The 144179-nt window shown below is 31.2% G+C and overlaps 5 protein-coding genes and 1 long non-coding RNA gene across 28 annotated transcripts; all 6 read right to left on the bottom strand.

Moving 5' to 3' along the window:
• Positions 1-7405: 7405 nt before the first annotated feature.
• LOC112703563 (probable leucine-rich repeat receptor-like serine/threonine-protein kinase At3g14840) lies at positions 7406-22191 on the bottom strand. 9 transcript variants are annotated; one of them, XM_025755068.3, is made up of 24 exons: positions 21341-22191; positions 20860-21028; positions 18553-18624; positions 18335-18403; positions 18096-18167; positions 17924-17992; positions 17519-17590; positions 17322-17393; positions 17142-17213; positions 16943-17014; positions 16715-16786; positions 16188-16259; positions 15353-15409; positions 14941-15003; positions 14797-14832; positions 14492-14535; positions 13411-13796; positions 11478-11607; positions 10468-10605; positions 9320-9438; positions 9013-9223; positions 8670-8907; positions 8365-8515; positions 7406-7970 (listed from the first exon to the last, which is right to left on the bottom strand). In XM_025755068.3, exons 1-24 carry the CDS (start codon positions 21450-21452, stop codon positions 7572-7574), a joined length of 2967 nt encoding a protein of 988 aa, XP_025610853.1. In that variant the 5' UTR covers positions 21453-22191; the 3' UTR covers positions 7406-7571. The 9 variants fall into 9 exon arrangements, with proteins under 9 accessions (XP_025610853.1, XP_025610851.1, XP_072055826.1 ...); XM_025755066.3 differs by having other exon boundaries at positions 11412-11607; XM_072199725.1 differs by having other exon boundaries at positions 11412-11607; positions 18528-18624; positions 21341-21582.
• A 3050-nt stretch (positions 22192-25241) lies between these two features.
• On the bottom strand, positions 25242-26887 carry LOC140174521 (uncharacterized). Its single transcript, XR_011864196.1, has 3 exons — positions 26361-26887; positions 25967-26131; positions 25242-25799 (listed from the first exon to the last, which is right to left on the bottom strand). It is a non-coding gene; the product is annotated as an uncharacterized lncRNA (long non-coding RNA).
• A 12100-nt stretch (positions 26888-38987) lies between these two features.
• On the bottom strand, positions 38988-44762 carry LOC112703566 (uncharacterized). 5 transcript variants are annotated; one of them, XM_072199729.1, is made up of 9 exons: positions 44318-44762; positions 41811-42053; positions 41307-41563; positions 41019-41231; positions 40850-40942; positions 40682-40783; positions 39631-39771; positions 39388-39549; positions 38988-39214 (listed from the first exon to the last, which is right to left on the bottom strand). In XM_072199729.1, exons 2-9 carry the CDS (start codon positions 42049-42051, stop codon positions 39125-39127), a joined length of 1299 nt encoding a protein of 432 aa, XP_072055830.1. In that variant the 5' UTR covers positions 42052-42053; positions 44318-44762; the 3' UTR covers positions 38988-39124. The 5 variants fall into 5 exon arrangements, with proteins under 5 accessions (XP_072055830.1, XP_025610866.1, XP_025610865.1 ...); XM_025755081.3 differs by having other exon boundaries at positions 39631-39777; XM_025755080.3 differs by having other exon boundaries at positions 39388-39771.
• A 9489-nt stretch (positions 44763-54251) lies between these two features.
• LOC112703562 (probable leucine-rich repeat receptor-like serine/threonine-protein kinase At3g14840) lies at positions 54252-82385 on the bottom strand. 11 transcript variants are annotated; one of them, XM_029288059.2, is made up of 24 exons: positions 82151-82385; positions 81469-81646; positions 76878-76949; positions 76660-76731; positions 75814-75885; positions 75646-75717; positions 70292-70363; positions 70109-70180; positions 69938-70009; positions 68586-68657; positions 68212-68283; positions 68049-68126; positions 67715-67789; positions 66229-66297; positions 65821-65856; positions 65593-65633; positions 58613-59004; positions 57478-57673; positions 57236-57364; positions 56964-57082; positions 56616-56826; positions 55758-55995; positions 55416-55566; positions 54252-54840 (listed from the first exon to the last, which is right to left on the bottom strand). In XM_029288059.2, the coding sequence occupies exons 1-24, from the start codon at positions 82248-82250 to the stop codon at positions 54472-54474; spliced, it is 3030 nt and encodes a 1009-aa protein (XP_029143892.1). In that variant the 5' UTR covers positions 82251-82385; the 3' UTR covers positions 54252-54471. The 11 variants fall into 11 exon arrangements, 10 of the variants coding, with proteins under 10 accessions (XP_029143892.1, XP_025610846.1, XP_025610848.1 ...); XM_025755061.3 differs by having other exon boundaries at positions 57236-57373; XR_011864193.1 differs by having other exon boundaries at positions 54660-54840; positions 55416-55549; positions 57236-57373.
• Positions 82386-100333: 17948 nt separating this feature from the next.
• Positions 100334-114573, bottom strand: LOC112703561 (probable LRR receptor-like serine/threonine-protein kinase At1g29720). Its single transcript, XM_025755060.3, has 24 exons — positions 114221-114573; positions 113389-113581; positions 112566-112637; positions 112348-112419; positions 111943-112014; positions 111656-111727; positions 111476-111547; positions 111038-111109; positions 110867-110938; positions 110687-110758; positions 109845-109916; positions 109683-109760; positions 106708-106782; positions 106484-106552; positions 106176-106211; positions 106034-106074; positions 104741-105126; positions 103671-103866; positions 103456-103581; positions 102284-102402; positions 101785-101995; positions 101457-101694; positions 101103-101253; positions 100334-100934 (listed from the first exon to the last, which is right to left on the bottom strand). The coding sequence occupies exons 1-24, from the start codon at positions 114330-114332 to the stop codon at positions 100569-100571; spliced, it is 3045 nt and encodes a 1014-aa protein (XP_025610845.1). The 5' UTR covers positions 114333-114573; the 3' UTR covers positions 100334-100568.
• Positions 114574-122899: 8326 nt separating this feature from the next.
• On the bottom strand, positions 122900-124735 carry LOC112701652 (probable leucine-rich repeat receptor-like serine/threonine-protein kinase At3g14840). Its single transcript, XM_025752388.1, has 4 exons — positions 124501-124735; positions 124189-124393; positions 123652-123802; positions 122900-123268 (listed from the first exon to the last, which is right to left on the bottom strand). Exons 1-4 carry the CDS (start codon positions 124733-124735, stop codon positions 122900-122902), a joined length of 960 nt encoding a protein of 319 aa, XP_025608173.1.
• Between the last annotated feature and the right edge of the window lie 19444 nt (positions 124736-144179).

Genomic DNA, 144179 nt, shown 5'->3' on the forward strand with positions numbered 1-144179 from the left:
CACAAACTTCTTTATGACTGCCACAAAAATGGAGTTCATGTGACTTTAGAAGGTTGCTGGTGCATTAGATAACCCAAATGGCATCACTAGCCATTTGTATAATCCCTGGTGTGTTCGGAAGGCTATCTTATGAAAAACATCTTCACAGACCCTGATTTGGTGATAGCCCAATCGGAGGTCTAATTTGGAGAAGAATTGTGCTCAAAAGAGCTCGTCCAATAACTCGTCGACGGTTGGCATGGAAAAAAGTCTTTCGCGATCACCGCGTAGAGAGCACAATAGTCCATACAAAAATGTCATATCCCATCTTTCTTCTTAACTAACAAGATTGGGGACAAAAAAGGGATGCTACTAGGCTGCACCACACCTTCCGACACCAACTCAGCCATAATACATTCAATCTCGGCTTTCTGGCTATGGGGATACCGGTATGGGCGCACCTTGACCAGGGAGGATTTGGGAAACAGGGTGATAATATGATCATGGGTACACGGTGGTGGGAGGCCATGAGGGACCTGAAATATCACCGTGAAGTCGGTTGGAAGTGAGGCTATTTCAGGCAGCATGGTGGAGGGAAATTCCAATGGAGAAGGAGCAGGGGTCTCGGGCGGCTAGACTTGAAGAGTGTATAATTCAGCAATAGCAGACACAGAGATGAGATGCTGGAATTGGCTAAAGTGAGCCTGGGTTGGACCCTGCCACTTCTCGCTTTGTAGGGTGACTAACCGATCTCCAGCCATGAATGTGATAAATTTTTTCTTGTAGTTGACCAAGTGAGTATCTAGTGTCTCCAATCAACTGTCACCTAAAATCAACTCCTTTGATGCAATTGGTAGCACAAAAGCTGAGATATAGAGAGTGCGACCCTGAATTGTGACTAGAACATTGCGCATTTTGCCCTAATAGTGTAGTAAGGCACCGTCACCGACCTCCACTGCAAATTTTGGGGCCGCAAAGATGGGGAGAGCAAGCATAGTTCAAAGGTCAGGGTGGATGAAGTTGTAAGAGCTGCTGCCATCCATGAGAATCCGAAGTTGTTTCCCTGCAATAAAACCAGTGAATCGAATCGACTTCCTTGAGGCCAATTCTGATAGAGTATTAAAGGATAAATGGGGGGTTCCTTAGTGGTAGAATCCTAGTCAGGGGTGGATATAGGTGGGCTAAGGGGGCTCCTCTGGTGAGTCTTGGTCCGGGGGAAGTTCCTCTACTGATTGGATGATGAAGTAATGTTTGGAAGTGGCAGGTAAAGCCCAAACCCTTGTCACGGCGAAATTGAATTTTAGCGGGGCAGAGCTTATGGAGGGGGTTCAATTTGGATGGGGTTGGAATGTGCGGTGGTGTGGAAGACATGCGTAGGGTTGGAATGTCAGTGTGGGTTTTATTCGCCAAAGTAAAGGGGGGGTTCTGGGGATGGGTGAGGAAGGGAATGGCTGGGGTTTGAGATTGGGATGAGGCTGGGAAGAACTTCTCGTTGAATAACTTGGCCAACGCGATCGCCTATAGCAATGAATTTGGCAAATGCAATTTGACTTCACGTTTTAGATCCAGGTGTAACCCACCAACAAAGCAGTCGAGAAGAAGGGCATCATCTATACCGTATGTCGTTGTGGCAAGATCGGGGGTGTTGAAGTACGCAGTGAAGGTGGAGGATTCTCTCAACTTCAGCAGATCCTTGCGGGCGTTGTCGAACTGTGAAGGACCGAACTGGATTTGCATCGTGGATAAGGTGAACCAATCTTGTATTGTGCTTGTTCTTTTAAGCAACTGAAACCAGAACAAGGCCTTGCCTTCCAGGCTCACGGTAGCATGGTCAAACTTATGGTCTTCTGAGATGTCGTGGATCTTGAAGAAACAGTCCGCCCGATAGATCCACTGGAGGACATCATTGCCTCCAGCAAAACAAGGAAACTCCAACATCACGTGTCATGGCGACACAAAGATCGACTACATCAGATTTTCCGGCACCGATCTTTCAGTGCGTTGAACAACATGGGCCTGGAGTGAAGCCAGGGATTGATTTATAGCGGCGAGTTGCTCATGGTGGGCCTTAGAGTGTTCCGAAAGTTTGTTGATAGCGGCTTGCATTGTTTGTAGCTGCGCCATGGAAATCACAATGAAAGCACCAGTTGATATAACAATGCAGACAATTCAGCAATTATATTGAATCAAGGGAGTATGTGGTGTAGTGTGAGAAAGTTCAACAATAAGTGAAATAAACCAATTCACAACAGATAAAGAAGGGGGAGTGAAGTAGAGAGAATTTGAGCTTCCTGCAGCAGAGAAAAGGGAGAATTGATCAAAATAGCCAATGACAAGAATAACAAGAGAAGAGTAATTTCAGAAGGGGAGAGTCAGAGCTTATAACATCCATGACATTTTCTTGCCTATATATTTGTTATTATTCAAGGGGATTTTGTTGCTTCTATTTTGCTAGATGAATTTGTTATACCAGCTGCCCCTTTCTCTATCCTTCTATCAACAGTCCCCTCCGTTAAAATTGACATTGCCCTCAAGGTCGAAGTTGGGATGCATCCGCTTCATGTCTTCATAAACTTTCCAGGTGGCATCCTCCACCGGCAAGGCTTGCCACTTAATCAATACCTCTTCATGCCAGCAGTTATCCCTCTTGACCATATGGTATCCTAAGACCAGTTAAGGCTGCAATTCGAGGCCTTGTCCATCCAGCAACAACAGTGAAGGGATGATGGGTTCTGGGGGTCTGCCGGTACACTTCTTAACTAATGACACATGGAAGACCAGATGAATTTTAGCCATTTCTGGGAGTTGTAACTTGTATGCAACTTTCCCGATTTTGGCAATCACTCGAAATAGGCCAAAATAGCGGATGGTAAGTTTTTTATTCCTGTGCATCGCCACTAATTGCTATCGATACGGTTGGAGCTTTACATAAACTAAATCACCGACTTTAAACTCCAATTCGCTGTGCTTCTTACCAGCGTTCAATTTCATATGTGCTTGTGCTCATTGTAAATGGCTCCGTAGGGCCATCAGCACGTGGTCTCGCTTCTGGAGGAGTTCCTGTACAACTGGTGGATCTGTGGCCTCGACATTGTAACGAATAAGAGGAGGGAGATCTCTCCCCTACAAAACCCCTTCCACTTTGAGCTCCATGCTAAAATGGTGAAGGGAGACAAAACCTAACCAAAGCACTATTTATCGTCATCTTTGATCACACATAACTTTTAATCCGAAGATCTGATTGACGAGCATTTTGTAGCCACGCGTTCATCTCACTGAGCTCTTCATTTGTGCCTAGTTTTCCATCCCCTTCATTTGTGCAAATTTGGTTTGGGTATTGGGTGATTTTGATGGTTTTGGTAGTTTAGGTGCAATCTAATATTGGGTAATTGTTAGGTTTTACCAAAATCATCAATAGATAAGGTAAGAAAACTCTAAACCCTTGTGCTTTGTCCAATTTTGTGAACCCTAGTGTTAATTGTGGTGAATTATATGGATTAGATTGAATTTGTCTTGGATTGGAGTTGAATTGGTAAATTGGATCATGTTGGAATTGATTTGGAATCTTTAAAGCTTGAAGTTCAGTGTTTTGAGCTTTGGGAAGAATCGACCAAGGTATAGTTTTGGTTTCTCGTAGTTAATCTATAATGTTGCGTGAAAACTTAGGTTATTTGCTTTAGGATAGGCTTGAATGTTTGAATGGTTGGATTTAATGAAATTAATGTATATGTATGTATGTAATGAGTATGATGTTGAATTTGATAGTGAAGTGGTTGGAGTTGATGCAATTATTGTATGAATGTATATATGTGAAGAATATGATGCTAAATTGATAATGAAGTATTGGTATTTTAGGTGACTAAATGCTTGATAAGTAATGGGTTAGTGTTTAGTGAGTCATGATAATGCTTGAAATGGATTTGGTTGAGTTTTGATGTGAATTTGTAGTTGGAAATTGTTGAGTGGTATTGATAAATTTATATGTTGGTATGTTGTAGGGTGATTGGAAAGCATGAGAGCATGATTTAGGAACATTTGAGGCTGAGTTGGTTGTGAAACAAATGGTTTAAAATTGAGAATTTTGGAAAACTAGAGATTTTGTAAACTTTGGTAAAAATTGGTTTTTGACCAATTTCGCCGGATCATAACTTGTTTTTCGGACCCTCAAATTTTGTAGAACTTATTTTGAATGAAAATTTGGTCCGTGAAATTTATAACGTTTGAAGAACGGACGAAAAATAATTTTTAATGAAAAAGTTATTCGCATTTGAAGTTTGGATTTAAAAACAGAATTTTGCAAAAAATAAGAAAATATTGTATGTGTGCGTATAGAGTATTTGATTTAAAATGATCATTAGAATTTTTAATAAATAGAGTGGTGTCAGTGGCTCCTCTTTGAAAATTATTTTTCAATAAAAATGAGCTAAACTTCTCATACTAAGCTCTAGGAGCTTGTCTTAAACCATATAAAACTTTAGCTAGTTTAAAACATAGTTAGGAAAGGTTTTATTTTCAAATTCAGGAGGTTAAGCCATATAGACCTCTCTATCTATTATACCATTAAGGAATGCACACTTTACGTCCATTTGGAATAGCTTGAAGCCGCAATGAGTCGCATAGGCTAAGAGCAATATGATGGCTTCCATTCGAGCTACAGGTGCAAATGATTCATCAAAATCAATCCATTCCTCCTGATCATAGCCTTGAGCAACTAATCTTGCTTTGTTTCGGACAATGGTTCCATCTTCACCCAATTTATTTCTGAAAATCTATTTTGTACCCGTTACTTTCGTTCCATTTGAATGAGGCACTATAACACCCTATTACCCTAAGCCTTACCTCTAGCCGTAAAGCAAAGGATAACAAAGTACCACGACAGTCTTAAAGCTCATACCATACTATATATATATATAGAAGGAAATAGTAATACTAGAAGCCCGATCAAGGAGTAAAAGCTCAACGTCCCATAAAGCGGAATTACATAACGCAAAACGTTCACACTCGATAACTAAATACATTAAGGTACAAGATATGACATGTTGATAAAATATAAAAGATTACAGATATATATATATATATATATGTATATATAAGTATAATAGCCAAAAGGATACTAGCCGTAACTCGCGGAGTTTAGGCCGACTAGTTATATACAGACATAACAGAGTATTTGATTTAAAAAAACTTATACAACTTATCTCTCAAATTAATCCTCTAAGGCAATAGAGTTTAATAACAAAAGTGAGAGAACTACAACATAATAACCTAAACACACAGATAACAAAAGATCCTCCTCTCTGTCACCATCTGCAAACTCACTGAGGTGGGTTGCGACTTGCATTTAAAAAATAACAACATATGGTATGAGAACCGGAGGCTCTCAGTATGGTAACAGTGCCCAATATATAAAATGTAAGGTTCCGGGATGCCAAAGGCAATCTTAGAACTTCACATCGATACAGATATTCATGCTTATCAAAATATATAACTTAAACCATAAACTATAAACTGGGTTATCTAAACTTAGAGGATTTCTAACTAATACCAATCACACCACTGTATCCCACAACCTTCGCCAACCTACCCTCCACGCGATCTCATCGCCACCGCCTACCGAGCCTCCTTAAAACCAGTAGAAAATACAAGTAATGCAAACAAGTAAAGTACATATAGGGCATGTAGAACAATTAACAAGTAGGCAGACAGGTAGAAGATGCATATGATGAATGCCTATCCTATTGGCTCGTGATATCACTTGTCGGTCCATAAATATCAACCTGACACATCCTTTCAGACGTAACAATTACACTAACCTGCATGTAAAACTATCAACTTCTTTTAGTGTTGGGTTTATGTGAACTTTGGAGATATCAAAATTGCTCTGAATCGAAGTCTTACCATTCCACCTCATTGCTTTGAAATATTGAAGGACTACAATAAGTGGCTCAGCTCTCCCATCATCAAGATGTGGAAGAATGTGGTCCACCAACTAACCATACAATATGCAACTCATTTTGTTATTCCTGAGAATAAAATAGCAAATGAAAGAAGTCTGTTAGTCATGTTGTGAGAAAATCAATATCAAATCAATACATTCATGGTCGTACAATACATACTCAAGATCTTCCGAAATAACGACCATACGCTTAGTCATTAAACCCTTGCTAGTGATCAAGTCTCACAGGCCTTCCTTACCAACCACCTTACCAATCAGATCTATAAAACAAAAAAATGTTAGAACTCAAGTACACAAATACACTCATCATGAAAATAGCACCAAACAAAAATACACTCACTAACATCTCAAAATGTTCAAGTCTGTCTACTTTTAGAAGATCAATAAAAGACCTCAACCTAAATTCTTCTAGAGGAAAGCTTGGGTTATCCACATGATTAACTGTTGTTCTATGAGAGAATGTTAGTACCATCCTACTAACACCATTCTTCGAGATGGTCTTATTGTCAAATACTATGAAGTTTGTCATTGTGTACATCTCAAACTCTATGATGTTACCACTCTATTTCTTGGCTAGAGCCCTCGAAATAGTGGCATAGATCCTACCACCCTATTTTAAACAATACAAAAATAAATCGGCATCAATATGCGGCTAAGCATTCTTGAAACATAATATAATAAACCGGTAACAAACATGTTGTCTAGATAAATAATAATTAGATTTGTTGTTACCTTACAATCTTGAAGAATTATTTCAATTGAACCAATCTCATTCTCATTATATTTACTTGGAACTTCTTGTATCCTAACAATATAAATTTTGAAATTCCATCCAGTTTCTGGCGTTTACATCAGTTAAAAAAATCAAGGCTTTCTGTCATGATGTTTCAAGTTGCACAGGATAAAAGATTCAAGGCTTATGAAGGAAAATGTTCGTTAGAGAATAACAAAATCTTTCAATGGCGGAACTACCTTTTAAACAAACACACTACAACCATTTATCATGTTTTTAAAGTATAGATGTAGGTGTGTTGAATTTACCTTTTTATCGTACTTTTTTAATTGTATATAAGCAGCTGTAATTTGATATATACTTTTCTTTTCATTTTGCCCGTTGTCAATGACTCTAGCTATACACTTGTCAAGCAAATAAACATGCATTAGTTGTCTTTTATAAATTAACAGATGTTTTTATCAACAATTGCCTAAAATCGTCGCTAAAATCTTTCACCACAATTATAAAACTATTTTATTATAGTGGATAATATTTAAAAATTGCTTTCTAAAACACAAATATAAAAACAGTAAGGAATTGAGGATACAAACTTATTTGATAGTTGAGATGGTACATTACAGACAATTAGTTTTTGTCCCAAACCAAAAATTAAAAAAAAAAAGTCTTTGTCCACGCAATAAAATTGTAGACTATTTAAATGAAGTTGTCAATCTATCTTTATGTGAAAACGATAATTAAAAATCATTAAATAATTGACAAAATTAATTAAACTAATTAACATAATACATGTTACTATCTTTTTTTGGGTGTGAATAGCACCATAAATTGTCTTGTATAAGGTTAAGTTCGTTTGGTAAAATCTCTACGGAATAGTAATGGAATTTACACACACTCTATTAACTAGTTTCTTTGCTCCCAATAATATGATGAAGAATCAATGTGCATAGGATAGAGGTCAGACGAAGATGAAGCAATCCATTGTTCTTCAACAACATTATGTGACACATTATTGTTGGCCTCATTTATTTTATTTTCTTCCTTTTGATAGTAATATTGTCGCATTGCCTCTAACTTCATCTCATCCATTAATTCACTTTGATCTGAAACGAATTCTGGAACAATGATTTTGCCTTCAAGCATGCTTAGAACTGAAGACATGGAAGGCCTAAGATTTGCAGTTGCATTGGTGCATAACAGAGCTACTTGGATCATCACCATTACTTCCTCTTCATTAAAATCTGAACCTAACCTTCGATCAACTAGCTCCATGAGCATGCCTTTCTCTTTCAACAAATGTGCCTGTCACAAGAACAATAATCATTAAAATTTTATCTTTTTATATATATAAATTATTTCATGTATAATTATTTTTGAATAAATATCTTTTTTGGTCTCTGTCCTTTTTGAAAATTGACAAGCCGCCCCTCAACGTTTATAAAATGATAAATCGGTCCCTATCTATTTCTTCTATTAGACACATCAACCTTTTTATTTGACAAATCGACCCTTTTCTATTTCTTCCGTTAGACACATCGACCCCAATAGACAAGGGTTGATATGTTTAACGAAAGAAATAGACAAGGGTCGATTTGTCATTTTTTAAAGGTTAGGGAACGGCTTGTCAATTTTTAAAAAAGACAAAGACCAGAAAAGATATTTACTCTTATTTTTTCGTGTACCGCATTTTACATACCCAATCAAGAAGATATAACACTTCCTCCTTTGATCGATGAATAGTATTAGCCTTTCCACTAACAAGTTCCAGGACAACAATTCCAAAACTATAAACATCTGCTTTGTCAGTCAAATAACCATTCATTGCATATTCAGGTGCCATATATCCACTGCAAAATTAAAATATACCATTATGAGAATTAGATGTCAACATATATATTTCTTAGCGGGTAAACAAAAACATTACTTTGTTACTCTACATTTTATTTTGATAACAAATATTTTTTATGCATTCAAAGAAGAGAGTAAGAAATTGCAACTCACTATGTCCCAGCTATTCGAGTACTAATGTGAGTAGCATCCTCTTCATGGAGTTTGGCTAAACCAAAATCAGAAATTTTTGGATTTAAATTTTTGTCGAGCAACACATTAGTTGCCTTAATATCCCTATGAACAATTTTCAATCTTGATTCCTCATGGAGAAAAGCCAAACCTCTAGCAATACCAACACAAATCTTCTGTCTCGTTGGCCAATTCAATTTTAATTGATTCTCTTTGTTCCCTTTATAAATGAACAAAAAAAAATACAAAAATAAGCATATATGTTGTTCATTTAAGAAAAATAGAAGTAAAAAATAAAAAAGCATATAATTAGGGAATCATTTACCGAATAATGCATATGCAAGGCTATTGTTTTCCATATATTCATATATCAACAATAATTGATCTCCCTCAACACAGCATCCATAAAGTTTAACAAGACAAGGGTGTTGTAATGCTGAGATCATTGCTATCTCATTGATGAACTCACGGTTTCCTTGCTTTGATTTAGATGAAAGTTGTTTGACTGCTATTATAGTGCCATTTGGTAAAATACCCTACATTAAATTTTTAAATGTAGTTTTTAAACATGTGCAATGTTTTTAACATAATAATCAAGGATGATATATATAGTGGATAGTAAGAGAGAATACCTTATAAACAGGGCCAAAGCCTCCTTCACCAATTTTATTGGAGATATTAAAGTTGTTTGTTGCTGCCTTAATTTGATGCAAGGAAAATAGACCAGTTTGTAGATCTAAATTTCTTAGCTCTGCTTAAGAAGCAATTAACAAAGTGAGATGTATTATATGGGAAAATTTAAATAACATTAAAAGGTTTAGATAAAATAACTCTACTCTATTACCAAAATAAAAGGTGTGTTGTTTTAATTAATTAGAGTTATATTATACACATAAGCCATAACTTTATTCGAACATTATTTGCAAGATTGTTGAATGATTACTCGTCTAGTTTGACTGGTTAACAAGCTTAGTTAGTTACAATTGTATATCAAGTTATTAGGTTTGTTATAGCAAACTCTTTACAAGTTCTGTTTTTTTGTTGTTATTATTATTTAAAAATATTATTTGTACACTAAAATCAGCTACTAAAAATAGTCGTCATATATTTATGTACAAATATATGTGTTATTTAATTTATTTTTAATATGTATTTTATATTAGTAATTAATTTTAGTATACACATAACATAATTAATTATTATTAGTGGCCCATATAAGATTCACTTGAACTTTGTAATACACTAGTATAAAAAATATGTAATTAATTATTGTTAGATCTACTGAATTTGTCATTAATTACAGTAATAGCTAAAAGGATGACGAGTTTGTGGGGTTTACCTTTGAAAAAAATATGAAAGCCATTTTAATGTTTTGGCGCCCTAATTACTATGGAATTATTCCTACCAATTATTTAAAAAAAATTATGTAATTTTTGAAAAAATGTGTAATATTAATTATAATGAAATGTATTCTTTTGAGTAAAAGAAAATCAACCTAATTAACTGTATAATTTTCTACCGTTAACAAAATATTTTCTGTTTTTTTAATAAATAGGTATATGTTTTATTTTGAGATAAATATTATAAAATCAAAGGTGTGTCAAATATATATATGCCAAAAAAGATCCTTTTCGTTTTGGTAGATTAAGAAAGAAAAGACAGAAGAGCCAAATTCAATTTTGTAAATGGCAATTCTTGAACGTTTTAGTAAGCTAAGATTAACAATAATGATTACAATTAACAAGTTAACAATAGTAATATAATTGGTTCGTGGGTTTACCTTTTTCTAATGATGTTTTCTTTCTTAGACAACCTTTCCACCAAAGTAGACAAATAATTAGGATGATAACTATGACTGTTGGAGCAACAATTCCAGCCATTAGCCTTGTAGATATGTGATTGTGCTTAGGTAATGAGTCTGGGTGGTTATTAATAATAGTGAGATAGGATAATCATGTTTTATAGATATATTAAAAGGTGAATCAATCAAACTCTTCTAAATTAAAACAATTAATAAAACGATAAAATGAGAATTTAATCGCTCTAAATCAAAATTGTAAGAGTCAAACGTATAATAGAAATTACAGAGTTAATATATAATGGTTAACTTCTTATTTTATTATTTTATAAATATTTTAACTTTATTTTTTTTAATTCTAGCAAAGGATATACATAAAGTTTTATTTTACAAAAAAGTGACAAAAACACAAGAATAAATAAAAAAAAACACTTCTGGCTTGATAAAATACAACTTTTAAATGGTTTTTGCTAATTATTAAAAATATAGAGACAAAAACAATAGATAAGGATATTTTTTTTCCATAAGCTCAGTTTGAAAATTATTCGAAGATATATATATATGTTGAAGAACGACTAAAAGATTTAGATATAAAAGTGATATGAGTAATATATTTTAATATTATAATTTTTTGTATTTTTTAAAATTATAGAAAGTACATAAATTAGACTTTCTTTTGTATTTAAAAAATTAAAAAAATTGGAGTACACAAATCGACGGATTCAACCCAAAAATTGAACTGTCCAATTTCTATACCTCTTAAAAATTAGACGTTCAATTTTTGCTCCTGACACTACAATTACATAAAACACCTATATACTCCATAAATGCGTCCTAAACCATTTCTTCTTCTAAAAGTTTATAAGAGAATTATAAGAATTGTCAAACTGCCATACAGCTGAATCTAAAAGAGAAGATAAATTTACCAGAAGTGACAGAAATTGCTGATATAAGAGGGCCATATTGTGATCTATATGGAACACCAGTAGTACCTTTCCCTGCCCAATATAACCGGATCTCTAACTCATTGTTGCTCACGTAAGCACTCAAATTTTGAATATTTGCCTTTCCGATTCCTTTTGCTTCTTTTGCAATATTGAAATCCTTTAGAACACGCTCTCCCTGAAATTAATTTCGAATTTAGAGTAAAAATTAAATTACCATTTATTTTATCTATAGCTAAATACAGATCTTCTGTATGTTAACATATTTGTAGCAACTGATTCTACATATTATCAAATATTCTTTATAATATGATTTGAAAAAACAATGGAACTTGTCTGTTATGATACTACTTCAACCAAAGATTTAAGTTAACAAAAAAAGACACATGAATGAATATTTTTTTTAAATAAAAAATTTTTTTAGATTTGTTTGAAGTTTTGCATAAGCCCTTTTTTTATTTTTCTTGTGTTGATTGAGGACCAAAACAAAATTTTTTATTTTTTAATTATAAAAATTCTGATGTTATGTTATGATATTATTTCTGTTAAAAATTTAAATTAATAAAAATACATAAGTAATTATATCTTTGACACTATTTTTTTATATTGATAATTGTTAAAATCATTGTTCCTTGTCAACGAAGAAATGAAAATGCATAGAAAGAATCAAACAGATACATATAGGATGAATGTATATTAACTATTAAGATGAAAATGAAGCAGAGCTTAGAATTCTTGAGGTAGAGTTATTAGAGCTTAAAAGATGAGTCACTTTCTCATGGCTTATTATTACACATACACAAACTCTCTTATATAATGGTAGCTGTTCTCCTAGCTCCTTTTCTAACTAACTCAACTAACTGCTGAGCTGGCATCTAGGAGTAACTAACTTATACTACTTGTGTCATCAAAGAGTTATATTAGAAGATAGATTTTAAAAAAAAACATGAAGAGAAATAGAAATATATTTTTTATCTTAACTTTATAATTTTATCCTTAAATATACTTATCAAACACATACAACTCAGATAGCTAACATAGCCTTTGTTTAATATCATCAAAATCTCAATATTAACAATCAATTAGTTGAATAAAAAGAGTAATATTAAGTAGCCAAAATATTATGGACAATAAAAAATATATAATTAATAATATTTGTACTTATAAAAGAATGTGAATAATTTTTGTCTGTAATTATCTTTCCTCATCTAATTACACTAAAAGTTAATTTTAAATTTAATATGAATTAAATCTTAAAAATTACTCTTTCATTATTATTACATTTATAATTCTATAAATTTTTTCCTAAATAAAAATTTTAAATTTTGATATTTTTAATCCTAAAAAAATCTCAAATAACCTTAATATATTTTATAAAAAATAAAACATCTTATATTTGATTAGTCTCTATTTATTAAACACCTCCAAAATTATTTTTAACCTACAAAATAACATAATAAATAATAAATAATAAATTAACACCAATTTATTAATTATAAATATTATGTGTTTAAAATTATGATAAAATTTGATAAATATTTGTGTTAAAAAATAAGAATAAATTATTATTCCACTTTGAAAAATATAAAGAAAATATTACGTAAGTGAGACAATAGATTAGTGATTATAAAAAATTAATTAAAAATAATGACAATTAAAATTTAAATTATTCTAGCCTCTACAATATTACATAGGTACAGTGAAAAAAAATTAATTAACATTAATGATATTCAAAGTATATTATTATGATTAATTTTTAATGCAATAATATATATAAAAATTAAATTATAAAAAATTTCATTAATATATAATATGTTATATTTTAATAGTTAAAAATATAATGTGATAAGTTAAGTAATAAGAGAGTAAAATAAAAAAATCAAAATATAAAAAATTATATAAATAAAATTAAATTAAAAAAATTTTTGACTAATCATGGCTTAATTATTTTGATTCACAAACTTTATAATCAAATAAATACCTGAATGTATACATCAAATATACGCCTTCCTAGGCTCTTATATGTGGTGCCATTGATAAAAACGATCTCTGCAAAGTGGAGATTGACGGTGTAGTTTCCATTTGCCAGGCAAAAGCCATAGTAAGTCAAAGAAATGGGAGAACCACGTGCCTTTGTATAAAGATCAGCATCATCAACTATGTCAAGTTTGGTTTCATTTTCTTGGATAAGGTCGTACTGATGAACATTATCCATGAAATCAACACCAGTTGTACTAATTGCCCAATTTGATGATTCAGCTCTACTTTTCTTAAATGGCACTCCCTTATATGAATCACTCTCATATATTATCCTTCCTTTCTGTACATTACTATCTCCACCACAATTTATATGGAAGGAATAATAGTCTGCCAAATGAGAAACAAATTAAAAGTCTAAAATAAACTTATTTAACTCATATAATATATTATTTTTTACCTATAATTCACAATTTAAATTTACTTAAACAGTTACTAAAATTTATGTCACTGGCAAAAATAATTTTAAAAGATAAAAATGATCAATAAAATTTTGAAATGATTTAAAAATATGATAAAAATAATAAAACATCATATCTTTTATCAATGACAAACCACTTGTCTATTTGATATAATATTTTATAAAAATATTTGAAATAACTATTTAAAAATTAACCAAAAAAAAGCACAAAATTTGGTCTATAATTTTTTTTATTTTTTAAAATTTTGGTCATTCACAAAAAATAAGATAAAATAATTTTACTTAATATAAATATCAAATTTTAAAGATAAAAATATTTTATTTTTTTAGTAATACTTGTAAAAGTCTACATAAAAAATTTAATATTTAAATTATTTTTAAAAATATATTTAATATTTGATTTTTTTATTACGTTTTAAATTTAAAAAAAATAATTATTTTTCGTATTTTTTGATATTTTTTACTAGTAACATAAACTATCAATCCTATTCTAGTAATTTATTCTCTAAATTCTCAAATTTAATTACATTAACAGCCATCTATACCGTTAATAGTCAAGTACACAACAAATAAATAAACAAACAAATAAATCACATCAACTTACATTTTGGGCATTTTTCTTTGCTTTGCCCACAAGAAAGAGGTCCTCTAAGGAAAAACAGGCGATAGAGACATTCAGTGGGAAAAAAAATTAGTTGTAATATAATTTTAATAGTGTATATAAAAAATTAACCATTAAATTAATCATTTATATAAAACACATAAAATTAAAAATAAATTAAATATATTATACATAAATTTATAATAAATAATTTATAATTAATTTTTTATATACACATAATATTTTTATACGTCCATAAGTTTCACAAATAGGTAAAGGAAATTAAAGAGAGTAAAGATAACAATTACGTGTTGTTGCCTTTTGCAAAACTCGCAAACAAGTTCCTACGGTAAATAAGAAATATGTTAATTAAGGCTAATTAAGATAATTTCATGAAATATATATATAAAAGAAGGTGAAAAAAAAAAGAAAAAAGAAGCAATATTTCTTACATGTTTGACGTTTGACATGTCACTGTTTGTGGGGAGTTGGTGAAGTTGTTATATGAAAGATCTCTGTGCACACGTTTTGTGTAATAATTTATTACTGGGAAAATCGCTACGCTTTTTACTTAAAGAAGAGCAAGAAAAAAGAGGAAAGGAAAGACCAAAAAAAAATAAAAGGAGAAAAGGGAAAAAAAGCATTTTCAGTATATTTTTTACTTCAAAAGAAGAATATTCAAAATATTTGAAAATAACAGAGATAGAATTCTAGAATTTTTACTGTAGAAATTCTAATATATATATTATGTTATCAAATTATTTCTTTTAAAAATTTAAATGAATAAGTAAAACCACATGAATAATTTATTTAACAGATTGGACTAATTAATTAAGCATAGGAGCAATTTATATAAGAATTCACATGGGTGCAGTCCAATCGGCGGGCACTTGTCCACTGAGAATGTTTCCAGTTAAATATCTAAATGAAGAAACAAAAAAAAAAAAACAACAATATCAAAATTCAAAAGCCTAATTCAGTGCATGTATGATTGGATAAATGTATGAGTCATTGTTGAACCTACACACACACTATAAATTTAGTTTCGATTGATTAACATACTAAAAAAATTTATATAATCATTCAAGCAGATTTATATATTTAAATAATTTTTTAAATAATAAAATTAAAAATTAATTATTTTTGTTGAAGTAATAATAATACACCGTTAATTGTAGAAAATTGGCTATTCCTGTTCATATGTAGAAAATATTTTCTTATGTGCAAATAAAAAAATGTTCTCTACAATATGTAAAACAAAATTTTTTTATAATTTTTTTGTCCATAAATTCGACAACTCCAATTTTACACATCTATTTACTCACCCATTATTATTATTATTAACATGAATTCTATATTTTTTATTAAAAATTCGAACTTAAATACAGCTCCCAATAAGGCAGATGACGCTGTCATTGATTCAAGGCCCAGCTGGAAAATTTCTTTATGTTTAATTTGCTTTCTTATGAATTACATGGAGGTGTTAAGGGTGAATGCTATGGTGTCTAAAAGATGTTGTTTATTTACTAAAAAAAATTAAAAAATAATATTTAATTTAAAAGATATAATAATAAATAATTTTTAAAAAATTAAAACTTACTACAAAAAGTAAATTAAGCAGAATTTAGACACAAATTTATAGACACCATAGAATTGGCCTTACATGAAATACATATGTAATGTCAACTACTTTACTTACATGTACTTTATACTTGATAGCGATGTAAGAGACTCTGGAATTTCTCCTCCTAATTTGTTATAGCTGAGGTCTCTGCAAGATAAAGACAAAGGATCATAAAACAATTAATAATGGTAAGCCAAAAAAAAAGAAAGGTTAAAGTTAACAATACCCTTATTATTAGAATTTAGATGGAGTAGATCTAATTCAGCTTCAAAAATTAGTTTCTGAGATAAAAATATTTTTATACTTATAAATCATTTAGATATCATATCATTAAAAAATATGAGAATTATAATATATTCTTTTTATGACAAAAAATGATTATTTAGAGCATAAATATTATAAATAAGTGGTCCAATAATATTAAATTAAATAAATTCTGATACTATATTTGAAATAAAAATAAGATAATTCTATTCAATTCTAAAAATAATTCATCAGTAATAAAATAAGATCGTCTCATACTTATAAATGATCTAAAAATTATATTCTTAATATGAGCAACAAAAAATGTCCAAAAAGAATATCAGTAATGTAGCACTTACAATGTTTTCAAATTTTTAAAATTTCCAAGATAATTAGGGATTGTGTCATTAATGTTGCAACTCCTTAATATCCTAAGGCAAAAAAAAAAAAAAAAAAAAAGAGTTACACAAAAAATTAACGAAAGAAAAAATTAATAAAACAATCAGAAAAAATGAATCACTCTGCACATAATATTTTTGTCAATCAAAACCAAGTTAGAATAATACACTATTTTAATTTCAACTCACAATACTCCCAAGTTTGTCATATTATCGAGAGGTGGGAATTTAGACTGAGGTCCATTCAGGTCACTAATCCTCCTGCATTATTCATATTTAAGGCAAGGAATAACAATAAAATTTTAATAATAAAACAAGGAACGACTTTAATTTTAAAACTTTTGATGCTGTGTGGAACCATCATATCATATATGATATATATACTTACAAGTCTTCTAAATTAAGTAAATATGAAATTTCAGATGGAATTGGCCCAGTAAAACCACTCCCCTGTATTACTCTGTCACAATATGATTAAGCTTTATATATATATGCAAAGATATGAATAGACAAAATAACTAAGTTATATATATAATTAAATTTTAGAAAAACAAATAATGGATCTCACAGATTTTCAAGTCCTGTCCATTTTTGTATGAAATTAGGTATTTTTCCTGAGAATTGATTATCACCAAGACGGCTGCCAATAAGAATATATTAAATGCTATTAATTCAGAGAAAAAACCATATATATTGTAATACTAATATATAATTATAATTAGTCATTGAAGATAAAGAAATTAAGATAAATATAGGAAAGCTTACAGTTCCTTTAATGTGATTAGATTTGAAAATGTTTCAGGCAGTTCTCCAGTGAAATTATTAGAGGTAAGATCCCTGTAGCATTCAAAAAGGAAATATTTGATAAAAAAAAAGAATTAGTTAAAAATAGTTATAATTTGTCTTATTTAACATTTATTAATTATTATAAAAATTAATAAATATTAAATACGACAAGTTCTGCTTATTTTATTTATCTTCTTAACATTACCGCATTTAGAAATACCATGTATATACATATATCTATATATGAGCCATTAATATATAAATGAATATTAATATTTATGGAAGATTATTTTAATAAGTAAAATTATAGATTCATGATATTAAAATTTTATACTGATAATAATTAAAATTAAATTACAAAACATTATATAGTAAAAGACTTACAGTATTTCAAGGTGTGGAAGAGATCCAAGAACTGAAAGATTCCCATAGAAATTATTGAACTCTAGGGACCTACGCAATTTTAGATTAGCTATATACAATGAACTCTTCTCTAACGTTTTTTTTTTTTTTTTTAAGACAGAAATTATTAAAAGATGGATAATCAAACACTTACAAAGTTTTGAGAGTGGTGATGTTTGCTAGCTCCTTAGGGATTTCACCACTCAGTCCATTTGCAACAAGTGCACTATAGAGTGAATGAATAATCATACGTATCATATCATAATACTTTGACTTAATTTGATGAACAAAACATAATTATAGATCTATATGGATATTTAATTTAGTAAGGAGAAGAACAGAATGAAGCTAAAAAGAGCAGAGAAGAAATTATTAATAGAGAGGAGAGCATACATTTTGGTAAGGTTCATTGTACCCCATTCTCTAGGAATCGTACCGCTAAGGTAATTGCGGGTAAGGTTACTGTTAAAAATGACAAAACAAAATAAAATAAAATAAAATGCATCATAGTAGCTAGTGAAGCATTTGAGTAAATGCATGCATGAAAGATTGTTAATTATTGATCCTCATAAGTATGGTCTCTTACTTCAAAGAAGACATTTATTACATACATCTCTTGAAGGTATGGCAGCTTGACAAGTTCTGGAGGGAGCTTTCCTTGAAGATTTTGTGCACTCAGTATTCTGTTGATCATTTTATTTTTGGGCAACAAATTATTGGAAAATAAGAAATAACTTGAAATTATAAGATGTAGGTTTAATTATTCTGTTGATCTCTTTGCAAATTTTTTAATTAGATTTTTTTGTATTTTTTTTTTAATTGAGTCCTTGCACCAATTTCTTTTTTTTTTTAATTGGGTTCCTATACTTTTGTTTCCTTTTAATTGGTCTCTGCATCAATTTTTTTTAATTGGATCTTTATATAATTAAGTCAATTACTGTCAAGAGAGACCTAATTAAAAAAAATTGGTTCAAAAATTCAATTAAAAGAAAAAAAAGTATAAAGACCTAATTGAAAATTACACGAAACTATAAGGACTAACAAAATAATTAAATCTAAAATATATATAAGATTAAGTACTTTTTTTCGTTCCTAAAATTTGAAAAAAAAAATAGAAATCGCCCAAGCTTTCTTCTTATCAAATTCATTCCCAAAAATCATTTTAAAACCATTCTTCTCTATCCCAACTTTATTTTTTGGGACAAATTTCCCTCGATAAAAATAAATTAAAAAAAAAAACCTTATCCCCATAAAACAACACACGCAATCCCAATCTTTCTTATTATTCCCACCATATCTTCTAAATTTTTCAATCTTCCATATCATTTCCACCATATCTTTTTAAACACTATCAAAATTTCTCTTTCATCCTCATTCCCTTCAACAACAATAATAACAACACCAATAATAATTAATTTGTTTTAATAAAAAATCAAAACAAAAATTGAGAGAAAGAGAAGCCGGGAGAAAATGTGACAAAATGGTGGCAGCGCTAATGGAGGAAAGGAAACTAAAATTGGAAGAAAGAGAGGGAAGCAAAATTGGAAGGAGAAGAGAAAGGAGGACATGACGGGGAGCTAGGGAGCCATTGTTGCTGTCACTAGAGCCCACCGAGTGTAATAAGTACTTAACACTTCATGATATTGTAATAGAAATGACAAAAGAATATTGGTTTCGATCCTTGGAACCCTAACAAAAAGAAATTTATTATAAGATTAAAAAAAGAAAGAAAGCCTAAGGCACAAAAAAAAGTTTTGAAATATTATCATTCATTTGTCCTTTTTCATCAATTTAAATTATGGGGAGAAGTAGTTTTATGATACCATATATAATATTTTTTTTAGAGATCAAATTACTCTAAAGTTTGTGGATTGATACAGTAAAAAAGTAAGAGTCTAATAATCACTCTTAAATTAGGGCAACTTACTTAATTAAAAATTTGGATATATCAAAATTACTAAAATACGAAAGATAACTCAACAGTTGTTCTAAAATTTTTTTCATCAATTGATATAAAATGTATCAAACAAAAAAAGAAAAAATATTAAAATTTATTTGCTATACTTTTTTTTTCTAGGACTTATAGTTTGATTATAAAATTTTTCAACATAATTTTATTTAATAATTTTTGTTTTGAAAGCTTATAAATTCATTGCAAATTTTTTTCAAAAACTTAATTATTCCATTATTAAAATAAATAATAAATAGAAGATATCAACTCTCGATTGAACGACCAAATTTTAATGTATGAGCTCAAGTACATTCAAGGCTCATTTAGTTTGAATAATCTTCTAAATCCCAAACTTTTTATTCAATGAAAGATCTCTTGTTACCTAAAAAATAAAATCTCTTGTTTGGAGAGCTTCTCGTCTACCGACAGGTAGCATTTTTTAAGTTGTATAGTTGTATAATTATTTATTTATTTTATTTAATAATAATTTTTATTTATCGTATTTTTTAAAAATTTCCAACTTTTTTTACTATTATATCTTTTTTTTTTCTTTTATAATCTCATTTTCTCTCTCTGTCGAGATATTTTTAGGAGTATCCCCTTCTCCTTTTTTAGTTCTTTATGGACAACTATATTTATCTATTAATGAATAATTTTTACCTTAGAAAAAAATTTATTAAAAAAAATTTATATATAATTATCTTTATATAAAATTATTAATCGAAAATAATTAAATAATTTAATATATGTATTTGATTAATTATATATTATTTAACAATTTTTTAAACTATTAGCTTTACTTAAAAATTATTAAAAAAAATTAATGAAGTAAAAAATAGTATTGTTTATATCATAAATTATTTTTAAAAAAAAATTTAACGTATAAAAAAAAGACATATAAATAATAATATCCCTAACAGTTCATATATAAAAGTATAATACTAGAAATGATAGAGAATATACATACATGGTAATGATATGGCAGAAGTTGTCATTAGCAATGGAGCAATCACATGAAACATTAATTATTTCTGATGTTGAGCGAACTGGGTTTGAAATAATCCCCCCCACACTGCATGGATCTATGTTCTTCAAGTCCCAATCGAGCGTTTTTGTTATTTGCTTCAGAGCTTCCACTAAATTCAAATATATTTTTTAAGAGTTTTCTTTTATGCTTGATTCTCGGAAGAGATCAGATAAATAAATAATATCCTAGTTTTCTTTCAAATTTACAATAAACCTAAAAACCGAAAATATTCTTAAACTACGCTTACTTAAGGGATCCAACCGTTTAAACTAATTAAGAATAAGCTATATACATGTTTCTTTTCATAATTGAAAGTATGAAAAATTAAAATTGATATTCATATAAGCTATAAGAATTACTGATAATTATTTTTTTTTTAAATAAGATCTTTCTTTATTTGGGATAATAGGATATGGCATACCTTCTGTGTCTGGCAGCCGAGAAGCAGCTTCTGTAGGACATAGCATGAAGCAAAGTGCAAGGAATGATGAAAAGAAGAAAAGTTTAGAGGAAGTAGTGATCATCATCTTCATATGCTGATTATTGAGTCCTATCTAAAAAGACAGATCATAAAATGAGAAACAATCAAAGATATAACTTAAGGTAGAAAAATGGAATATCTATCAGCTATTCATGACTATAGAATTTTAATGTGAACGTAATAAAGAGCTTGTTTGTTTGCGTCAGATATATAAAATTTTATATGAATTATTTATAATTATATTAAGTGTATATTAAAATATAAAATATATATTAAAAAAATAAATTATATATATTTTTATATAAAAAAATATAATAATTAATTTTGATGTATAAAAATATTTTTAAATTATTTATGTGTTTTGTGTTAATTTATTTTTTTTTAAAATATTATAACATGATATCAATTTTTTATATCAAAAACTATAGAGTTTAATTTTTCTTAAACTCCAAAAATATAAAAAAACTTTTAAAAATAATATTATAAAAAGATTGAATAGACTTCTAAAAAATACATTTTTAAAAGTTTTTTCAAAAAATAAAAATAATTTGATATTTAATATTCTATTTAAAAAATATATTTTCATTTGTTAATTATATTTTTTTATAATAATATAAAAATATTTTTTTATTTATTATGTTAAAATATTTTTTAAAAATTGTAGTTCGCATTAAATTTAAAAAAAAGTTTTATTAATTAAAAATCCTTTTTATCATTTAATGCATCCAAACGCACAAAAAATGTTCAAAAAAAATTAAAAAATGACAATATATTAGTTAAGAATTGAATGCTCGGAACTCGGGAGTAAAATGCCAGAAAGGATTGGTAAAGGGTCCACGTAGGCACATGCATGCATAATTGAGTCAGTACGACTACGCGGAAAAGAAGAGTAGATATTTTCATCAAACTTGAAAAATTAAAAAACATAAAGTATAGGAAAAGAGTGGATATTAATTAGTCAAGAGTTGATTTTTCAAAAGCATTCAATTATTTTATAGCTCATGTATGTCGGTTCAAGTTGGCACTTGGTAGAGTTCAAATGTTCAATAGTTCATATTTAAAAAAAAAAAAACCAAATCATTCGATGATAGCATTAATTTCTTGGAGTACAGTTTTTTTAAGGTTTTATCTTTAATAAATGCATAGTAAAATTATTATAAACTTTAAATTTTTCAATAAGATTTTCTATACTTAACGCCAAATGTCGTTCACAAAGCCTCTTTAAAAATATTCTAAGCAAATAAAAAGAATGAGGACTCATTTAACTTCTACTTACTTTCTTATTTTACAAAAAATTAAACCTCGTATAAATAAATATAACTCTGTAAAAGATAAATTTGGTTTGTATGTAATAATTATCAGTTGCATTCTCCGTAGAAATTTCCAAGTCAACATGCATAAATTGGTTGCCAATGACTTTAGTTAACCCTTTCTCTAAATCCTGAAAGATATAGATATGCATGTCGGGACAAATTCCAAAATTTTATAATGGACGGGGACATGTTGGGACAATTTCCAAAATTTCGTCCAAGGATAGACATATATGTAGGTGTAGTCTCTGATGGCTAGACCTATCTGAATCTGATGGCTAGAATTCCTAGAGGTGTGGCATATATGACATGTACATTTTGATACTTGGAGATAGAAAGCTATGTTGACTGTGATTATGATCCATTTATATTGTGATAAATTTCTTAATCAAACTGGATAAAGTTTATGCCTTGCTAAACATTCGTAGAGAAGAAGAAATAAATAATATACTAATGAAATATTAATTTAGATAAAATTAAAATTTCGGTGAAAATACAGACACTACAAGAAACTAAGTTTTTTGTCACGCTTTTAAAACGTACTAAAAAGTGCCAAAAAGCGTGTTGATAATTTTTCGCTACGCTTTTTGAGCTATCAGCACACTTTTAGAAGGGCCACATCTGCCAGCGTGCCGGTTGTTCTATCATCACGTTTTTGTGGACCTATCGGCACGCTTTTTTTGGCACGCTTTCATCTCTTGCCACGCTTAAAAAGCGTGGCTATATATATTAACCTATAGCTATGCTTGAGAAGCGTATCAAAAAGTGTACATATTGCCATGCTTTTGAAGTGTACCGATTAGTTTGGTTTTGGCTACGCTTCAAAAACGTGCCGATAGAGCACATACAGCTCACCAACTAAAACCTTTTGCCACACTTTTAAAGCGTGGCCTATTCCTTTGTCAAATTTAAAAAAAAAGGAGAAAATTAGAAGGTATAAAAGAATTGATTTTTTATTGATTTACATGAATTATTTACATGCTATAATTATAATTAAAAAATTACAATTCTATAACAACTAATAATTGAATTAGGACAAAATAAGTTTATCATTAGAACTTAGGAGATCACTAAAACTATCCAATTTGTGGCTAATTGATGACGAATCCCGAAAGAGAAGCTCCATTTACTTCACCTTTGAGTTTCTCCTATCCAGTCCAGAATATAAGAACAATCTTCCCGCTTCAAAAACTACCCTTCACAAGAAAGTAAATGTTAATGTTGTTCCAACAAAAAATATATTCAATATTATGTTTATACACACATCTTCTGCACACAATCTAAACTAGTTAAGACACAGATGTTGGCTGAGGACACAGAATTATTTTGTCATACCCAAGCTTTATATTTTGTGTTGATCAAATAAGAGAGGACAGGAATCTTCACATAATTACTACCTGAAGAATGTCCAAGCATATATTACCATGAACATCTATGTTTGGATGGAAGCAGGTGCTTTCAAATTTGACCTTTGGAGCCTTAAAAGGGTAATCATTGGGAAACGAAAGTGACAACTTGTACTCAGTTCCTTCAAACACATGTCTTTACTTCCTGTTATTGTCCCTTTCCAACAGAATATGTTGTCCTCGTCAAGAAACGCAGATATACCTGAATCTCCGCTCATCTTAAATTCCCATGAACACAAAGCTTCAATAATCAGTAATCTTTTTCCAAATACAAGAGAAAGATCATATATATGTAGTGGGCATATAAGCTTATTACCATTAGCGCCATTAGTTCAGATTGCAATCTGTTCAATAACAATGGCCACAAAACAATTAAGGAGTTAGAAAGAAACAAGTACTTTAAGATCTTTTTTTATTAGGAACACAAAAGAATCAAAACTCCATTGCAAAAACTCAACCCATAAAAAAGAACGTGCTTTCTTGTTAGAATAATGTAATAAAGATGAAACAATACATCTTTAAGGGAAAAGACAGAACAAGAAGGAATTCATGATTTCAAATAACAGAAGTTCTCCTTTTCTAATGTTATATGGTAAGGGCTGCATCTGAAGTATGTTAGGCCGAGCATTATTGACCTGTACTTCACCCTGACTTCTATATCCAGCTGCATTAGAGAAAATATAACAAAAACATATTCCATTGATTTAAGTAAGATGTTAGACACTTCACATACAAAAATTAGCTCAACTACTAACTGAGATGTCTAAAATTAGTGCACTTGGCCCTAGTACTACTAGAGACGAAGTGCCAACACAAAATTGAACTGGTTCCAGCATCTTACTGATCACCTAATACGACAATCCTAGCAATCAGAATAAGAAGGAAAATAATAAATTGTTTGTTTCAAATAGAATAGAGTTCTACATAATAGTTGAGAAGTCAATGATCAAAGTAGTCATGTCAAAAGTGCTCAAAGTTTCACCTTAGCAAATATTACATTATTCTACATTTATGACATGTTTAAAACAAACTCCTAGAGTAGGGGAAAAAAAGATAAGAAGCTTAACTATTTCATTTTTATCCATTAAAAAAACCACCAATAAGAGGAACTAAAAGATCAGGGAGTACAGAAATGATGCTTGACATTTAGATGATGCCCATAGGAATTTGATATTCCCTTCAGTTGTTCACTACAAGCTTTATTTTGCATCTATCACATGTTTCATGTACAACATAAGAACATAGTTAGAGAAACTTATCATCTTCAGTTTCCTGAGTTCTCTCCTGGCCATATTTGGACAGAGATTTTAAAAACTAATCATGCTTGTGGCCAATCCTGATAGATATTACAATAGTCCAACTCAAATCATACCTGAATATATACATGTAATTTTTTAGTTCTCTTGGTCCTTATTATTTTATTTCAGTTTACATATATAGCTAAGATTTTCTTCTGTTTTGAAATTATTGAAACTTATGGTTTGAGAGGTTAAATATACAAGTCAATACATTATTACAAAAGCATGCCTAGAAGATATCAATAAATTATAGAAGGCTTGAGAAGAAGATGAGCAGTGCTGAGAAGAAAAGAGCAGGAGAAGAATAGGAGGAGCAGCACCACCACAGGACAGGCAAAGCAATAGCAGTTCAGCACCACCTAGCAGCAGTGGAGCACTACCACAGCTGCAGCAGAACAAAACCAAATATTCAGAAGTTTAAAGAGAGAAAAAACCTAAATCCAAATATCATAATAGAACAAAAAACAGTTTAGAATAGAAAAATCAGAAAAAAATGAAGAACCACGAAAATCAAAACAAAAAATCAAATTCAAAAACAAATAATCAGATCACTTTTCAAGAAAGCATAATCAGTCTTGACATAACCGCGCTTCACAGCCTCCTCAATGCTATCTTCTTCACTAAGAATCACTTCATCTAACACATTCTTTTCTAAGTTATTTGCACAAATTTGGCAGCCTTTGCACCACCTTGCCCATCGAAAATTCCAAAAAATTCCTGCATTCATCATATCCAAACAAATTTTGCTAATTAGATTTTCTCCAAATCCATTCCACCTAGGGTTACATTCATTATGGTCCTTCCCTAAAATTCATGAATCCCATTAACAAATAAAACCCCTAAATCATTGAACAAACCCATCCTCAAAATTAGAATAATTCATCTATGTTCAAACAAATTAAACATTCCAGAAACAAATTAAAAAGAAAAAGTGAAATTTTGTTACCAGTTTTTGTTGTCCGCGTAGGTTATCGCAGTAGAGTAGCGATCTTTCATGTGCTCCCTCCTGCCTTTCTTGCAATAAATAGAGAAGGCATCACGTTCTTCCTCCACAACATCACGCGGTGCCGCAGCAGAGGGTGTTGGCAGAATGCCAAAGGCCAAGGAGCTAACAGGTATATCAAGCCTAGCAGGCCTCTTCCTTTTCAAAACGGTGCCGTTTGGTGACGTAGCGGAAGCTGAAACGACAACAAAACTGGAAAGCGAAGCTGGAATAGGCGGCTTGGGAAGACGAAGACGCAACGGCGAAGAAGAAGAAGCGGGAGAAGAGCTTGACGACGCCGTAGCTGGGACTCGCGAAGGCGCTATGAGAGCGACGACGAACCACCATCGCTACTGCCATCCTGCGTGTCTGTATGAGAAGGATGGAAGAGGAGTGCTCGAATGAAGAAAACGAGGGAGAGAGGGAGGCGCTGCTGCAGCGTGAATTAGGGTTAGGAGAATGGGGAATAAGTGTTTGTTTATTGCATTGTCACTCTCAGACTTAAAAAATTAAATTTTTTTAGAACCTTTTGGCCACGCTTTTGAAGTGTGCCAAAAAAGTTACAAGAAACGGCCACGCTTTTAAAATGGCACTATAACAAAATTATGTTGCCATGCTTTAAAAGCGTACCTGTATCTCTATGGCCACGCTTTTTAAGCGTGGCAAAAAAGCGTGGCAAAAAGCGTGGCTAAAAAGCGTGGCAAAAAAAGTGTGGCTAAATCTCAAATCAATTGTTACCCTCATAAAAGCGTGGCCATAGATCCCTTTTGCCACGCTTTTTAAGCGTAACAGAAAAAAATGGCCAAATCTGTAATCAATCGCCACCCTCATAAAAGTGTGGCCGTTAACCACTTTTGGCTACAGTTTTAAAGCGTGACATGAAAAAAGCGTGGCCATAGGCCTTTTTTCTTGTAGTGGAAAGATGTAAATTGTAGAAGTTAAAATGAGAGTTTCATGAAAGTATTGTAAAAAATTATATTATTATATGATGTTTTATGTGTGTAATGTGTTTTATTTTATTAGTTTAATAAATATTTAATTAAAATAATAAAATAAAAAAGTTATATGATTATTTTGAAATGTAACTAACTTGATAAAAGTTAGCTTTTATGAAAAAGAAATCAAAATTTAGTACTCTCTTTTTACCTATAAAGCTTTTCTTCTTCATTTACTATCAATAAGTAAATTGAAGAAAAACTTAAGAAGGCAAAGGAATAGATAAAATGAATTCTTCCTAATACTATTATTATTATTATCATGGATCAAGGTTAGTAACTATTTTTATTTCTATTTGTGATAATCATAAATTTCAAGATCTTTCATGTGAATGATAATTTTATAATGTATATTAAAAATTATATTAAGTCTAACATGTGATATCAAAGCTTTAGGTTATGAACAATGATAAATCCAGAAAATTTTGGTAGTGGAACAAAATTTATATAACATAATAATAATTTTTATAATAAAAATATTATGTGTATATAAAAAATTAAATATTAAATTATCTATTAACCACTATATATCTGTATATAAATATATGTATTGTTTAACTTATTTTCAATGTGTATTTTATATTTTAATATATATTTTATACAGATAATTATTTTTTTATGTACATATAGCATGGTTATTGTTACGATTATATTTTGTTATTATAAAAAATAATTAGCTTTCAAAAGATCTAATATACAAATTAAAACACTAAAATAGTAATTTAAATAATAATATATAATTTAAAATTTTATTGTTTTAGGTTTTATATTTTTAAAAAATTAAGTAATTCTTCTCTTAACACTACTATCAAAATTTCTCTCTTTCCATATATATTACTAAACAATTATTTACAAATTTACTTCCCAACACAATTAGAAGCCGACTCTTATTGATATTTATAGTTAAAAAAGTTCATTTAATTAATACAGTTGCTACGCAAAAATTAAACCTAATTTGAAAATTAAAGAAGATAAATAATATTCCTTTGAGTTGATTTTTAAAAAAGGTAAACCCACAAACTCGTCATCCTTTTAGCTATTACTGTCGGATATTTTGATACAAAGAAGGGCAAAACGGTTGCTCTTGAGGGCTCATCTCATATGCCAATTGGGAGGATGAAAAGAGTGTTGCACCATAACTGAATTGGTTAGAGGAAAAGATCAAAAAGGCATGAGAATGTGGGAGACAAGGGCAGAGTACATTGTGAGTACCTCTCTCTGTTAATTCTTCTCCTCTCTGGCTTATCTTTCTTATGAACCCCTTCCCTTATTTGCTATGCTCTTGGCTTGCAGGTGATCTCTCAAGACCATTTGATTGACACCCTTCGTTTCTTCGGTCTTAATTGATATTAGACTAGACTATATACTTTTCTTTTCCCACCTATAACATGCTTGAGTAGATTATTTTTCATTCCATTTTACCTCTGTTCGTAACAAATTGGTGCTTTCATTGACTCCATGGCGGATAATACTCGAATGCAAACTATGCAAGCGGCCATCAACAAGCTCACTGAACAAGCCGATCTCCACCATGAACAGCTCACCATGATTACCCAGTCCTTGGCAGCGATACAAGCGCAGCTCATATCCCCGACGGTAAACTCGCCTACACAACCCCATTCATCGTCTGGTTTCGCACCGTTACGACAATTGAAGGTGGATTTTCCTAAATTTAATGGGGGAAACGATGTACTCCATTGGCTTTATCGGGCAGAGAGATTTTTCAAGATTTATGATGTACCGGAAGATCAAATGCTCGACGTCGTCGCAGTCAACCTCGAAGGGCGGGCTTTAGCGTGGTTTCAGCTTTGGAAAAAATTGAATCAGGTAAGGAATTGGATGAATTTGTCGATTGCCATTCAAATACAATTTGGCCCTTCTCAATTTGATAACCCTAGAGAAGAGTTACTAAAATTGAAACAAACTTCCTCTGTTGACAAGTATTTTGAATCCTTCAATGATTTAGCTTCAAGAACCTATGGCATGGACGACACCCTGTTATTGGATTGTTTTACAGGGGGTTTGCATCCAGAACTAAAACGCGAGGTGAAGGCACGATCGCCGGCATCTCTTCTTCAGGGGGTTTCTTTAGCCAAGTTGTTTGAGGAGCGTTTCTTCCCGTCCTCCTCGCGATGGAAATCATCTTACCCTCCACCCCAACATACTGTACCCAAACCCTCACTTGGGTCCAACCCAATGACCCTGAGTCCCAACCCCACATCCCCACTATTGCCCACTCCAACTAGCTCCACCAAGTTACGTAAACTCAGTCCCACCGAGATTCAGTTTAGACGCGAGAAGGGTCTCTGCTTCACATGTGATGAGCGTTTCTCTCCATCCCATAAATGTGCAACCAAACATTACTTCCTCATCCAAACCACAGAAGCAATACCAGAGGATCCACCAATTGAAGAGGAAAACACTGAGATCAAACAGCCTGATGATTTTGGAGAACACATCACAGAGGATTCCCATCATCTCTCTTACAATGCCTTGACTGGTATCCCTGCAAAAAGGTCAATCCGTTTTAAAGGGACAGTAAAAGGTCGAGAACTGCGTGTTTTAATGGACGGAGGCAGCTCTGACAATTTTATTCACCCCGCCTTGACTAAGAGACTTGCTGTCACTGTGCATCAGGCACCCCCATTCAAGGTGGAGATAGGAGATGGCACTTTGTTACAATGTGAAGGCGAAGTGCAACGATTGCCAGTAAACATCCAGGGCCACACTTTGTTTGTGAATGCTTTTGTACTGCCAATAGCCAATGAGGAATTGGTGTTGGGAGATATATGGCTAGAAACTCTTGATACACATTTGGTAAATTACAAAATGAAATTTATTACATTCTTTGATGATGGAAGATTGGTAACACTGCAGGGTGAGTTACAACAGCTGCCAGCTAAGGCACAATTCAATCAATTAAAACGACTCCAGGCCACGGATGAGATCGCTGAACTATACACTATGCAGGTGCAGTCGAAAGATAGCATGGAACCTCCTATGTTAACATTACCATGCAATTTGGACCCTGAACTTACTTCACTCCTTCGTAACTTTGCGGATATATTTAGCATTCCTCATGGTCTTCCACCACCACGTAGCCATGATCATTCAATCGTGCTACTTCCAAATGTTCCCCCTGTGAAGGTGCGACCATATCGATACCCCCATAGCCAGAAGACTGAGATTGAAAGAATGGTAAGAGATATGTTAGCTGAAGGCATTATTCAACCAAGCACCAGTCCATTTTCTTCTCCAGTGTTATTGATTAAGAAAAAAGATGGCTCATGGAGGTTTTGTACTGACTACCGTGCCCTTAATGCGGTCACTGTTAAAGACTCTTTTCCAATGCCAACAGTAGATGAATTGATTGATGAACTGTTTGGTGCACAATTTTTTTCGAAACTCGATCTACGTTCTGGGTATCACCAAATCAGAGTAAAGCCGGAAGATTGTTACAAGACTGCTTTTCGCACTCACCAAGGGTTATATGAATGGCTTGTTATGCCATTTGGTCTCACCAATGCTCCTGCCACATTCCAGAGCTTAATGAATTCTATTTTTGCAAATGTGTTGCGACAGTTTGTACTCGTATTCTTTGATGACATCCTTGTGTATAGCTCGGATTGGTCCTCTCACGTACAACATCTAATGCATGTCTTTGAAGTGCTGCGCACCCACGCCTTATATGCTAAGCTATCCAAGTGCTCCTTTGGAAAGCAACAAATTGATTACTTGGGACATGTGGTTTCCCGAGAGGGTGTTCGCGTTGATGACGCCAAGATTTTGGCAATCAAACAATGGCCATCTCCCACCTCGATCAAACAACTTCGAGCATTCATCGGCCTTGCCAGTTATTACCGCAAGTTTATAAAAAATTTTGCTTTACTTGCTGCCCCACTGACTGATTTATTAAAGAGGGATAATTTTAACTGGTCCCCTCATACGGAAGCCACCTTTCAACAGTTGAAGACAGCTCTTACTAACGCCCCAGTGTTAGCACTACCTGATTTTTCCAAGCAATTTGTGCTCGAAACAGATGCATCTGGGGCTGGTATTGGGGCCATTCTTAGTCAGGAAGGTCACCCCATCGCTTATTTTTCTAAGAAGCTTTCTAGTTTGAATCAAAAGCAATCCACATATGTTCGGGAAATGCAAGCGATCCTCACAGCGGTGGCTAAGTTTCGCCACTACTTGTTGGGCCACAAATTTGTGATTCGCACCGATCACAAGAGCCTCAAGGAGATGCAAGCGCAAACCATACAAACACCGGAACAACAACTATGGCTTTCAAAGTTGTTGGGCTATGATTTTACTATAGAATATAAGAAAGGGAGCGAGAACAAGGGAGCAGATGCTTTATCAAGATCCTTCCTCAGCCTAACCATGATAAGTGGTGCCTTGCTGCCCCAATTACGACAAGAACTCGAGGCCTACACACCATCTGAGGAGTTCACTGAAGCTGAAATTCAATCAGGAAAACTCCAGCTGCGACAGGGCCTGTGGTACTGGGGTGATAGATTGGTGATTCCGGCTACCTCTCCACTGACCAAAACCATCTTGCGAGAGTATCATGACTCTTTGCTGGGTGGACACGCTGGGTTCCATAGAACTTTAACAAGGATCTCTGCACAGTTTTATTGGAAACATATGGCCAAAACAATTAAGGAATATGTAGCCACTTGTTCAACTTGTCAGCGAGTCAAATATAGTACTCAACCACCGACCGGGTTATTGGAACCACTTCCTATCCCATCTCATATTTGGCAGGACATCTCCATGGACTTCATTACTGGGCTGCCACCATCCCATGGATGCTCAGTTATATTGGTGGTGGTGGATCGCTTGTCAAAGTTTGCTCATTTTATCCCCTTGCCAGCAGACTTTACAGCCCCTAAGGTTGCGGATGCTTTCCTGCGAAATGTGGTAAGCGTTCATGGCATTCCTCATTCTATTGTCTCGGATCGAGATAAAGTATTTACCAGTAAGTTTTGGGAACAATGTTGTGGCAAGCAAGGCATTTTTTTAGCTCGGAGTTCTGCGTATCATCCAGAAACTGATGGACAAACCGAGGTCCTCAATCGTTGTTTGGAAATGTACTTGCGCTGCTATACTCAGGAGAACCCTCGCGATTGGTACCATCTCCTTCCTTGGGCAGCTTATAGTTACAATACGTCCTACCACTCGGCAATAGGAATGACCTCATTCAAGGCTGTGTTCGGTTGGGATCCTCTCCCTCTCATTCGTTACGAGCCTACTGCGTCTGATATACCAGCCGTACAAGAACAATTACAACAACGTGATGAGGTTCTAACCACCCTCAAGTTGAACCTCCAGCGAGCCCAGCTACGTATGAAGCACAACGCTGATAGTAAGCGAAGAGAAGTTGAATTCAATGTTGGCGATTATGTTTTTGTTAAACTGCAACCTTATCGCCAACATTCAGTGGCATTGCGGAAAAATCATAAGTTGAGCATGAGATACTTTGGTCCTTTTCCTATTGCGGCACGGATTGGCAAAGTTGCTTATCGACTACAATTACCACCTGAAGCGAGGATACACCCTGTTTTTCATGTATCGGCATTAAAAAAGTGTAGGGGAGATCCAGGGGCTACTAATATTCCTACACCATTGCTGTTGGATGAACAAGGCTTGGGAGTCCAACCACAGTGGGTTTTGGGACATCGAATGGTGAAGAAACATGACCGTTGGCAAGAACAAGTTCTTATCCAATGGCATGGAGTACCAGCAGAAGCAGCAACATGGGAACCATATGAAGAAATACAGCAGCAATTTCCCACTTTCAACCTTGAGGACAAGGTTTTTTTTAAAGGAGGGGGTAATGATACAAAGAAGGGCAAAACGGTTGCTCTTGAGGGCTCATCTCATATGCCAATTGGGAGGATGAAAAGAGTGTTGCACCATAACTGAATTGGTTAGAGGAAAAGATCAAAAAGGCATGAGAATGTGGGAGACAAGGGCAGAGTACATTGTGAGTACCTCTCTCTGTTAATTCTTCTCCTCTCTGGCTTATCTTTCTTATGAACCCCTTCCCTTATTTGCTATGCTCTTGGCTTGCAGGTGATCTCTCAAGACCATTTGATTGACACCCTTCGTTTCTTCGGTCTTAATTGATATTAGACTAGACTATATACTTTTCTTTTCCCACCTATAACATGCTTGAGTAGATTATTTTTCATTCCATTTTACCTCTGTTCGTAACAAATTTCCGTTAGTAATTAGTGGCAAATTCAGTAGATCTGATAATAATCAATTACATATTTTTTATACTAGTGTATTACAAAGTTCAAGTGAATCTTATATGGACCACTAATAATAATTAATCATGTTATGTGTATACTAAAATCAATTACTAAAATTAACTATTAGTATAAAATATATATTAAAAATTAGTTAAATAATACATATATTTATACATAAATATATGAATTTTTTTGGCATGTATTATTTGACACACCTTTGATTTTATAATATTTATCTCAAAATAAAACATATACCTATTTATTAAAACACAGAAAATATTTTGTTAATAGTAGAAAATTATAATAGTAAATTAGGTTGATTTTCTTTTACTCAAAAGAATACATATCATTATAATTAATATTACACATTTTTCAAAAATTACATAATTTTTTTTAAATAATTGCTAGGAATAATTTGATACTAATTAGGGCACCAAAACATTAAAATGGCCTTCATATTTTTTTTCAAAGATAAATCTCACAAATTTGTCATCTTTTTAGTTATTATTGTCGGATATTTTTATCGATAATTAGTGGCAAATTCAGTAGATCTGACAATAATCTATTACATATTTTTTATACTATTGTATTACAAAGTTCAAGTGAATTTTATATGGGCCACTAATAATAATTAATCATGTTATGCGCATACTAAAATTAACTACTAAAATTAATTATTAATATAAAATATATATTAAAAATAAGTTAATAATACATATATTTATGTATAAATATATGACGACTATTTTTAGTAGCTGATTTTAGTGTATAAATAACATTTTTAAATAATAATAACAACAAAAAACAGAACTTGTTAAAGAGTTTGCTATAACAAACCTAATAACTTGATATACAAGAGGTTGGGAGCTCAGAAGAAGCAGAAACTAGCACTACAGCCTACTGGACGAGAATCTAATGGCGATCTAATATCGAATGACAAATCAAAAACAAATAATGCACCTAAAATGGTACCCCCTCTAGCAACTACCTAACGAAAGCTACGTTGGTTCAAGCAAAAACGGACTAAAGCAAAATGAAAGTGGCATGCAATCATAGAATGAAACGGTAAGAGCAGCAAAGGAATGTAAAGCACTTACATGAGAAATATGCATAAAGAAAGCAATAGTCAGATAGTGAACTGTGCACAAGAATTCTTTCGAGAGCAATCCAAAGAATGAAGCAGCAAAAATAAGCAGGTACGGAAGTGAGTGGAGAATGAAGGGATAATGAAGAAAAGCAGTTTTGAGAAAACTGGAATAGTAACCGTCGAAGATGAAAGCGCGAAAAGACAAGGGTATAATGGTCATTTCCTCTGGCCCTTCAAATTAGTCATAATCGGCATTAAATTCCCCGTGCAAAGAACGACGCGATGGTTGATGTTCCCCAGGAGCAGATGAGGGGTACTTGCATGTAGGGGACACGTCCCTGCCACGGGCAGCCGGCCTATCGGGAACTACACATAAAGGGGAGTTGAGAAAAACGTGCCAGCCACAGCGCTCGCAGAATCCCACACTTCCGCACAACTGAACCAGCAAGTACATTAGGTCGTCCAAGTAATACCTGAGCGAGTCAGAGTCGATCCCACAAAGATTGTGGTTTGAAGCAAGTTATGGTTATCTTGTAGATCTTAGTCAGGCGGATAGAAGAGTTGTTGGATTTGGTTAAACGCATAAAAGGAATTAAAGATGGAAATACTAGGTTTGATTATTATCAATGATAAAAGATAGTTAAGGCCTAGAGATGCTTTGTTCTTCTGGATTAATTCTGGTCTTACTGTCTTCTTCAACTGTGAATGATTTCTTCTATGGCAGGCTGTATGTGATTAACGCCGGTTAAGAGGTTGCCAATGCTCCTTCAGATCTGAACCCCAAGGTTAGTGTCCATTCTGATTGAGGGTGAAGCTCTTGCAGTCCATTCTCCTTAATGATCCTACTTAAAATGCCACAGACAAGGTCGAATCTTCCGGATCAGAGAATGCTGTGCCTTTGGATTCTAGCCTCTACCACAAAAACTCTAATCTCCCCATACCTCGGCTGAACTGATGTTTCGAGAAGTCCCCAACAAACTCGTGGATTGGCCGTCTAAGAGATGTATAATCAAGCTGGTGGTTCAATGCTTTCCAGTTACGTAGTCACACAAACCTAAGAAGAATACGGGTGGTTGTCAGGCACGCGGTCTTATAATGAAGAACGAAGATAGATCTTAGAATAGAAAATCGAGCACGGATTGAAAGGAAATAGTAATACTTTTATTAATCCATAAAACTCAGCAGGGCTCCTCTCCTCAACTTAGGAGATTTAGAAACTCATACTGATAGAAAGTGCAATGTAAAATTCGAAATATGCTAGAAGAGATCCTAAACAAGTGTGATCGTCTCTCTTTAATATTAAACTAATGACTAAGGATTACATAAAAAGGGTAAAACAATCTTTTAGTGATAAAATCCACTTCTGGGGCCGACTTGGTGAGTGTTTCGGCTGAACTTTGATGATATCCACGTACTAGGAGGCCTCTAGAGCATTGAACACTGGCTAGGGGGTCTTTTATGGGCGTTGAACGCTGGTCTCTTCTCCTTTGGGCACTGGACGCTAGAATAGGGCAGGAGACTAGCATTGGACGCCAGTTTTGGGCCTTCAATTATGAAGCAAAGTATGGACTATTATACTTTGATGGAAAGCTCTAGATGTTAGCTTTCCATAGCCATTTAGAATGCTCCATTTGAACTTCTGTAACTCCAGAAAAGCTCTTTTGAATGCAAGGAGGTTAGCTCCGGACAGCATCTGCAGTGCTTTCTCTGTCTCTGAATTAGATTTTTGCTCCAGCTCCTCAATTTCAGCCAAAATTTACCTGAAATTGCATAAAAACACAAACTCAAAGTAGAATCCAAAAATGTGAATTTTACACTAAAACCTATGAAAACTTAATAAAAGTTAGATAAAACATACTAAAAACTATATGAAAATGATGCCAAAAAACGTATAAAATATCCGCTCATCAGCACTGTTCCGGCCCAGCCCATTAACCTTGAACTAAGGTCCGGGCATCCGCCCAACCCGGTGGGTTAACAGGGCCCAACCAAGGCGCGACCCGAGTGGCATTTCCTTCTACGTGAACCTAGACAGCTGGAGCTGGACAGTTGGAAAGGAAGCTTTCAAGAAAGAGGGTCTGCCTGTATAGGACCCACGTTGGTACAGACTATATAAGGGGAGGGTCCTACCCCTTCCCCAGGTACGTCACTTACGCTGAAATAAACCTTCGTTTCATACGGACACTGACTTGAACATCAAAGTCCTTTTGCAGGTGGACTTCTCCTCACATACACAGCTCGGTAACCTAGAAGAACTATGCGTCAAGGCTCATCTACACCCGTCTCCCAGTCGCTCCACCTTTCTCACTTTTAGATCTGACTCGTTTGACAAGCGAACAACCAAACAATTTTTTTTATTAAAAATCTTTTTATCATTTAATACATCTGAACACCAAAAATGTTTTGAAAAAAAATTAAAAAATGACAATAAATTGGTTGAGAATTGAATAGTCGGTACTCGGGAGGAAAATGCCAAACTTTGAAGATTTTGATGTGAAATAAATAAGAGGGAGAAAGGATTGGTAAACGGTCCACGTAGGCACCTGCATGCATATATAATTGAGCCAGTACGACTACGCGGAAAAGAAGAGTAGATATTTTCATCAAACTTCAAAAAAAAAACATAAAGTATAGGAAATGAGTGGATATTAATTAGTCAAGAGTTGATTTTTCAAAAGCATTCAATTATTTGATAGCTCATGTACGTCGGTTCAGGCTGGCACTGGGCAGCGTAGTTATCAGAACTGAACCGACAATCGATTCGGTCAAGTTATTGGGTTATTGGATCACTGGTTTAACTAATGGGTCATAAGTTTAATCAGTTAATTCGATCATAATTAAATAATTATATAAAATTTATTTTTTATATCAAATGTCAAATCGGATATGTTATTATTGGAATAATTGTTGGAGACTCAAATGGTGGATATACAAGCAGCCTCTCCTCGGGTGAATTTCTTCTTTTGCTCCTCAGCCTACGGGGTATTAGCAGCCGTTTTCGAAAAGAAAGATTAATGATTCATATAAATCACTAAATGGTAAATGGCCCGACAAAATTCAACGAGTAATTAACAATCCCGTTATACAGAAAAAGCTTATTATCATACCATTTTTTGACATATATTCAGTTAATAGGAATAGGATGAGTAGAAAAGAGTATATTGAGGAGTATAAAATAGAATCTAATTCTATATATAATAATATATTATTAAAATAATAAAAAATAGAAAGAATAAATGTAAAATGTAGAACTAAAAAAATGGATTGATTTCGCCTTCTATTTCCGCAAGGAACATATGTATGACTCAATATTTTGACTGCAATTTCAAATCATCATACCATAGAAATAACATATATAACCATATACCCATATATATTATATATAAGATAAATATAATATATATTATATATATAATAGGCTGGAAGCCCATTTACTCCGAAATTTAGATAAAAATGGAATTGTTACCCCCGGATCTTGGGTAGGAAAATCCTATTGCAATTTTCTCTAGACCCCCGGAATATCCGTTAGAATATATGCACATAGATATATCTATTATCTACATATCGACTCATTAAAGGACAAAAAATTCGATTTACCTAATGAAAAACATATAGTTAATAAAAAAGTTTATTGACTTAACTTATTTTCTAATTCATTAATTAATTAGTATCTATTACATTATTCAAATATATGTTAAAAAATATTAATATTAATAGATATCATATAATTATCAATAACAAAAATATGTCATGATTAATAAAAAAATTTTACTTATCTTTTTTTAATTTATAGATATTTAACAAAGTTTACACTACAAGATTTTTTTTTATTTGTAGCAGTTTTTTTTCTTATTTGTGGAGGTTCATAACCCCCACCAAATGATTTGTGGGAGTTTCTAAAACCCCCAAAATTTGAGGTGCCACGAGGTCTTTTGTGGGGGTTTTTAAAAACCTCCACAATCTATTTAGTGGGGGTTTTGTGTGTATTTAGTGGGAGTTTTATATTGAATTTTGGTGGCAATTTTATATCACTTTTGTGACAGTTTAAAACCCCCACAAATTATTTTTTTAATTTAACAAAATTAACTATTTTGTGAGATTTTCAAACCTCCACAAATCCTATAATTATTTATTTATTTTTAATTTCAAATTATTCATTAATCTCATCTGATTTACATACTCTCAAATTAAAAATTTATTTCTTAGTATCAAAATTTAAAAACTAAATCTTTTATAGCACAATTCCTCAATATAAGACATAACTCTTTATATAAAAAATTCTCAATGTCAATAGTTCCAAATATAATTGCATATGGTATTGTTCTACACAGTTATTTCTATTTTTTTTTAAAAAAGTAAAATAAAACAAAGGGAGTAGTAGGCTCAAATATTTGTCGTCGGATGTCCGTTGCTATCACCAGCTGATCTCCTAGCATCAAAGGGAGTAGTAGGCTCGCTTTCAGCATCATTAGCCTATATGTAAACATAAGATGTTATTAGTAATTTCAGTAAAGTTAAGCATCAAGATGATTCGATATAAGCCTAACAACTCAATTTTGAAGAGCATTTAAACCTATATTCAATATTAATGAGTATTACTCTATCTAAACTTATATTCCTAACAAATGAGTTTACTATAAAGTTACCTCTCGGGCAGAAAAGAAGCCAACAAGCGCTTCGGGAATTCCTCCTTCCTTCATCATTAGGTATGCTTTCATCATATCAAATGATTGATGCAACTTAGACTCTAGACTAGTGACCTTTTGCTGTGAATTATGTAAGTCAGACTCCAAATTATTGATTTTTTCCTGTAAAATTGCAACAGTAGTAGGTGAAGAAGATCTAGCTGAATTAGTTGAGATGGTCATCCTATTAAGCCGACTTCTCACATTCCTAAAAGTATTTGTAGGCGCTGCTCCCATGCCCATGCAACGAACTCTCCCAGAGTGTTCAGGTCCCAAAACTTTACCAACAGCATCATTAGGGGACACCTCAAATTGTGCATTTGATTGTGTCATATTCAGCCCAATCTGTTCCTATTTAAAAGTAGTAAACAGAAACTATTCAATTTATCTATCTATTTATTTAAAAGTAGTAAACAGAGACTAATGCAGAAATGCAGATATACTCACTATTAAAATACAAAAACAGAATGAAATAATTGACTGTACCATACCAATAACAATAATGAACTAACAGTAATTAACAACATAAATTGAAGGACATTATATATCTCATTAGAGGCATAGCCATTTTCATAACAATGTTAGATCAATTTCATTTCACATCAGAATAGCCATTTTCTTTTTCTCTGAATTAGAGGCAACATGTTGTTAAGTTTGTTACGAACAAGAATAAGAATTAAGAAAAATGAATAGCATGAAATTCAGCCTCTACCCTGAATAATAGGATATTCGAGAGTTGACCTATTCTTGTACCTGTTAAAGGCGCCCAGACTATTTTGTTATACTGCTCTACCACCAATCACACATGGCACCCTATTTTTGTGTTGAGGTGTGAATACAATACCAGATTTAGATAATTTGGTTAGCTAATACATTACAATTTTAGGCTCTGCATTGTTGAAAGTTACCATCATTGAATATCCTAAGTTGTAACAACACTTCTTAGTTTTGATGTAATAATCTTAACTAGTACATTACAATTCAGTGCTGCATATTTTTTTATTAATGAGACAAAATAACTGCAAACAGAGAGTGTACAAGACCCTTTTGCTTAATTTAGTTGCCACACCAAATTTAGTTGCCCTTTAAAATCAAACCTCAGAATTCTCAACGTTTCAAGCTGCTTTTGTTTCATTTAAGCATCCTATGATCATTATATATCTCAATCCACAAGAAACCACACTCAAATCCCATTTTTACATGATCACATACAAATAAAATAAGATGAGATAGCAAAGGTTTACAAAACACTTACCACTATAGTTAATGCCTCGTTATTTACAAAAGACCCATCCTTTCTCTTATGTGTTTCAATGTACATCATTCCTCTACTAGGCTTCTTTCCCGTTTCCAAGTACTAAAAAAGAAAGAATAAAGGGTTAAATAATTAACATATATAATGCAAGTAAAATCACACATGTACCATTTCATGTCGCCTCCGAGAGTTGGATTTCGATCCACAAGTGTGAGGAATGGTTTGCTTGCTTTGATTTTCCTTATTTTTCATGCAAAGCTCCTAAAAATAAATATAATAACTTCAATTAATATTTTTTTAATTCAACAAAAACTAAATGAATTGTTTAGTGTCTTACAACTGTAGACGGTTTTAGTCGATAATTGACAAAACAAGCCCATTGATCTCTTGGAACATCATCAGGCACATTGTTCACCAATGCTTCTCTTCTCATGGTTGGATCATAGAACTCATTCCACAATCTTTGCCTATATGTTGCCCACTTTTTTGCAATACTTTGAATGCAATACCTATAGGCAATCTTTTCTGTGCTTGTAAAATAGAAGTGGGGCTTCAAACAAAAAAATAAATAAATAAATAAATAATTACTTGAACTAATAGAAGTTTCAAATAAAATAAATTTTACCTTTATCATTGTATCAAAGCACTCATCCTTGAAAGACTTAGGCATGCCACCATTTTTTTGTCCTGACCACTTTTCAAAGCTAATTGGAAAGATACGTGCATTAGTTGCTAATATACCACAATAACCAGCAAGTAAACCTTGTGCTTCACCATATGCTGCACCCTCTTCATCAACCTCTACAATTACATGGTCTCCTCTAGGTAAGTTGCAAACATCCTTGACTTTGATCTTAGCCTTCTTCTTCATATTTGTAGAGTCTTAAGGAAAATAAAAAACTTCATTATTGAAAGCATTCATAAATAATGCATGTATATTAACTGTTTATCCATTTTTTTAAACTTCATTGTTACAATTATTCTCAAAAATCAAATATAAAATATTAGGAGTTACAATTTTTTAAGCTAGCATAAAAGATTATGGATCAGGACATATTCAATCTAATAGCATAAATGATTTAAACTATACTTTAATCATATTAATTAATTATGCAATATAAATTAATACCAATTATCTCCATATTCCAAGAAGATGAAGACTTTGAGTTAGAACAACGCGTGGCTCCATCAGATGAAATGGAATTTGCAGCGGCTTGAAAAGGGGCTTGAGAAGGAGCCTCACTAGCCTCTACACTAGTGGTATCTTCATATGCTACTGGTGCTGGAGGTTGAAGTGAACGCGAAGCATTGTTGGTTTCCCTCTCATCTACAAATTTCAATGGATTTTTTATGCGTTTGCCCCTTGGCATGACTGCATATCAACAAACACAAAATTGTTAAGCACACAAAAGATAATTAGACATTATACTAATAATTAAATATAAAACTATCAAGTACATAATAAATAAAAAGCTTAAAATGTTACCTTTGGTGAAATTTTGTACAAATTTTCATAAAGAAATGAAAGAGAATAATTAATAAAGAGGGAACAACTCTATTCTATTCTGATCCAAATTAAAGCTAAAAATAAAGGATCATGTAGCAGAAAGATTACTTAGGTATTACAACATAGATTATTACTTTATTATGGTGGAAATGAAACTGAAACTGATTTTAGTTTAAATCATGTTGTAGATGTACAAATTAACATGTCCTAGCAAGAATATATTAATATTTTTTCAGTTGTTCACTTTTCTATAATAGATGATGATACAGACCAGGCCAGCAGCATTAATGCATAAAAGTTTAATCACTGCATGATTACCAATTAAGAAAGGAAAATTTCAGCTATTACCGGGAATGTATTATGGACATAGATAACACTCCATGGTGCAACAATTTTGGAGACTTAACCTCTCAAAAGACTATATATTACTACATTTTAAAGATGATGCAACATTCAGATTTAACGGATTGGTGGCTTTCCAACACAAGAAGTGAACTTGAACCAGCAGCATTATCTTTGTGTCCAAAGATCCTACCAAATTAAAGCTGAAAATGTTTAATTGAGTGTGCAGATGAGATGAAAATAGAAGAGAAGGAAGCTTAGGTAGGGAAAAGAAGAAAAACAAAGTTAATTAAAAGAGAGTTTATATTATACTTAATTTTCTCTTCTTAACAAGAGTAGTGGTAACTGCTGAGCGTGTGTTTTTATTTAATCTCTGAAACAAGAAATTAAAAGAAGCAAATAATAATAACCAAAGTAATCACAGACTATATCTCTCAACATTGGAAATGGGGAAAGAAAAGACTATACTTGGAGATTGAGATTATATGTTAAGTTAGATTTTACTTTTCACAAATATATATATATATATAAAATAGAGTCTGCACCATAACATTCCTAACGTTAAAAGTGGTATAGTCTCCCACCATGCTTTCATGTATGTCCTCTCTTATAACCCTTTCATGGGATTTTTCAATTTTGAATTGGAGCATTACTTTGATAACCATGATGATGAGACGTATGGATTCTAATAAGGTATATGAAGGATTATTATATATTATAACTATTAACCTCAAATTAAATAGTTTTAATTAAGCATATCAATATATAGTACTGTTTTCCCTAAACAGTGCATCTATGTTAAGAAGAGATAAGAGAGAAAGCATACAGAGCAAGGGGAAGCACTGCCTTTGAGTTATGAAAAGCATAAAAAAGAAATTTAATAGATTGTAGTATTTAGCATTGCAAGCAACTATAGTTTCCAGATCAAAGTAGAGTTTAATTTGAAGTTAGCATTATGAATTTAGTAGTTAACAGTAAAAATAAAAAACAATAAGAAACAACAAATACAAGTTTCAATCACTAGTGAGAACATTGAGAATCTAACAAGGGGAAAGATTTTGAAACCTCTAAATTTAATGTTTATATAACAAATTTGAAGAACAGAATGTAATGAAAATCATAGGCCACATATCATTATGAAATTATCAGAAGCAGCAAAAAAATTATTGAAATTACATGTATGCTTCAGTTTAATCTTTTCCACAAATTACACAGAGAATAAATTGAATAATAAAAATGTAACTTTGAGATGAGAAATTCTTATTCACTTCCTTCACACAAGGAACAAAAGTTCACGTTCATTCTAAAAAATGTAGGCAACAGAGTTTTATCAAATGGAGTTGTCTATAATATTTATATTCATTATTGAATCCTTATGCGGATAATTTCCATCATGAGCCCAGCAATTCACCAATTTATTCAACAATTTGAACAAAGAAATGCAAAATCAGTAAAAGCATATCAAAATGTACAAAGAAATGCAGAATATCTCGATAAAACATGAAACTGTGGCAAAAATGAACAAGTAAAAGCATGCAAGCATATTCAGACAAGCCATTTCCATTTTGAATTCCATTTCAATTTGCAGGACGTTGCACAATGGTAAAATTCCATAATCATGAGTCCAATTAACATAATAACCAAATGGCAATTGGTTCAATGTCGAAATAAGTACGGTATTAAGCACCGATTTAACACATTTGAATAATTACCTAAGCTGGTTGCTTATTTGGAACTTCAAAGAAGCAGAGAAATAGAGACAAGTCAAATATGGAGAAGAAGAATACCAGTGATAACTCGAAGGAGAAAATAGATTTGAAACAATGGCTCGATTCAGAAGTTTTCGACCGCAGAAACTACAGCAGCAACGATGGCGAAAACTGCAGTGGCAATGGCGGCGGAAACTGCAGCGGCAATCATAGCTACAGAGCCACCAGATCTGAAACCATAATGTTGATAGAGGAGAATTTAGGCGGCAACGGCGGCATAACCAGCGACTACAATGGCGGCGGACCGACGACTGCAACGATAGCTACATCGGTGGAGAATTTAGGGTTTTGTCCATAGCCATTCTCTTTTGTCTTCTCTTCTCTCTACTTCGATGAATTTTGAAAACTCACATAAAAGAGAGGTTTTCTTTGGGGTTATAGTTTAAATTTTATAAATTAGCTATTAGGGGAGGTTTTATAAATTGCCATAAATAAAGTGTATTCTGGAGGTTTTTAAAAACCTCTACTAAAAAACCCCCTCAATTAAATATAAATTTTGTAGTGTTAATTTTTATTTTAATAATGATATAATTAAAAAGTAATTAATTTAAGAAAGATTAAATATAAAAAAAATAAATTAAATTAATATGACTAAAAGATAAGTAAAATATCTTAAATTTGCATGACTAAAAGAATTAATACATAAGTTATTAATTAGGATATATCTAATAATTAATAATATATTTACTAAAAGATAAAATTAAGGCAGAAAGTAACTTTGTTCAAGTGGTGGCAAACTTCTTTTATAACTTGAATGTTTCAAGTTCGAACCCAGCATATGCTCCAAATTTTTGAGATTTGAGTGGGGGCGTGCTGACGTCAGCAGGTCAATCGGTTCGGTTCAATTCTCAATTTAGACTGAATTTGATCGGGTTTTTTGAGTTTGATCAGTTCGTATGCTTATCCGGTTAGATGATTAACCCGAATCGGTCTAAGGTCCGATTTACCGGCTTTTTGGTCGAATCAGTCGGTCCGATTCGGGTTTGATAACTATGCTGGGCAGAGTTCATCAATAGTTTCATATTAAAAAATAAAACAAAGCATTCAATGATAGCATTAATTTCTCAGAGTACAAATTTTTTAAGGTTTTATCTTTAATAAATGCATAGTGAAATTATTGAAAATTTTAAATTTTTCAATTAAGATTTTTCTATACTTAACACCAAATGTCGTTCACAAAGCTTCTTTAAAAAGAACCCGAACTCATTTAACTTTTACTTAATTTCTTATCTTACAAAAAAACCTCATATAAATAAATATAACTCTGAAGTGAACGAAAGAGGTTTGTATGTAATAATTATCAGTTGCATTTTTCCGTAGAATTTTCCAAGTCAACATGCACAAATTGGTTGCCAATGACTTTAGTTAACTCTCTCTCTAAATCCTGAAAGATATAGATATGCATGTCGGGACAAATTCCAAAATATCGTCGGATAAAAATATATGTAGGGGCAGAAAAAAAAAAATTCGAGTTGACCTAAAATGACGTACAGTATTAGTATACTTCATGAAAAATTTCAGAATAGAAGTTGGAATTTACTTGTGAATATTAAAAGCCTTAAAGATGCTTATTCATGAAATCATATATATCTTAATCAAGGATGTTTGTCATATAAAGAAAAGGATATGTTTGCCATGCAAGAAAAGATGCGTTATTTAATCAAAACACGTGTTGTCACTTATTAAAAAACATAAGTATGAAACATGTAAGGTAGGAAAATGTGCATTCTGATTGAATAAGCTAAAGAGAATTAGTTACTGCTTAAGATGCTACTGTTAGTTAGTTTATAATGCAGGATAAGTTAGCTAATTAGTTTAGTATGTGTGATTCACAATATGATAGTTGGCTTTATTCTTATTATAAATAGTTAAAATTTAACTAATTTTGTAACTAACTTTTATTTAGCTTCGCACAAAATAAATTTAGAATTGCTCTTTTTTCTTTTCTTCTTCAATTCTCCTTTTTTTTTTCTTTGTTTGAACTTAATACTTTTTATGGTATCAGAGTTTTCAATAGTAGATAACAATCTATTTGCTAAAAACTCAGTAAATTAATCAAATACAACTCCAAATTTTACTTCTTCACTAATTTTACTTCTTCGTTAATTTTGTCCCGCCGTCAATTCTGTTAACGGATCCCTAATGGCAGGATAACATTGAGTCAATTTTGAAACATTAGGGACTTAAATAGGACGATTGAAATGTTAGAAAAAACTTTAGGACTTATCCCAAACGTTGGGGACAAAAATGATACTTTACTCTTTAAAAGTTGTTCATTGCTGTTGTTTTTCTGGTTTTTAAAACTGTAGAGCAGTTATAGTTTTTTTCATTATTACTGAAGCTAGACAAATAAAAAAATTATTATCTTTAGTTTGTTAGAAATATTAGTACGAGACTCTCACTTGGACATAAAATTTGCATAATTTCAAGTTCATTTAATATTTTAAAAACAGAATGGAAGTTAGGCAGCCAAGGTTGTTTTGATGACAGCTTTTGGTATGAGATTTAAAAATAGATTTTTATATTATTGTCAGATATTTTTGAGAATATTAAAGGAAAAAACTGTTATGATATTTTAAATAATCTTTTGATAAAGAGATAATTGATTTATTTTGAAGTTTTAGCAGAGGATGAAAATTCAAACCGGTTCAGTATATACTTAATGAATCTATGCTTGGAACATGTTAGTTATTCATATAATTTAAGTAACTTTTAAGTTATAAAAAAACTGGAATAAATTAAAATGTATGAGTTAAAAAGAGAATTTTGCCTTAATAAAGACCGAGTAAGAAAAATAAAATCTGAATGAGAATGATAATTGATGATGAACAATGAAAATGATTGAGATTATTGTTTACCTGCTAAAAACGTGCAGAGATATTGTTTGACTTAGAGAATGAGCTGAGATGATTATTTACTTGCTGAAAACGAGCAGAGATATGGTGGTGAGTTCACTGAGATTTGCTTTCCAGGGATACAACGGCCAGTCTGGGGTGATGGTCGCACCTGTAAGATGGTGTCCTTACAGAGGTTTGTCATGACCTACAACAGCCAGAGAAAGCTGCACCTGTAAGACAAATGTTGCTTATAGAGGTTATGTCCAGTATATATGGACTAGAGAGAGTTGCACCTGTAAGATAGAGGTTGTTTACTTGCCTGGTTATGTCGGGAATGGATAGAAACTGACAATTGAGCTTATTACCTGCACTAGAGCTAGACATTTGTCATATGCATTTGTATGACCTATTTGAGTCTGCTTGTACTGTGTGTTACTTTATTTATATTATTTTATTGTTTGATTGATGTGTGCATTGTTTATTTATCTGTACTGTCCGATTTACTTATGTATCCGTTTTACTTTTGTATTTGAGGTTGTTTTTAGCTAGAGAGAATTTTTAAGGAATATAACTTGAAGCCGATAACCAACTTTTCTAATGTAACTTTAAAGAGTTTTATGGAATTAATGAAAGTAAATATTGTTGAACTAAATTAACTATTTACGCTTTATTCTTTACTTTTGTGGCATTCTCGCCCTCTACTGAAGATTTATGGTTTTGTTCTCACCCAAAATCTCTCACTCTTTCAGTGACACAGATTTAAAGATTCAGTATGAAGCTGCAAGCAAATAGTAGAATTTGTTTATGAATCAAGTTGCTTTCATAGAGTCCTCTCGCTCTTGTAGCTTAATATTTTATTTTATTCAGAGGGGTAGGTGTTGTATATGAGTTTTATTTAAATTTACTTATATAATATTTATTATTATTAGTATTTATGTGATTATTATTACTTGGAGATCTTCGACATGTGATTTCAATGAATAAAAATAAAATTTTCCAGTATTTTCTTAAAACTGGGATGCAATAACAACATAAAGGCTCAGTATTAAGTAATTAATATTAGAAAAGGTTATGTGACGTTCTTTCTAGTAAAAAATACCATGACTTAAGCAAAGTATTTTGCTGGAAGGAATATTACACATACAGGCATAAATGTGGCATAAAGTGCAAAGTTACTCTCAGAATTTCAACATGAGAGGTGGATCTAAAGGTAGTTTCAGAGGTGACTATAGAGGTAGAAGTGGTGGCAGATCAGTGCGAGGTGGTTGAGGTTTCTACAATGAGAATGGATAGTTTGGTGCAAACAATTACAATTCGAGATACGAAAAAAGTGGAAATAACTTTAGTGGAAACAGTTCCAAATTTAAAGCTCAACTCTATAATGATCCAAGGTTCACAAACAAAAGTAATAGCTCAAGATTTGGAACTGGAGATGATTCAAGATTCACTAATGCTGAAAGATCAAGGTTCATGTAACACCCTACCACCCAAGACTTTACGCGTAAGTCGTAAAATAGAGGTGGCGAGGTATTACGACTTCTAAAAATTAAAATACATACTTATAATAGTAAAAAGAAGATAATAAACTAGGAGCCTTGAAAAATGGGTAAAGCAAAATCGCATAATGAAAAGCGCCACGCTCCGGAAACGGAACAACTTGTGTGTGGGAAAAACTATAACTATCAAACGTAAGGTAATAAAAGTAGGAATAGAAAGCCAAAGGGTATAAAATAACAAGCTCCTAACTCAGTCTGCAAAGTCAAGGCTGGCCAAAAAATATTTACATATATACATACATATATATATATATATATATATATATATATATATATATATACATATCCAAAACCCAAAATGTACATAAACAAAATCCTGCCTCTCCATAAACCTCTAAGAGGATCAAAAGAATAAGTTATGCGGAGAGAAAGTTAAGTACATATATATACATCACTGCACAACAAAATAACCCAGTAACCACTTCGCTTCAGGTGTCCAGACGCCTAATGAGATACCTCTCGACCTGCATCTGAAAAATAACAACATAGTATGGAATGAGAACCGGAGGTTCTCAGTATGGTAAGGTTCCCGCATATTTAATATAAAAGGTCCCGGAAAAAGCCAGAGGCATTCCTAGAACTTCGACAGTCAGATTTCAGCTTAAGGATTCAACTAAACCAGAAATTAGGTAAGTTGTCTAAGGTATTCTAGTTCTGAATCTAACTTTAACCTAATACTTCACGTTCTATCTCCTCCAATCCTCCGAATCACTAGTGGAACATCCCTCTTCCCTCACACCTTCGTCAATAGGGATTTCTCAAAAAACATACACATACAGTTCAAGCAAGAAAAACACAGATAGAGAAGCATTTACAGCAAGTAGAACAAGTAGTGGATAAGCAGAATTAAACAGTTAAGCAAACCAAAACAATGCACACTCAAGCAAACAGACAAATACATATGATGTATGCCTATCCTATGGCTGATGAGTCTCATCTGTCGGTTATACAGCCAACCCGACATGTCTTGGTAGTTAACCATTGAACAGTCCCTCTGTGCGCGCATCCCCAAGCTCAATAATATTCCATCGAGTCAAACTCCAAGCTCAAATATAATATTCCATGAAGTCACACTCCAAGCTCAATAATATAGTATTCCATGGAGTTAAACTCCAAGCTCAATAATATTCTATGGAGTCAAACTCCAAGCTCAAATATAATATTCAATATATATATATATGCATGCCCATGGGGGAATCCGGGGAGTTAAAGTGCCCGGTTACATCTTGCAAGAGAGGGTCAACAAATAGTCTCAAATATACAAGCCACATAATAATCTCTTTCCCTTTTAAAATAATACCTCAAATCAAAACTCCAATTCTTATAGAAATTTTGGCAATATCTCCTCTAAGACTCAAATTTTTGCCACCCTTCAAAGGTCCCAACTATCAAACCACACACCTCTCAGTCACTCAAATCATTTCCAGTAACAAATTATTTCAAAATCAAACAAATACCAATATTAAATCTTTTTCCAAACTGACCAACTTCAACAGCAAATTATTGACAACAGCTAAACCTCACATTTTATACCATATACACAATCCATCAATTATTTATTCATTTCATTCCTATCTTAAGGTCTCCTAGCCTAAATTTTCACGTGACATTAAACATTAACTACGAGAAACCAAAACCATACCTTCGTACGGAATCAAAATATTCAAAGCTCCGGAGAAGCTTTCTGAATGAGCTATCGAAGAAAAAAATGTCCAGAATTGTCTATGCCTCCTAAAACTCCAGTTGGTTAAACTCAAGGGGTAAAGGAGCTACGTCACCGTCAACTTCTACCGGTCAAAAGTGGTGCCAACGTGTAGAAAAGGAGGATACGAATACTTTTACCGGATTAGATTTTTTATTGGAGTTACGGATTGCAAGAAATCGAAGTCGAAAGTTTGGTGGGATTTATAGTCTTTCGCGGTTACATTTTTCTCTCTCCCGTTTTCTTTTTCTTTTTCTCTCCCACATATGCTAATCATTTATATATGCATGATTAATTAGTAAGCTGCCTTTAGCTTTCTTTATTAGATAAATACATTTTATATATATGTGCACAATGATAATGATAATACATATCTAACTTAATGAGAAATATAAACCGCCTTTGATTTTCATGCTTCATAATTAATAATAGTAATAATAATACTAGAATAGTAATGATGATCATGTAATAATAATAATAAACGTAATAATAGTAATGCAATGAATATAATATATATAAACTTATAATGCAATTTAATACTTACGGCAATTATTTACAATGTTTATAATAATAATAATAATAATAATAATAATAATAATAATAATAATAATAATAATATGAATTTGATTAAATTAAAATTATTATAAAATTAGTTCAATTACTGATAATAAAAATAATTTTTCTAAAAATAAGGAATTTTAATTTTATAAAATAAATTATAACTTATTTACATTTATATTTTTAAAACTGAAGGTCGCTACAGTTCATGAGTATCGAAAGGCAGCAGCAATATAATGACATAAGAATGTTCAATAGTGACAGACCTATTTGCCAAGTGTGTGATAAGCTTGGATACACTACAAAGACGTGCTGGTACATATATGAAAGAAGCAAAAGTTCAAGAACTCAATATGGAAGATTGAATTCACAGCCACTTCAAGAACCCAAAGCAAACCTAAGCAATGTACTGACTACACCTGCAACACAGCAAGACCAGAGTTGGTATTCAGATTCGGGTGCAACACATCACATGACTTCAGACCAACATAATTTGATGAAAAGAGAGAATTATGTTAAGTGATTGTAGGAAACGGATCAGGTTTGCAATTTAACCTTGTGGATAGACTTATTTCAAAACTGATTTGAGTAATATAGAGTTCTTGTTGCATAAGCTACTTCATGTCTCAAATATCACAAAGAATTTACTCAGTGTGTATAAATTCTGTTGTGGTAACAATGTCTATTTTGAGTTCTATTCTTATGGTTGTTGTGTAAAATCTCACGGAACTAAAGAGATTGTCATACATGGAGAGGTTGAAAAGAGAATGTACAAGTTTCTCAATTTCACTCCATCAAATAACTCAACTGCCTTTGTTTCAATTGTGTCCACTATTGATCAGTTTTTCTTGTGACACAATAGATTAGGTCATGTTGCAAATAATGTTTTCTCTTCTATCTTAAAATATTGTAATATGTTGTTTCTTTAAATAAGAACCTTTGTGAATCTTGTTGCATTGGAAAGTCTCACAATCTTTCCTATCCTCCTCCAAATACTTTATACACTGCTCCCTTGCTTGGAATTAGTTTACACAGATATCTGGGCCCTGCCCCTATTTCTAATTTGAATGGAAAATTTTATTTTAACAACTTCATTGATACTTATAGTAAATACACTTGGTTATACCTTATCAAAACTCACTCTCAAATCAAATTAGTTTTTAAATATTTTTAACAAATGATTGAGTTGTAATTGAACACTAAAGTCAAGATGCTTCAGTTTGATAATTTTGCTAAATATGTAAGTTTGGATACAGATTTACAGGTGCAAGGTGTTGTATACAGATTTTCCTGCCCACACAAGCACCAGCAAAACGGCGGTGCTGAGAGAAAATATAGATAACCAAACACCAATTTACATGTGCAAGGTGTTGTACACACATTTTCTTGCCCATATGAGCACCAGCAAAACGGCAGTGTTGAGAGAAAACACAGGCCTGTGGTGGAGAAAAGCCTGACAATGCCTATAATAGATGGGATGCCAATCAAGTATTGGGGGAGGCTTTTATGACAATAGTACACTTGATAAACAGGCTGCCAACTAAAGTACTGTAAGATTAGTCACCCATTGACAAGTTGTTTGAAAAGAAGTTTGACTATACAAGTCTAAAGGTGTTTGGTTGTCTGTGTTTTTCACATCTAAGGCCATACAATATGCACAACTTGGAATTTAAGTTAGCACGCTGTGTATTTCTGGGTTACAATATAATTCACAAAGGTTACAATTGCCTTACTACACAAGGCAAAGTGGTGATATCCAATAATGTAGTTTTTTATGAAGGAATAGATACAAGTGCCTTGCTAGAGCTTTACTAGGAAGCCTTGAATATCAGAAGGGTAATTTTGAAGCTGCACTTCATGTATTTGAAGGAATAGACATTGCTGCTGTTGCTCCAAAGATGAAAATTTCTATATCTAGAAGATGTGAACGGAATATGAATAGACGCCGTTCACTGAGTGATGCAGCGCCTCCTATGTCCATTCATGCTTTTAGTCTACTTCTTGAAGCTGGTTTGCTCAAGGCAAAGTCATTGCAGATTCTTGGAAGGTTTCAAGGTGCCTCTTTATTCTTGGATTCATCTATGCTTAGTTAATGAGAAAATCAACAAATTCATATTATATTGATAGTTACATATTATGTTGAATTTCTCATCATTGATTCAAAGTCGCACTTTATTTTCTGGAATGCAACCTGAACTACCATGTAAATTTCGGCTAAGTTGCAGTTCTGATTTCATTTGTGAATTTATGAATTTCGCAGAAGCTGCTAGATCATGTCTATCAATTCCTATTTGTAAAATTCATATAACGTACATAAAATATTAGTTATATGAATTTATGATCCCATTTCAAGTAATTAAAATTTATATAAAATATTATTTATATGCTATTTAAAAGTTTATTTGCATTAATTATTTATTATTTTTCAAATAGAAAAAATTAAAAAATATAGCTATTAAAATCGACGGTAGCGTTGTCGCTTTTTAAATTTAAAATAGACAAATAAAATCAACGGCCATTGAGTCGATTTTATTAAATCAAATATCGATAAAGACATTGTCGATTTTATTAAACGGGTAAAATTCACAAACTCATATTATAGACGAAAATATTGTCGATTTTATTGAATCAAATATCGACAGAAATATCGCCGATTTTATATAATAAATATCGACGGCAACATTGTTGATTTTATTAAGAAAGTAAAATTTTGAAACTCATATTATAGACGGAAATATTATCGATTTTATTAAATTATTATCGATGGCGAGTCAAGCCGTCAATTTTATTAGAATTTTGTAAAATCGACAAACTTAATAGCTACCACCTCTGCTGTTCATTTTGCTGTCGATTTTTAATATTATCGATGGCTTAGCCGTCGATTTTAACGATGTTTCTTGTAGTGGCAATTTGAATATCAATGATGATGTTAGTACACATACAATATCAAATTTAAAACTACTTTGAGGCTTTACTGAAAAATAGTACTATATTTAAAATTCAAAATGGGTATAGAATATGCATATCAAACCATTATAGTTGCAATATTCTAGTTGATATATATGTAAAAGAATAATGTTAGAAAGATAGTAATACAAAATTATTTTAAACTTAATATTCATAATTTTATATATGTAGTATTTACAATTATATATTTATTATATTTAAATTACTCAATTATTTTAACAATAATAAGAAATACAAAATAAAAAAAATGAATGCATTAAAAAAAAGTTAAAAATGCAAATTTTGTCTCCCTATAATCCCCAAACATTTTCGATGTAAAATTACACGTACAATTAATCATTAAACTTTTTAATATTATATTTTTGCCATAGCATCACAATCAAATTACATACACGAAAACTGCCTTTAGCTTAAAAGTTTTAGTACTTTACTAGTTTTAGTTTGAAACTAATAGCTTTTATGTAGCAATTTACAAATTACAATTGAGAAAAGTAGTCATCAATCAGTTAGGATTTTGGGATAGATGTATATATAGTTTATGTAACTTATATTCTAATTTCTACTCTCAAAGTAAGAAGAGTCTAGGTGAATTGCATACAAATCTTGTGCTGTAGAAGTAGATGAAGCAGTCAAAGGCATCTCCATTATTGTTGTGGTACTTTGGTCATCTTGGTTATAATACATTGTTAATGCTTCTAATTTCTTCTCATTTAATGACTCTGAAACTAGTTTTGGAACAATGCTTTTGCCTTCAAGCATGTTTACCACTGAAGACATAGTAGGCCTAAGTGTTGGAGACACATTAGTGCATAAGAAAGCAACATTGATCATTACCATCACTTCCTCTTTCTTCAAGTTTGAATCCAATAATCTTCTGTCAACTATTTCCATTATATCACCTTTCTCTCTCAGCAAACGTGCCTAATATAGGAAATGATTAGTTTATTTCTAAATCAATAAGCTAATTTTCAAAACTAAACAAGCAAGAATAGAAATATTTAGAAATTTTAATATATTAAAATTAAATAATGACAATTACACCAATTGTGTCTCTATTAAATTTTCGTTTTTCTTGTTTATCCTTTAAGTGTATCTTGCAAACAAGTATAAAAAACACTTTTTTAAAAGTAGAATAAAATGTAGAATTCAAAAATTATTTTGTTTAGATATATAATTGTAAAATTTTATTAAAATATTGTATAGAAGAAATTTTTACAAAGAACACTCAAAAATGAGAGAAGAGGTTATCTATTAAAGCAAAATGAATAAATCACAATTGTTAGGTTTTATATGCACGATTATAATGCAAAATATATAACTATTATATTTAACAGTTTTTAGTGTTAATTATCTATTCGTTACTACGAGATCTAAATTTATTCTTCCACACATTATTCTTGTAACAAACAAGATTATTCATACCAAATAGATCCATAATCTTATGAAAGCCACTAGGAATATTTGAGTATGTGATCATCAAGATGAAATAGACTTACCCAATCAAGTAAAACGAATGCCCCTTCATTTTGTCGATTGGTTGTATTGTTTCTTCCGCTCACGATTTCTAATGCAACAATTCCAAAACTATATACGTCTGCTTTATCGGTTAACTGACCATACATAGCATATTCTGGAGCCATATATCCACTATATAATAAATTGAAAAAGAATTATAAAATATACTAACTTTATAACTTGACAAATGTAGATGCTAAATCTCATTTTCCTTAAAAGAATTGTTAAATAATTGAAGATGCATTAGTATATCCTTATTTCAAGCTATGGGTAAATGTTATTTACTAATTAACTTTGCACAAGAAAAAAGTCAAGAATCTCACAATGTTCCAGCTATTCGAGTGCTAATATGGGTATTGTCCTCTTCATCAAGTTTAGCCAAACCAAAATCTGATATTTTAGGGTTGAGATCTTTGTCAAGTAAGATATTAGTTGCTTTGATATCCCTATGAACCACTTTCACTCTTGACTCTTCATGGAGGTATGTTAATCCTCGAGCGATACCAACACAAATTTTGTGTCTTGTTTGCCAATCCAATTTTATTTGGTTTTCTTCACGGCCTTTTGAAAATCATTAAAATTATATTAAATGATACCATATAATATAATTAAGAGTAAGTAGTCAAATTAGTCTCTAAAAAATTGTATGTTCTCTAAAATAGTCCTTGAAAGATTTTTTTAATCAAATTCGTCTTTCCAAAATTTTAAGTTGGTTATATTAGTCCTTCGGTCACTTCTATTGCTCGTGGCGTCAGAGTTTGCACAGCACGTACTTCACCGTCCTAATTGGGTGCTAACATGATAAGTTTATAAAATTAAATCAAATCAAACCCAAGTTGAAGAATTTCAATGCCTTAAAGTCCTCCCCAATTGGAGCTTATTTGATCTTATTGCATAAATTTATCATATTAGCAGTCAATTAGGATTGCCAGGTGCATACTGTAGTCATTGTGGTGTCACTTAACGTGTCACATTGACAAATTTTGACGCCGTTAGCAATAAAAGTGCCAGAAAGATTAATATAACTAATTTAAAATCTTTAAAGGACGAATTTAATTAAAAAAATTCTTCGAATACCAATTTAAAATATGAATGATCTTTTCAAGAATAAATTTGACTATTTACCCATATAATTAATCATTTACGTAAGTAAGACTACTTTATTAAAAGAGAGAGATTACCAAATAAAGCATGAGCAAGGCTATTATTTTGCATGTATTCATATACCAAAAATAACTGATCTCCCTCGACACAACATCCATAGAGTTTAACCAGACATGAATGTTGTAAAGCAGAAATCATGCCTATTTCATTTAAGAACTCTCGATTCCCTTGTTTCGATTTTGAAGAAAGTTGCTTGACTGCGATTTTTGTACCATTAGGTAACTCACCCTGTATTTTCGAAGAATATAATAGGATGTAGTTTTTAGAATATAATAATGTTGCTAAAGGATTTTCAAAACCAGATAGAATGTGAAAATATAAATAAACAATACAAAATTTTTAATATTTATATATTGTAAAAATACCTTATACACAGAACCAAATCCTCCTTCTCCAATCTTGTTGACGATATCAAAATTATTTGTTGCTGTTTTTATTTGTCGTATAGAAAATATACCGGTTTGCAACTCTAAATTATTTAATTCTGTAAATTGAAACAAACAAAAATAGTAAATAAACCGTTGCCAACTATAAAAAATGTTATAATGCGTGACTTTAGACAATTATTTATTTTGTGAAAAAAATAAATAAAAGATTATTTACTAACAAAGTAATTATTCCTTTTTCAAATAATTACCTTTTGTAGAAGAATTTTTCTTTCCTAAACAGCCTTTCCACCAAAATATGGCAAATATCAAGACAATAATAATTGCCACGGCAACAACAATTCCAACGACAACAGCTGCTGATATTCTACTTCCATGATCTGGGGAAGCTTAAAAGTTGGCATGCATAATTATCTTTGACTTTAAAGAACTTGAATAAAAAACTATATTATAATATCAAGATTATTATAATATTTCTTATCTAGAAACCTACCACGATAGATAGATATGGCTGATATAAGAGGTCCATAAATTGATTTTTTTGGGATTGCAGTTGTTCCTTTGCCAGCCCAGTAAAGGCGAATCTCTAAAGTACCATTAATCACACTTGCATTAAACGATTTTATAACTTTCTTACCAAGGCCTCCTGCTTCTTCTGCAATGTTAAAGTTCTTTTGCACTAGGTTTCCCTACAACATTTCAATTTCAATCTCATTGTCAAGTCATCATCATCATCATCATTATAACAAAATAAAAATCATTAATATATATATATATATATATATATATATATATATATATATATATATATATATAAAGAAAGAGAGAAGTAGATTTTAGTATATCTATGATTATAGTAGTTATAGTGATTATGTAAATGTTTTTAAAATTAAAATCACATTTTTTCACATTTTAGTAACACTTTTTTAGCAACATTTTTAAAAAGTATTGCTAAATAATAAAAAAATATTATTTTAATTTTAACAACACTTTCTCAAATACTACCGCCACCATAATATAGACTTACTAAAATGACCTATATATATAATTCAAAAAACTAACTATTTTTCTATAAAAAAAACTAGCTATAAAAAAAGTCATAATGCATGACTTTAGACAATTATTTATTTTGTGAAAAAAATATTAAAAAATTATTTACAAACAAATTAATTAACTTGTATTAGAATGAGTGTGTTGACATGCTACAAAGATCACAGAAAATAGTAGCAGTATTAGAATAAATGTTTTAACACAATGATATACTCTCCTTTAGCAACAGTTTATACAAAACTTCCACAGAATAAAATGGATTTGACAGCATTTGTCATTTTTCAATGCAATAACTGCCACTAAATCCTAATCCTAAATAGGGTTTAACAGAAGTTATCAAAAGCTGCTCCGCCAAAAATTTGCCGCTATTCACCGAAGTTGGTGTAGTGTATATGACTATTTTATTATGCGATTTACATAATTAAATATTTTATGTATAGTAAAAATAAAGATCAATAAAATTATCCAATTAAATATAAAAATTATTTATGACATTTTAAGTAATATATTTAAACTTTTTGAAGACACGATTCATAACATAATATGGTAGTATGTAGATCCTGATGTTGGAAATGTACCTGAATGTAGATATCAAATATGCGCCTTCCAAGGCTCTTATATGTTTCATCAATAAACACGATCTCAGCGAAATGCAGATCCACATTGTAGTTTCCATTTCCAAGGCAAAATCCATAATAAGTCAAAGAAATAGGAGATGCACGTGCATTGGTGTATAGCTCAATATCATTATTGTTTTTTATAGAGAGCTTATTAGACACAATAGAAGGAATGTAGCTCGAAGTAATAATTGTACTTTCCAAGAAGTTACCGGTACTACTGAACGCCCAATTTGTATTTTCATTGTGATAGAACTTAGCTGCTCCTCCTTCATCTGAGTCATCATCAAACATCTTTCCATTTTCTGTTGTTACCTTTCCTCCACCACAATTTATATGGAAAGAGTTTGACACTGCCACCACAACAAGCAGAAATTATAAGAGCCATATCAATTAGCAAAATCAATTAAATCAATTAGATCCATGTATATATAACATTTTAGAATTGGATCATGAAAGGTACTTGTTACTAAAACAAAAATTATTTTTAGTGGCAACAAAATTTAACCACTCTATATCTTATTTAACTTATATCTTTGCTTCAATTATATATTTGTTGTTTTACATTTGTCATAACGGTAATTATATACTTTTGCGGTTATTAAAAAGGTCATTACTAGCAATTATATAACTGCCATTAAAATCTTTTAGCCATAAAACATAATAATTAATGTCCAATTGGAGATAAATATATCAGTGACTATTTTTATTGACACTAAAATCAAAATAAATAACCAATAAAAATAATTTTTCTAGTAGCATATATGCTAAGCTAAAGAGAATAGAGGTGAGGCTTTAAGAATGAAGATAATCAGGTAAGAGAAATGAGAGAAATATGTAACTTTAAGAGAGAACTAATATTTGTTCTACTTTTTTATTGTTTTAAAGTATACACTTTCATTTTTTATTAGAAAAGAGTGTATAGTTATTGTTTTTATTAGAGAGATAATCATTCATATTACTTTTTTTTGTTATGATTATACGTATCGGAGCTTTATATTCAAAAAGTGTAGAGTCTGATTCTTGGTGAAGTTCAAAAGTGAAAAAAATAGCATAGGATTAAAAAGAGAAAAAGATTTATGCAAAAATTCAAACAAACCTAAAATAGACTATTTCTTAAGGGGGAGTATTAGAGATATAACCATTCATATTATCTTTTCTAATCCGCTTAAGCTTTTGGGAGGAGTGATATAGTCGCAGTTTTTTTTTCTTTTCGTTATATTCACTTTTATAGAGTAAATGGCAAAAGTATACATGAAAGATTTTAGCGTGGACAAAAGTGCACACCAAATTTCGTAAATATAAAAGTACATATGAAAGATTAGTTTTGAAGGACAAAAGTAGATCCCAGATCTTACAAACTCACAAATGAAAATGAAATATATACATAAAAGTATTTAAAAAATGGTGCAAATGATAATGACATAATAAAATAGGTTACCATCGATGTATCAAATTTTGGAATGATTAGAATTCGACACTGCTGAAAGGTACCAGACAATGAAAAAGTTGAGGGAAGAAAAAAGATAGAGGATGAAGAACAATTGAGATGAAGAGAGAGAAAGAGAGCTTGAGAGAATTGAGAGTTGTGAAAATTGTTATTGAGAGTTGTGAAAATGATTAGTTTGTTTCCAGCAGATCCCTCATAAGGTATTTATAGTAAGTTAGAGTGCTAACTATCATAACTAACTCTTAACTAACTTCTCTAACTAATCACTCTTAATAATATTCTAGAACTTACTACATTCTACTATCATGCACCCTGCCTTCTACCTCTTCCTTATTTGCCATCATTGCTATCATGCACCCTGCTTTCTACCTCTTCCTTATCTTCCATCACACAATCGTCACTACCTATAGATTCTGCCACTTCAGTGACCCAAGGCCTTAAGCCAACAAGATTTACATTTGTAATTTCAAGAGTTGATCGAAAATGAAGAAAAGTTGTTAAAGGTAATGCTTTTGTTAAAGCATCAGCCATTGGAACATAGCTTGGAACATGATTGACCTTTGCTACACCTTTCATCACATAGTCTCTTGCAAAGTGTAAATTAGTTTCAAAATGCTTGGACTTTGAGTGAAGTATTGGATTAGCAGCCAATAACACAACACTCAAATTGTCACAGTAAATCATTGGAGGTTCAAAAACAACATGCTTGAGCTTACATAGGAGATTTTTCACCCAAATGAAATCAGCTACAAGGTCTACCATGGCTTGATAATCAGCCTCAGTGCTAGACCTGGCCACTACACTCTACTTCTTAAATGACCATGAAACCGGATTCTTGCCCAAGAATACACAGAAACCACCAATGGACTTTCTATGATCAGGGTCTCTACCCGAATCACTATATGCTGTAAGAGCAAGTATGCTATTCTTGTGTAAGTGTAAGCCATAGCTCAAAGTACCACTAATATACCTCAAAATTTGTTTGACTAGCTACCAGTAAGTATCTAAAAGAGATTGCATAAATTGAGAGGCTTTGCTCACACAATAAGAGATCTCAAGCCCTGTAATGGTCAAGTATTGAAGGCTGCCAACAATAGACATATAAAGATTTGGATATTCAAAATCACTACCACCAAGAGCTAAGAATTTCATTGAAGAAGGCAAATGAATTTTACAAGAACTACATCCTTTTATGCCAACCTTGATCAATATATCAGTAGCATACTTCTCCTGACTCAACAACAACCCTCCATTTGCATCCTTTATTACTTGAATGCCTAAGAAGTGGTGCAAATCACCCATTTCCTTCAAAGAGAACCTGACATTCAGCTGTTTAGTAACCTCAACCATCTCTCTTTCTGAGCTCCTAGTGATGATGATATCATCAACATATACAAGCACAAATAATACTAAGCCTTTGCAAAATCTACTGAAAATAGGGACATCAGATGTTGTAGAAGAGAAACCCAAGTGCCTCAGAGCTGTGGATAGCTTGTTCTACTAGGCCCGAAGAGTCTACTTTAGGCCATACAACACTTTGGTTAGTTTACAAACTAGATTTGAGTCTCCAACTAAATAGCCTTGAGGCTGCTTCATATACACATCCTCACTAAGATCACCATGCAAAAATGCATTATTAACATCAAATTGCTTAATGCACCAAGAATTCACTAATGCTATAGACAAGATAATGTGAATAGAAGTTGGCTTCACCACGGGACTATAGGTCTCATTGAAATCAAAGCCAGACCTTTGAGAAAAACCCTGAGCCACCAACCATGCTTCATACTTCTGAAAAATCCCATCAGAGTTATACTTGGCATGAAACATCTATTTACTTCCAATAGCATCTTTCCCTGGTGGTAATGGCACTAGCTTCCAAGTGTGGTTCCTTTGTAAGGCATCAAATTGTACATCCATTGTTGCCTTCCACTGGGATTGCAACAAAGCTTCCTTAACAATTCAAATCTCAAGCATTGCATTGAGGAACCTAGGTTTTAAAATACCAGCTTCACTCCTGGTAATCATCAAATGAGTGTTGGTCTACTGTGGTGTAGAATCAGAGAAGGGCAAGACAATTTCAAAGTTTGAAATTGGAACAATGATGGGTGTAGCTAATGGCGCCAATGGGGTGAGGGCTGGAGATGAATTGGTGATAGCAAAGGAGTATGTTGGATTAAAATCATGAGGTAGGGATGGCTAAGATGAGAAATCAGCAGTTGAGTTTGTAAGAGGTGGAGTAGGATATAAAAGGTGGTTTAAGGGAACCGATTGTAACTGACTTAGAGCAGGTTGTGAGGGATGTGAGGTTGGATTTGGAGTAGTAAAAATTAATACAAAAATTATTAGTACAGAAAGAGATAGTTTTAGAATTATTAGTATGATGGGAGTTGAAGTGAGATGAGTTATAGACATGTGTTGATTCTTATTCAAGAAGTCACCATTCTTGAAAGGAAAATGTGTTTCATTAAACATTATATTCCTTGTGAAGATGATTTTCCCTTCTTGTGTTAAGCATTTATACTCTTGTGAGTAGTGCCATAGCCAAGGAACACACAAGGAGCAGATCGAAAGTTCAATTTGTGCCTATTGTAAGGGCTCAAATGTAAAAAACACAAGTACCCAAATACTTTTAGGCTCTCATAGGAAGGTTTCTTTCGAAACTATGCATCATATCCTCCAAACCTTGCATCATTTTCAAATGGTGCTTCAGTTCCTTTCGATCTTGAGCCAGAGCCATATGAAAATTGATCATTAAACCTGCCTCCTTTATAACCTCCACAAAAACATCATCTCATATTGTAATTATGTGAATTTTGAGCAGTATTAGCTAAGATAGGTGGCTCTGACCTTCGAAACCTCTCTGACATACTTTCATGCGCAAGGAGCAATGCCTCTAACTCTCCAATATACTTGTGGATCTGGAAACTACAGAAGTGATTAACGGAGCGCACTCTCCTGTTAAGCCATGAAAAATTGCATTAATATAATCTGTTTTTCTCATTGGTTCACCTGCTGATGTTAATGCACCTATCATTTCCTTCAACGCTAAGACATATTCATTTACTGAACCTCCAATTTGAATGTTACTTGTTAAATTTCTTGGAGAAAAGCAGAATATATGAAGATAATATTATATGAAGTTGTTGCATTGAAATTGTTGTTACATGATATAAGAGTCATGCTATTTATAAAGATATTTTTAACTAACCTCATAAATATTCATCTACTAACTACTAGCCATTACTAACTTAACTCTTAACTACTAATAACTCTAATAAAATTTTAATATGCCCCCGCAAACTGGTGAATGGAAGATATCAATAATCACCATCTTGGATAAGTTTTGATGAGATGGTTGAGGAAGAGGCATACACCGCAAAGGAAGAGGCGTGTGGCGCGAGACGCAGAGAAAGAAGAAAGACATGCGTGGCAGGCCGACAATTCTAGTCATGACGGAAAGGAGAAACAAGGCTACTGCTCTGGCTCTGTGTTTGAGAGTGAGACAATCAGGAAGGAGCAGGAAGAAAAAGAAGAGAGAAGAAAGGAGACAGGACGCTGTGACGACCAGCAGTGGATTGAACAGATAGATAAAGAGAGGAAGAAAAGGTACAGACAGGAGGTGGTTCTTAACCGAAGAAGAAGGAGAAAGGGAAAAAGAATAAGAGAAGAGAAAAGAAGAAGAGAAAAAGAAGAAGAGATGACGGTGACAACAAACTTTGAGAGGCACGTGAAGGCACATTTCAGCTCTCAATGACTATAATTTTGGGTAATATAGGGAAAGAGGGAATGAAATAACCAAGACAACACCAGGTTATTGCAACGCTCCAATATTGAAAACAAAGGATTATCAGTTTAGAGGAGAAAGAATAGAGCCAGTGAGAAGAAAGTCATATTTATTTTTGGAGATGATGGCCATAGAAAATGATCGAAACCAAGAGTGGTAGTTACTGCCAATAAAGACATGAGTGACAAGGAGAGATGTTGGATTGATCACTAGGATGAATATAGAAAGGGCTAGTGGGATCTTGTGCTACGTTAGAAGATGATTCTATCATTAGGGAGGAAGAAGACAATGGGGACTGATTATTTAAATGTGAAGAAGATACATGGTGATTTTTCACCGAAAAACTAATGGCTTATCCTCTTCAAGGAGGATACCATAGCTCTGATACCATGTTAAATTTCTTGGAGAAAAGCAGAATATATGAAGATAATATTATATGAAGTTGATGATTGAAATTGTTGTTACACGATACAAAAGTCATGCTATTTATAAAGATATTTTCAACTAACCTCATAAATATCCATCTACTAACTACTAGCCATTACTAACTTAACTCCCAACTACTAACAACTCTAATAATATTTTAATACTACTCAATTTACTCATTAGTTGTATAATTTTAGCTCTAATCTAAGATGCAAAGTGATCTTCTGTGTATACACACCTTACCACCCTCGTGGTGAACAATTTTATCATTGAAGCCAACAACCACGACTTAAGCAAAATAGTACATCAAAACTATCTGGTATATCTTCTCCTGTTATGTGACTCAAGAGATGATGGCCTTTGATTGTTGACTCTGTTTGATCTTTCTATTAAAAGAAATTGTCCTCATCGAGGTTCATAGAGATTGGAGAAGAAATGAAATTAGGTGTTGAGCTCATTTGAGCTTCAGAAACTATGAATGGTATGTTTGTTGCCATGATTGATCAGAACTTAGTGCTCTGATACCATGAAGGGTACTAAACAGTGAGACAGTGAAAAAGTTGAGGAAAGAAAAAGGTAGAAGATGAAGAACAATCAAAATGAAGAGAGAGAGCTTGAAAGAATTGAAAGTTATGAAAATTGTTATTGAGAGTTGTGAAAATGATTAGTTCGTTTCTACAGATTCCTTACACGGTATTTACAGTAATTAAGTTAGAGTGCTAATTGTCATAACTAACTTCTCTAACTAATTACTCTTAACAATATTCTAGAACTTACTACATTCTGCTATCAACTGTCTTTGATGTGTTCTAAACTGACTAAGAGTATGTTCGAAGAACACAAATACTATGGTATAGTGTTATTGTTTGTTAAATTTAACAAGAAACATTACACTACTCTAAGTTCAATAAAAAATAAATTAAATAAATAAAAGTGTATTTATTATTAAAATAAAGTTTATAATTTTTAGTAAATGTACAACTTTATTGTCTAATAATTTCATAGAACCCATTTAGTAGAAAACTACAGTTTTGTTAATTTACTATAGATATTATGGATTAAACGACACTTCTATTTACAAAATGCTTTTCAAAGTTTTGATATAGGGTGTTATAGCTAGGAATAAGTTGTAACAGCATAGTAGTGGTTCCAAGTTCCCTTTTGTAACCATATATTCAAGGGATATAAGAAAGAGTAGTTGTTTAATAATGGCAACATAATAGTGATGAGACCTCAACGCATACATCTCTAGGAAGTTCACCAAAAAGAACAACTTACTTTTAGAACACACAGTGCTTTCCAAACATGAAACCTTTCCACTGTAAAAATGATGGAGGTGACAAAGTAAGTTAACATAATAACCGGCTCATATATATCATAATAAAAACAGTATAAAATATATATATATATATATATATATATATATATATATATATATTGAAAAAATGAAAAGGCTATATGTACATCTATGATTAATAGTGTTGCATTCTAGAATACCAAACTTACGTGTCATTGCGAGTCAAGGAGCTAGCAAATAAGTTCCTAGATATATAAAAGAAGGTTAATATCTGCTCACAAACATACATACATTATTTATACATACATACGTAGATATTAATAATTTGCTATCAAAATTACTATCTAATTTTAAATAAGTGTCACTTTTAAAATTCTAAATTATTTTAAACAAGTATTTATGTAAAAAAGAAAATTATTGAGATTAAGTTTTTTAATATAATGACTTTACTAAATGAAAGAAAAATAAATAATAATAATAATAATAATAATAATAATAATAATAATAATAATAATAATATTTTAGTCTATATGTATAATTAACATTATTAATAAATACTTAGTTGGAATAAAAAATAATGACACAATAAATAATGCAATGACTGCTCGATCTCTTACGTATTTTCAGCTTGACATCCTTGATTATTTTGGCTCCCACTAATGCTGAAGTTATTATAAGAAATGTCTCTATACAAATAATAAAATTTGTGTCAAAATATTATAACGGTAACGTTAGCAAGAAGCCAATAATTTAAAATTATTTTATTTAATTTAATATTTATAATTTTATATAGGTAATATTTATAATTATATATTTATTTTTGAGTTTAAGAAATAATAATTTTATTTTTAATGATGACAAATATTATTTGATTAGATTAAATATATTATTCGTTGAGTGTTCTTTTTAATTTTTATACATATATATAGTAATAATTGAACGGCTCAATAAAAAAAAAACGAAAGCCAATCAGTTCTTTTTATGGACAATAAGTATTTTTTCTCCATCTCAGTCCAGCACTAGCATTTCCGGTATAGTACAAAAGCAAGAAGAAAAAGTGGTTCTTTTTTATTCTTGGTATCAAAACATTTTCATCAAAGTGCGAAGGAGGAAAAAAAAATCAAAATTTGGAGGAAAAAACAACTATAATTCTATCTTTGGTGTTCAAAAATTGTTACTAAGTAAAGCTTCAATTTTTGAAGCAATACCTTTATACAAAAGGATATTCTGTCAAGCTTTAAAAACAAAGAGTGAGAGCACAAATTTAATTTTTTTTTTCATTGTTTACATTGAATATCATGCTTTTTTAATTTATCTTTTTTTGTTTTAAGAAAAAGGCTAATATCATTCTTTATCAACGGTAGTCCAAAAGTGTCACTATGTCAACTAGCGACGTTTAAATCCATGACAGTTTTTTTAACTGTCGTGAAAATATTTAATGACGGTTAAAACTGTCGCCTAATATTAAAAAAAAATGTCACAAAAATACTGTTTTATTGTAGTGTACGTGAAAAAATTAAAGTCATTGATTATGTCAAATTATGTTGATGTAATTTTTATTTTGTATCATGAGTCCGAAAGATTTTCGTTACTAAATTAGAAACGTACTTAGTAAAAAAATATAAGTTAGGTTAATTTATTGATAACAAGTTTGGTTAGAAGATTGTGTCTTGTTTTTTATAAGATTAAAAAGAATCATAAAAAATTAGTAAATATAATTTCTCTAAAATAATAATAAAAATTCTATTATTATTGTAATAGAAATTAAATATAAGGCACATTACACTAAATGACCTAATCAAAATACATGATAGTGCAATAAACTTTTTTTTCTATCTTTTTATATTGTAATTATGAAACAAAAATAAATAATCTCTTACATAATTGATTTAATAGATACTGCGAGAACTTTACTTCAAACTATTTTGGTGTTACCCTAAATTCAAACTCCATTCTCTATATCACTAAAAATCTTCACATAATAATAATAATAATAATAATTAACGAATATAAAATAATAAAAAAACTTTTGGTCAATTTAAGCTAATTCGTATTGACTTCAAAACATTTTTTTGTATAATTAGCTTATGAAAGAGAACTTACAAATAGTGCTTCTTATTAGCATTATTTATCCATTCCTTAGGTACATCTCCCGTGAGAAAGTTTCCAGTTAAATACCTGCATTCGGGCTTGGGGGAGTCAAGAAACTAATCTATATTTTTGAAGGAGCACAAAATTTAACAAGTTTTATTTTATAACCAAAATATTTTATTTTATTTTTATATTTATTTTAGTACATGAATAATTTTTATAATTTTATTTTTAGACAGTGCCAACTACCAAAATAGGGTGTATTTTCAATAAGTCATCAACGGATTACGGATATAAGCACCAAATAAATAACTTTGGGAAAAAAAAGTATGATAAAATTTGTTACATGTATGCCACTATTCGTCTGATAAGGTTCTCATACTGAGGGGGAATTGGTCCAGTTAATTTGTTGAAGCTGAGGTCTCTGAGAAAAAAAATGTATATATGGATTGGTAAGCGCAAGAATATTAAAACATTATAAGATAAAAAATATTAAAGTATGTAATTACAAGGTTTGTAAGCTTGTCATCTTCCCAAGATATGTAGGCAGGGTTCCATTAATATTGCAACTCCTCAAAATCCTGCCAAACAAAAGACACATACAGCACCAATACACCGGATAAATTTTTTAAAAAGTTATTATTATAAAAAAATAATTTAATTATCTGACTTATTAAATTAAAATTTACTAAACAATAAAAAAGATTTTTAATTTTTTCCTTTTTTATTTTTCATTGTTTCATGAAAATAAAAAGATGTATATTCAATTTTACATGAAATTAAAAATAATGTAATTTCTTTTATTTTTTTATTATCTTGGAAATTACAATTATTTACTTTTTAATTTTTAATCATTTATGAGAGATTAAAAAAATCAACTCACAGATTTTTCATTGACATATTTCTAAGTCGAGGAAAAGGTGAACTTTCTGCTCCATTCAGATCACTTATTCTCCTGCATAAAATCATTAATAGAATCATAACTAAATCAATAAACACGATCATACTATATTATTAGGGAATAGTAATAAATGATAAAGGGTAATGTACTAATGTTTCTTAGGGAGGTAGTTCGTCAGCTTTTTTTATTGTCCACGGTAGACAGATAAAGAACTAATTTGTCACGAATCTAAACTTTATTTAAAGATTTACTATTAATCAATAGATTACTGCATACATAAGGCAGAATTGAAACTTCTATATTTATTTAAGTGGACGAGTGGGTTGTACTTAATTAGATGCAATTGGTTTGTTATTTCAGTTAGGACTTTCTCTCTCTGTTTTCTCCATTATATAAACTACAGAGTGGGCTATTCTCTTATAACTCGGTGTTTCTTTCTCTTTTTACCTGGCTCGCTTTAAAGCTTTCATATATAAACAGTTTTTGAAAAACACTAAAACAATATAAAATTAAAGATAAAACATTATTTCAATTTTTATTAATATTTGAATTAAATCCTAATTATGTTTCTAACCGAAGATAGTGAGCAAAGAAAGCTGAGAAGAGAATACATTTTTTTAATCTTTGATTAAGTTCGCACTCTTGAGTGAACGTGTGAATTTAATGAATGAATCATCAACATAGTTACATTGCTTCTATATAATAGACTTTAGTGATAGTTGACATAATTAAATGCTCAACTTCTAACTAACTTTAGCTCAGTGTCTAACTCCTTCTAACAATCTAACTAGTTCCTAATTATTTACATTTTGTCACTCATATTTCGAATCTTTTATTTTTGTTTTAAACATTTTATTTTAGAATAATGCTAGATAACTAATTCTTTTCAACCAACATCTATCAATTTTTTTTATCTAAATTTTTTTTATTATAAATCCTAAATTATAAATTTAAACACTAAAGTTAGATTCTATATTTTTTCATTATATCGTATTTTTGTCTTATGATCAAAATTATTTTTTTTATAAATATTATTTTTCCCCTTTTATTATCTATTTTTATCAATTTCATTTTCAAATTATTACAACCACTAGTTTATTTTTAAAAAGATGATAACTACTACAATTATAATTGTTGTTACCTATAAAAAGATGATAATGGAAAAAAAAATATGTTTAAAATAAATATTTTAATAAAATACTAAACTAGAACAAAATAAAATATTTAAGATAAAAATAAAATATTTAAATATTAAAAATAAAATTAAAATTTTACTCAAATATTAGAAACTAAAATAATAATTTACACGAAAATAACGTGTGGTATATACTTACAAGTCATTTAAATATCCCAAAACTGCAAGCCCAGAAGGAATTGGCCCACTTACTCCACTCCCTTGAATTACTCTAACAAAATAAATAACCAATCGACACAAATTCAGATAAATTTTTAATTATCAATCAATAGAAGAAATAAATAAAATAAAAAAAATAAAGAGTTCACACAATTGCTGCAGATTTGTCCAACTTTGAATAAAATCAGGTATCTTTCCAGAAAATTGATTGTCGCTAAGTTGACTGCATGCACATAGGATAAGGACACATGAAACAAATAAAAACATAAATTATTGAGAAACAAAAACAACAATTTTTTCCCGGGAATTTGATAAAACTATATATGAAGCTTACACAATCTGCAATGAAGTGAGCTTGGCAAGTGTTGCAGGAAGCTCTCCGGTAAAATTGTTTGAGCTGATTTGCCTGTATATTTAGTAATTATAAAAACAGAAATTATTATTATGAAACCAAGACATGGATAATAACTAATTAACAAAATTAGTAAATTCCAAAACTGTGAGTATATATAGTTGTTATTGTTGATGATATCAATTACAATTCTTGAGACGTATATATAGTATCTCTATGCTATAACTTCAACGAATAGGAATAAAATTCTCCGACAAAAACTCCTTACTAAACATTTTGAGTTCTCTTCTATTAAAACTCAATTTTAATAGAAGAGTAAAGGAAGGATAAGAGTAATTTTAGGAAGTAAAATTAAAATTGAGTTTTAATAGAAGAGAACTCAAAATGTTTAGTAAGGAGTTTTTGTCGGAGAATTTTATTCCTATTCGTTGAAGTTATAGCATAGAGATACTATATATACGTCTCAAGAATTGTAATTGATATCATCAACAATAACAACTATATATACTCACATCTTCTTTTCATATTATTATTATTATTTTATTTTATTTCCTTTTCTTATATAGCGAGTGCATTATTGTGAGTAGTGTTCAATTTCATATTACTTTGTAGCTATTAGAAGTCAAAATTCCGCTGCAGACTCAACAATTGGTATCAAGAGCCAACATTATATTATTCATTATTTGAGTGGTAAAATTCAATTTTGAATATAATGGCTTCTACTAGTAGTAATGTCAAAGTAGGCAAATATGAAATCGAGAAGTTCAATGGGAAAAATGATTTTTCCTATTGGAGGATGCAGATGAAAAATCTGCTTATATCACAAAAGTTACACAAGGCACTAGCAGGAAAAGAGAAAAAGCCGGAAGGAATGGAAGATGAGGATTGGGAAGAATTAGATCTTGAGGCACGGGCTGCAATAATCTTATGCCTTGAGAGGGATGTTGCTTTCTTGGTGAACGAAGAAGCAACTGCAGCAGGCGTCTGGTTAAAGTTAGAGAGAAACTTCATGACGAAGACTCTAACTAACAGGATCTACTTAAAATCCAAATTGTATACATGCAAGATGGAGGAAGGCACCTCAATCCGAGAATATATCAATAAGTTCGACAGGATCATATCAAACTTAAAGGATATAGATGTGAAGGTTGATGATGAAGACCAGGCACTCATATTGTTACTTTCATTACCGAAGTCCTATGAAAATCTGGTGCAGACATTGATGCTGGTGGGTGACACTCTGACCATGGATGAGACGAGGGCATCACTTTTAGCAGATGATCTACGTAAGGTTGCTACAAGTGTAATGTCATCTTCAAATGGAAGAGAGTATAATGATCAAGCACAAGGATTGTTCGCGGCTAGAGGAAGGACTAATGAAAGAGGAAAAGGTAATAAGCGTGGAAAGTCTAGGACAAAATCTAGACCTCACGCGGAGAGAACATGTTTTAAATGTGGTGAGGCTGGACATTTTAAAGCAAATTGTCCAAATAAGAAGATAACTTTCAAGAAACAGAACAACGACAACCCAAAAGAAAAGCAAGAAGCAAGCTACGTCTCAAATGATGAGGAAGATTGTTACTCTGTGACAGAACAATCTTATGAAATTTTCGATAAGTGGATTCTTGATTCAGGAGCCTCTCACCATATGTGTCCAAATAGGAAGTGGTTTACTACCTATGAAAGCATAAATGGTGGCACAGTTTTAATGGGCAATGATCATGCTTGTAGAACTGTGGGATTGGGTACTGTAAGAATCAAGATGCATGATGGTGTCGTAAGAACCTTAAAGGATGTGAGACATATTCCAGACTTGCGGAAAAATCTGATCTCCATAGGTTTGTTGGAGAAAAATGGTTGCAAAATAGTTGCGAAAAATGGAGTACTGAAAGTTGTTCGTGGTTCTTTGGTAGTGATGAAAGGAGTTCGTCATGGTAATCTTTATTCCCTTTTGGGGACAACAGTTATAGGTGAGTTAGCAGTTGGAATCGGTCGAAGTAGAGATCAAACAGATTGCACGAGAATATGGCACATGCGGCTTGGACATATGTCAGAGAAAGGTCTATCATTGCTTTGTGGACAAGGTTTGCTGAAGAATATGAAGAAACCACAAATGGAATTTTGTGAGCATTGTGTGTATGGAAAGGCACATAGGGTGAAGTTTTCTACAAGCAAGCATAAAAGCAGAGGGTTGTTAGACTACGTGCATACTGATGTTTGGGGCCCGGCTAAAGTTACTTCCAAGGGTGGTTCCAGGTATTTTGTTACTTTTGTTGATGATTATTCCAGGTATGTTTGGATTTACTTCCTCAAACATAAGAATGAGGTATTCGATACTTTTAAGCGATGGAGAGCAATGGTTGAAAACCAAACAGGTAGGAAGCTGAAAACTCTACGATCTGATAATGGCACAGAGTACACGGATGGGGCTTTCAAGGAGTTTTGTGACCGAGAAGGCATTACAAGACACTGGACAGTTAGAGAGACACCACAACAGAATGGAGTTGCCGAACGACTGAATCGTACGCTACTTGAGAAGGCAAGGTGTATGCGCTCTAATTCTGGGTTAGGCAGAGAATGGTGGGCAGAATCGATTGCTACAGCTTGCTACATAGTGAATCGATCCCCACATTCTTCTCTAGATGGAGACACACCTTATAAGGTATGGTCAGGGGAACATGCAGATTACGAAAAACTCAGAGTCTTTGGATGCACAGCCTATTATCATGTTAAAGATAATAAGCTTGATGATAGAGCTAAGAAGGCAATCTTTTTGGGGTATCCAAGAGGGGTTCAAGGCTATCGCCTTTGGAGTGTAAATGATTCTAAGTTTGTAATTAGCAGGGATGTTACCTTTGATGAACGATCTATGGTAGCTTTGTCTAAAGATGTGGTGCCAGATGATGGTGATGTTGGAAAAACTTCAAATACTCAAGTGGTGGAGATAGAGTCTAAATACCAACAAATAGACTCTAATAATGTTCAGGTGGAGCATCCTAATGCTACTCGAGATGACGCAGAAGATGAACTTGATCATGAGGAAATTCAGCGAGAAAATGCACATGCATTACAACAGCAGCAGCAGGATTCTTTGGCATCTACTAGGCCAAAGAGAAATTATAAATTTGTTCAGAAGTTCGGGTCAGACAAGCCTTTGAGACATTATGGGCAGCTAAACCTGGTAGATTATGCACTCTCAGTGAAGGATGATGAGTCGGTCACCTTCAAACAGGCTATCAAAGACAAAGATAGAGAGAGTTGGTTTGTCGCTATGGAGGAAGAGATGCAATCTCTTCATAAGAACAAGACATGGGATGTGGTCCCATTGCCCGTGGGAAAGACTGCAATTGGTTGTAAGTGGGTGTATAAAAGAAAAGAAGATCCTACTAAGTCAGATGGTACAAGATTCAAAGCTAGGTTAGTAGCAAAGGGATTTGCACAGAAAGAAGGTGTTGATTACAATGAGATATTTTCTCCTGTGGTGAAACACACTTCCATACGGGTGCTTTTAAGTCTTGTCGCTCATAGTAATCTTGAGTTGGAACAACTAGACGTGAAGACTGCATTCTTGCACGGTGACTTAGAGGAAGAAATCTACATGTATCAACCTGAGGGTTTCAAGGTTGAGGGTAAAGAAAGTCAGGTATGTCGCTTGAGGAAATCGCTATATGGATTAAAACAATCTCCTCGGCAATGGTATAAGCGATTTGACTCCTTTATGTTAAAACAAAGTTTTTCCAGAAGTAATTATGATTGTTGTGTATACATTCGTAAGCTTCCTGGAGGTGATTATATCTATCTTCTATTGTATGTGGATGACATGCTTATTGCCTCTAAGAGCAAGGTAGAGATAGATATGTTAAAGGTTCAACTTGGTAAAGAATTTGAAACAAAAGACTTGGGTGCTGCACGAAAGATATTAGGCATGGAAATTAAAAGAGAGAGATCAAGCCAAAAATTGTTCTTGAGCCAAAGAGGATACATTGAGCACGTCATTGAAAGGTTTGAAATGAAAAATGCTAAATCGGTGGTAACGCCGTTGGCTCCACATTTTAGGCTCTCTGGTAAACAATCTCCCACAACAGCAGAGGATAAGGCTTACATGGAAAATGTACCTTATGCTAGTGCAGTCGGTAGCCTAATGTATGCTATGGTATGTACACGCCCAGATATTTCACAGGCAGTCAGTGTTGTTAGCAGATTCATGGCAAACCCGGGTAAGGCACACTGGGAAGCAGTCAAGTGGATATTAAGATACTTGAAGGGTACCATTGACACAGGTTTATGCTTTAGTGGAAAATCATGTCAAATCAGCGGCTTTGTTGATTCTGATTATGCTGGTGATCTAGATAGAAGACGTTCTATGACTGGTTATGTATATAAAATACAAGGTGCTCCAGTTAGTTGGCGATCGATGTTACAAGCTACAGTGGGACTATCTACTACAGAAGTTGAGTACATGGCAGTAGCAGAAGGGGTGAAAGAAGCATTGTGGCTAAGGGGTCTTCTAGATGATTTGGGGTTGAAGCAAGATTGCGTGAATCTGAGTTGTGATAGTCAAAGTGCAATTCATTTGGCTAAAAATCAGGTTCATCATGCTCGTACCAAGCATATTGATGTAAGATATCACTTCGTGCGCGATGTTATAGAGAAAGGTAACATTTCTCTTATAAAAGTACACACAGATGAAAACCCTGCTGATATGTTGACTAAAGTAGTGTCAGGAAACAAGTTCCAACACTGTTTGGAATTGCTCAATATTGCTTCATGTTAGGCATTACATGGAGAAATAGAAGAACTACGATTGGTTTGATCCTGAACAAGGACACGTACGCAGTCATTGTAAAATTGACACAACCATATATGAATACCACACTTTGATCGTCCAAAATTTGAGTAGATTTCAAATTGTGACTGAGGTGGAGAATTGTGAGAATAAAGGAAGGATAAGAGTAATTTTAGGAAGTAAAATTAAAATTGAGTTTTAATAGAAGAGAACTCAAAATGTTTAGTAAGGAGTTTTTGTCGGAGAATTTTATTCCTATTCGTTGAAGTTATAGCATAGAGATACTATATATACGTCTCAAGAATTGTAATTGATATCATCAACAATAACAACTATATATACTCACATCTTCTTTTCATATTATTATTATTATTTTATTTTATTTCCTTTTCTTATATAGCGAGTGCATTATTGTGAGTAGTGTTCAATTTCATATTACTTTGTAACTATTAGAAGTCAAAATTCCGCTGCAGACTCAACAAAAACTAACACATGCATGTGGAAGATGATATAAGATAAAGGAAAGTAATTAATAATTAAAAGGCCTTACAGTCTTTGAAGTTGTGAGAGATTCCCAAGCTCAGGAGGAAGGTTTCCAGACATTTGATTAAACTCAACAACACTATATCCATTTCAAGTTACGTTATTGATAATTAAGTTCAACAAATTAAAACTCAATTTGAATGAAACTATATGCTGTGGAAGAGCAGAGACTCACAGAACTTGGAGACCAGAAATGTTTGCTATCTCTTTTGGTATTGAACCTGTTATTCGATTTCCCCCTAAGGATCTGTCATAGAAGATTAACGTCGACATTAGATTTTTGTTATTTGTATCAGTGATCTTGAAATCAAATAAAAAAAAAAACTTAATGCTCGCTCCAAATTTCCTCGTCATATATCACGATCAAATTCGGTTTATTTGATCCAGTCGGTCGAATAAAAAACTCAGTCACTAAATTGAATTAGGTCATTAACTCATTATTTGAGCCGAATAAATAATTAATTAGATTAAATTTGGTTAAATTCAATAAAACCAATCAAACGTGCTAAAATCGGATGAATCAATTTTGTCAAATTCGGTTAAGCTAGACTAAGTTATTATTTGTTATTATGATGATGTTTCTTTTATAAAATATAGCACATAAATAAATTAAATTATATTTATAAGTTTTAAAAAATAAATTTTTATTAATTATAATATATTTTTTATTTTTATAATTATAATTTTTATTTTTTATTTTTTATAAATATTTAAAAAGTATAATAAATATAAACTAATTAATAAATTATTAAAATTTAAAAGTAATTGTTAATTTAATATTAAATAAAACTTAACAAAATATATTTATTATGAAAAGAAAAAAATAAAATTAATTTTATATTATTATTTAATTATAACTTGATCAGTAAATTTAGTTTGTGGCCTACAGATCAAATCAATAATTTGATAATTTTGTAGTATAACCTATTCGATTTGATAATTATGCAAAAAATATTAGTGATCGCATATTATATATATATATAGTATAAAGAGAAATAATTAATAAAATAAAATAATATACATGAAGGTAAGATTGGTCATTCGGCCCCATTCTTTGGGAATAGTTCCATTCAGGAGGTTGTATGTAAGATCGCTGTAACGAAAACAGAGGAAAAGTGTTTGTCATGCATGCACGCAACATATATATATATATATATATATTAAAGTTTTAAGATATGAGAAAAAAAAATCCAGAAATGATTGGGTATTGAATTTTGTAAAGTTAAAAGAGACACATACATTTGTTGAAGGTAAGGCAACCTCACAAGTTCCGCTGGGAGTTGACCTGGGAGACTTTCTCGTTTCACACATCTGCTTGGTTCATTTAATTATTAACCGTGAAAGAAGTGAAAGTGTGAAACTGATGTTTAAAAAGAGTACTTTCAGGGACCAATTTTTTTTTTTTTTATCTTTTAGCCAACACTAATCATTTTTTTTTTTACACTAAAGTGTTACCGCAAGTATTTTTTTTTCCCCAAAAAGTTATTTCATGAACTTGGTTACTTATTTCAATTGTTATTATAGCCATTTGTGATCATTTTCTGTTGTTTATGTTAAGTTAATATATTATTTTCTACTATTATCTTAACGGACTCTAATTTTGTCAAACTAAAAAGACAATGCTAATGTGCCAAACATTTTAGTAAAATAGCAGAGTTGGCTAGTATTAATTCAAAGCTAAGGGTAGTAAAGTACTCGTCCTTATGTTTGGACATAATTTTATTTTGATCTATCTTTAAGTTTAAAATATTTTATTTAAATTTAAAATAAATTTATTTAATTTTAATATAGTCTCACCGTAAAATTAAAATTAAACAATTAACAGGATATTCTGCATAGTATAACAATAAAGTCGATAATATGAAAAATAAGTACAAACCCCAGTGATATAAAATCAACAATAGATATATCAATAAATTTATTTATCATTCTCCTTACAATTTAAATGAAATATTTTTTATATTTTCTATAGAACTAATGAAAAATGATAAATAAATATATTGATGCATCTATTGATGATTTTGTACTTCTAGATCTTGTACTTGTTCTTTAGATTATCGATCTTATTCTTATACTGCGGTCACGTAGGATATTTTATTAATTATTTAACTTTGACTTCACAGTGGGACTACATTGAAGTTAAATAAAACTTTTTTGGATTTAAATAGGACATTTTAAACCTTAAAGATTAAAACAGGACTACACCTGAAACGTAATTCGAAAGTAAAATCAAAATAAATTTATTTATATTATGTAAAAAAAGCCAAATATAATTATTTAAACAAAATTTTTATATTGTGTGAAATACATAATTATTTACATAATTTTTATCCAATAAGCTAAACCTTTGCAATAAGCTAAGAAGCACAGACACGGACACGGACACGGGACACGACACGGACACGGACACGGAGACACACCAAAATTAAAATTTTACCGGACACGGACACGGCATATATATATTAAATTTTAAGAAAAAAAATCAAAAGTCATAATATATATCATATATATAATATGAAGTCAAAATTTACAATTGAACTTATAATCACTTCCTAACCCCTCAAAAAAAAAAACACATGGAGTATTCTTTAACTATCTTTTGAACTTCACTACTTCCTATTTCCATATCCTTTCCAAAAAAATATGGGGCATCAATTCTAATGATATATCCAAAAAAAGCTAACTACAGTGATCATCTAAAAAGTAACTTCATTTTCTTCATTGACAAAAAGAACAGCTTCCAACTCCGGTTCATCAACCAACTCCGGTTCATCAAGAGAAAGACTAGCAATTTCTAGGACCCCATTATCTTCATCAATTGGTGAAAAATCATCTCCCGCAATATCCCACATCATTGTTTCTCCTTTCTTGTATTGGGGAGTTTTCCTTGACATGAGACGAAGATTGGTATGCACAAACACTAAATTCTCAGCTCGTTTGGGTTTTATCTTATTTCTTTTGAGAGAATGAATAAAAGAGTAAGTGCTCCAATTTCTCTCACAACAAGAAGATGAAGATGGTTGCCCAAGTAGTTTGAGAGCAATCTTTTGAAGAGTTGGAGCATGAACACCATGAACTAGCCACCAAGATTTTGCATCTAGCACACCTCTATCATTCAAAGAGTCACAATCATCAAACCCCTCTCTACCACCTGAAAAATTAGCAAACTCTAAGTTCACTTTTCTCCTATCTTCAGCATCAGGGAAATATCTTTTCAAGCACTTCACTCTCTCATTAGTAAGTTCCACATCTTGATGAGGAGGAACACGTCTAGAGTCTTGTCTTAGCCATTGATGACTATAATACCTATATAATTTTTAAGGAATAAAATTATACATGGTTTAAGCAAATCTATTTAAACGAAAAAAATTGTAAAAAAGTTTCAATATTACCTTGGATTCAAGGAATGTGCAAAACAATGAAGAGGTGTACTACTTTTTGTCCAACGCTCAATTAATATTGAGTTCACAACATTGAAAAATGTTGATTCCTCACTTTCATCCTTTCTCTCATAGTGATATATGACCTTTTTCACCTTTTCAATCATTGAATCCCACATTTCATACACTAAATGGAGACTAGGAGTATCCGTATCAGTGCTTCTTAAAACATCATAAATAGGCTCAGTAAAAGAAAGGATGTAATCCACCTTTTGCCACCAATTATCACTCAAAATCTTCTCTTTAACAAATTCAGCCTTCCCCACATCATCTTCCTTGTAGGAGGACCACTTCTCACTAATCACCATCTCTTTGAGTCTAAACTTTATTAATTTGAACCTCTTGAGCATCACAATGGTAGAGGCAAATCGTGTAGGAGCAATATTAAGTAGTTTCAATGATACAAATTCATTAAAAATCGATAACCTCATATGATGATTCACAATGAAATTTTTAATGAAAATAGCATCTTCAGCAACTTGTGTAATCCAACAACATTCTTGATAAACAATATTATTCCTCTCGGTGTTCTTGGCTGCACAAATATTCTTCAAGGCAAGATTAAGTGTATGGACAACACAAGGAGTCCAATATATAGTAGGAAACTCAGCCTCAATCAATAATCCAGCAGCCTTACACACAGGTGCATTGTCCGTCACAATTTGCACAACATTTGAGACACCAACTCCCATAATCACTTCTCTCATTTTGCTTGCAATAAAATCTTTGTCTTTGATCTCATCCGAACAATCTATGGCTTTCAAAAACATAGGTCCACTTTCAGTCACAGCCATAAAATTAAGAAGAGGCCTTCTTTGCGGATCACTCCACCCATCACTTACAATGCTTACTCCTTTTTGACTCCATGAATTTTTTATTGGCTCCAACATCCTTTCCACATGCTCCCTTTCTCTCTCAAGCAAAGTTGTCCTTAACTTGTTATAGCCCGGGGGAATATAACCATCTAGATTTTTGTTAGAAGCAAAAGAGAAAGTTTTGATAAAATGAGGGTTCCTTGTTAGATGAAATGGTAATCCAGAAGAGTAAAACATTCTAGCAATTTCTAAATCTAAAGTATCTCTATCTTTCATATTGAATGAGTGATCTATTGTTCCTGGACCCTTTCTCTTTTTCGAACTACCTTCATCATTAGAGGGTGGAAGAGGAATAGATTTGGGCTTTGCACTTTCACTCAACAATGTAGCTTCATTATCTAATTTTCTCAATTCTTGAAGCTTCACTGCAGTGATTTTTTGACAGACCCTTATTCCCTTTCCTGGAATTTTCAAGAGATGTGCTCTCACCCTAGTGTAAGAGCCTCTAAATGCAACTTCACAATACTTGCATTCAAACTCAAAATTACCTCCCCCTTCAACCTTATTTTTTTTCACAACAAATTTTCATAAAGGCTTATCCGCAGAGTCCTCATTTTTTTCAGTTCCAGTAACCCCAAGAGAACTCATCATTCCTAAATAATTTAATAAAAAAAATCAATAATGCAGATAACAAGTAACTATTTGTAGTAACTAGTAACTATGGAGTATAGACTTAGTGAGCTAACATTCTAACGATAAAATAAAAGTTCAAAAGAAATTACCTCAACCCCTAAGTTGCTAAGTTGCTGCAAGCAACGATTTGCAACAACTATTGTGGCAAAAGAGTGCCACCGGTGAAGAGGAGCAAAGCAGAGAGGAGAAAAGCATGAAGCAAAGAAGATGAGAACATAGGGAGATGAGCGCACAGAGGTAGAAGGAGCGGCGTGCAGTGGAGCGACTCGCAGAGGAGCATCGCCGGAGGAGCAATGCACAGAGGACCGGCCTGCAGAGGACTTGTGTGCAGAGGACCGGCGCGCAGAGGACTTGCGTGCAGAGGACGGTGCGTGGAGGAGGGTGACTTTTGCTATGCTCTGAAGGTGAAGGGTCGTGTAAAAAATGAGGGTTGTTTTTTTATGAGTTATTTAAAATGTGTGAGAGACTCCTTGTGCTTATGGGTCCAAGATTTTTTTGGGTTAAAGGTAATTTTTTTTTTAAAAAATTTCTGCAATTTTTACATGCCAATCGTGTCCTGGCGTGTCCAATGCCGGGTCCTCGTGTGTCCAGTGCCGTGTCCTCGTGTGTCCAGTGCCGTGTCATGGCGTGTCCGAGTAAAAAAAAAAATTTTTTTTTGCGACACGTGCTCAGGTGTGTCGGACACGTGTCCACCGCGTGTCCGTGTCCACCGCGTGTCCGACACGTGGACACGGCAGTAATTTGGTGTGTCCGTGCTTCTTAGGCAATAAGTAATTTCTTAAATTTAAAATTTTCTTTGTTGTTTGAGTATTTTTGTTCAAAAAGAGTAATTAATTAGGGATAAGAAGGATGGAGTGAGAGATATATAAAGAGAAGTCCTACAAGCTAGTGACATGGCAGAGAGTGGAATCAGCATAGGAGCAATTGCATATGACAGCAGTAGTTTGATTACTCTTCAACATCATGCACGAACTCATGTTTTGTAGTTGTTCACTACTATTGCATCCAGAAAACAAATTCTCCCTCCCAAGTGTCTTAGCTATATCTTTCAGAGCTTCCACTATATACATTCATATCATATATATGATGCAGTACAACCAAACAAGTAATTAACATAGAATGTAATTTATTAATAATATTAAGAATAAACATTGAAATTGATCCCAAAAATTTTAAAACTTAATATTAATATATAAAATCGTGCATAGTTAAAATATATCCTTTAATCATACAAAATCTTAATATCTACATTTTTAACTTGTTGTGTGAAAAAACTATATATATAAAAAGATTGAGATCTTTACATATAATACGTTAAAAAAGAATCACGATTGAGAGATGGATATATAAAACCATGATATCGAAACTCAACTTTTAACTAATCAACAGTAGTAGCTAATTTTAGAATTTAGTGTTTATAATTTAGAGTCTAAAATTAATACAAATGTATGATTTGTGATCTAAAATTTAAGGTGGGTAAAATAATTTAAAAGAATTAATTAATATTAACCGAAAAAAACTGCTTCTTTAATATTACTTGGCGAGAATTTATGGGCTTAATTACCTTCATCTTGTGACAAAGCCTGTCCAAAAGCCGAAGAGTAAAAGCAAAAGGCAAATAAGAGTAATAGGAAGAAGGAAATGTATGGTGGAGCTTTCTTCATGTTTGCTTGCTGATTTGGTTTGATCGATGACTAAAAACACTAATCTCCAGAGATGATTGAATTGAAAGCAATTGATATTAATAAGATGTGAAAATATAGTTTGCCACAGCAAGCGCAGAGAAGAGGAGACAAAGATATTTATACTAGTAGCGTCGGTGAGGAAATGATGGAGGAAAATTAAGAGAACATATACAACGCACCAAGGACCATTTTTTTTTCTTTTTCTTTTTTCTTTTTACCTTTCAATTGGTGACTTTTTTTGCTTTTAATTATTTACAGATGTTTTTTCATTCAATTCAATAGTTATTCACTTATTCTTACGCATCTAATTATGCCTAGTCAGATATAAGTTGAAAATTACGTATTAATTCATGAAAAAGTTACTTATATATAGAATTATTCATAGGCCAATAAAAAATAAAAATAAAAAAAACGTGTGCAATTTTTAGCAGTAAATTGATTTAAAATAGTAAATTATAAAATGTTAATATTTTAAAAATATTATATATTTATACATAAATATATTATTTTATTATATATTATTTATCTATATTTAAATTTTTGTTGAATCTTTAAACCTCTAATTTTATCGATTATTATTTTCAGAATCTTAATCATTTTTGTGTCTGACTAAAAAATTTAGATTTCAATATTATATATGTATACTTGTATTTAACCGTTTAAACTTCTATGATATGTAACTTTGTTATAGAATAAATATAAAAATAAAATTTTAATTAATGAATATTAGTCAATGTTTTTAAATTGCAAGAGTTTTTATTTTTTGAAGATTTAGATTTTAGAATTTAGATTTTAGATTTTAGGATTGAAAATTTATAATTAAAAAAATATTTTTTTAAAAATTAATTAATATTAACTGAAAAAATTAATTCTTCAATTAAACTCTTTATGATAATATAGAATAACGTATAAATTTGTACTTGGATAACTAATAAAAGTGTTTAATTTTTTGTTTGTGTCAATAAATAAAATGAAGCAGTTAGGATTAGCAAGTAGTTATTATTTCATAATGACAGGGAATACTCTATTTTTTGTATTTTCAGTAAATAAAGTTAAAAAATAGCTTAACTTAGGATTATTGTATCAATCATTTACAAAAATAAAAGTGTTTTGTCATCGCATATAAGGAAGAAACCGAGAAAGATTCCACGTAGAAATTTGTAATTGACCCGGCACATGCAGGTATCATGAATAATGCATATTAAACACTGATATCAGAGGTGGGGTCATAAACAGGAAAATCTGTAAAGAGGAGTACATATGAGCACCCCTTGCAGAATGACTATATAGAATTGGCCAGTTAACCAACGAAGATTTTCAGGAATTTTTTTAAAGAAATAAAATAAATATTTTATTTATTTAAATAAATAATTTATAATATTTTAACTAAAATATATTGAATCTCTTATTTTGTTTACACTGTAAATAAGATAAGTGTAACATTCTACTATACAAAACTTTATACCTAAGATATAAAGCAGAGGTGGCGAGATGCTACAACCTCTAAAAATAAAACATATATATATAGTTGAAAGGATATAATATTCGAGAAGTGTTGAAAGATAGTTAAACAAAATCGCAAAATTAAAAGTAAAGTTGGCCGAAAAGTATTTTATGTATATACAGGGACGGATTTACTTATAAGGATGTGGGGGCAATTATTCCCATTAAATTTTTATAAATAAATAATAAATATATACATAAGTATAAAATACCCCCTTTAAAATAATAAATTTACCCCATGTTTATTTTTTTTTAAATATATGTGTGAAAATTCTAGGTTATTAAATAACAACATAATGATAAAAATTATTGAATTATATAAATTTAATCTATTTATATTAGAAAAATAAATATGCTTGATTAAATAATAATAATTTAATTAGTTAATTATCCAAAATCAAATTTAGTTTCTCAAATAAAAATGAAACGGTTAATATTTAATAATTTTTTAATTTAATTGAGATAATATATATTATATATCGTTTATTTATTTTTACTATTTATTTAATTTAGTTTTGGTATTATGTATAATAATTATTTTCATCAAAAAAATTTTTACCATGAATATTATAGAGTGTCAAGTGTCAACTGTGCAATTAAATGGCAAAAAAAAATTTAAATAATTACTTGATAGAAAAAAAAGACATTATTTAAATTTATATATAAAAAATGTAATTGTTTGAGTTTAATTTTTATTTTTTTGTAATTATTTGTGTTTCTTTCTTGAATCTTATATATTTTTTATAGATTTTTTAATTATTGAGCTATAATTTTTTTGTATTATATAAAAAAATCAATAAAATGGGAGTTGATGGATATGGAAGATATTTGATAAAAAAACTTTTAAATTAATATATTTTTTATGTGTTAATTAAATTATTTAAAATTTAACTAATATATTTTGAATTTTTAATATTTAAATATATTTATGTTAAATTTTTTTATTATTTTTATATATTACTTTTACTTCCACTACTAAATTTTTTACATCTGTCACTGTGCACATACATATAATCCCAAATATAAAGTTCTCAAAATAAGTTTTAGTTCTCCGACAAAAGTCTCTACGAGGCACCAAAATATAATACATAAAAGAAGAAGTCTAAGTATATATATATATATATATATATATATATATATATATATATATATATATATATATAACAAAACATGAAAATCCAAACTCCCATCTTCACTGTAATAGAACTTCAGACGCCTAGTGAAACGCATCTTGACCTGCATATGAGAAACAACAATATCGTATGGGATGAGAATCGGGGGGTTCTTAATATGGTTAAGGTGCCCACATATATAATAGATAAGGTCTCGGGAAAGTCAGATACAATCCTAGAACTCCGACACTTAAATTATAAAACTTAAAGACTTAAAACAGTATCCATAAATAAGGGTGGTTTTCTAAAGATTCTTAAAATTAACCAAAACCTTAATGTAACCCTCCACCATCCACTTTTTTCCAAAACCTCCATCTCTAGTGGAATCACACAGACAAGCAAGCAGACAAAGAAAATATAGGTAATTTACAGATGCAACAAACAGAACACATAGCTGTTAAACATGAATATCAATTTCAAAGCAAGCAAACAAATGCACATGATGTATACATGTCCTATGGCTATTGATATCAACTGTCGGTTACTTAGCCAGCCCGACATATCCTGGTAGCTAACCGTGGACAGAACACCAAACACGTAACAAGTGGGATAACGCCGCAACCCTTGCATCTTACCCGCGTACCCGAAGTAGGGGACAACTTCACCCTGCCTCTTACCCAGGTGGTATTACAGTTCTTAATGCGGAGCAAGCGGCGATAAAATTCTACCCTTGCATCTTACTCGGAGCTTCGAACTCTTAACTGGAGCAAGTGGATAACACCACTGCATCTTACCCGGCAATCTCACCTCTTACCCGAAGCAAGTGGATAATACCACTACGTCTTACCCGGAGGCATATCACAATCAAATTCAAGTTCATTTTCATTACTATTCAAATTCATTCATAATCATTCAATCATCGATTCATCTTCCATACATTCTCAACATCTTTACACTTCTTCAATATATACCCGGAGCGAGTGGTCATTGCCATCTTACCCGATCACCTCTATCTCATTCAATTCATTCCAATTCAACCATCATTATACCTTAACAAAATCATTATAATCAACCCATCTCTAACTCAATTGAAATTCATTATTATCATCATTATAATTACATTAGTTAAATCAATGCTTCGCAAGCTCGAAACCACCACTACACAATCATAATTTATTACTCTGCAAATTGCTTCATTAGATAAGATAAGATTTGAAATTTAAAGATTTTAAAATTAGAATTCAAAAGAGAGAAAAACTAACAAGATACTAAAATTTTGGAAATTGAATTTTAAAAGAAAGATAAGATAGCAAAATTTTAAAAATCAAAGAAAGGAAGGATAAGATAAAGATTGAAAGAAAACATAAGCAAAGAAAAGCAAGACTATTAACAAAGATACCAAACTTAAAATTTTTGAAATTAAATTGAAAAATTTTCGAAAATTTAAAAAAGTAAAACACCACAAGACACAAATTTAAAAATTTTGAAATTAAAGACACCAAATTTTCGAAAAAAAAATGACAAACACTAAGGAACACCAAACATAAAGATTTTAAAGATCAAGGACACAAATTCTCAAAAATCTTGAAAGAAAACACCAAAAGACACCAAACTTAAGAATTTTGAAATCAAACAAGAAAAATAGCAAGAACATTGACACAAGACTCAAACAAAAGAAAAACAATGATACTAAAAACAAAAATAAAACATATATATATTTTTTTTTCCAAAAAATTCTAAAAGGAAAACAAGAAACACTAAAAGAAAAACAGTAAAAATACCTGATCTAACCAGTAAGACAACCGTTAGTTTGTCAACAAACAATCCCCGACAATGGCACCAAAAACTTTATGCGGAAAAATTGAATTTCCCACAACTAAATCGGCAAGTGCACCGGGTCGTCCAAGTATTACCTCAGGTGAGTGAGGGTCGAATCCCACGAAGATTGTCGGATTGAGCAAGCTATGGTTATCCTGCAGATCTTAGTCAGGTGAATAGAAAGGTAATTTTGATTGTTGTAGGCGCATAAACAAACAATAATAGAAGCGATAAATGGATAGGATAAAGATAGTAATTAGCAGTAGTTAAGGCTTCGGAGTTACTTCTTCTTCTGAATTAACACGTCATACTCTCTACTTCAATGATGAATGATTTCTTCAATAGCAAGGCTGGAAGTGATTAAGCCATGGGTCGTGGTCATTAAGTTTTACAGGTCCAGACCGAACATCCGAACGAACTAGATCAAGCGCAAGTCAATCTCTTTGTTGATCCTACTCAAAATGCCACAAACAAGGTCAGATCTTCTGGATCAGAGACTGCTGCTCTTATGGTTCTAGCCCTTAGAGCCACAGGAACCTCAATTGCCATTGACTAACGAGGTTATATGTCACATACACCGATTAATCCAGATAATTCTGTTGGAATCCGTGATGCATCTTTAAGTTGTAGCTCAATACTATCCGGGTCAGGACTTGTAAGGAATTCCTGTAGAATCGAAATTCATAAGGATGAAGAACAACAATGCATCATAGAAGAGAATCACACATGCATTGGAATAGAAAAGTAATTATATTAATTCATAGGAATCAGCAAAGCTTCTAATCTTAATTTTGGAGGTTTAGTTGCTCATACTGTACAAAAAATAAAGTGTAAAATTCGAATGTGGTGGAGAAGATCGAAAAAAACTCTTTTAAATAATGGTGATCTCCCCTTATTGATACTAATGACTAGACATAAAAAGAAACTAATAATAATTAGAAATTACAATAATGAAATAAACTAAGCTAAAGTGATGCGAAAATCTACTTCTGGACCCACTTGGTGAGTGTTTGGGATGAGCTTGGCTTCTAACTTGAGTGAGTGGGCGTCCAACACCCAATATGGGATAGATATGCTGCTTCCTTGCTTCCTTTGTGGCGTTGAACGCCAGTCTTGGGCATTAAACGCTGGCTTCTGTCCCCCTTGGGGCGTTGAACGCTAGAAAGGGAGTAGTTTGGGCGTTCAACGCCCGTTTTGGGCCTTCATTTTCAAAGCAAAGTATAAACTATTATATCTTACTGGAAAGCTCTGGAAGTTAACTTTTCAACGCCATTGAGAATGCTTCAGGTTGACTTTTGTAGCTCCAGAAATGCTCGTTTGAAAGTATGGAGGTGAGGATCTGACAACATCTCTTGTCCTTTCTTTACCTTTGAATCAGACTTTGCCAAAACTTTCTAAATTTATCCAAAATTCACCTAAAATCATAGAAAAAATACAAAAGCTCAAAATAGCATCCTAAAAATAAATTTTATATTAAAATCTACTAAAACATAATAAAACTTAACAAAACAAACTGAAAATACCAAAAAAATACTATAAAAAAATGTATAAAATATCTGCTTATCATTTAGTCATGTCAAATAATATTATCCAATGTCTTGTAACTTCATTTTCATGTGAAGTAGATGTGTTAACGGGAGTATTCACCTTTCTTAAAATAGCCCAGCAATGACTTTTCAGAAGGGCTCAAATTATGGGTCTACTTGCGAAAAAGGACACACTTGGTGGGGTTTCACAGGCAAAACCCAAAAAACATAAAAGCAAACCGCGTACACTCAAAACTGATCTCGAATCCGTATACATGAGACATGACTATTTCTTTGTTGACTAATATGGAGTGTGTAATTTTTTAGTAACTGAATAATAATATAAAAAGAACAAAAAAAACAACAAAGCAAAACGTGGACTGATCCCCAATCCATATACATACTTGTCGATTTCTTTGTTGACTAATATTGACCGTAATTTTTTAGTAAGTGAATGATAATAGTACCTTCTACCTTGCTAATACTAATTATTAAGTTAAATTAAATAGTTAGTCTCTATATTTTAATTGTAATTATAAATTAGTTTTTATATTTAAAATTTTATACAAAATATAATTTTATAATTAAATTTTCAATAACGCTTATCATAAAAAAAATCATATTTACTATAATGTTGTCTTCTTTTTCTTATTTTCCTTTTCTTAGAATTTTTGTTTTTCTTCTATTATCACCGTAAATTACTATTACCAAAGTTTGCCCCGTCCCCTTCTTTCATTATTCTTTCTCTTCTTTTTTTTCCTTCCCTTTTTTCCTTTCTTCTACAAATCAACATAAAAATAGTAATTCAATTTACTACAATCATATAAAAATAGCAACAAATCAACAAATTATAATTCAATAACTAAATAATTAAAAAAATTAATTTTTTTTTTAATAATATAAAGACAAAACGCAAGAAGAGGAGAGGAAGACAAAGCACGCCAATGCAGAGACTGGAGAGAGACAGTAGTAGCGATGCAAGTCCTGCCGGATGAGAGAAACGAGACGGAGTAGATAGGCGAGACAAAATTTGTAAGCACAGATGCAGTGGACAGAGGTGAGAGATAGAGAACGCTGAGTGGGGTGCTGTTTTGAAAAGTGAAAAAGTGAGAGTGAGAGAGATGGAGAGTAGTGGAGTGGATTCAGATAGCCTAAAAATTTTTTAGCCATTTTCAAATGGTTAAATTATACCGTTACTCCATGTACTTTCAATAAAATTACAAATTAGTATCTACTGTCAAACACGTGCCACTCACATGTTTAAAATAGTAAATATGTTGATGAATATTCTGTTAAATCAAACAAATTTAATTTTGTTTAGAGACCCAATTATGTATAAACGTTTAAAGTGTAGAAATCAATTTACAATTTCAGTAAAAATATAGAGATCATAATTTAACCTAATTATTATCTCCTTAATTTTCAAATACGATACCAAACAAGGCCCAGGATAGCAATTTATGGGCAAATATACATAATTGATATAAGAAAATACAATTTTTTAATTTCTACTATAAATTTAATATCTCTAGTTATCTCTCTTCTTTGAGTAAGAAGAAGAGTCCAAATGTAATGAATACAAATTTTTTGTAGAAGTAGATGAAGCAGTTCAAAACAATACAATTTCATTGCATCCAATTTCTTCTTATTCAATGCCTCACTTAAACCTTGGTTTTCAAGCTTCTACAATAAGGATGAGTGACTTGAAGCTAACGCATGCACTAGGGTTTGTTTGGAGTAAGGGAAAAACAAAATGTTACTGAATGAGGATGAGGTGATAATTGATAATTCTAACGAGGAGACTGATCTAGGTCAAGTGTTGGGAATTGTTGGTGATGTCCAACAAGATTATGATGCATATAATGTATATCATGAGGTCTTTGATGGAGTTGATTCTTGGCATTTAGAACAGATGAAAACCCCCCAAATTTTGATGATGAAGAATTGAAGATAAAGACTCTGATGTTGATAGTAATGATGTGTTTCAAATATTCACAAAAAGTGACAAGTTTGTAGAATTGAGACTTCAAAGTGGGATAAAGAAGGACTTTTTAGAGGCAGTTAGAGAATTTACCATATAAGAGGATAGGCAAATAAAGTTGCAAAGAAATGTAAGTTATGGGATAAAGACAATATTCAAGTTCAAGGTTCGTAACTGCAAAGGATCATGCTGAGTTATGCTGGTAAATTAAGAGATTTAACTATGATTATATGTGCTATAGGAATACCAAAATAAGGTAGCAAATAGCTAGGAGGTGGCTTGTAGGAAGTGAAGGAAGTTTAGAAAATACCCTAATTTGAAGTATGGAAAAGCTTAGGAAGTGAAATAATGAAGAAGAATCAAACATCATCTGCTCAAACAAAAAAATTGCACCTCCTCTTTCCAATGGCCTGTCATACCAAGAAAAACAAAAATTAAAATGCATTCACCAAAAATTGGAGAATCAAACACCATTTTCAGAACTTGCCTAATTTGGTCAACTAAAAAGTGTCTCTCATGATTCATTTCTCCTTCTCGGTCAAGGTAGCTCAATTCCGATTTCTAGCAAGCACAATCCATCATGGACTGAAGTTCAGCAATTTCTCAAATTTCTCAAGTTTTTGTGAGTCTGATTGATGGGCTAGTAATGTAGATGATATGAAGTCAACAAACGGATTTGAAGTTCTTTTGGGGACAAAGTAAGTGTCATGGGTGAGTAGGAAGCAAACTGCAGTTTCTAAGAGCAGCATAGAAGTTGAATTCAAAGGGATAGTTAACATTCTAATTAACTGAAACGATTTGGCTGCAAAATTTACTAGGTAAAATTAGAATGTCGTGCACAACAAAACTAGTCATTTAATGTAACAATCAAAGTGCAATACTACTCTCTATCAATTCAATTCTACACACCACCACAAAACACTTTGCACTGAACCAATCATTTTTGAGAGATCATGCAAAAAAAAGTCTTCATTCAACATATTCTAGCTCAAGATTAGCTGACAAATATCCTAAGAAAACCACATTTAGCAACAACTAACATTCTTAAAATTCAGAGAGCAACTAAGAGTAAGTCACCACCAAAAAATAATATATTACAAATAGATTTACCAATAAATTTGGTTTTTCTTGTTAATGGATTTTTTATTACCGATACATTTACCAATGATTTCGTCTATTGGTAAAAGCCTCGCATAGTAATAATTTAATGATGTATTTTTCCTGTCAGTAATTTAGCATCATATTTTCCTTTGTTACTAAAGGATTTTTTTTCAGTAACTATCTCTTCGATTTATCCAAATTCATCTAGTTTTTCAATAGATTTTTTATCAATAATGATTGTCCAATTTTGACAAATTTTCGGTCGATAAAAAAGGTCAAATTTTTCGACGAATTTTCTGTTTGTAATTTATTTTTAAAAAAAATGTTAAATAACTTTATTTACCGGATAATAATTTGTCAAAAATATGCAACATAATTTCTTTCTATCACAAAATAAATTTGTTTTTATATAAAATAAATATAAGTTTAATTATGACAGATTTTTCATCTAATTTTTTATAAAACCAAAACTTAAATTAGAATTTTCATGATAATTCAAAAAATAACAAATCAATGATATTATCAAACTAAGAAAAAAAAAAGTAGTATAAACAAACAAGTTAGTCATGTCATCAAATTAAAAAAAAACATACTAAAACTAAACAAGTTAATTCTAAACATAAAAATAAGTACATCATGTTTAATAAACATTAAACGATCAGCTATAATCCTCAATGTGATTTTATCTTCATTCGACTCCATTGAGGATAGGGGCGGTGGTAGTGAAATATCATTGGAACTATTTTTATCTCCTAACCTTTTTATAATAACTAGGATATTGTCTTTAGTCTACTCTTTTTGTTTAAGTTTGGCCTTGTTGGCCTTTTCAGCCACCATTTTTAACTTTAATTTCTTGTAATACCCCCTCTTATTAGCGGATTCAACCTATCATACATCTCTGCTGGATGGTGTCAAGACATTACTCAATTTTGGTGTTTTCTGTACGTATAATGTAGTGCATTTTAGAAGAAATATGCAGATATAATATAAAAAGTAAACGCTACATTAGTGTACAAAGTTATCCTAATCTACCTATACTTAAAGGAAAGATCCTTACTTAGTACTAAAGATTTCTTTCTAAAGTGGACATATTTGAGCTTTAAAATGTAAATCATGATCTCAGAAGCAAAAGAATTGCTTCACCAATTCGTGATAGAAAAACTTAACGCATGAAGTTTCATAAAAGTCCTTATAACTTAGAAAAGGTCAATTAATTTGAAAATTATATAAATTATAGGAGTTCTGATCGCTCCGTTATAATTCAGTGATAACTGAATTATATTTCAGTTTTTATTATTCAAATCCATTCATATGAAAGAATTCATGAGATTTATTATTTTTTATAATTGTTTATTATTTATCCTATAACCGATGGTCTCTATAACGGTCCTAAGAATACCAGTTGCTTAGGAAAGAACTCTTGAACAAAGGGAGGAGCGAGGTATGTTGAGTAGTGAATATTTAAAAATACTGATCTCATCTTATAAATGACTAATTTGAGTGTGGAAATATTTTTTGCAAGTACTTATATTTTGTATTTTTTATTGATATAATGTATAAATCATCTATTCGAAGTATTGTTGACAAAAATCTGGCTAGATGATGCGTTCGCATATTTAGTAGTTTATAATATGTTTTTCTCTTGTGTTTTTCTATTGTTTTCTTAGGTTTAATTGCATAGTCTTCTCTTAATCTCATTACTTTTAAGTATCCCTTGCTACTAAGTACTTTCGAAGTGTTTTTAAGAAAATACAGAATTAAAGATATGAAAATCAAGTAGCAAAAGAGAGGATAATCAAAGGAGAATCATCGCATGAAGAGCCATAGCAAGTAAATAAGGATCAAATTAAAGCCATGCAGCATAGTTGGCGTGCATCACCCTGGAGAGGAACAAGGGTGTACTGTGTGCGATACCATACATAGGGCGTGCAATACCCTGCATGCAAGTTGGAGCTAGCGTGCCATGCATGAAAGCAGGCATGTAACACCTTGAAGACAAGAAAACTCCTGGGAAGAAAATTTATATATGTTGTCAATTCTAACCTCTTTATACTCAAGTGATCATAACTTGAGCTAGTGAGATCCAAATGAGACGGTTTTAGTAGCGTTAGAAAACTAATATCTAGAGCTTCAAAAACGATATGCATATGTCTATAGTGGACGTTCAATTTGAGCTACAAATGACTCTCACCTTTTAGCTCGTAAAATCAGTGAAAATAGGCATGGCGTGTAACACCCAAAATAGGCATGTAATGCATTTGAAAAGTACCCAGAGACTGCGTTACATGCCCAGACAGCAAGTGGCACGCCCAATACCCAATCTACATGCCTTGGGAGCAAATAGAAGTGGTGTTTAATGCCACTAAGGGCGTTTAATGCCCTGAAGTTACAACAAAGTGGCGTTTAACGCTATCACTTGGCTTTAAATGCCCTTAAACAACCCCAAGCCCCTGGATCAGTCAAGTGAATGCTTGCTAAAGTAGGTGGCGTGTAACGCAACATGAAGGGCACCCAAATGTAAGTTATTTAACGCCACTGCTCGGTGTTAAATGCCCAAGCATAATCTCAAGCCCAAGTTTCACGCCAGTAAGTCCAAGTGCAACGTGTACTAGAAGTCTCTGATACGGGTTGTGAGATAGATCGGGGACTTGCGAGTCAAGCTGGTCGTCGGATTATCTAACTAGAGCAATAGGCTGGGTACCTGCCAAGACATTCCAACGCCTCAAGTTAGAATGGATCTAAGAGGTACATGGTGTGTAGAATGAGTAACGTACCTGAGGGGGGCTCTGATTCCCCTTTATATAGTCGGTGGTAATTATCTTATTTTATCTTATCTAGATAAGATAAGGGAGGCATTTGAATTCGAATGTTGGCCTGGGATATTGGAAGTTATTGATCTATTTTGGGCCGTGAGGATGGCCTAACCCCAAGTATCCAGTTCGTTGACCATTCCGAGGAAGGACCCAGGAGCCGGGTCCGAAACAGTTGCCCCTGCAGCGATAGAGTCAGCGTGCTCGGTCGTATTACTAGGTTTCGTATTGGTTGTGCAATCGTGCCGTCGTGTGATCATGAATCTTAGCGTGGAGGGTATTGTCAGGGTGTCGCGTGCGAGGTCGGAAAACCGTGGAGTGGTTTTGGACGTCTCATCTCATGTGTGTTGCTTTTCCTGAAGGGAAGTTTGTTAGTTGCACTCTCTTAGGCATCAAAATAACACTTATTGCAAAGGGACATTTGGTTTCTCTTTCCAGTTTTGCCATTTTCCTCTTCGTGTTTCTTCTAAAAAATTCTTGATTTTTTATTTGTAACCGTTTTTATTTCTCCTTTTATTTCCTTCACTTACGGTTCTCTCCTTCTGCTCTGTTTCACATCTTTCTTTCTACTGCTTCGATCTTTTGCTTTGTTTGTGCGTTTGCTGCTCCTTGTGTTTTCCTTTACTCCAGTTCAATCAGATTGGTACTTTTCTTTTTCATTTTTGGTACATGTTTTGATTGTATGTTTCTTGTTTTTTTCCTTTCGACTGCTCTGTATTTCTCCGTTTGGGGTTGCTTTTTTGGGTACGAGTGTTAGTTTATTAGAGGGAGTGTGTGCCATTGTTTCTGGGTGTGGTTTGTGCTTGTGCTAGGTGTAGTTTTTTCTCCTTTAGGTGATCTATTAGACAGGGATTCGCAGTAATTTTTCTTCCCGTTTGGTTAGGGGGCTGATGGGAGTGCCCTCCTCTTTTATAAGTATGGCCCGGCAGAGGAGCGAGGGTGTGAGGGTTCTGGTGGTCCCGACTGGAGGTGTCCCCTGGGGTGGATGAGAGGGTCTGCTATATAAACCTTGACTCCCCCGAGTTGCTGATTGGATGTGGGTTTATGAGTCCATATTCACGTGGCTAGGGATTCGATTCCCATTTTCGGAATGCGTTCAGACGCTGCTAAATCGTTATTTCGTGGCGTTGTCTCAGCTGCATCCTAATAGTTGGGTGGCCATCCGGATGTTCGAGTTAGTTTGTGGATATTTAGAGCTTCCAGTTCGGGTGAAAGTCTTTCTCTTCTTCTTTTTGTGTACTCTCCCATCTAAGGAAGGAAAACACAAGAAGGGATATGTGTCGTTTAGGGCTTAGCCTAACCGACAAATTTTTGGTTTGTTTGAGGATTCTTTCCACGGTTTCAAAAGGGAGTACTTTAAGGTGTGCCCTACTAGGGCACCATCCCTTTTGGTTGACCCTCAAGGTGGAGCGGTGGTTCGCGACATACTGGAACTTTGGTGCTGGTGGGCCATACTTGATGCTCGTCACTTACGAGATGCTCCCTCCCGAGAATAAAGACATCAGCGATGTCTTGTGGTCGATCTTTGTGGAGTGGCCGTTGAATTTTTGAGATGTCATGGGTGATCCGGAGATGTGTCGGACTTATATTGGTGTGTGTTTAAATGTTTCTTTTTATATATCCCTTTTTTCCGGGTTTGAGACTTACGCTTTGTTTGCTTTTCCTTTTTTAGTCCAGGTTGCTGATAAACCCCAATTTTGTGGTTTATCTTGTGTTTATTTTGGGGGATTTTATCACCTTTTTCCACATTTATTCAATGAAATAGCATGGTTTTGTAATTCTCCCTGAATATGTGCTTAAGTGTAAAAATATGCTTTTTAGGTCCTTAAATTGGTCATTTTAATTAACTTTTGATTCCACTAGATGCCTTGATGTATTTGTTGAGTGAGTTCAGGTTGAAAAGGCTAGTAATGGATCAAAGGAGTGAAGAGAAAAGCATGCAAAGTGGAGAACTCATGAAAAATCAAGATTTGGAGTATATTCACCGACGCGCACGTGTAATATACGCGCACGCGTGGAAGATGACGTCGCATGGCGATGTGTACGGGTGAACTACGCATACGTGTTGATGAAAATAATGCCAAGCGACGTGTATGCGTGACCCACGCATACACGTCGATGCTCGCACGTGACCTCACTAAAGTGAAAATGCTGGGGGCGATTTCTGAGCTGCTCAGGTCCAAATCCAACTCGTTTCTGAGGGTATTTCATGCAGAATTCAAGCATGGGCAAAGGAAGAGCACTTATTTGTAGAATTGGCATCATGTAGTTTAGTTTCTAGAGAGAGAAGCTCCCTCTTCTCTCTAGAATTAGGGTTCTTAGGATATTTTGCATCTAGATCTAGGCTGAATTTCGTGTTTTCATCTTGTTGCCTTTACAATTTCTTGCTTCTACACTTTCATTCCTCTTAGTTTTCTTGTTAATTTTACTTTTATGACTCTTTTATGTTTATGAATGCTCATGTTGGATTTGGTTTACATTTAATGCAATTTGATGTTTGATGTTCTTTTATTGTTGGCTTGAGTGTTGATTTTAATTTCCTTGCAATTGATAGTTGGTAGATTTTATTATTCTTGCAATTTACTATGCTTTCCTTTTATATCCACTAAGTGTTTGACAAAATGGTTGGTTGGATGTTAGAGTAGATTTTGAGCATTCTTGGCTTGGAAAGAGAAATTAGGTGATCTTGAGTCATGAATACCCAACTATGTTGGTGATCTTGAGTCATGAATCCCGACCTCAGGCGGACTCCCGAACTGTCTCTTAGGAGATGGTTTCGGCTGGAGGCGCGGGTCCTGTTTTTCCTGGGCCAATTGCTAGACTTGAGGAGGAGGTGGTTGTAGTCTCAGCCACCGAGGCGAGTAGGAAGCGGATGAGGGTAGTAGAGGGTAGTAGTAGTGAGAACATGGAGGAGGAGGGGCCGCTGCCGTCCATGATGGATCGAAGTTGTGATTCTTCGACTTTCATTGACCTTCCGTTAGTGAGGTATTGAAGGATTGGAAAGGTCCAGGAAAGTTGGCTTGTGATTGGGAGGTTGTGACTAAGACGAACGGTGTCTTGATAATCTCGTGGACCGGTGATCAGTTTCCCAGAACAGGTTTGGTACTTGCCAGTTTCGAGAGTGGGTCGGCCATCGCATTCCTTTCCCTGGGAATGTGTTGGACAGTTTCTCTGTCAAACTCGGCCACTAGTTATTTCACCTTGGCCAGGTATTGCTGTAGCAAAGGATCCTATGTATGGTAGCCTCCATTAATTTGAGAGCTGACTACCTGGGAGTCACTGCAAACATCTAACACTTTTGCAGCGACTTCTCTTCCTAACATCAATCTGGCTATAAGGGCTTCGTATTCGGCTTGGTTGTTAGAGATTGGGAACTTGTATCGAATGAATTGTTCGATGGCGATTCGATTCTCGTTTTCCAGTATTATTCCTGCTCCCTTGAGTTAGTGTTTGACGAGCCGTAAAAATGGAGTTTCCAAGTCTCCAAGGGTTCATTTCCTGGGGTCATTTTGACTATGAAGTCTTCCATGGCCTGAGCTTCAATAGTGTTCCTAGCCTCGAATCTGATTTGGTATTGTGATAATTCAACGAACTATGCGAGCATCCACCTTGCGACGTCCGATTTTTGCAGCACTTGCCTAATCGCCTAGTTCATTTGGACCGCAATGGAATGGGCTTGGAAGTATTGCCGGAGGCATCGGGATTTCGTCAGTATTGCCAAGGCGAGCCTTTTGAGTCAGGAGTAGCGTGTTTCCGCACTCTGGAATACCTTACTTATGAAGTATATGGAACTTTGTATTTTTTGCTCCTCTTCTCGAACGAGCACCGCGGCTAGTACTTCCTCTGTTATGGATAAGTAGAGGTAAAGCGTTTCCGCAGTTCTGGGTTTGGAGAGTATGGGGGGATTCTGCTAATACTTTTTTAAAGTGTTGGAAGGCTTCTTCGCACTCAAGTTACCATTTAAAACTTATACCCTTTTTTCATGAGTTTGAAGAAAGGCATAGCTTTCTGGGCCGAGGCTCCGTGGAGGCGGGAAAGGGCGGCTAATCATCCGATTAGCCTTTAGGAAGAAAAACCTGGAACACCACTACCTAATTTCTCACTTTATTCTTCTTCACTAGATAACATTGTTCCCAATGATGAGAGTAGTGAATCTATTACTGGCATGGAGCTTGAAACATTTAGGTTTGACATTGATGAATCAATGGAGGAAAAGTTATTGGTTGAACCTGAAGTTGAAACCACATTGTGGGCAACTTGCTCAGATACAGAGAGTTACACAAGACAAAGAGTTGAACCTGAAGTTGAAACCAAAATCAGGCTTTCTTGAAAGGGATGAGAACTTTCTATTTTTGACTCAACCAGCAGAAGCAAAGGCAGAAGAAGATGTTGATGATGGAGTGTACTAATGGCAGTGAGATGATGATGAGGAAGGTGCCAACACTTGGAGAACTAATCATGATGAGTAGAAAAAGAAGCTGCAGAAGGAAAGCACTTCACATGAACTAAGATCATAATCCACCTAAGGTATTGCTTTCTAAACTTTCTTTCTATCGGTTTTGCTTTCTAAACTAATGCTTTGATGATAATGATATTTGTGCAGGAAATGAGAAGAAAGGAAGATTTTGGATACTTCAACTTTGTACGTGGTAACATAGTTAAGGGACTATTCAAGAGAAGCTACTTTCTAAACCAATGCTCACAATATAATTTCTATGTTAATACTTAAATACACGTTTTGGGTTTCAGTTTGTGGAGTGTGGAGTGTAGAACAATTAACTTGTGCTAATGAAAACAAGTTATAAATGTACCATATTTATTTTCTATGAAAACAAGTTTGAATAATTTATATTTATTTTATGTGAAACAAGTTTATTTTTCAATGGAAAAATTTAAAAAAATTCTATTTTACCTTACTGAAGGATTTACAGATGGATTTTCTGTCTGTATACAGAGTTTGGGATGATTTTTCAAGATTTCAATTATAGACGGAAAATTTGTTGGAAATATGTTTTCAATTACCGACGAAAAATCTATCCGAAAATCTGTCTCTAATTTTTCTGTCGAAAATCTGTCTTTAATTACTGACGGAAAATCCGTCAAAAAATCTGTCTCTAATTACCGATAGAAAATCCGTCGGAAAGTCTGTCTCTAATTTCCGACAGAAAATCTCTCTCTTATTACCGATGGAAAATTCGTCAAAAAATCTGTCTCTAATTACTGATGGAAAATCTGTCGAAAAACCTGTCTCTAATTACTGACGGAAAATCCGTCAAAAATTTCGACGTTTCAAAGAAATGGAGGGGAGAATTTACCAAGGGAAAATCTGTCGATAACTGGTAAAAATTCGTCGGTAAATAATTTTCGATGAGACTTTTACAGAGGGACAAAATCCCTCGGTAATTTTGTCAGTAACCAAAAATTCGTTTATAATAAAGACTAAATTTGTCTGTATTAAGCAATTTTCTAGTTATGGTCCAAGATATGGAGACAACAATTGCGTTTACAAATCACAAAAAGATGTCGACGTTGTGACATAAGAGATAGTAAGAACTTGTAAATCACGTTTTGGCATGTGGCCTAATCTATTATGTGTAAGCAATTAGTATTGCAAGGAAGACAATTAGTAAGTGCGGGCGATGAGTCTAATTAGAGAGAAAAAAATTCGGTCTCTCTTAATGTAGTTTTATTTGTATGAATGCAATTATTACGCATATATTAAAAGAGTATTATAATATTTTTTTGTATATGAAGTTTTGTAATTTTTTCACTTAATCGTAATATTATATATTCTCATTATTGTTTAAAGATAAATATAATATTCAATTTCATATTTTTTCTCACCCTTATACTTTAGTTCTGCTATTTTGTTCCATTCACTGTTGTACACAACAAATCGTCAATCATATATAAGAAAAGCATTAACAAGATTCATGCATATACGAAAAATAGTATAAAATGATAACACAAATGAATTTTCATAAATGTAGTTAATAAATAGTGTTGGATATGCATGGGTAAATTGTACATATAAGTAAGCATGAGTAGTATCACATGTACCTGAAAATAAGTCTATACATATAAATATATCTAAAGGAGTATGAATGAAATAGTACTATATTTAAAATTCAAAATGGATAAGGTATGTATATCAAACAATTATAGTTCAATAATATTCTAGTTGATATATGTGTAAAAATTACACGCATAATTGTTCATTAATTTTGTTTTAGTATTAAATTTTTAATTTACCATCACAATCAATTATTACATACACTAAAAGTATCCTTAGCTTAATAGAAGTTTCAGTACTTCAATTACTACTTTCAGTTTGAAACTAATAGCTTTTTATGTAGCAATTTACAAATTACAATTGGAAAAAGTAATCATCAATCAATTAGGATTTTGGAATAGATGTATATATAATTTATGTAACTTCTATTCTTCTAATTTCTACTCTCAAAATAAGAAGAGTCTAGGTGAATCGAATATAAATCTTGTGCTGTAGAAGTAGATGAAGTAGTCAATGGCACCTCCATTGTTGAGGTACTTTGGTGATCTTGATGATAATACATTTGCAATGCTTCTAATTTCTTCTCATCCAATGACTCTGAAGCTAATTTTGGAACAACGGTTTTGCCTTCTAGCATGCTTACTACTGAAGACATAGTAGGCCTAAGTGTTGGAGACACATTAGTGCATAAGAAAGCAACATTGATCATCACCATCACCTCCTCTTTCTTCAAGTTTGAATCCAATAATCTTCTATCAACTATTTCCATTATATCACCTTTCTCTCTCAGCAAACGTGCCTAATACAGAAAGTGATAAATTTATTTCTAATTAATAAGTTAAAGTTATTGGAACAAGGGTTTTCCAAACTAATAAGTAAGCAAGAATAGAGAAATAATATTTGAAAATTTTAATCTATTAAAATATTGACAACATCTATTAATTATGTTGATTGATAGAATACTTACCCAATCAAGTAAAACAAATGCCCCTTCATTATGTTGATTGGTTGTATTATTTCTTCCACTTACAATTTCTAAGGCAACAATTCCAAAACTATATACATCTGCTTTATCGGTTAATTGACCATGCATAGCATATTCTGGAGCCATATATCCACTGTATAATAAATTAAAAACAAACGATCAAATGTATCAACTTTATAAATTGACAAATAAATATGTATGGTACATTTCAATTTTCATAAAAAAAAAGGGTTAAATAGTTGAAGATACAGTAATGTATACTTTTTCTTATTTCAACCAACAAGAAAAATAATTTATTAATCAAACTTTGCATAGAAAAAAAATATAGAATCTTACTATGTTCCAGCAATTCGAGTGCTGATATGGGTGTTGTCTTCTTCGTCAAGTTTAGCCAAACCAAAATCAGATATTTTAGGATTGAGATATTCATCGAGCAAGATATTAGTCGCTTTGATATCCCTATGAACCACCTTCACTCTTGACTCTTCATGGAGGTATGCTAATCCTCGAGCAATACCAACACAAATCTTATGTCTTGTTTGCCAATCCAACTTTATTTGGTGTTCTTCACGGCCTTTTGAAAATCATTAAATTATATTAAATGATACCGTATACTATATTTAATCATTTACATAAGTAAGAATACTTTAAATAAAGAGATTACCGAATAAAGCACGAGCAAGACTATTGTTTTGCATGTATTCATATATCAAAAATAATTGATCTCCCTCGACACAACATCCATAGAGTTTAACGAGACAAGGATGTTGTAAAGCAGAAATCATGCCTATTTCGTTTAAGAATTCACGATTCCCTTGCTTTGATTTTGAAGAAAGTTGCTTGACTGCGACTATTGTACCATTAGATAACTTTCCCTGCATTTTTGAAGAATACAATGCCATATAGTTCTTGGAATATAATAAGGTAGAGATTCACAGACAGTAGTTTTCATATGGAGTTGATTCTTAAAAAAATTATTAGATGATCTGATATATTTAATTAAATTATTATCTAACAATTTTTAATTATCAAAACTTCAGATGAAGACAACTGCGATTTTACCATAGTTGCTAAATGATTATTATTCTCAAATACGATATAATAATGTAAAAATACAAATAGAAAATATATATGTTTTTATATCTCTATATATGATAAAATACCTTATACACGGGACCAAATCCTCCTTCTCCAATCTTGTTGATGATATCAAAGTTATTTGTTGCCATTTTGATTTGTCGTATAGAAAACATACCAGTTTCCAACTTTATACCGTTTAGTTCTGATAATTGAAGCATAACAAATATTAAATCGTTGCTAATTGTTGAAAATGTTAGTGTGTGACTCAAGATAATAATCGTAATTATTATACTCTTAACTACTTTTTTAAGTGATAACAAATTATATGATGTTTTATAAATTTTATCCTTAACTATTTTTCGTTACAAAAAGTATGAGGTACTAATATACTATCTGCCAACTTATTGCCAACAATAATTAATATCAAAGACACATTCACTAGAAGACACATGTATAAAGAGACATATCTAGGAGATACATTCACAAAGACACTTTTATTAGACACAACCATAAAAAAGATAGAATAAATTACCATTTGTACCCATAAAAGATACAGATGCTGACAAATGTACCCATGTAAGAATAAAACAATAATTATAACCATGGAAGATGACCTTTGTGTGCCAAAAGTACCCAGACGTTGGTTACACAAGTGGTCCGTTAGGGTATTCTTGGCACACAAAAGCTATCTTCCGTGGGTACAATTGTCATTTTATTCTTATATGGATACATTTGCCAATGTTTGTATCTTTAATGGATACAAATGGTAATTTATTCAAAAAGATATTTTCATTAGACACATCTACAAAGACACTTCCATTAAATTAAGCTATAAGCAAGAATGGACAGAAATTGGTAGAATCCTTATTGGTTACGTATAACAAGATTGTTTGGAAAACTATAAAGTACCAATATATTATCTACTAACTTATTATCAACAATAATTAATATCAAAGACACTTTCACTAGAAGATACATATAAACAGACATGTCTAGGAGATACATCCACAAAGACACTTTCATTAGACACAATCATAAAAAAGATATTTTCAACTCTTTTATTTCTCATTATTTTACTAAAATCAACTCTTTTATTTATTTTAATTATATTATTTAATATACGTGTATAACTTAAAAAAAATAATGTTACCAAAAATTCTAAAATAGACAATTTTTATTTTGCGAAAAAAGAATTTAAGAATTTAAAAATTATTTATGAACAGACTAAATAATTATTTCCCTTTCTAATAGTTACCTTTTGAATTTCTCTTTCCCAAACAGCCTTTCCACCAAAGCATGCCAAATATCAACAAGATGATAATAATTGCCACGGCAACAACAATTCCAACCACAGCAGCTGTTGATATTCCACTTCTATGATCTGAGGAAGCATAAATTAAATTGTTTGAAAAAGAATAATGAAAAGTTGTATTATATTGCTTCTAATTCAAAAAAGAACTAAAAACGTACCACGATAGACAGATATGGCTGATATAAGAGGACCATAAATTGATTTTTGTGGGATAGCAGTTGTTCCTTTGCCAGCCCAGTAAAGACGAATCTCTAAGGTACCATTAATCACACTTGCATTGAACGATTTTATAACATTTTTACCTATGCCTCCTGCTTCCTCTGCAATGTTGAAGTCCTTTCGCACTAGGTTTCCCTATAACACTTCAATTTCAACCTCAATTTCACATTATTATTATTATTATTATTATTATTATTATTATTATTATTATTATTATTATTATTATTACAACTAAATCGCTAGTTTTCGAAATAAATTCGACTCAAAACTTATTCATCGATAATTTTTGCATGGGACAATTTCGTCATTTAGAATTTTTGTTACAAAATACAATTAAACTTTCCAATGTGCATCAGTGCATGCAAGAAATATTTACTTTCAGTAATGAGTGTGTTCAGTTGTTAGCATTATAAGGATCATGACTGTTAGTAGCATTTTTTATTAGGTTTAGACTTATGTCATATAAACTGCTGCTACATTATCATTTAGCAATGGTTGATAAAAAGCTGTCGCAAAATAAAGTGAATTTGGCAGCATATGTTATCTTTTGCCGCAATAACCATAGTTTAGATCCTAAATCCTAGATCTTTAATGGAATTTATGGCAGTTACAAAAAATTTTCACAAAAAAGCATTACTATTTATTAAAATTTGTGTATGGTAACCTTTACTGAAAAAAAAAAACTAATTTTTGCGACAAATTTTTACTTGCATAGCATTATGGGAATTTTGTGACCATTTTTTTATTCACAATTGTTAAAAGTATTCTTAAAATTTTTTAACAATAAAATATAAGACGTCAAATATCTAATTGCTGATAAATATATATAAGTTAAGTGATATATTTTTAATCTTGTACGACTATTTTATTATACGATTTGCATAGGTAAAAATTTCAGGTATAATAAAAATAGAGATCATTTAAATTATCCTATTAAATATAAAAATTATTTATGAACTTCTTACGTAATACATTTTGAACTTGAAGAAAATATCCAAAACATAATTACCTGAATGTAGATGTCAAATATACGTCTTCCAAGGCTCTTATATGTTTGATCATGAGTAAACACAATCTCAGCAAAATGCAGATCCACAATATAGTTTCCATTTCCAAGGCAAAATCCATAGTAAGTCAAAGAAACAGGAGATGCACGTGCATTGGTGTAGAGCTCAGCATCATTGTTATTGTTTAAAGAGAGCATACTAGAATCAATAGATGGAATATAGTTTGGAGTTTTACTTTCTAAGTAGTTACCGGTACTACTGAATGCCCAATATGTATTTTCATTGTCATAGAACTTTGCTGCTCCTCCTTCATCTGTGTCATCATCATATGTCTTTCCATTTATTGTTACCTTTTCTCCACCACAATTTATACGAAAAGAGTATGAGGCTGCCACCACAACAAGTAGATATCTTAGACCCATGTGGATATAACTTTCGAATTCTATCTAACATAAGGTGTTACACCTATTACAAATGTCATAGATTATAAGATGTTAAGTCTGGGTATGGACGATATTCTAAAGAAATTTTCCTCAATAAACAATACTAAATTTTAAGAGAGAAATATTTGTCCTACCTTTTGATACGCTTTAAAGTATATACCATATTTTTTGTTATAAAAGAGGGCACATTTATTGCTTTTTATTCTCTTCATTACATTCATCACTTTTATATATGAAAATGGAATATGTATAAAACTACACCAAAAAAGTAGCGCAAATAACATAAATCGTATTAAAATAAGTTACGATTGATTTTCAAAATTTGGGATGTTGATTAGAATTCGATACAGTTAGTTTTTATTAGTGGCGGTTTTTCTTGATTTTGTGGCGATTTCAAATTGCCGCTCAACGGATCAGCAACCTTTGTCATTTGGTAGTCCGCCTCCTTTGAGGCACTGACCAATTGATCTAAAACTCAGGTGAAATGTGAAATCGACTTTATGTGAAGTTAATATCTGAGAGCCGTTAGATGAAAATTTAGTCAAATTAATCAAATTATCTAACGGCTCTGAAGTATCAACTTCATGTGAAGTCGACTGCACATGAGTTTCCACTGTTGTATATATAGAGAGAGAAATATTAGAGAGCCATCAAAATTTATTGTTTTTTTTGCCAAAAATAATAAATTATAATGGCTCCTAACATTCTATATATATATATATATATATATATATATATATATATATATATATATATATATATGAAAGAGTAGTTATTTAACAATGGCCACATAATAATAGTGATGAGACCCCAAAATATACATCTCTAGGAAGTTCACCAAAAAGAACTTACTTTTAGAACACACACTGCTTTCCAAACATGAAACCTTTCCGCTGCGAAAATGATGGAATTGACAAAGTAATTTAACATAATAGCCTCATATCACAATAAACAGTATAAGATCTATATATATCATACAGAATACCAAACTTACGTGTCATTTCGTGTCAAAGAGCTGGCAAATAAGTTCCTAGACATATAAAAGAAGGTTAATATATGCTTACACATATATATTCATAAATTTGCTATCAAAAGTACTATATAATTTTAAATACGTGTCAATTAAAATTTTAGTTGATTTCAAACAAGTATTATTTAAAAAAATTAAATGACATCAAATTTTTTAATATACTAACTTTACAAAATGAAAGAAAAAATAAATAGATAATAATAATGGTAATAGTTAAATTTTAATCTACACGTAAAATAATGACAGAAATAATGCAATGACTGCGCTCTTACGTATTTTCATCTTGACATCCTTGATTATCTTGGCTCCCACTAATGCTGAAGTTATTGTACGAAAGGTCTCTAAACAAGTTGTAGAATTTGTTTCAAAATATTATAATTTGGGAATAAGGAAGATACATACGAATATTGATTAACATAAATTAAAGATAATAACAAAGAGCTAATTATTATTCTTTTTGACTAATTATATAATTAGCTTACGAAAGAGAACTTACAAGTAGTGCTTCCTATTAGCTTTATCTATCCATGCCTCACTTACATCTCCCGTGAGGAAGTTTCCAGTTAAATACCTGCATTTGGGATCGGGAGAAAATCATTGTAACTTTGTAAGCTATTAGAATAGAAGAATGATCTTGAAGTGACACAGAATTTAGAGAACTAAAGAGAGTTCTATATATGTGAATGAATATTAGTGAAAATTATTATTGATTATTGAGTATATGATTAATTAGTGACTACAAAAGATGCTGTTGAGATTTGTACTCAAATTTATGTGTTATATGATTTTAAATATGGATAATAATAGTCTAAAATACACAAAATTTATTTTATGCTGAAATTTTTTTTAGAGTCATTAATGATCAAATTTTAAATTTTAAGTCATATAAATTTTCATATTATATTATTAAATTATTTTTTTTAAAATTTAAACTGATAAAAAGAGATACATGAATAATTATATTTTTGATAGTTTTGATGAAAGATATTTGTATGCTTAGAACACATTTAACATATTTTATGAAAATATAAAGACGTTATAATATTTGTCTTGATTGTCCTTATTTTTAAAGGAACACACAATTCAGTAATTTTAATTTTTAAAATTAATATTTTTTTATTTCATTACCCAAATAATTTTTTTTATTCCAACTCCCAAGCAATACTTTATAAAGTCAGCAGATAGACTACGTTTAAAATAGAGATAAAGACTGATAGATAAAGACTAAATTAAATTACTATATTGTATTGAAATCCTACTAGGGAGTTAATAGAGTATTTGTATAATATATATAATTGGCTATTTATTTAATCCAATATGAGTTAAAAAATGAACATCCAAGGTAAAATACTACTAATTTCTCAAACACAATACACCATCCGAGTACCAGAAATAATAAACATCTAATATCCTACTGAATCGAACATCCCTAAACCCCCATTGTACACATTATACAGATACTCCATTAGCTCCCTATACTTCCTCTATTGTATTTGGTGTAAAGTGTATAAATTAAATTATGCATAAGATTGAGTTGTGTCTCAATATCTATTTGATTTAATATAAATACAGAAATTAGAACAAACAAAATTACTTAAATATTTCTTTTTTTTCCTTTCTCTTTTTTTTTTCTTCCTCAAATTTTTTCTTCAAGTCCCCAGCCATCAAATTTCAAAATCAGATTTCAATTATCTAAAATATAAATCTAAAATAACAAAAAACCATTGGATCAAGGGATCTTGAATTCTTGAAACTTGATTCTAACATGTTTGTGAAGATGTGTCTGTTTTCCTCAAGTGCTTTTTGTAGAGGAAACAAGAATGGAGGAAGTGAGGTTGGGGTCTTCAAATCTTGCATCATAGAAACAAGGGTATGTTGGTATTGGAAGTAGTTGTGACCTAAATGGCCAGGCTCCTTATCAACCGCACCATAATTTTTGTTGGAGAGGAGAAATCACAAGGAATAAGGATGGCAAAATTTCTCAAGACGCAAGATCTCTACGAAAATTGTTTCAAATGGAGATTCGACTGTGAGAAATTTTTTTTACAAAGATGGGGACAAAAATCTCCTAAGGCAAGCGCGGGACCCAAGTGGAGATTCGTATATGTTTTTTAATTATTTCACATGTTATATATATACAAGAGAGAGAGAGAGAGAGAGAGAGAGAGAGAGAGAGAGAGAGAGAGAGAGAGAGAGAGAGAGAGAGAGAGAGAGAGAGAGAGAGAGAGAGAGAGAGAGAGAGAGAGAGAGAGAGAGAGAGAGAGAGAGAGAGAGAGAGAGAGAGAGAGAGAGAGAGAGAGAGCCAAACTCCTAATCCTTACTCGCATAACCCTTCTTCAATTCCTAGATCCCTAGCATCGTCCATACTCCATCCAACCTTTCTGCAGCCACCCCCTTCGTCACTTTCCCGTCTCACCGCATTGTCATCCCTCACCATTCCATCACCCTCACGACGTTGTTCTCTATATTTGTGACATTCCTTTCCACAATTCTGTCGCCGTGTCCATTCTCCTCTCTGCTGCCACGTCCCCCACCTCGTCCATTGTCTGTGCTTTGGCTCGCCGTGGCGTCTCCCACTCCGTCATTTTGAAAGAAGTCACTATCTTGTCGTTTAGACTTTTTGTATAAAATCTTTCTGTTTTTGCATAGGATGGATATTTTCACCTCTATTCCTATGAAAATTAATAATTAGTCAGAGAACCATTATAGAGGAGAATGGGGATGGAGAGCAATATTTTTCCATGACAAAAAACGGAGATGGAGACAGAGAACAAATTAGGGGACGGAAATAGGGAGTAGGGAGGCATCTCCCATCCCCGCTCTGTCCCGTTGACATCTATCCCTAATAGGAAGTGGGAGAACCAGAGAACAATCAGAGAAAAAGAAGGGAGAACGACAATGACAATCTGACATTGCCAACGAAGAACGAAGGAGAAAGATCGAGAAAGGTGCAACGCCGGAAAATGTCACCACTGCCACCACTGGGTTCAAAGATATAGGAAAAAGAGAGAGAGGATGAGGAGTTGAGGTTGCGAGGGAAGCTTCTCTGTTGCTGTTCTACGACCTTCACTCTTGCCGAGCTACTCTGCCGATGTGTTCACGCCAGAGAATGAGAGCTTATCGACAAACTGTTACTGTCCTGTTCAGTTTTGTTTTGTCTTCTATTTTAGTTAAAGGGATAGATTTGGAATTTAAAAGATTAGGAAATATTTTTAAAAATAAATGTTATTAAAGTTTCAGCTTGCGTCTTTAAAATTTTTAATTTTATGTATTCTTATTTTTTAAAAGTATTAAAAAAATTAAAATTTTATTTCTCAATAAGATTAAAAGTTTAGTTTTAATTTTTATCTACTAAATATAATACTCTTAATACTTCAAAATAAACACTATTAGACTCTCATAATATGTAAAATTAGTTCAGTTATAAACACCGAATAAAAGACTAGTAGAAAAGTATGATAAATAAGTTACATGTATGCCACTAATCGGGTGATAAGGTTCTTATATTGAGATGGAATTGGTCCAGTTAATTTGTTGAAGCTGAGGTCTCTGAAAAAAATTTAGAAAATTAGGAAAAAAAATTACATTAGCTAAATATATTATAAGAAAAATATGTTAAAAGTATGCAATTACAAGGTTTGTAAACTTGTCATGTTCCCAAGATATGTAGGTAGTGTTCCATTGATATTGCAACTCCTCAAAATCCTGCAAAAACAAAAGAGACAACACCAATCAATAAATAACATTTCTTCCATGTTGCACTCTACCTTTCTTTTTCTCTCAAATTTTAACTAGTATTTTAAATTGGCGCGATACACGGAATAAAGTTTTTAAAAAAGTTTTAGGATTCAGCATTTTTATTAAAATTTAGCTAGCATTTAACTATAAAAAATATATAATTTCACACTGTTAAATATAATCTTACACTATTAAAAGTATTAATAATAACTGACCAATAATTACAAATCACAAAATATTTTAGCCTCCTAATATTATTGAGATCTTTTTACCAAAGAAAATTACTTATCAAATTAAAATATACTCAACGATGAAAAAAGATTTCATTTAATATTTTTTCTTTTTTCTTTTTTTATTATTTTATAAAATAAATGTATATTCATCGATTTTATTATTTCAAATTGAAAATAATGTTATTGGAATAAAATTTGAATATTAGTTAAATTATAATTTATATTTGAATATTGTTAGAATACAATTTACATTTGAATTTAATTTAGACAATTATTTTCGCATTTTGCTTTTTATTTCTTTGACACCTATAAATAGTAATACTTTTATCATAGGATACATAATAGATTCACATACTAAATACAAATATCCTTTTTCATAATCTTCTTTTAGTTTCTAACAAATGTATTTTGTTTTCTGTTTTCTCTGTTATCTTGGAAACTAATTTTGTTTACTTTCAACTTCAAATTATTTATAAGGGAATAAAATTAAAACAATAAACTCACAGATTTTTCATTGACATATTTTTAAGTTGAGGAAAAGATGAGTTTTCATCTCCATTCAGATCACTTATTCTCCTGCATAAAATCATCAGAATCATACCTAAATTAATAAACAGAATCATACTATATAAACTAACTTTTGAAAACAATTCAACAATATAAAAAATTAAATATGATACTTACAAGTCGTTTAAGTGTTCCAAAACTGAAATCCCGGAAGGAATTGGCCCACTAAGCCCACTCCCTTGAATTACTCTAACAAAATAAATAACAAGCAGAGGCGAATTCAGATAAGAAAAGTTTTAATTGATTAACAGAAAAATAAAAAAATAAAGTAAAATATAGAGTTCACACAGTTGCTGAAGATTTGTCCAACTTTGAATAAAATCAGGTATCTTCCCCGAAAATTGATTGTCGGCAAGTTGACTGCATGCATATAGGATAAGGACACATGAAACAAAGAAAAACATAAAATTAAATGTTCTTTAGTTACATTTTTTTTTCAATTCTGCTATATTACCAATAGTATTTCTGTCAATTTCTGCCAATTCTTGTTTATGACTGTGTTTAATAGAAGTGTCTTTATGGATGTGTCTAATAAAAATATCTTTTTTACGGCTGTGTTTAATAGAAGTGTCTTTATATATGTATTTTCTGGATATATCTCCTTATACATGTGTTTAAAATATAATAATTAATTATTATTGACAATAAGTTGACAGATAGTATATTGGTACCTATACTTTTCTTTTTTTTTTTCATGATTTTGATAAAACTATATATGAAGCTTACACAATCTGCAATGATGTGAGCTTGGCAAGTGTTGCAGGAAGCTCTCCGGTAAAATTGTTTGAGTTAATTTGCCTGTATATTTAGTGATTATAAAATCCAAGAAATGTTTGATAAGATTATGCATGTGAAATATAATATAATATAAGATAAAGGTAAGTAATTAATAATAAAAGGTCTTACAGTCTTTGAAGTTGTGAGAGATTCCCAAGCTCAAGAGGAAGCTCTCCAGACATTTGATTGAACTCAACAACACTATATCCATTTCAAGTTATTCATAGTTAAGTTCAACAAATAATTAAAACCCTTTGAATGCAACTATGTTGTTGTATTGTTTAATTTTTAAATGACTATTTATTTGATCAAAGTAACACATTTATCCACATACATTTAATTTTAAACTAAATTTAAAAAAAATAGTAAAAAATAATATTTTTGGGTAACTAAGTTGTGAAAGAGGAGTAACTCACAAAACTTGAAGTGTGGAAATGTTTGCTATCTCTTTTGGAATTGAACCCGTTATTCGATTTCCCCCTAAGGATCTGTCATAACAAAGATTATTAATGTTGACATTAGTTTCTTGTTGCTTAAACCTGTGATTTTGATGTTTTAAAGAGATAATTCAATCATGGTAAAAATTTAAGTAAAGTCGACTTCATATGAAGTTGATATCTAAGAACCGTTAAATGAAAATTTAGTCAAATCAGTTAAATCATCTAACGACTCTCAACTATTAACTTTACGTGAAGTTGACTCTACCTGAGTTTTCACCTTCAATCATTGCTCTAAAGTTTCTCTTCGTATATTATACAGAATAATGATTCAAAATATATAGTTAATAAAAGAGAAATAATTAATAAAATAAAATAATATACATGAAGGTAAGATTGGTCATTCGGCCCCATTCTTTGGGAATAGTTCCATTCAGGAGGTTGTATGTAAGATCGCTGTAACGAAAACAGAGGAAAAGTGTTTGTCATGCATGCACGCAACATATATATATATATATATATATTAAAGTTTTAAGATATGAGAAAAAAAAATCCAGAAATGATTGGGTATTGAATTTTGTAAAGTTAAAAGAGACACATACATTTGTTGAAGGTAAGGCAACCTCACAAGTTCCGCTGGGAGTTGACCTGGGAGACTTTCTCGTTTCACACATCTGTTTATTGGTTCAAAATGGTTTTAAAATAATATTTCATAAATTTAGTTAATTATTTCCATTTTATACCATAGTAATTTTTAATCTTTTTATTAATTATTCGGCATGTGAAGTTTGTTGAAAATATTAACCATTCATAATAATTTGGCTTTCTTTCTCTTTAATTCCTCCTAATTTCAAATATACCCAAAAACAATTTTGTATAAAAAACATATTTAGAATAAATTATATTTATATATCTCTTCTTATATATCAACTTAAACTTATTTAAAAAAATAATATCATGACAAAGTTAATATATATTTTTTCTATTTTATCTTAATTGTCTCTATTTTTTTATCTAAACAAAAAAAATAGCCAAATTTTTTTAAACAAATTTATTTATATTTTGTCAGATACATAATTATTTATATATTTTTATTTAATTATTTAAATATTTTAAAATAAATAATTTGATGATATTTTGTTATTTTTTTTGTATGTAATATTATTTTTTTCAAAAATATTTATTAATTATGAGAAATTCTAAAAAAATATAAAAATTTATTATTTTTTTGCCATTACTTTTAGCCATAACCTAATTACTTTAGTTTGATAATCTAATAATATATTTTAACGTTAACTCATATTTTTAAATATTAATAATTAATTAACTACTGACCCATAACAATAAATTCTGATAATGAGACACTCTAGCTTTAATTATCAGGGATAAGAAGGATGGAGTGAGAGAGATATAGAGAAGTCCTACAAGCTAGTGACATGGCAGAGAGTGGAATCGGCATAGGAGCAGTTGCAGATGACAACAGTAGTTTGATTACCCTTCAACAACATGCACGAGCTCCCACTTTGTTCTTCTTCACTACTACTGATGCATACATCTTTTTCTTCAGAAAACAAATCCTCCTTTCCAAGCGTCTTAGCTATGTCGTTCAGAGCTTCCACTATATATATACATTCATACGATATAAAGTACCATCAAATTAAAAAATATCATCAAATGGCAAAAAGAAGTGTAATATATAAATTTAACTACACTTTTAAAGTAATACTACAGTTAATTTCTAATTAGCTATCACGCTCTCAAAATATTAAAGATATAATTATTAATATATTTTTTTCATTTAAATCTTTTTAAAAAATAATTTCATAATATAATGTCAATTTCTATTACTTAAAAGTTTAGAGTTCGATTTTTGTTAATCTAAAAAAAATAAATTTCAACATAATTATATTAAGATCAATATAAGTTTTGTATCATTAACATGGAATATAGTTTAACATTAATATATACAATTGTTTATCATTCATGTATATCAGTATATTCGTTGGAACCGCTGCAAAATCAAATCTCCACTCCCTTTTAGACGACGCTTGTAGAACCACTGAAATTTTGTTTCGCGACGGTTTTAAATCGCTGCAATTCCTTAATAAACCGCCGCTATTCGGCGTGTCTCTTGTAGAATTCAATCATATAAAATTTTATTATCACATTTAAATCAAGTTCTCTACATAAAATATATTAAAAAGCATCATGATAGAGAGATGGATATACAAAAAGCATTATATTGTGAGAAAATTACCTTCATCTTGGGGCAAAGTGGCCTGTCCAAAAGCCAAAGAGGAAAAGCAAAAGGCAGAGAAGACAAAGAAGAGTAATAGGAAGAAGGAAATGTATGGTGAAGTTTTCTTCATGCTTGCTACTTGCTGATTTAGTTTGATCGATGACCAAATAAACTAATTAAGCTCCAGAGATGATTGAATTTAAAGAAATTAAACTAATATTATGATGTTCATATATATGTAGGAGAGCAGAGAAAGATATTTAGTAGCGTCGGTGAGAAAATGATGGAGGAAAATTAAAGAAGAGAATGTATATATAAAATATAAATATATTCCAAGGACCAAATTTTGTCTTTTACTTTACAATTGGTGTTTTTTTTTCCCTTTTATTTATTTAAAGATGTTTTATGACTCAATTCAATGGTTATTCACTTATTCTTATTCGTCTAAGTCTAATTATGACTAGTCATAGCTTATACAGATAGAATTTTTTTTGGTTGAAAATTACGTATTTATTCTTGAAAAAAATTATCTATATATAAAATCAATGCATCTAATTATGTAATATTATATCAATAAAAATAATTAATTTTTATATTGTTGTTTGACGGTCATCTAAAAAAACAGATGCAATTATACCATTGTTTAAAATGTTTTATACTGTTAATGCATTAAAATTAAACTCTAAAATCATTCTTATACTTTTATTTAACAGAATAAAATTTTAGAATAAATAATTTTATATAATATGTTATTAAAATTTTTATAATTAAATAAAAACATAAAATTCATTATTTGAATATTTTTATTTAACTGTTTAAACTTCTAGTGTAGATGATTTTTTGACGATGTGAAATCCATGAATTTGTCCTTTAATAACTATTAAAGGCGATTTTATGTATCTGAATACATAAACTGAATCGGTTAGGGATTAGCAAGAAGTTGTTTCATAATGAACGGGAAAAAAATCTACATTAATATTTGAATGTTCAGTAAATATAGATTAAAAAAAGATTTTATTATGACGAGTATATCATTTATCATATACATACTTTTCTTCTAACCCACAGTTCTCTAACTTAAAGTGTTCTGTCAAAGTAGAAATTTGTAGTAGACCCGGCACATGCAGATGCATGCAATGTATCATATATATATATAATACTTAAATGTGAAATGTGGATCAATCATCGATGACTTTCCAAAAAGCATTTATAGCACCTGTTTTCAGTAGGGTCATAAACACGAAAATGTGTGAAGAGGAGTATATGAAAGGAAAAACAAAAATTGACTATTATTATATTGGATTAATATAATATAGAAGAACAAAATCAACAATCAATTTTGTCAACTTAGTGACAGCAATAATATGCAAAAACAAATGTTGCAAAGAAAGAAACAGAACAGAGTGAGAGTAAAAATTATGTACTTGTTGAATAGAATGATTTGCTTATGAATGATGAATGGATGAAGGTTTATTAGGCTAGAAGGTTATATATTGCATTACTTTCTCTAAAAGGATCCAAGTGATTTTCACTTTGGCGTGAATTTTTTGTATAAGTTTTTTTTTATTAATTTTATAAAAAAATTTTTGAGGCAACAAAAATAAAAAATTGTTAAATCATAGAAATTCTGATATCATTTTACAAACTATTTCTTCAATTAACATAACAAAATTCGTTTTACTACTTTTGGAACATTCTTAATACTAATTTACTTGTATGCTCTACAAATTAACATAAACTTCTTTTACAAACTTTTTTAATTAATTATTAATTAATTTACAAACTTTTTTATAATTATTTATCAACATCACCATATTATTATTTTTATGGAATTACAAATTATTTATTTTATATACGTGTGAATATTGTTTGAAAATCTAAATAAATAACTGTGTATGTTAATTGAAGTCTAATAAATATATATTCTAAAAAAAGGACAATCTACTTAAATAAAACGATTGGAGTTTATATTTATGCAAATATAATAATCTCAATCTAATTACATCAGTGTCATATTTTATCTTCATATAAACCGCGACTGCTAATCACGGTTTAGTATTTGGGCATAAACTGCGAGACTCTTACTGTGGTTTATAAAGAGCAGCATTTGGGCATAAACCGCGAGACTCCTACCATAATTTATGAAGAGGAGCATTTGTACATAAACTGTGGCACTTTTACTGTAGTTTTCGAAGGCGGTAAGCTCTATACATACTAATTGAAGCCAATTGTTAAGAAGAGTGTCATTTTCACAATGTCCAGTGTGGAGAATAGTTTCATATTGCTAGTGCATTACTTTGAAAAATTTCATAAAAGCAAAAGAGAGGGTGTGAAGTTCACTGACAAAGAACTCTCGAGTGTATTTATCCATTCATCGAATATCTTGTCAGATCTAAAAATCAGTATATTACAGAAGTTTGGAGTATTTGAGACTAAGTGGGTGAAGAAGTTATTTTATAAGATCCCTATTGCAATTGTATCAACTGGTGTGAAGTATGATATGCTTGTGATAGGGTTGATAAAGATCTCCAGGTTTTGTTTTATCGTCAGAGAAGTTTTTCGGAGGTCAAAACACACAAGTTGTATGCAAAGTTGGAAGATGGTGTCGACAATTATGGGGCATCAACTCCAAATTCCCAGTCGACTGCCTTGGGGGTGCTTCTAGTTTGATATGTATAGTTGCACCGGCTTGTCTGTTTGTTGCATCTCTATCCTTTGCGGTTGATTTGAACCGTACGGATGAATATGGTTCTGGAGCATTGGAGAACTGTTCATTCCGATAGCTAGCAGTTGAGATGGCTAGTTCTCCTGTCATGACTCTTGATTGTGTAGGTGACGGTAAACCTGATCAAGTTGAGAATGCAATGCGAGAGGATGATTTGAATGAAGAACCTGTCGATATAGTTGGGGACAGTAGTAATGAGGATACAAAAAGCAATCCAGGTATACAGCAGGATCCATCAAGTTCTGGCACACAACAATATCCTTTGCATTTTCAACCCTAAACTTGGAGACTATGGGGCAACAATTGGACGTGATTGCATCATGGAACCACTCCTACAGAAGTTCAGATTGGTCAATCATTCCAAAGTGAAGAAGAAGTTGTGTTGAGTGTGAAGGATTAAAACATCCATTGTAGAGTTGAGTATAGGTTGTTAGAGACAAATCATCTTAAGTACCATGGAAAATGCAAGGAATTCGACAAAGGTTGCACTTAGTTGATTCGCATATCACTTTGTGCATAAAAGGGTATCTGGGAGGTTAGAAGGTATAATAGACCGCACACTTGCCTTGCTACATTAATTTCAAGTGATCACCAACAACTTGATTACCACGTCATTTGTGCGAGGATCTTTTTGTAGGTTAGAGCGGATGCTGTGGTTATGATAAAGGTGTTGCAAGAAGCAACAAAAGCAAATTATGGATTCAGGCATATTTATACGAAGATTTGGCTGGGAAAACAGAAGGCAATAGCACAGATCTATGGAAATTGGAAAGAGTACTACGGCGAGTTGTCACGTTGGATGCTTGGAGTCCAGTCCACCATGGTCGGTACAATTGCTATGTTGAAGACTTCTCCAGTTAGAGTTGGGGGATCAGGTTGATGAATTTACAGTGTACTTTCATTCTCTTTTTTCGACATTTCCTCCTTGCATTGAAGCCTTTCGACATTGCAAGCCACTAGTGAGCATCCATGGTACTCACTTGTATGGTACTCACTTTGAAATTGCAAGCCTCATTAGCATCCGCTGGGAGCACCCTGAACCTCTCATGGAACCATATAAAGTGGATCATCATTTGCTTGATCTTATTCGGTGGCGAAAACTCACTGAATAACTCCTAAAACCACTCCCACACTGGTCTCTCATCCTCCATGAACTGTTCAAAGTCAGTGAGGCACTCACTAACAGCCTCTATCAATGGGCAACTCCAACCGATATGTCACGTCCTGCAGCGTGTGATGCGTGAGCATCTTTCCTATCTTTTCCTAGTAAATTTGCATTTGAATTGCTAAGTTTAATCAATATTTAATATATTTTAGCCACTATGAATGCTACTTTGAGTTGTGTGCAATTCTATTTATTTCAGGTAGCGTTTTGGATGAATTTTACAGAGTTGGTGTGAAGAAACAAAGCCACAGCAGCATAAGGACTTGAAGCCAAACTTGAGAAATCTCAAGTTTGGCGCCAAGGATGAAGAATGGAGAAATTGCATACTGGTTGCTTGAAGCCAAACTTGAGAAACCTCAAGTTTGGTGCCAAGCAAGGAGGAGTGAAGGTTGCACATGGCTCATTCACGCCAAACTTGAAGATGCTCAAGTTTGGCGCCAGCATAGAATTTCCCAGGAATGCTTCACGTACAACTTCAAGCCAAACTTGAGTTTACTCAAGTTTGGCTCCAGCAAGGACGTTCCAAAGGGAAGCTTTCGGTTTGTTTCAAGCCAAACTTGAGGCTACTCAAGTTTGGCGCCACACATAGCAACAATAGTGGTCCTCATTCATCCAAGACAAGGCTGCACACAGAGTCACATTAAACTTGATTAAATTTTATTTTATTTTAAAATAGAAAAATATATTATTTAGTTTAAGGAAATATAATTTACATTAATGAGGATTAGATATAAAAGGAAAAAGAATCAGCCCTTCAGGTTCTTCTCTTTCTCTTACTTCATTCCGCACTTTACAGTTTTTCAGAACCTTAGTTTTCTCTATGAACCATGAGCAACTAAACCTCTACTGTTAAGGTTAGGAGCTCTGTTTATTCTATAGATTAATACTATTACTGTTCTATTTTAATTCATGTATTGATTTCAATTTCAAGAATTATTTTCGTTCTTTATCTTATGAATCTGGGTGGAGCGAAAGTATGACCCTTGTTCTAATTAAGTTCTTGTAAAACTTGAAAAAACTCTTTGCTTGAACAACAGCTTAAAAATAATTTCTCCTAAATTTCTAATTATCTGGACTTAACGGGATACATGACATATAATCCTCTTATATTTGGGTAATTAGGATTTCTGTGGCACATAGACTAGAATTGAACTTAACCCTCTAATTGGAATCAAGTGACCAAGGAATTGGCGGTTGATGAAGGTTAGAGGAGACTAAAAAAGTCTAAGGAATTAGGGTTTAGTCACGTATAGTTTGCCATGAATTGAATCTTGCATGATTAAAGTAGTTGGTAAGAAAAGTTAATCCGAAAAATAAATATCTCTAAAACCTTAACTGTTTTCTCCATATATTTCACAACTCGTTTACTGTTTGCTTTCTGATATTCTGAAATTACAGTTTATGCTTTTGAACTCTCAAAATACCATTTTTTGTTTGTCTGACTAAGACAGTCACTCAATCATTGTTGCTTGATCCATCAATTCTCGTGGGATCGACCCTCATTCACTTGAGGTACTACTTGGTACGACCCGGTGCACTTGCCGATTAGTTTGTGGGTTATAAATTCCGCACCAGCGTGATAGTGCACTTTCCGAACAACATGTAGAAAGTGTGCATCTCAAGACGTTACCTCTCAATGAATGTGCTCACCAGAGGCTCATTCACCCAAAACCAATGACTATTCAGTCTAGCCAGGTGATACAAACTAGCGGTTTTTCAAATATTGTATGAGCCGGTCATGTAGAGGCATATTCTATTGCCTCATAACACTATATATACCTAGTCAGCTGCATCATACAAAAAAATTAAATTAGTACTAATCAAATTTTGTTAACAGAGAAAAAAGACTAACACCTAAATTATTTATAAATTAGATCTTTCACAGATAAAAGACTAACATATAAATTAACAAAAAAATTGATAATAATTAAATTTTAACAGAAAATAGACTAACACCTAAATTATTTGTGAATTAAATAATTCACGGATAAAATACTAACACATAAATTAACAAAAAAAATTTAAATTAGTATTAACCAAATTTTAATAGAAAAAATTCATAGATAAAAGACTAACACATAAATTAACAAAAAAAAAGAGTTAAATTAGTACTAAAAAATTTTAATAGAAAAGAGACTAACACCTAAATTATCTATAAATTAAATAATTCACACATAAAAGACTAACACATAAATTACCAAAAAAATTAAATTGGTACGAATCAAATTTTAACATATAAATGACTAATATCTTCAAATTATTTATAAAAATACTCTAATCACACATCAGAGTGACAAAAGATATGAATAGAACAATATAAAAACAACTGATATACAGAGAGAACAACATATAAACAACTAACCTCTTCATTATTGTTTCCAGCCATTTGATCAACGTCGTTCAATCGATACAAACGATTCTGTTCTTCTATGACCCCATCTCGCCAGAGTATCACTGTCGCGTGATTCTTTCGCAAATCCTCTCAAGATTCTCTCCCAAATCCTCTCAACACCAAACTAAACTCAAACATTAAATGAATGCAATCTGTCACTGGCTATCGCGTTTTTATAATGCCACTACACATAAATCGCACTAGGGGTTTCGCAGATTATGCAGAGTTCTTCTCCCTCCTAAATCACTACAGGGATACTGCAATTTATGACCATTTCTTTTCCTGCATAAACCGCTACAATTGTATCACGGTTTATGCTAATTTGGAGTTCTTCAAATACTGCTACAAGGTGTCACGGTTTATGCTTAAATGATTTTTTCTTCATAAATTGTTATAGGGGTGTTGCGGTTTATACTCAAATGCTAAAACGTTTTACACAATAGCAGTTTATATATATTAAAATTAGGACACAGATGTAACTAATTTTAGATTGTTGTATTTGTGTAAATATAATTCTCGATTGTTTTATTTTCTGTCATTTGTTCCAAAAAAACATTTTTTAAATAGAGTTAGCATATAGACATTGAAAGGCCATATAGACATTGAAAAGCCATTAAAGATATTTCGTGACAATAAGTCAGCAATACCATACTCCAACAACAATAAGATCTTGACAAAATCGAAGCATACAAACATCAAGTTCTTAGTTGTCAAGGAGAAAGTTTAAGAAAAATAGATTTTTATAGGACATATAGGAACAGAGTATATGCTAGCAGACCTATTACCAAGGGATTGATCCCTAAAGTCTTTCATGAGCACACTGCTCAGATGTGTGTCAATATTTGTGATGCCTTGATTTAATGGGAGTTTATTTTATGCTATATGTCCTATGACAGATATTGAACTATATTCTGCAGAATTAAGTTGATGGTTTATTTTATATTGTGTGAAATGTTTATTTTGTAATATTTATTTTATATTTGATCTCAATAAAGTTTTAAAGTTGGACCAGCTGGAAATAGACATGCATGAGATTACTTGGCATGTAATTTTCATATTACTCATCCAAATTTGATATATGTCGTTAAGTATATTAAGATGGTGCCGTAGTTCAGTCACGATATTAATGTGATAAAAGTTGCAGTAATTCCATATCTAATGTATGAGACATACTAGATTGTTAAAGTAATAAGGCAAATAGCATTCAGATGCGCGCATAAAGTTTATAAGATGTGATTATATCAAAAAAGAATATATGTATAGCCCAAGTGGGAGATTGTTAGAAAATTATTTTAATTTTCAAATTTGTTTGTGGGCAATACATATATTAATTATAATCACAAATTATGCTATTTCAAATTAAATGACTTATATAATGGTAATCTCATTTATTGTTATAAATGTTAAATTGAATAAATCATAATTACTTTTGATTTGGAATTAAATGAGAATAAAACCATATATTATCTTTTGTTCCTTAAATAATTATCTTTTGGATTTTAGATATATTTTTTTTACTTTAGATACTATTTTATTTGGGTTTTAGGGTTTAATGGGTGTCATGCTCAAATATAAACAGTGTCTTCAGAGTTTCAATTCCCAATATATCAAAGTCGTATTTGTAGCTCTTTCCCCATCAGAAGAGTCACCACTCAGCCCCATTAGAGATACAGAAAGTTTTGGTTGAGGAATATCGAAAGAACCACAAGATTGAGAAAATTCTTCCATCAATTTTTGATTTTTATGAGTAAAAGAATACTTTTACATTGTGATATATTTTTAGTGATTCAATATGGATGATCTAGATTAATAAAATATTTTATCCCACATTGTATGGTATTAGTTAATAATTAGATGGTTTAAGGTTTATTTTAGAATTTTAAAATTGAAATTTTGAATTTTAGTTAGTTTGATTTTTGGATGTGTATTTAAATTGTAATATATTAAGTCACCAAAAAAAATTGTAATATATTAATAATTAAATATATTAAATCTGAAAAGAAATTTTAAATTTAAATTTTAAATTTTAAATTTTAGTTTTATTTATTTTGTATTTTAAATGTGTATTAAATTTTAAAAAATACTAAATTTATTCATAATTTTTAGATGTGTTTGTTTTATTTTTTTAAATTATTATAATAAAAGGCTAAATATTGTACAATTTTTAAAGAATATCTAGTTGAATTGTTTACTAATAATAAGGCCTAAGATACCAACTTATGGACAAACATGCATAATAATTAATATAAATCTTAAATACAATATTTTTTTATTATTTTATTATTGTTCAAATAGATTGAACAACTTCTAATTTTAGACATTACACTAATACAAAATTATTCAACTACTTACGAGTCACACGCAACGCTTGAACGATTCATATCCGCTATTTGATATGCAACAGATTTAATAAATTTAATATTCTCTCTTTTCTAAGTAAGAAGAGTCCAAATTTAATGGATAAAAATCTCTTGCAGAAGTAGACGAAGTAGTCCATGGATCCTCCGTTGAGATACTTTGATCTTCAAAACAATACAATCTCATTGCCTCCAATTTCTTTTCATCCAATGCCTCACTTGGCTTATCAAAAACTGGTTCTTGAACTATAATTTTGCCTTCTAACATACTTACTACTGAAGACATGTTTGGTCTAAGTGTTGCAAACACATTAATGCATAATAGAGCCACCTTAATCATTATCATGGCTTCCTCTTTATCAAAATTTGAGCCCAATCTTCTATCAACTAGCTCCATTAGATTGCCTTTCTCTTTCAACAAACGTGCCTGGTATAAATAATCATAAAAGAAGGTAACTAACTTCAAAGTCTGTAACCAATTCGATTTTATCAAATTGAGTGATATAGAAGCAATTATAGTTGTGTATATATAAAACAAGTTGAGAAATTTTCGAAGAATTTAAACCTCTAAATATTTTTATGGCAATATGCATGTCACATTTGTCCTTATAGAACCTCTAAAAAAAAGTTTGTTAGACGTTAAAAACACAACATTGGTTTAGCAATTAATTATAGAAAGCTAATTATAGAACAACAATTTGTTATATATATTTCAAATAACAAGTTATAATCTCAAAATGTTTTATATTTCTCTCCAGAACAAAATGCAATCAGATTAATTCTATACAAACTCTTGAAGAAAATACTTACCAGATCAAGCAAATAAATTACTTCTTCTTTCTGCCGCAGAATAGTATTAGTCTTTCTCGTAATGATTTCCAAAGCAACAATTCCAAAACTATAGACATCTGCTTTGTCAGTTAAATAACCATGCATTGTATATTCTGGAGCCATATATCCACTACATAATAAATATGAAAAAATTTATGGATTAATACATTGAATTTTGATACCTGCTGCATCTAATTCTATTTTTTGTTCTGTATATTAAACAACAACAGAAATAACCAAACCTAAAAATTATATTGCTTTGTGATATGTTACTCTATCTATTCCAAATACAAAAGCTCTTGTACTAAAAGCCTAAAACCTTGTATTTAGAATAAAATTCAATTCATGTTTTAATCACTAAACGTTTTATCCATGATGACAAAATTGACAATTGACAAGTTGGTTAAACTGAATGTCTTTTATATATATCATCATTATACAAGCTAATTGAGCAAGTTATATTTATTAGATAAATTTTGCAAGGAAAAATATTTTAAATATATGAATTTAACTCACTATGTTCCTGCTATTCGGGTGCTAATGTGGGTATTGTCCTCTTCATCAAGTTTGGCCAAACCAAAATCAGATATCTTCGGATTAAGATCTCTATCAAGCAAGACATTTGTGGCTTTAATGTCTCTATGAACTATCTTCAATCTTGATTCTTCATGGAGGTATGCTAAGCCTCTAGCAATACCAATACAAATGTTCTGGTTGCTACCTCAGATTTATATTAACTTTGCCACTATGATTAAAACTCAGTTTTCCAAGGTCATTAAGGTTTTTTGATGCGATAATACTATGGAATACCGTGTACAAACTTTTAACCTTTCTTGTAGAACAGGGTACTTTGTCTAAGTTTTCTTGTCCTGGTACATCTCAACAAAATGGATGAGCTGAACGCAAACACTGTCACATTATTCCTGACTCTGTTCGTGCAATGCTTCTTTCTTCTTCGTGTCCTGAGCATACTCGGGGTGAAACTGTTCTTACTGCTATTCATGTTATCAATAGACTTCCTTCTTCTGTTCTTGGTAACACTCCCTTTGAGTGTCTTTATCATACCTCTCCAGATTATAATTCTCTTCGAGTTTTTGGTTGTGTCTGTTTTGTTCTTCTTCAGTCTCATGAACATAGTAAACTTGAACCTCGGGTTCACATGTGTTGTTTCCTTGGTTATGAAACTAAACACAAGAGTTATCATTGTTGGGATCCTCTCTCTAGACATATTCATATATCTCGTCATGTTGTATTTTGGGAGCATCACATGTTTTCTCGGTTCTCCTCATTTGAGTTTACTCCTCCTACTTAGTCACCCTTTTTCACTAACCGCAATGTTGATCTTTTTCCTACTGATGATTCTACAGATTCTATCTTGAGTTAACCTCTACAGCCTCTTACTCTTCAGGCTTTTCCATCTCTTGATGATTTCAGACCGGACGAGGATCCTACTCCTACCGTCATGCCTTCTCCTTTCACTCGTTCTTCTAGGGTAAGAAATTTATCTCCCCATCTTCTTGATTATCATTATTTTTCTACTATTCTTCATCAACAAGAACCTAAGTCATTCAGAGAAGCCTCCATAAATCCAAATTAGAAACAAGCAATGCAGGAAGAAATCTAGGCACTTGAAAAGTACACACTTGGAATTTGGTTGATCTTCCTTTTGATAAAGAAGTTATGGGTAATAGATGGTATATAAGATCAAGACTTCCTCTGATGGTTCTATTGACGTTATAAGGCACGATTGAATGCTCAAGATTATACGCAAGAGTATGGTATTGACTATTAAGAGACTTTTGCTCTTGTTGCTCGTCTCACATCTATTCGAGCTCTCTTTGCCATTACTATTGTTAAAAAATGGTCTCTCAGGCAGATGGACATGAAGAATGCATTTCTTAATGAGGATTTGAAAAAGAAGGTCTATATGGAACCACTTCTGGGTTATCCTTGTCCTTCTAGCAAAGTCTGTCTCCTTTGAAAGGCACTTATGATCTTAAGCAAGCTCTTCGAGAATGGTTTGACAAGTTCAACAACACTATATGCAATCTCGGTTTTACTTGCAGCCCTCATGAGAATGCTCTCTTTATTCGTAAAAGTGAACGTGGAGTTGTTCTTCTGCATTTGTATGTTGACAACATGAGCATTATTGGAAATGATGTTGATGGTATCTCTGATCTCAAAGCATCCCTTCACCATACTTTTGAGATGAAAGTTCTTAGTTCTCCCAGTTATTTTCTTGGTCTCGAGTTCATATCCACAGATGATGGTATCTATCTCTCTCAAGCTAAGTATGCTTCATATCTTCTTGCTCGCACTGGGATTATAGATAATCGCACTGAGTCTACTCTCCGTGAGCTTAATGTTCGATTTACCCCTATGGATGGCATTGTTTTGGATAATTCTACTCTTTATCGACAGTTGGTTGGAGGTTTCGTCTACTTGACTGTCACACGCCCAGACATTGCCTATCCAGTTCATGTTCTTAGCCAATTCTTGTCAGCTCCTCGTACTACTCACTATGCGGCTGTTCTTCACATTCTTCGCTACATCAAATGTACTCTGTTTCATGGACTTCATTTTTCTGTTCATTCATTTTTATCCTTTCAGGCGTACTCTGATGCTGATTGGACTGGTGATCCCATTAATCGTCGTTCTACTACTGGTGATTGTTTGTTTCTTGGTGACTCTCTCATTTTCTAGCGAGCCAAGAAGCAAATGTTCACTGCTCGCTCAAGCACAGAAGCTGAATATTGTGCTCTCGTTGACACCACTGTTAATGTTATCTAAATTCGTTGGCTTCTCGAAGACTTGGGTGCTCCTCAGCGTCCTCGACTGATATTTTTTGTGACAACCGCAATACTATTCTGATTGCCCATAATGATATTTTTCATGAATCCACAAAAAACATTGAGATTGATTATCACTTTGTTCGTCAACGTCTACTTATTGATGTTGTTCACCTCATAGCTGTTAAAACTCTAGATCAAACTGCAGATATCTTCACGAAGGTTCATAATCCTACTCGTTTTTGAACTCTAGTATCCAAACTCAAGATGATATCTTTAGCTCTCACTTGAGTTTGTGGGGGGATGTTAGAGTATAATTAGGATCAATTAAGATCAGTTAGTATCACTTATATTTATATAGCATATATGTGTATTTATTGTAGGATTTTGTGCTTTTATTGCTTTGATTCTTTTAGCACCTATATATACTCTTGTATATTGTACCTTTGACAACAATCTGAATAATACACTCTTCAGATTACTCTCTTGTTTTTAACAATTAAAAATAAATAGAATTTATTAAAATAATATTCATTAAATATATAAAATTTAAATTGTATATTTTTATAACAATTTAAAATATTTTATATTATTGATAAGATATTATAATCAAATAAATGTTTTACATCAATAATCTTGAAATATATAAAAAATTTAATTTATATCTTTGTAACAAGTTAAAATGTTTTATGTAATGTGATAAAATATTAAAAATAAATAAAATCTAATACGATTTAAAATATGTATTTCATATTATTATTATTATTTAATTAATTAAATAATGATTACTATTATATATAATTATAGTTATAATAGCTATTGATGGGTATTTTAGTCAAATGAAATAAAATTTATGTTATTTTAATATTGTAAAAGAGAAGAGTGTATATTTTATTATAAATAAAAAGAATGCGAATGTTATTTAGACATCTTTTAAAGGAGATCGATGAGTGTCATTTTCTCTGTTTTTTTTTTAAATTCAGTATAAAAAATATCCTATATCATTTAAAGATAGATTTATTATATGCAAATTTTTTGATAAATAATACGTTCTTATGAATTTTAAAGAATTATTATGAAGGGAATTTGAAATTAAATAAAAATTACTTTTATTTGGAATAAATATTTTGAATTCTAATTAAGAATATATTTTTTTCGGATGCAATGAAGAAACAAAATTGTTTGTGCTTGTAAAAATACTAAAAGGTGACAGGATATTTAAAAATGATAGAAAAGTCAAACACATATATAAGAATGTATAATACACGGAAAATACAAAACAAAACAAGAAAAATTTATTTAATGAAGGCAAAATTCAAAAGATATTTAAAGTTTTTTTTAGCTAAAGTAAAAAAATAAAATATTCTTAGTTTTCATAAAACAATAATTACATAAAGCCAAGGACGAATTCAGGAATTTAAGAGTAGAAGGGTTAAAAATTAAAATTTTGTATGATCAAATATAATGCTATATATTTGATAATAGATATAATTATAATTAATTTTTTAATTAAAAAAATTAATAAATACTTGTTAAATAAAAGAATTATCTCAATTTTTATAATTTTTTCATAATTTTTTTATAATTTTATATCTAATAAAATATGAAATTATTTATTTTTAAATATTTTGTTAATTAATTTACTTTATTAAGTATTTATGTGACAGTAGATTATATTTTTATGTTTTATATCGTTAAAAAATATGACATAAAATAATATAAGTTAATTGCATTAACAATTTTGTTATGTCAATTTAAAATATATTAAATTATTTTTATATAATAATAAGAGTAAAAATTAATTAAAAAAATAAAAAAGAAACAACTAATAAAATTAGAAAAAAACTAATATTATTATAAATAATATTAAAGTATTTTATATAATTATAAATATTAAAATTAATCTTAAAAAAATTTAAATTAAATAAATAATATAAATAATATAAATATATATAAAAATTTTAAATCCTAATATATAAAGAATAATAATTCTTTTTACTATCATTATATTATTAAATTTTACTTTATATAATACATCTATTATAATAATATATGAATTTTTAAAATTTGCTGGGACAAGGCCACTACTTTCCCCCTGAGTCCGTCCCTACCTAAAGGTATCCGATTATTCATACAGATGCAAATTTAATCACTTTTTAGAACAATGCTATATGCATGTGCACATTTGATTCATCTTGTTCACGACCACAATTTACCCCTCTATATATCATAAAACAAAAAAGTTATTTAATTTATATATTAAAATTAATAACTAAAATTAATTATTAATATATTTATATATAAATATATATATAATTTAATTTATTTTTAATGTATATTTATATTTCAATATATATTTTATATTAATCGTAATTAATTTTAGTGTATATATAATATGGTTAATCTTAAAAATATGGTACATTAAGAAACTTGATACCTTAAAATAATAATAATAATAATAATAATAATAATAATAATAATAATAATAATAATAATAAAAAAGAAAAAAAGTGATAGTATAAAAACGATAGATTAAAAAAATTAGTATAATATTTTAAGTGTATAAATATAACCCTTGGACTTCTCCTACTCTTAAAACCCCTCTCTCTATATATATACATATATCAAGAGAATAAAACAAATTAAACAAATAAATCACGTACAAGTTAGTGACATGACAAACAGTGTCAATGGAGCAATTGCAGATGACAACATTCTGATATTCATCATCTTTAAATTCCCAACATGAACTCCAATTGTTTCTTCCCTGCCGCTTATTGCATTCATCAACGCTAGGATTCCAATTCTTGATCCCAAGTGTCTTTGCTATGCTTTGCAGAGTTTGCACTGATATACATAATTCAACAAACAAGTAAGAAGTGCAATCAATATATTATGTTCACTAGTAATACTAGGTCGGAAAAAAAAGTCTAAACTTGTCTTATTTAATATTTATTAATTTTAATAATAATTAATAAATAAAATAAAATAAATTTAAACTATTTTTGGTTTTTTTTTTGTTTGTTACTGAACTTTTTCATATATTCATTATTGGACAGGATTCAAATAGATAGAGTTCATATTTTAATTTGTCTAATCATGAATATTTATGAGAATTAATACACTATTCAAACCATATAATTTTTTGGAGAATCCATGCCTACGATTAATCTCATATCATTTAGATTATTTAATTTGTATAGTAGTATTTACTCTCTCAATATGACATATTTTTATTGAATACATAAATAAATTTATAAAAATAAATAAATTAATGAAAATTGAATACACTCATCACCTTCATTTTCTGGCAGCTGGGTAGCTCCAAAACCTTGAGAGGAAAAGCCAAAGGCAGCAAGAAGCAAAAGGAAGAAGAAACAATAAGGGGAGATCATTTTCATGCTTTGCTGGTGATGAAATTGAAATAATTATTAAAGCAGTTCGGTAATTATAGGAACAGATTATTATATTATATCATAAGTAGGAAGAGTTTATATATATGTTGAAATAGCTGGTGAATGAAGTTAAAGCCGTAAGGATCAAATTGAAGACTTCAAAGTACATCGTTATTATTGAAGACTTCAAACAAGTCAACAAAATGTATCATACATTGAAACATGCATGTTTATGGATGTGAATCACTGAATTGTAGTTTTTTTTTCTTTTTTTTTATAATATTATATATAGCAACCACTCATATAAGGCAGAAAAAATAATTTTCTCTAAAATTGTTTATTTAGCTACAGTTAAAAAAAATATGTTTTAAAAAACGTAGGTTAATAATAAAAACATAAACTACGAATAAAATTAAATCAACAAGTAAATTAAAACATTTTAAAAATAAATAATTAAATTATAAAAAATAATAAAAAGATAAAACAATAAAAAATTTGTTAAAAATTCAAATTTTAAACAAATTAAAAAATTAGTATCATAGCTAAAATAACGATTTTAAGAGATAACAATACTTTAAATGATAATGATAACACTTTTAATTTAGACCTCGTGTCAAAAATTTAATTTATAATAATCTATTCAATGTACGATATCAAATATTTTTATTTAAAGATGTTTTAAATATCTTTATCTAAATCTCTGCTATTATATATATGTGTGTATGTGTGTGTTTGTTGTCTTTTATTTAAAAAATATAATTATTAAAAAAGATAGTTATATGAAAAAAATTAAATGTGAATATCACTATACAACAAGTTCATCAATACGCAAAAAATTGAAGGTTAAATTTTCATCAATAATATGTTGAGTTATATAATTTATATCTAATTGAAATGTTATTGACTTTTAACTCCTTAGGAGTGTAAAAAAAATTTTACAATCCAGTTATAATGTAATCTAGTTTTTTAAAGTATGATACAGAGAATTTTCATTTGTATTTTAACATTTTAAAGCTTATTAATTTGTTTGTCGTTCACTCATGATGGATCTATTAAATTCAGATACTAATAATGAAGACAAAGATAAAAGATGAGAAAATATAGAGGAATAACATTTTTTTTAACAATGTAAATAATAAATTAAAAAAAATAATTTTAATTTTAAAAATTAAATTTTAAATTAATTAGATATAATCTTTATTAGTAAGCCTGAAATATGATCTATTATTTATGTTGTTTGCATTTCTCATTATTAACTTAGCGAGATTGATAAAAGATATGTATATAATTGATGATGAAAAATATTAATTAAGTTATGGATTAATAGTCTAAATTATTGGTGTAGTTTTTTTTATAGTATTTTTTAGTTTGACAGAATAAACATTAATTTGTTATAAATTAAAATTTTATTTAAGAATTTGTTATTAGTTAATAAATAATTGTATGTAAAAAAAAAAATCAAGCTTCTGACATTTATTTACACGAACTCGTAGCTTAGTCTGATTTGTGTGTTTAGTATTGTAGGCTTCAAACAAAGCAAATAATTGTAGCTCATTCAGCAAGCAAGACAGATCATACCATAACAAATAAGAAAAACAAAATTAGAATCAGCTAAGTCTAGAAAACAAGCATAGCATATGAGATCAAGCCTATATGAAAATAAAGTGTAATCGGCACATTCAGCAATTTATTGGCCAACGACAAATTCTTAAATAGAGCTCAGTACCGTGGCAGATTAGTCTTTGGCCGGTTGGGTTGAGAAATACTGTGGTAAACTAAAAAAAAAAATTTGGTGTCAAAGGAAGAAATTAAAGAATGCACAGAAATTATAGTACAATCACAAAATGACTAGATGAAATCAAGACTTCACATTTGATATTCATTGAAAGAGCAAGGACAATAAGAAATTAAAGGTGCTGCCACAGCTGGCAGATTTTCCCAAAATGTTTCTGCTACAATGGCCTTGTTTTAGAGAAGAATCAATTTTTGTGGATTGACCTCTACTTTATAATTGACAATCAACTAGAATTTGTTTCTATATGAAGGTTTGCAAAATTTTATTCTTCTATTTAAGTTTTAGGTTAAAAGTTTCATGAAATTTAAAAATTTTAATGCATTAACATCGTTTAATTATATTTGTTGCTTTAAACGACTATTCACACATTGATTGTCGAAAGTAATTATTTTTGCTGACACAATAATATATAATTAGATATACGTGTAAAACTCTTTTATACTGTCAGCTATTAAAATTAAATTCATTTTAAAATGTTAAATGAAATGTAATAGCTATAAAGGAGAGAAAAGGTAAAGATTTTAAATCTTTATTCATAACAGAATTAGAGAAGTAATTAGTTTTGTTTTGTAGTTTTATTTTATTTGGTGGTATATTCTGTTTTGAGGAAGTCTTGGCATAGTACAGTTATATATATTTTTATCTTTTGTGTGTGTATATATATATATATATATATATATATATATATATATATATATATATATATATATATATATATATATAAAAGCTACTACTGTAACTTTAGAAGGCCTCTATTATTTTTTAATTTTAGCTTCTACCTTCTATTTTTTTCTATTCTGTCTTTTCTTTCTTTCTTTAGTGTTCTGCTCTCTTTCGTTTAAAATTCACAGTTCTAAAACTTCTTTATGGTATTTAGAGTTTAGTCTTTCTCTCTTTTTGAAAATCCATAGCCTCACCTTTCGATAATTCTGCTATCCTTAGCACAAAGATCCAAATGCTGTCAATTCAACTTTTAATCAGATTCCATTTCAAAATTTCAATCAATTTTATCCAATTTAAGATAAGTTGAGAGAAAATAACCACAAGACATGGGAGCAACAAGTTATAGCAGCTATTAGAGGACAAGCATTGGAAGATCATCTGCATTAAGAAAAGATACCTACACGTTTTGATAACTCAGAAAATCAACTTGTTGGGATCTAATCTTCTCAATACACACAATGGATCCAAGATGACCGAAACCTAATTTCCTGGTTATTGGCTTCTATGGACTCAGTTTTCAAACAAAAAATGGTTGGATGTGTCTATAGCCATCAAAGTTAGCACAAGAATGAGGCTTATTTTGAGGAGTCAACAAAATTTAGAATCAAGCAATTGAAGGCACAACTCAATATTATCAAGAAACACAATCTGACAGCATTAGAGTATATTTCCAAAATCAAAATCATTGCAGATTCTCTCAGCTTTGGGAAAGCCTCTCAAATCAGAAAAACAGGTTAAAGCTATTCTTGAAGGACTTAATGAGGATTATCAAATGCTTATGAATACTGTCAATTCAAAATGTTTAGTCTTTGTGAGATTGAAACTATGCTGCTAACTCACGATGAAATGCTTGATAAGTATCGAAAGCCAGAGAATCTAGTGATGCAAGCGAACCTCACACAAACCTCCTTTCCATCCATTCCAAATTTCAATCGTGGAGCTGGAGGAAGACGAGGAAGAGGAAGACAAACCAGAAGGGGAAGGTCCTTCTATACTTCTCCCAGACCTCAGTGTCAAGTACGTGGCCATTTTGGTCATATTGCTTGGCACTGCTTCCATCGGTTTAACCAAGAACTTCCACCCCCTTCTCAGTCTCAATCATTCAAGCTACACACTTATGGTTTTTACTCTGAATCCTCCTCTTCAACATAAAGAATTTCACAGCTTCTACTCATCCACCACCAACTCCATCTTTCCATAATCCACAAGCCTTTCTTGCTACACTATTCACCATATCTAATCCAGCATAGTATTCAGATAGATCTTCGCATCATGTGACTCCAAATTAATCTAACATGCTTTCTTGTTTAGAGTATACTGGCCCTAATCAGGTTCAAGTTGGCAATGGTTCAGGTATCTCTATATCTCATATTGATAGTTCATTTTTGTATTTTTTGAATTCTAAACGATGGTTTTCATTATAACAACTCATACACACACCACACATCACTAAGAACCTAATAAGTTTATCCAAATTTGCTCAAGATAATTTTGTTTATTTTAAATTTCATGCAACTATTGTGTTGTTCGTTTTCAGTTCACCAAGAGAATTCTTTTACAAGGTTTTAGAAGAGGAGATTTTTATCAGTTTGTGAATGTTGCTATGCCTCAATCTTCATCAGCCCCCTAATATTCCTTATGTTTTTTCTATTTCCTGTTCTAATTTTGTTCTGTGATACAAATGCTTAGGTCATTCTGCCACCAAAATAGTTCAATTAGTTCTCAATCAATATAATATAGCTTATAATAGTTTTAATTTTGATTCAATTTCTAAGATCTGTAAAAATTGTGCTGAAGCTAAAATGCATAAACTACCTTTTTCTAATTCTAATACATCTTATGATGTACATTTACAACTTGTTTTTAGTGATGTTTGGGGCCTGCTCCTGTTGTCTCTCATCTTGGTTATCAATACTATGTGATATTTATAGATGTATTTAGTAAGTATACTTGTACCTTTTTGCTTGTTAACAATTTTTATGTGTTATATGCTTTTAAACAATATAAACATCTCATAGAGAACCTTACTAATTGTAAAATTAAGGAATTCCAATCTGATAATGAAAATGAATACAAATATCTTGTTTTTGCTAATTTTATGACACAAGAAGACATTTTACATCATTTTTGTGTCTCTATGTTTCTGAGCAAAATAGCTATACAAAGAAAAAGTATAGACACCTCATTGAAATGAGTTTGTTTATGCTATCCACTGTGTCTATCCTTTTAATCTATTGGGATGAAGCTGTTATTACTTCAACATATTTAATTAATAGATTATCTACTTCTGTTTTGGCAAATAAATCACCATATGAAGTTTTATTACATTAGAAACCAGATTATAATTTTTTGAAAATTTTTTTATTGTTCTTGTTATCCATTGCTGCGACCTTATTCTAGCAATAAACTTGAATCTAGATTCCACGAATGTTTATATTTAGGCTATGCCACAGATTATAAAGGCTACAAATGTCTTGATTCTACTGGCAGGATTTATGTCTCTAGGCATGTGAAATTTAGTAAATTTGACTTTTCATATCTTGAATTATTTCACAAATTTCTTTTTGAGAATTCTTCATAGGTTCGTGACAGTAATGATCAGGTATTAAGTACTATTTTCCCTTCAATGGTTACTGTTTCATTACTATTACTTTTATTGATAATTGTGCTATTAATTCTGCTTTCCAAAATGACATTGTCACTGCCAATCATAATTCCAATACTTTTGATACTAATAATCATCAAGATTTTGATACTAACCTTAACAGTCAGCATTTTTATTCTTTCCCCTTAGCTACTAATTCTCCTATACTTCCATCTCTTGAGCGAAGTAAAATTTAACATACTAAGTCAAGTCAAATTAAAGAATCTCATAATATTCATTCCATGGATACTTGTTCTAAAATTGGACATTCTAAACCAAAGACTTATACTGCTACTGTTAACAGTACTTCTCACGCATATTATATACCAAAAACTTTTAAAATTGCTCTTAGTATTTTACATTGGCAATTTGGCATAGAGCTATGATTGAAGAGTATAATGCTCTTATGAGAACAAAAATCTGGAATTTAGTTCCTATACTATAGAATGCCAAAATCATTGGCTGTAGATAAGTTTATACTATTAAAAGGCTACCTGATGGGTCTATTCAAAAGTATAAAGCTAGGTTAGTTGCTCAAGGATTTCATCAGCAAGAGAAATTTGATTTTAAACAAGTTTTTAGCCCAGTTATCCGACCTACTACTATTAGACTAGTTTTAAGTATAACTCTCTCTAAAAATTTGGTCATTAAACAATTTGATTTCAACAACACTTTTTTAAATGGAGATTTACAACATATTATTTACATGTCCTAATCTATTAGTTTTGAACAATAGAGTGATACTCATGTTTGTAGGTTGAACAAGTCCCTTTATGACTTAATGCTAGCCCCAAGGAAAAGGTTTCTGAAGTTAATAAGACCATGAATCAGTTTAGTTTTAAAAGTGCTAATTCTGACACCTCTTTATTTATTCGAAGAACTATAGATTCTTTGATTTATATCTTGTATTATGTCGATGATATAATTATAACTGAAAATAAATCTACTCATGTAAATTCTATGATTAAGCAGCTTGATCAGATTTTCTCATTGAAAGATTTAAGAATTTTGAGTTATTTTTTGGGTGTTGAAGTCCAACATACACGTGATGAAATCTTACATTTGTCTCAAACAAAATATATGACAGATTTATTGTCCAAAGTAGGTATGGGAGAGGCTTTTCCTATGTCAACTCCAATAGTTTTTTCTTTGCAGCTTTTGTCTTCAGGTGCTGAAGCTTTTGAAGATTCAAAATTGCAAAGAACTGTGGTTCGTTTCTTGCAATATTTTACCATCACTCGACCGGATCTCTCCTTTGCAGTTAACAAAATTAGTCAATTCATGCATGCTTCTCTTCTTCCTCACTAAAAAGCTGCAAAGAGGATCCTTAGATACTTGCAAGGAACGAAGGAACTCGGCTTGGCCTTTCACAGATGCACTGACACAAGACTTTATGCGTTTTCAAACTCAGACTGGCCTGCTGACATTGAGGATAGAAGGTCAGTATCTGAATTTTGTATCTATTTTGAGACTAATTTAGTGTCTTGATCATGTAAGAAGTAGTCTATTATAAGCAGGAGTTCTACAAAGGCAGAATTCAGGAGCTTAGCGTTTTGTGAAGTTGAATTGGTCTGGCTACAAATTAAAACTTTTTTTATGAACTAGATGTCTCTCTGTCGACTCCTCGTACGATTCACTGTGATAACCTGAGCACAGTCCTTCTTATGCATAACCTAATCCTCCATAATAAGACAAACCATTTTCAACTTGAAGTTCAACTCATTAGAGATAAGTTGAGGAACAACTCTCTACGTATTGTGCACATTCTAGGTGTTGAGCAGATTGTAGATATCCTTACCAAGCCTTTATCTGCTACATCTTTTGAGAGATTGAGAATGAAACTGCGAGTTGCTCTTTGACCATACTCGAATTTGAGGGGGTGTAAAGTAAAGAAAAGCTAAAGATTCTAAATCTTTATTTATAAGAGAACCAGAGAAGTAGTTAGTTTTGTTTTATTTCGTAGTATATTTTGTTTTGAGTGAGTCTTGGTATAAGGCAGTTATATATATCTTTATCTTGTGTATATATATATAAGTTATTACTGTAACTTTAGAAGGATGAGTGTATTCATTTTCTCTTTATTGTTTTTTAATTTTAGATTTTGTTTTCTATTTTTTTTTGTCTTTTTTTCTTTTTTTGGAATTCTATTGTCTCTCGTTTAGAATTTATAATTCTAAAACTCCTTTAATAGTTATATAATTTTTAAGAAAAAAATTTTAAAAAATAAAAAATAATAGATTCATTTCTTTTCTCCCTAATATTTAATTCCTTTTATCAACTATTTAAATCAAGAGTAGTAGTATTATATGCATATTTTATTTATATATATTTTTCATTTTATATTTTCTTTTATATTAGAAGTGAATAATAAAAGGTGAAAGAAATAAACTATTTTTGTATTAAAAAATATGAAAAAAATGTAAACATTATTTCTGTCATGTCAATGATATGACGTACTGCCTTTGGATATGTATTGGAATTTTTTATTAGTAAGTTCTATGGTGTCTTTGTTATGGTACTTAAATTGCCTAATTTTCTTTTTAAAGTAAAAAATAAAATGTTTAAAATAAAAAACAAATCATGTAAAATTTATTAAATATAATTTATTTACCTCTTTTAGTAACTTAGGTACAAAATGATAGGTACCATAGCATTCATCTTTTTTATTTAGCCAAAGTTTTCGTAAATAATACAAATACACAGTAATACACAGTATAGATCATTCACAGTTTAATGTATAGTATGAGGGTGAATTTTAGTATACAGAGCAAAAATTGGAACAGATTTAAAGATTTGTTTACACCACACTTTCTAAAGCCACACTTTAAACCGTAACTCTTCACAAAGAAAAGCGTCACCTAATGGAAAAAAATAAATTAGAAGATTTAAGAGAAGAAATAATCAAGTTATCAAAATTAATAGATCAAAAATTAATGATTTTAACTAATGTTAACTGTAATGACACCGAATTCTTAAAATCAATACAAAATGATTTTTCTCAAAATCTTTATTTTACTATAAGTTTTATTGAAGGACTTCAAAAATATGAAAAAACTTATTTTTCACACGGAATTTCTAAGAAATGTTACCATGGAAATGATTCCCCATATCTTTATCATACTTTTAACCCACAATTAAATTCTATAGTAGATATGCTTGAAGAAATATTAGTATCCATAAAATTTCAAAGAAATAAAGAAAAAGAGAATCCCAAAGAAGAAAAATTTCAAAATATAATCAACATAACAGATCTAAAAGTAAAATCACCACTAAAATTATGAATATTGAAGAAAAATTAGAAGAAGTTACAATGCTTTTTAAACAATTAAAAATGGCTCAAGAAAATAATATTATGGAACAAGGATTTTAAATAGAAGAAGAATTAGTAAATTCTGAAAATATAGAAAATGAAGAACACATCCTAGATTATTCAAGTGACGAAGAACCAGCAATTCCAATACAAGTAAAAAATGAAGCTGGAACATCTAAAGATAACCAATCTCAATATAAATGGGAAACAGGTTTTGATAATTATGCTTTTAAAAAAGGGTTTATAAATAAAGATTCAAAATATACAAAAATACCATCAAAATACGTTCCTAAAATCCGGGAAATGGAAGGAGAAAGAATGCTTGATTTAGACTGTAAAAAGAATGAAAAAGAAATTTTTGAAAATTGGTTGAATTCCTTTTTATTAGAAGCTTTTACTAATCCAAAGCTTAGTGAATTGTCTGGAAGAGATATTTGGAATTACATAGGATTTCATACTAAAGGAACTATAAGAGATTATATGACATCAATAGAAAACTAAATAATAGAAGATTTAGCAACAAAAACAACAGCTTATGATAAGATATTATATATAATGATGATTCTATATAAAGAAATTTTTGGAAAAAATATTATAGATCATAGACAAGAAGTCTATGATAAGGAATATCAAGAAGCAAAAAATCATTTAGCTAATATCCAGATATATGATCTATGTAACGTGGAATCTTATATATGTGAATATAGAATACATTATTACAAATTAAAAGAAGAAGATAAAAATCATTATCTTAGTATGTATATAACAAAACTTCCATATCCTGCTAATGAATTTATAATGGGAAGATTTATAAGAGAAATAAATAGAGGGACAATTGAAAATAATTTTGGTGGAGCAACCGCTGCAATAAGAGAGGAAATAAAAGAACGTTGTATGCAAGAAGCAACTCAAAAAAGATTTGCAAATATAATTAGAATTTGCTGTCAGGATAATGAAGAAATACCCCAAAAATATGGGCTTAATAAAAATTTTCAGAGAAAAAGAAAATATCAATTTAGAAAAAGAAAATACTATCCAAACTGGAGAAAAAAGAGGTATTTTAGAACAAGAAATAACAATAAAAACAAAAAGGCAAAAAAGTGACTATTGCTCAAATAAAAAAGAAAACTGTAAGTGTTGGTATTGCCAAGAAGAAGGACACTATGCAAATGAATGTCCGAAAAAGAAGGATAAAAAAGATCTTACTAAACAAATAGAAATTGCTAAGTTTTGTTTTATGGAACCTTTAGAGGAATCTGATGATAACCTAGACTATATTTTTGAATATGTCTCAGAAACAGACTCGGAGACTGAGTAATAATGCCACATTTATTACTATAAAAAAAACAGAAAAATTTATAAATGCTTTTATAGATTCTGGAGCAACACAATGCTTTGCTAGTTCAAATATAAAACTTGATTGGAAAAAATTAAAGAAACCATTAAGAGTTAGAATAGCTGACAAATCAATACATAAAATTGACCAAAAAACAGAGATGACTGAAATTTTTATTCAAAATTATAGGTTCATTGTTCCATCTATATATATGTTGGATTCTGGAATGAATTTTATCATAGGAAATAACTTTTTAAAACTATATCATCCATTCATTCAAGAATTAACATATATAGTTTTAAAAGCTCCACACGATTCTTCAATAAATCAAAAATCAAAACGTATAAAAATACCAACTACTACTATAGATAAGATCTTAAAATTTAAAATATTTTCTATATTAGAAACATGTTATTTAAATTTATACTTTCAGATAAACATTCTAAAAAATAATCTTGAAATAAAGATAAAGGAACTTTTGGATGAAATTTGTGCTGAAAATCCTTTAGATATTAAAAATACAAATAACGAATTAATAAGCATTAAATTAAAAGATCCTACAAAAGAGATAAATGTTCCAAATAAAATTCCTTATTCCGCAAAAGATAGAGAAGAGTTCTCTTTAGAATGTAAAGATCTTTTGGAAAAAGGAATTATAAGATTAAGTAAAAGTCCTCATGCAGCTCCAGCCTTTTATGTCGAAAACAATAATGAAATTAAAAGGGGAAAATGAAGAATGGTTATTAACTATAAGAAGATGAATGAAGCAACTATTGGTGATGCTTATAAACTTCCAAGAAAAGATTCTATTTTAGAAAAGATAAAAGGAGCAACTTGGTTTTCATCTCTTGATGCAAAATCAGAATATTGGCAACTTCGTTTAGACGAAGAAACAAAGAAATTAACTGCTTTTACTTGCCCAACAAAAGAATCAACAAGTGTGTTACTCTATGAATGGAATGTATTACCATTCGGATTAAAACAAGCTCCAGGTATTTATCAAAGATTTATGGAAGAAAATCTAAAAGAGTTAAATGAATTTGTTTTAGTGTACATTGATGATATACTAATTTTTACAAAACATGATAAAGAAGATCATCTTCAAAAATTATTAATAGTTTTAGAAAGATGTAAAGAAAAAGGACTAGTTCTTAGCAAAAAGAAAGCAAGAATAGCAAAACAAGAAATAGAGTTTCTTGGATTAATTCTATCCAATCAAGGAAAGCTAAAACTTCAGCCAAATGTCCTAGAAAAGGTAAATTTATTTCCTAATAAAATAGAAGATAGAAAATAATTACAAAGATTTTTAGGATGTATAAATTATATTTCTGATCAAGGATTTTTAAAGAATATAACAGAATACACTAAAAGCTTATTTCCAAAAATAAGTACTAAAAAAGAATGGAAATGGGATGAAAAAGACAGTATGCAAATTCAAAGGATTAAAGAATGATGTGAAAAACTTCCAGAACTTTATATTCCAGAAGAAAATGACTACTTAATAGTAGAAACAGATGCTTCAGACATAACCTGGTCAGGATGTCTAAAAGCTAAGAAAGCTATAAAAAGTTTGGAACGAGAAAAAGAATCACTAGATTCTAAATATTCCCCAAAGGAATTACTTTGCAGGTATATTTCAGGGACTTTTACTCCAACAGAACGGAGATATACCACTCATGAAAAGGAAACTCTAGCAGCAATTAAATCTCTTAAGAAATGAAAAATTGATTTACTACCCAGAGAATTTACATTAAGGACAGATTCAAGTTATCTAACAGATTTCATACGATATAATTTAAAAGTTGATTATAATCATGGACGATTGGTAAGATGGCAATTATTTTTATTACAATATCAATAAAAATTGAATATATTAAGGGTGACAAAAATGTTATTGCAGATACATTAACAAGAGAATGGAGTTCGTCTACAACGTATTAGATCAAGAAATTCAGAAATACGAACAAAAACTTGAAAAATGCAAGCATTGTCAGCAAATAAGGACACAGATCCAATCCCTCAAGAAGGCCATCGAAGCAATGAAATCAACACAACAACCAAAACCATCAGAGTTCAGCCAGCTAAGCGTGGTGGACAAATCAGGTGAAGAAAAAATTTCAGAAAATAAAACAATTGCTGAAATTATCAAAAAATCCACCCAAGATAAAAAATATTATGTAATTTATAATGGCCCCATGAAAGGAGTATATGATGCCTGGAAAAAAGCAGCACCATTTACACATCAATCAAGGATAATTCATAAAGGAGGGTTTTTAACACTGGAAGAAGCAAAGGAATCTTTCAGGGAATATGAAGCTCTTCATCCAGAGCAAACCCTAAAAAGAGCAGATAAAGCTCCAATTCAAACCCAGAGAACAGGAATAATAAGAAACATTCCTACATGAGCTGAAATCAAGGAAAAGAAAAGGGTCTGTAGATCAAATCTCAGAGAAACCCTTAACATAGTCCTAAATTGGACTGAAGAAAAAAGGGCAATCTTGGGATATTATCCTATTGCCAAAGAACAGCTAACAAAGCTGGTTATATTTCCATATGCTTCCCCATCTGACACCTATCAGTTTTTCCAGTATGGATTAATTGATACAATTTTAATTTTTAATGATTTGAAAATTATTAGTGAGTTTCCTGCAGGATTCATTGATGCAGTAAAGAGATTTAAAAATATGATTGACAACGTAAATCCAAGGGATATATCCCTAAAATTTACGAATAGTCAACCTATTTTTAATGAAGAAGAAGAATGCTTGGTTCCAGCACATCAAGTAATCTTCATGTCCGTCTTCCCAGAAAATTTTCAACCAATTGATCAAGTTCAAGATTTAACAATCTACAGTCATGAAGGAAGACTAGCCAGCACACTAGCAAGGGTCTTCGAAAGAACTCAAAAGATAACAAGGGAATCTCACACAAGAATCAATTATAAAAGCAGAAATACTTTGCTTGTGTCCAGTAAAGGAATGAAATTGAAGAAAGAGAGATGAGACTCTTAGTGAAATTTGAATTAGCATTCTACAACTTATCTGGACTCTTAGAAAAGCTCCCCGAAGGGATAAAGAGGAATCTCTGCTATTTGATAAAAGATAGAGAAGACCACAAGTGCCAGCTATGTGTCTCAGAGTTATCTGAAGAAAGCAATAATGAAACGGAATCAACCCACATGATAAAGGAAGGAGACAACGCATCTGCAGGCCACATAATGAAAGAGGAGGACAGCACATCTGAAGCATCTCTCAACATTATTGCATAATGACGTAAGCGCTTAGGTCATAGAGCACCAACAATGTAGCTGGTGCAAGATAATAAACAATGACGTAAGCAATGACGTCATAAGAAGGGTAAGGATGGGAATTGTCCATCAGACCCAACCATTATAAATAGGTTGCTTAGGCAATTGTAGAAAGTATCAAACCATAGAAAGCAGGAGGCTAAGAGTACTCATATGCTAGGAGAGCAAGGAGGAAGCTGCCGAGGCGATTCTATAGTTTGAAGAATAATTCCCTTAGGAAAAACCAATTCTAAACTTCCCTCTGGAGTTAGTATCTACAATCTCCCCTCTGGAGATAAAAGCATCTTATGTAAAATATACTAAATAAAGGAAGTTTTTCTCCAGAAAGGTACGCCTTTATCCTAATTTCTTAGTTATGAATTATTTAGAAAGCTTAGAATTAACAGAAGAATCTGATTATTATAGATTAACTGCTTTATTAGATAATGAAAGACAAGCTGTTCTAAAAACAGAATTAAATCTCAAATCAAATGAAAATTTCAATAAACAAAATCTTTTAAAAGAAGTTTTTAATAGAAAAAATATAATATACTATGGAAAAATTCAACTTGAAGCCCTATAAAGATAAAATCCGCCAATGAAGAACTTGAAATAGCTTTTATAAATGATGAAGAATTGAGTAAACAGATTGAGAAAATTAAGGATCAACAAAAAAGATCTAAAATTGGATGGATTCATATTAGTACTATACAAGTCTTAATCAAATCTACGTATATGAAAGGAATTAATTCACCAATAAGCTTAGCAATCTGTGATAAAAGAATTACTGATGACCCAATAGATCAAATAATTGGAATTGTTCATGGAAACTTGGCAAACGTAAATGTTAAATTCAATGCCCATCTTGGATATGCTATACCTTTATCAACTGAAAACCTTGGAAGATCTATAAGTTTGGCTTATAAATTTCATAGAAAGAATCTCATGGAACAAGACGATGAACCTTTTTCAATTACATATGCAATAAATTATGCTTTAACAAATAGCCATCATAGTATAATATTTAAAAACAGAGAAAGAATTTATGTTGATGAATTATTTCAGAAAATTGTAAAAACAGAAATACTAAAATATAAAGCTATTGAAAATCCAGTTCTATTATTAAAAGAACCATCAGAAAAATTAGTTTCATCGAATTTTCAAATAAGAGAATCTAAAATTAATAGCCCTTTAAGTTTATCCAAGTTAAAGATTAAAGAAGAAAATTC

The sequence above is a fragment of the Arachis hypogaea genome, chromosome 7 (assembly GCF_003086295.3).
Source record: "Arachis hypogaea cultivar Tifrunner chromosome 7, arahy.Tifrunner.gnm2.J5K5, whole genome shotgun sequence".
Lineage (NCBI taxonomy): Eukaryota > Viridiplantae > Streptophyta > Magnoliopsida > Fabales > Fabaceae > Arachis > Arachis hypogaea.

Bases quoted from the DNA above. Each gene is read 5' to 3' on its own strand.
- LOC112703563 (XM_025755066.3), bottom strand. From the start codon at position 21,452: ATGAAGATGATGATCACTACTTCCTCTAAACTTTTCTTCTTTTCATCA. The intron at 14,536-14,796 runs GTAATTGTTATC...GTTTTTCCTTAG, and splicing joins TTTGCAAAAGGCAACAACAC to AGGACCTCTTTCTTGTGGGC. The intron at 9,439-10,467 runs GTAAACCCACGA...CTTCTTAAGCAG, and splicing joins GAAAACATCATTAGAAAAAG to AGCTAAGAAATTTAGATCTA.
- LOC112703566 (XM_025755078.3), bottom strand. From the start codon at position 42,051: ATGCCAAGGGGCAAACGCATAAAAAATCCATTGAAATTTGTAGATGAG. The intron at 40,784-40,849 runs GTACATGTGTGA...TTTCTTTTTTAG, and splicing joins CTCGGAGGCGACATGAAATG to TACTTGGAAACGGGAAAGAA. The intron at 39,778-40,681 runs GTAAGTGTTTTG...ACTTTTAAATAG, and splicing joins ACGAGGCATTAACTATAGTG to GAACAGATTGGGCTGAATAT.
- LOC112703562 (XM_025755061.3), bottom strand. From the start codon at position 82,250: ATGAAGAAAGCTCCACCATACATTTCCTTCTTCCTATTACTCTTATTT. The intron at 76,950-81,468 runs GTAGGACTTCTC...TGAACCAAGCAG, and splicing joins CTCTGCCATGTCACTAGCTT to ATGTGTGAAACGAGAAAGTC. The intron at 70,181-70,291 runs GTAAGCTTCATA...ATGTGCATGCAG, and splicing joins CTCACTTCATTGCAGATTGT to TCAACTTAGCGACAATCAAT.
- LOC112703561 (XM_025755060.3), bottom strand. From the start codon at position 114,332: ATGAAGAAAACTTCACCATACATTTCCTTCTTCCTATTACTCTTCTTT. The intron at 111,110-111,475 runs GTAAGCTTCATA...ATATGCATGCAG, and splicing joins CTCACATCATTGCAGATTGT to TCAACTTGCCGACAATCAAT. The intron at 100,935-101,102 runs GTAAGTATTCTA...TTTCTGTATTAG, and splicing joins CATTTGTTTTACTTGATTGG to GCACGTTTGCTGAGAGAGAA.
- LOC112701652 (XM_025752388.1), bottom strand. From the start codon at position 124,735: ATGATAAAGACACTCAAAGGGAGTGTTACCAAGAACAGAAGAAGGAAG. The intron at 123,803-124,188 runs GTGAGTTAAATT...TTTATTATGTAG, and splicing joins ACCCGAATAGCAGGAACATA to TGGATATATGGCTCCAGAAT. The intron at 123,269-123,651 runs GTAAGTATTTTC...TATTTATACCAG, and splicing joins TAATTTATTTGCTTGATCTG to GCACGTTTGTTGAAAGAGAA.